Consider the following 111,539-nt stretch of genomic DNA (forward strand, 5'->3'; position numbering starts at 1 on the left):
GGCTATTAAATGAACGTTGGATCAATCAAAGGTGGGACCTAATATGCCATAGTAGAGGTCACATTGTATTACAATGAGTTCTCACCCTACTGAAGCATTCGTGAAAGAGATTGAAAATATGGAAAATACTTGATACATTCCGGGCTGCATTTGCATTAAATTTATAGAGGGGTTTACAAGTAGTTTACGTGAAAAACATGTGCTTAACTGCCTGTAACTACTTGTGTCTGAAATTCAAATTACATAACTAAAATAACTTCCTAATCTACTACTATAATGATCCAACCAGGTGCCGAATGTGATCGGTTTCGTGTTAGGATCAGCACAGCTGATAGTTTATACAATTTATAGAGACAAGAAGACGGATATTGAGAAAGAGGAGGAAGGTTCGGCACACCTAATTGAAATGAAGGGGTATGAAGACCAAGAGAAGGCGCCGAACCGAAGCCTGAACAAAGGAAGAAGCCTCCCCAAGACCACTGTTTCCCGTCAACATAGCTTACAGAAGATTGTGAAAGCTCATTCACTGACTCCATACGAGTGTCACTCTAATTGGACCGATGAAGATGAGGATGTTAGCCATGCTGCGTAAAATAAGATGGGTGCCATCTGCCATGGGTCCTACTTTAAATTTAAATATGTAGTGTAAAAATAATTTTATAATTATCAAAGTCTCTCCCCACATCAATGAACTCTCTCTTTTCTCTCTGTTTTTAGAGGGCCGTTACTCATAAATCTAGCGTCTGTTTGGTTGCACAAAAATTTAAGAAAAGCGAAGTAAAATGGACAATTTTCTTTTCCTAGGGTTGGTTGGTTGTCGTTTACTATTCACATGACAGTCCTTGTTGATTGTAAATTTTCCAATTCATTCATTGAATTTCCTCCCAAATCAGGAAGAATATGAAAGTAAAGAAATGGGAATCCACTTTCCTTTTCTTCATTATACCGGTGCTAATTGGAAAAGGTCTTGGTTAGGTCCAAATTGATCCAACTGCAATTTGACTCAGGCCGTTTCTAGATTATGTCTGTGATACCTTCTTATGGAGGCTTCCTACTTTGTAGATGATGATTATGAAAATCACTTTTGAATAAGTTTTTTGCTCGTTTTTTTTAACAGTCCATCTGCAATCGCCATTTGAATCATTCATTAAGTGCATTTTCTGGTCATGTCAATCTATGGTTTGGTTTATGATAATCTCATGCTGCAGGGTTTTAAATATCACCGTATATTGGCCAATGTATCAGTATCAGAGGGAGTCCGATATTGCCAATATATGGGGACCTTTAAACCTTGTGTTCTTGGGGCTAGATAAGGCTCCTCATGTTCTTCTCATAAGGCTTTTTGCAAACCATTTAAATTATGGGATTTGCTATGGACTTTTGCGGAAAGGCATGTAGCAGCTAGCTGTTGCATGAGAGAGCAGCCACCTAGATGAATTAAATGAATAAGACAAAATCTGCTAAAAAAGTGAGCCGTTGTGGCTGCTCTCATGCACCAGTCAACCGCGAAATGCCTTTCTCAGAAAGTAAAATCCCTTAAATTATTAAGGGTCGCAAATTAAGTGTTCCTTGTTAGAGTATAAAACTTGGTCTCATTAAAATTTGTGTTTAAAAACTCAGGCCCGGTCGAAAACTTAGCCAGGGTTAGACAGAGTCAACTTGGGGAGCACTGTTCATTTTAGATCTTTATAATCGATTTTTAAGCAAAATTTTGACTCCAATAATCAATTTTGGACTTCAAATCAATAATCAAAATATGAAAAGAACATGACCTTAGTAGGTAAAAATTAGGACTTAGACAAGATCTAGGGCATGGTAAAACTGAGTCGATTAGGATGAGTACTTTAAAAAAAAAAAAAATTGTGAGTAAGCTGGGGTTAGGCAAACCCCTACCAGATATGTAAGAAAATGAAGAGAATTGAAGGGCAGGAAGAGCTACAACGGCCAACAAGCTCCACGAGCAAAGAAATACAACAATCAGAACATCAAAACAAAAGCAGAATAGAACCAAACATCACTTAAGAAGTCATTCTCGAATCAGCCAAAACAATGTCGAGAAGAGCGGGGGAGGGGGCGCAAGGGCTCTGGATGGTAAGCAACACCTTTGAAGGGACAACTTGATTTGGACAGGAAGTCAGCTGCACTTTATCTCTCAGAATGTGAGTGATCCTCCATGAGGAAAATCTGGTTAGGGATTTCCTTCTATTGGTGAGAGTGGACCAAGAACGCCAGGGGCATTTATATGTACCATTTATCACTTCCACAACTATTTTGGAGTCGGATTCAATCCAAAGATTTCCTGAAGTGAAGTTTGTTGCAATAGATATTCTTCTTCAAATCGCTTGCATTTCTAGAACATTGATGGAGTCTTGCTTCAGATCAGTGGAGAATATGGCCAGTGTATTGCTATTCCAATCACGAATAAGACCTCCAATAGCAGCCACTGAACTGGTAAGGGAAGCGTCTGTGTTGAGCTTTAGTTTATTGTTGTTAGTGATTTTGGATTTTCAAAATCATGTATTAGTGTTTTGGAAAATGTTTTACAAAAAGCGTTTGGGAAAAAGAAAATGTTTTCTTCGAAATATTTGCTTTTACAAAAGGATGTAGAAGTGTAGTTGAAAAGATAGTCCCGTACCGGATGAGAGAAAAGAAAGAGAAGGGCTTATAAAGCATTACACTTTTCTATTATTTGTTTGATTGCACATTGGGTTGAACCCATGGTTGGACCTGCGGGATGGTGCAACGCACCGTTCGCACACGCGCGCGCGCGGCGTGGGCAATGGGCAATGGGCTATAGGGCGCATAGTGGCGCTTTTTAGGCGCACTTTGCACATAACTCCAACGGTCAAACGGTGTGATCAAATGGGTTGTGTCCCTTCCCCCAACGGTCATGTGCCAAGAGGTGCGATCCACACCATAGATGGTTGATCTAACGATGACTGGGTTGGAGAGATGTTTTACTCAAACCAACAATCACATCTAGGATCGATCAGGACCGTTCAATGTCAATGGGTGCGATCTAACGGTCAGATTTCAAACATTCTGGAAAGGTGCCCTGTAGAGGTGTTTTTCACACTGAAAAGACACCAGGTGGTCTACAAAATGTGCAGAATTCGGTCATTTCATATAGAAAAACGAATTGGCAATTCTGACAGACTTTACACTCTCTTCTACACTCCTACAAAAATCCCCAAGTATTTCTACATACTGTTTTTCTTTTGTTTACTATTCTAGATACTGTTTTTCTGCAGAAACAGAATCTAGAGATTTCTCTAAGGCTTGAAATTTCGGAAGGGCATTTCGGGTTTGATTCCGCTAGTGCTACGCCTCATCAAACATTAGTAGGGCTTCCCTACTAGGCTTCATTGTATCTTGGAGGCAATTCGCGGATCCCCTTTGCACACTACTAGTAGGGGCGAATCTTGTCTTAAGGAAAGTGATATCACGCCTTGAAGCAACAAGTTTCTATTTTCTATCATCAACAGTACCCTCAACATATTTTTTACAACAATTGTGACCAGGGGGACCACTTACAGGTTTTTGCTGGTTTGCTGACTTGGAGGATTGAGAGATTGAGGTGCTTTGCAATTGATAATGCTCTGGGGTTGGGAGAGTCTGGGAGGTTTAGATGAATCAACTTATCTCTGATGATGGAGAGGATAGAGTGCAGAATGGTTTGCTTATGAGATGGAGCCTCACCATGGATTCTTCTGTTTCTTTCCTGCAGACGTGGTATACAGTGGCACAGAAAGCAATTCTTACAGCAATGGATGTTTGGGTTGTCCCCTTGAATTGCTCTCTAATCCAAAGTTCTTCAAGGAGCAAAGATTTTTTTGTTTTTCTACGGCATTCAAACCTCCAAAGAATTGAGCGCCATACCGAGGCAGAGTAGGGGCAAGAAAAGAATAAGTGATTTGTATCCTCTGTTCCATGTACACAGAGAGCACAATTAGTCTGTCTTGAGGAGCCAAGACAGATTAATTTTTAGATTAAATCCGGGGAATTTTTAGACAATGATAAAAAAAAGAAAGTCAAAACCATTGTCTATTAAGTGTCCTACTCGTTGGATTACAAACTGCAACTAGTCTTTGTTTATATGTTTCTCTAACACATGGGGCATGGTGGCAAAATCTTAATGTTTTTACCTGTTCTTACCTAATTTGGTTTATTGTGGGGTCTTGAGACCAGATTGCTCTTGGGAACGTTGCGTTTCCGAGATTATATTATGTGTTTGATCTTTATCTCTAGGGATGAATTGTGATGTGTATTTTATGTTATGATCAATGAAGGTTACGAAGTGTTTTGGCTGTTCGACCACATCATATGCCCATCCATGCTTCCTCATCTTCCTCATCACCCTAAACGAATGTTTCTTCATATTTATCATCACCCAAAAGCAAAGGTGACTAACTGGAAAACTAAGAAAAATGTCTATTCTTTTTGGTCATTTCACTCTCTAATGGCTACTTCCATCCCCTTCTTATCATACAACCGAGATCCATTCACGGTCAAGGGCCTTCGTGGCACACACTCACCTCTCTTCTCCATCAGTTCAGACGGTTTTTACCAATCAAAAAAAAAAAAAAAAAAAGTTCAGACGGTTTAGTGATCAATGCTCAAATCAAAAACCATAAAGTCAAGAAAGATCTAACCTTAATTTCATTATTTATTGCAACATATTTATATTTTTACATCATTAGTCATGATCGAGTAAGTTACTGTATTAAGCATTAATGAGAATTCTTCATTTATCATCCATTTTCTTCCACTCATTGCTTTCTATATTCTTTATTAATTTTAATCATTATTAGTCTTTAAATCATGTTTGATTATTGATAATTTTATTAATTTTCTTATACTCATTGCTGTCTCTCTCATTTTTCTTCTTGCTCTATGTCTTTGTCGCCCTTGTGGCCCCCATGTAATTTTTTTTTTTTCTATCTAATATATCTGGTTGAGGTCCTACCTAACCTCTGCTTACCCATCAAAAAAAATAAAATCCTGTTTGATTATTGATTGATTGACCTTTTTTTTTTCCTTCAATTGATGGAATTTTATTAAAGAAAATAAAGAAGCCCACGAGCGAAGGTCATGAAGACGATGAGAACACAAAGAGGATTAAAAAAAAACCACAGGACCTCCAGTAGTCAATGAGGTAACAAAGCGAAGATCTCATGGGCAATTCACTCTATCCCTGGCAAGACTGTCCACATCCCTATTAGCCGACCTCGGAAAGTATTGGAAACGAACTTGGAGACCCTCCACACAGTCCAAGATCTTGTCTATTTGTTCTATAAGAATATCCAAGGGTGAGAATGCCTCACATCGAACCATCTAACAATATTGCAGGAGTCACTATTCATAATAAGATTATCTAAGTCTGTGGTCTTTAATCTAATGCCCTAAAGAATAGCTTTCAGTTATGTCTCATTAGAATCTTTGATTCCAATAACACCAGAAAAAAAAAACCAAAGTATCCCATGTGGTTAAGTTGGTCTCATCTCTGATAAGACATCCAATGCCGGTCTGGCATGGGTTGCCCAAGCTAGAATCAATGATGCTTAGCTTCAGTCAGCCAGGCTCAGAAGGGGGGTTCGGCGCACCGTTTAGAGAGAGCACGGAAATTTCTGAAATTTTCGGCGAGCCAATTTCTCAGTGTGAAAATTTCTAGATTAGGGAGAGATTTGCTCTAATACGAATACCATGAAATTTCCTCTAAGGATGCTGTTTCGTTTTTTCCCTTCGTCTAGGAATTTGACAAGTAGAATGAATGCCAGATGGGGAGGTTGTTCACATCAGCGTGAACAATGAAACCCCATCTAGCTATTCAATAATAGATACTTACAGCTGAATGCATCTTGAAGAAGGGGGAGAATCCTTGCCCAAGAAATTACTAAAGACAAGATCACCGAAAGTAGAATTGACACTTTTTTCTTTCTAATATAAGTAATAACGTATCTTTTTCTTCCTTTCTATGCAGACAACAATATCACAGGAGATGATTTCTTTGACTAATTATAGCTTTGACGCCTACCTTTCACCATATCATTTGAATGCAAGTTTTAAAATCTGAGCAATGATAAAACAATTGAGCATGTGAAAGGCGATTGTTGCAATTATAATGGGACTAAAACCTAGCCAACATTAATGTGGTTTAAAAAAGGGGTTTATATAGGGACTCCCAAACCTTTCTATATTGTCATGAATCATGATATCCTTTAAAACTATATAAAACAAGAAATTGTAACTAAAGCATCTTGGTTCCCCCCTCCCCCTACTTGAATTGTTGTATTTGCCTCCATGACTGTCTCGGTTGTGATGTTTAATCAATAAAACCTAACCATTTCAAAAAATAAAAATACAAGGCAAAATTGAGGTTAGTTACTGAATAAAGATAATGTCTGTGGGCTTAGTTAGGCTCCTTATCTTTCAAAACGTAAAATGTTGTGTAAAATTTGTTTTTCTTCCAATTTAGGTTAATCAAAAGAAATAGTTTTATAAATTTTAGCGGTGGAAATATTATTTCTGTAAGATCCCATATCGGAAAAGGAGAGAAAGTTCCTGGGCTATATATGTGAGTTCTTCTTCTCCCTTTGTAGGCGCGTTTTTAGAATCTCTCCCCTAGGATTGGGTCCGGACATAGTTAGTGCTGTTGAAAAACAAAATCGGAGAGGGTGGGAAACCTAGAACCGGACAATATTTACACAGTGGGGTCGGGGCATGACAATTTCCCTAACTTCGATGGTCATCCCCAGCTGTTAGATAAGACGGCGGTGATTGGAGTCTAGTCGGTTGGCCAGTACAACATTGGAGGAGGTTCTTTCTAATAAAAGAGGTATATCGGGTGCCGAAAACTCAAATTTTAAATTAAATTTCCTGTTAGACGCTCCAGTGACACTGTATAACAGCCAAAGGGACTCCGATCAGCATTAGTGTCGTGCGCCCTTCTGCAGAGAGAGAGAGAGAGAGAGAGAGAGAGAGAGAAGAAAAACTTAAGCGTTCTATTAAACATTTGAGGAAAGCTAAAATGAAGGGAGCCCTTGCAAAAATGAGATGAAAGGCCTCCCCCATTGGCGGCTAGTCACTCTAGTGCATTTAACATTCATTGACTTTTACATTTTAGAGTGATGTGAGACCAATGGGCATCTCATTTTTGCAAGGGTTTCCCTTCAGTCAATCATTCTTCCTAAAATTAACACATGAATTAGGAATATTTTAGTCATTTTTGTTAAAAATGATATTCGACTAAACGGGTTTTCTGTGGTGTTTATAAGCTGTTTTAGACAAAACCTCATTAGCAGCTTCCCAGTACATCTCTTCTTGTGATAATTTCTCGAGAAACTTGTGTGTATGCATAACAAGAGAAATTATATGATGAAATGTTATTCCAATCTTTTCCAGATATTCCATTCACTGTTTCGTGTCTTTAATTTCCTTACAATGGCTGCACATCTACCAACTTTTGTTTGTCTTTTTCTTTATTTTCAGGAAATTAAAGACAAACAAAAGGATGGAAATTTCAGAGATTTTATACGGTGTGGCCGTATAGTCTAGTATTCTTCAAAAAGTACTGCACGACCCACTTCATAGGATGATCCAAACTGTTCATTTGTTGGGCCACAACTTAAATAAGTTATGCCCCAAAAATCACTTCGGAAGGATGATCCTAACCCTCCGATCTATAGAGGGACGGCACATTATGAATCTATAGATAGTTGGGTTAGTTGCATCCTATATAAATGATTTTTCAGGCACTACCTATTTACGTTGTAGCCCAACAAATGAATGGTTTGGATCATCCTATGAAGTGGGCCGTGCAGTACTTTTTGAAAAATACTGGAATACACCGCCACACACCATATAATTCTCGGAAATATCATTACCTTGTAAGTTATTGTATTTTTTTTTTCATAAAAAACTAAGCCCAAAAATAGGGTAAAATTTTGTCTTTCGCCTCAGCCCTTTCAACTATGAAACACAAGTCGTTTTCATATCGTTTTCCATAGATAACAAAACCTTTCTGTCACTGCAGATATGAAAAGGAGGTCGATCATTTCGAACAGCAAATCAGATAAAATAAGAGCATAGAAATTTTTAATTTTATGGGGTTTTTGCAAAAGAAGTCTTCCACTCTGCTTTATTTGCAAAAAGAGTCTTCTACTTTGAGAATTTTCAAATAGAGTCAACATGTTTGAGCAAATTTTGCAAATCAGGTCACGCCATCAATTTTTGGCCAAAATATCCATGTTCGATTTTTTGTTGACTCGTTGAAAAGACCAAAATCTCCTTATACTTTAAAAGACTAAGATTAAAAAGACCAAAATATATCTGACAGTCAAAGATCAATTTTGAATAAAGGGTGTGGGAATATCATTTTTACATATACTAGGTGTCTTATGCATGGGTGTCAAAGAGTGGGCTCACCCCATCAAAACAAAACATGACGTGTAAAGTTGTGCTCTACCGTGGAACCTATCACATCAAAGCATAAGGCAGAATGGTGGGCCTCACTTAATGCATTGATTAAGTGATATATCCGCCCCTTTTGATCATCAGGAACACCCCCTGTCAGCATCTGCGGCAACAGGGGCAGCCCTGTCTTTAGTCATTGATACACTGAATGGGTGGTTGTTCCTCGTGATCAAAAGGGGTGGATATATCACTTCCCTTTTTTATATGGCTAACATAAGAACATGGAATGGAAGGTTAGTGATAAAAGCTTTTCCCTTTAATTATAAAATTCCACTTGCTTGTCAAGTGGGCGAACATGTGATATGAGCAATGATATATTTGCCCCCTTTTTTTTCCCCTGTCCACCAATTTGTGGTGTAAAAACATAGTTATAACTTATAACTTATAAAGACACTAGAGGGGAAGGGTGGGGAAGAAAAGGGGTAGAATGTATCACTTCCCAACATTCATAAGAGATTCTGTCTTCTACTCCTCTGTGAATGATTGAGCTTGAAAAAAAAAATTGTTTCCACATGGTGGCTGACATCTGCTCCAGGAATAGGATACTCTTCCGATTACCTTGGAAATGAAATAGAAAAATAATGGTTTAATTAAAATTTAATAAAATAATTCTTTCAAACCCCGGGCGTAATCTATTTTGAATCTAAAACTTATTATTGCACTGAAAATTGTATTTGATTTTTAGTCCAAGGATTAGTTTTGGACTCAAAATCGATTCTCAAGATCCAAAACAAACAGGGCATTGGGGTTTTGTGATCCTTTGGGATTTTTCTAGTAACTTCAGTTTTCTATCCCTTTCCCTTCATAATACAATACTTGTGGTTGTGGAACCTCTATATAAAATATTATACTGTAAAGTTAATGAGTATAAAATATTATAGCCGAGGGGGTATGTGTGTAACTGGGGATAATCAAGGCGCCACGATTGGTTTTTTTTTTACCTAATTTATAAATTGTCGTTGTTGGACCTGTTAACTTATAAACTTCAGTTCACATGGTATCAGAGCAAATGCCTGGGTTCAAACCTCCTTGATAACAAAATTCACATGCAACGGCCAAACCCAAAGTGGAACCACATGTGCCACGCGTTTGCCAAGTGGGCCACACGTGCGGAAGAGTGTTAAAGTATAAAATATAAATAACGCATTTCTCTAACAGCTTAAGCTTTTAGGGGTGAGTTCCACCCGGTTTGATTCCCTTCAAATGGTATCAGAGCTGGGGCGTGGTAACTCCCGAGAAGATCTCGGTAACCTCGGTGTGCCTCCGAGGACGGTGGAATTCCCTCGGAGAAGATCTCGTAGTTCCCACATTGCCAATCCGTGAAGCAAATAGTCCCACATCCGATAAGTGAAGTGGATGGGGATGGGTTATAAGCGAATGGGCACCCTCCCTCTAACAACTAGCTTTTAGGGGTGAGTTTTACTCAGTTTGATTCCCTTCAAACTTCCTTGATAGCAAAAATCCACATGCAATGGCCAAACCTAAAGTGGGGCCACATGTGCCACGTGTTTGCCAAGTGGGCTACACGTGCGGGGTAGTGTTAAAGTATAAAAGATAAATAACGCCTTTCTCTAATAGCTTAAGCTTTTGGAGTAAACTGGTAGTTTCACAAGATCAAATATCAAGGGCAACACATTGGCAACACACACATTATATAATTTCACTAGTGAAGTGATATATTTCCCCCTTTTTTTTTAACTTGGGAGAGCCACTCTAGTGTATTTTCGGATTCCCCTCTATTGTATTTATGACTACACTTTTGCACTAGAGGGGGCTGTCCCAAGTATAAAAAGAAAGGGTGAATATATCATTCCCTTTCACTATTATTGTGTTTTCTAAATTTTTATCTCCTTCCTGAGAAACTTTGCACTCTTAGTTTTTTATTGCCAAGCCCCTTGACTGTAAAAACCATAAATCCAGCACGCAGATCTGTATTGCCCAACCCTTTACCCGACCATTCGGGGATACTGAACCAAAAAATGCAGGAAATGATATATTTGCCCCCTTTTCTTCTTTGAGCCACCCTCTTGTAGTAAACGAGAACAGAACTTCGTATTTGGTAACTCTCTAGTAGTCATGTTTAACCTTGAATGCAATTGATAGATTCTACAGCAATAGTCCCTCAGACTCGGAAAGTAATAACGAAAATAGCTAATCCAATAGCAGATTCCGCAGCTGCCACTCTCTTGTAGTGTAAAAGAATAATCATAAATAAACTAGAAGGTGATTATACTGACGAATTTTGTCACTTTTACGGATGGTCAATATTGCTGGTAAAACCTAGATGATTCGATGGTGCGTAATTGGTATTTTGAAAGGCCAATGATGGGTTACAACGATAGCAAACCAACTAACCGAGGGCGACATCAACGAAAAATCATGTGGTTGAGAAAGAAGCAAATTTGGAGATTGTTGGGAAAGTGGCCTTGTTTCCCATAATTTTGCAAGGTTCGGTGAAAACCAAAATTACAAGGTTTAGGTTTTTGAAAAAACATAATTATAAATGATCTTCCTTTGCACGATCGAAATCATGGGAGTTTCTTTGTGTAATGGCCGCAAAGAGGTGTGGAGAGAGAGAGAGAGAGAGAGAGAGAGAGATTTCACTTGGGATACTCTGGGGGGGGGGGGTTCCTCTTGGGTTTCTATTGTGTATGGTCTTAGTTGAAAAGAAAGGGAAAGGGTTGCGGGTTTGTGGATTTCGGATCAATCCATTGTATACCTTGTAATTTTGCCTCCTCATAGTGCAAGATCTCACACGTGAATATAGGCATCTTTCTAACCACGTAAAATCTTAATATCCACCCTGTGTTTATTTTTACCTTTTCATTTATGGTGGACAATTGGATCGGATTTGCCAAACAGATTTTCTGAACAATCGGAAATGTTAAGCACCCGTGATGGCCCCAACTGCATCAAAGTCCGCTAAAATGTATTTAATACTTTGAATCTTAACAGGCCTATCTCCAACCATGGATATACCACTTGAGTCATCCTGTGATGGCCTACCAGATCAACGGTCTTGATCATCAAGCATAATGAGAAGTTGACATTTGAGTCATTAATTAACTATGTACAAGGGTGAAAGGCATGCTGCCCATTTTAATCGGTGAGAAAAAGTAGGTGACCTTCTTATAAAATGGTCTTAAATTGTGAATGCGGGATAGACCGACCCAATATCCTGTAAGAAATCACTGGAGAGTTAAAGATTAATAAAAGAATACAAAATTGACATTTGTCATAGAATTTTTTGGGTAGTGATATTTCCCCCCTCTGATGGATATTTCCCCCCCTTTTTACAGATATGGTTAGGGGTGGAGTAGCCACCGTTAGCTTCAAAAGGCTTAAAAGCTAACATTTTCTGTTAAGGTGGGGAGGATATCACTTCCCAATTTTTTTTTAATAACTTGCATTAAATACTCCATGGTCAGCTGTTCTTGGAATTAGAAACACCTTTGATGGAGAAACAAAGGGGCAGCAGTTGGGATGCACAAAAACTGATGAAATAGACAGTGGATGGGATGAAATAGAAATTACCCGTTAGAAATTACAAGTTGTCAAGTGAATTGTCTGCCCTATTAATAAAGGTTCATGTGGTATGCCGGCTATAGAGTTAAGGAAAAATAATGACTGCCTCATATTCAAAATACAAAAAGATCCATTGATTAAGTCTGTTCCCAATGGGCCCCACTAAATTTTCGGTTCCTATCTGCGTGTTAAAGTATAAAAGATAAATAATACCTTTCTCCAACCGCTTAAGCTTTTAGAGCTAGAAGTTGGGAAGTTAAAATGGTATCAGAGCTAAAGATCTAGAGTTGAAACCTCCTGGATAGCAAAAATCCACATGCGATAGTTGGTCCAAAGTGCGACCACATGTGCCACGTGCTTAAGCTTTTGGAGAACTTGATAGGTTAACAGTACATACGCAAGTAAAGGTGCAGTATAAACTTTTGTAAAGACTTCTTGATCTAGTTTTTGCTCCTTTTATTTAAGATCACGTTTCGTCAACGTTAAAGTTCTCCTCCCGTTTGAAATTATTATTCTATCTCTTGTTGTCGGTTAAATAGCATTTTATACACCAAAGAAGACCAAAATTGGATTAAAAAAACAAAACGATAGCAATCCTACTTTCCGCTTGTTGATGTTCCATAATTGCCAATGAACGGTTCAAATTCTCTCTCTCTCTCTCTCTCTCTCTCTCTGTTTAATAGACTGTCCTTTCATCTCCCATTCTCATTTTGAAGATGCAGGCACTGAATCTTAGTTTCTATGTGGGAGTCATCGGTGAGAAATTTTACTTAATTTCTCCATGTATAAAATACTGGATTAGAGTTTTATTTGTTGCCAAAGAGAAGCTCATGGCTATTTCATTCTTCTTCCAGGAAACGTGATCTCTGTGCTAATGTTTGCTTCTCCCATGTATGTATAGTAACTTCTCCTTCCAATATGAGAGACCTATTGTATTTTGAATGAATTGTAACCATGTTTGTGCTTAAAACTAATGGTATATATGTGTGTGTTTATGTGTGAAATGCAAGTGTGATCTTAGCACAAAACCATGATCTATGAAATGTTAAATACTAAGGTATTGAATCTGATTTCAGACCCACATTTTGGCGAGTAGTGAAAAGCGGATCGACCGAGGATTTTGAAGGTCTCCCTTATGTTTGCACGTTTTTGAGCGCATCTTTGTGGGTTTACTATGGAATATCAAAGCCTGGAGAGTTACTTGTGGCGACTGTTAATGGTTTGGGCATTGTTTTGGAGTTCAGCTATATTACCTTATTTCTCATATATTCGCCGCCTATTAAAAGGGTAAGTATAGCCGTTCAAAAAAAAAAAAGGTTTAAGTATTTCACCACCACCACCAAGGCCAGAATCATCACCATCATCTTTCTGTTTTTTTTTTCCAGATTAATGCGGCCATACTAGCGGCGATTTTGGATGTGGGTGTTTTAGGAGGATTGATTTTGGTTACGCATTTTGCTATGCATGGAGAGTTACGCATCGATGTGATTGGATTCATATGTGCAGGGCTGAGTTTTTTCATGTATGGTTCACCTCTTGCAGCCATGGTAAGAAGCTCTCCTTATACCCTTCACAATGTAACAACTAATCTAACTTTAAGGATGGTTACTAAAGATGTCAACAGAGATTTTGGGCCTCTTTGGATGCCACCAAAATGTGACTTTATTTGCAAAAAAGAAAAAAAAAAGAAGGTATTTTAAGTTGATCTTATCTGCAAATGGGACAACTAAGGCAATCATTCAAAGAAAAAAAAATGGGACTCCATTGATCACCAATCTACATTAGAGTGAGAAGACCCATCAGTCAAAACCCACCCATATATCATTAATCCCTTGTTATCTATGCATTGGTTCAATACTTATTCTTGGTGTGAACTGTTGTTCTCATTTATTGGAAGTATTTAATGTTGTTCTATTTCTTACTGGATTACTTATTTCCCTATGGAAATTCAATGTATGTTGAGTTCTCATTTCAGTTCATTTATCTTTTGAAATTTATCTGTGTTGCATGGATTATTTTGGCTAATTATTTTAGAGGAATTAGATAAAAGGCGTCGCAAACCCGGCAAACCATCTACATCATCACAAACCCGGCAAACCATCTACATCATCATATAGTATAAGACATTGCATTATTTTGTAAACTAGACTCGTATAAGTGGCCCATTTGATGTCATGTTATGTAAGTGTTTGGATGTGAATACGCAAAAAGAAATAGATGAATTCAAATTTAGTTTTAAGTTGTTATTATCTAAAGACAATTCTAGTTTGATGTAATTAAGAACCTCATTTATTTCTACTAGCTTAATATATTTTCAGTTTACCAAAAAAAGATGAATTCAGATGAGTACATAGAAAAGGACCCTATTTTTTCTTCGAAAAAAAAAAACCTACAAAAAGAAAAGAAAAGAAAACTTAAAGCAGGGGGGTTCAAGTTTTATTTATCAGGACCTTCAGTCTATGATAATATCCTTCTAAATAAGCCTTAATCATATCCTTTCCCTCTAATGTTACATAATTAAATTTCGAGTCCCCGACAGGTAGGGGTGTAAACGGATCGAATTCGGAGCGGATATGGCTATATCCGAATTCGATTACAGTAGATTCGACGGATATTTGATATCTATTACCGAATTCGTATCCGTCGGATATTGTTCGAATTCGGATATTATCCGTATCCATTTATCCGCTAAATTCGAACATTTTATTGCAGCACTTTATCTTTTTTCTCCTACTTATTCAAATGAATTTTCTAGACCCTAAAACTAGACCTCTACATTCTCTTCACAAAATTAACTCTCAAACCCTAAAATATATGAGATCTTCTTCTTCCTTTTAAAACAAAGGCAGAGACAGAGAGAGGGAGGCGATGGGGATGGATGATAGTGTTGGTAGTGGTCTTTGGGTTTTTCCTTCTTTTTTTTTTGTATATGATGGAATGGGTTTGGGTTATTTTGATGGAATGGGTTTGGGCTATTTTTGTTTTTATTTTATTTTTTCTAAAAAGAATATTCACTTTTCTTATAGAAACAAAAGATAGTGTGTCATTACTAAAAATAAATATTAATGATATTATTAATAATAAATAAAAAGGATTTACTTCTCGGATTCGGATGTTAAACGGATCGGATATACCATTTACCAGATTCGCATCCGCTAAGAGCCGGATATCTCATAAACGGATTCGGATAATATCCGCTTGAAATGGATTCGGATAATATTCGCTTTAAACGGATTCGGATGCGGACGGTAATCGAATTTCCAAATATCCATTTACACTCCTACCGACAGGTGCTATATTTAGGCAATGCCATCTTAATGGTGAGCCCATTAGATAAAGGTTTTGGATCATGATGTGGAGTGGGTGGCTGGGGTTCGATTACATGGTGTGTAGTAATGTCATCCCAATCCTGAAAATTTCATACTTATCATACTGTACATCAATTTACTTGAAAGACATGCATGTTTGGCAGCCGTGATTTTTTTTTTTCATGAAATGTTAGCGTATCCAGCGGTGGGAGACAGGTAACTAGGGTGGGAGAGGGTGAGAATTGGCGGGAAATAAAGGGGGGGGGGGGGGGGGGGAGGGAATAGTCCAATCAAAATAGAGTTTTCATTTGAACTTTCTACTTTACACCTTGTAATTTAAAATGATGGCTAGTTTCGTTTTGTTTGTTAGTGCTTTTGATGGTATAATGTTCTAACGCTTTTTTAATGTAATGCAGAAGACTGTGATAACAAGAAAGAGTGTGGAGTACATGCCTTTCTTTCTCTCCTTTTTCTTATTCTTAAATGGAGGAGTTTGGGCATTTTATGCGGTGCTTCTTAGGGATCTCTTCGTTGGAGTAAGTTCTTTGAACATAATTTTTCGTGTAATTCTTAGAAATAATTATGAGTCGATCACTGTATAAAAATTCCCCAAGTCAATCATCTATTTGTCAAGATCAACTCCTTATCAATTAATTAGGGGTGCAACTTGGGTTGGGTCAGGTTCAGCTTTTGCTTAAAAATGAATTGGAATCACCCGTCCTGATTTTATTGTAAAAGCCCAAACTGCTAAAAATCGACCCGGAGTTGCACCCCTAGATTTTATGCTCGCACCCCTAGATTTTATGCTCGATTCTGAGTTTGTTCATAGCAAGTCAATTTAAAACTCATTTGACTCGCAAGAGTTAATGAACAATTAACCGCGTAATCCATGACTTGCCAAGTAAACTCTTTTTACCTTCCCATGTTTTTGTCCCACTCCAAGTTTTTTAACACTGCTCTAAGCTGTAGAACATACACCAAACTGAATTTAGGGGTGAAATACCCTTTGGGTTCTTATCCACCCACCAAACATCCTCTTTGGAAATCGATTTTCAACTAATTAGAAGGGTGGTTGGGATATTTCGTTTCCCTAAAAAGCTTATTTATTTGTATGTCTTTTTCACGAATCACGACAGCCATTCCAACTACCAAGTCCCCACACCAAGCTGTGATTGACAGCCATCAAAATTGAAGTGGTTGGGAGCTTACAATCGGTTGTCATAATCTATGACTTGAGTAGTAGAACAGAAACAAAGCATTCAAATGGCTACGCATAAAATCATTTTAATCATATCATGAGAATATCCTTACGCCCCATCTTTTTAGATTGTGACAATCAATTGTGAGCCCCAATGCTCAAAACTAAACGTAAATTTGAGTCCAATAGTTTGGGGCTTATAATTGGTTATCATAATAGGATGGAGATTTTATATGATGTGTGTGCTTGAAGTCCAGTATTCTTTCTGATCGAACAGTGTGGCCCACTTCCTATGATGATCAAAACCGTTCATTAGTCGGGTCATATTTTAAATAGGTTGTACCTCGCAAATCATTTCCACAAGATGATCTTAACACTCTCATCTATAAAGGTTTCTCAAATGTGCAGTCGAAGGGTTAGGATCATCATATTTTTACAAGGTACATCCTACTTATGTTATGGCCGAACTAATGAATGGTTTAGATGATCGTGTGAAGTTCCCTCTGTACTTTAAAAAAAAATACTGGACTTCACACAGCAAATAAAATCTGGGATGGAAATATCCTCTTCGGTAGTAAGTTTTTATACAGTGAAAGGGGCATGCACTGCTGATGCAGCCCAAGAAGGACTAGGTCCGATGTGAATAGATGATCTGAACCATTGTAGATAGTCTGTGCCCGCATAGATGATCCTTAATCCTTCAATTTGTAGATATTTGTGGCCCCTTATTTTTTGGACGTGGTTGAAATGAAAACTCATCAAATCGAAGGGTTTATATCATCCAACGACACTCAATTTTGGGGCACAGCCTATCTACGTTATGTCACAAGAATGAATGGTTCATAGCATCCGTGCATATGGACCATATATATCATCCATGCATACTTGTAGTAGTGTCCACTCCAAAAAGTAGTGGACATGAAAGTAGACAACATTCTCAATTTATAGTTTGCAAATATGGTCCATGAGAGAGTTGCTGCTTCATTCTGTGGCCCAAAGTCCATGCAAATATGGTCCATGAGAGAGTTGCTGCTTCATTCTGTGGCCTAAGGTCCATGCGAGAAAATATGGTCCATGAGAGAGTTGCTGCTTCATTCTGTGGCCTAAAGTCCATGCGAGAAAACAACATGAATACTGAATTGCCTCTAAATATTTTCATCCTTTCTTGTTATTCTACTAGTGTGATCCAAATTGTTCATTTGTTGTGCCACAAAGCAGATAGGTTGTACACCATATATCATTTCCATATGATGATCCTAACCCTAGCTACGATAGAGGAGCTCACATTATCATAAAAAGATATACAGAGCGGAGGGATAGGATCATTCTATTGAGATGATCTACGAGGTACAACCTATTTCTGTCGTGGCCAAAAATTGAACGGTCTGGATAATCCTATGAATTCGGCCCCACTTTACTTTTTGAAAAATGCTGGACTTCACGCGCGCACAGCCTATAAAAGCTCGTGCTTTTAAAACCCTTGACTCTAAGATTTTGTTTTGTCAATTGTCTACAGGTGCCAAATGGGGTTGGCTTCTTACTGGGAACTGCTCAATTGATCCTCTATGCGATCTACTATAAACCGGAGGGGGCGAAAACTATGGTAGGGATTGAAGAAGCTCGGCAACGCCTAATCCAACAAAATACATGAAAATGGTGAGGATGCAAATAATAAGTAAAGAATCCTCTCCTAAACACCTATATTGTGCAGTTCTCCGAAAGCATGGTGCCTCAAAGGGTGATTGCATTTAGAAGACAGATTGAATACTTATACCCAAGTGATTGCACTATTGTTTATGTTTGTGTAATGCGTGGTAATGTTAAATTTTAAAGTGTATTTTTGGGTAGCTTTTATTTTATTTTTATTTTGAGAAATGTAGTGAGGACAAATATGTATTTTGTGACCATGGGCATTTTGGTCTTTTCCCACTACCCACCTATTTCAAATTCAAACCCTACGTGAAACTCTAAACCCACCACTTCCCTAAGCATTAAAGACTTGACTTTCCCATACCCACTACCACTTACCTAAGCCATTTTCTCTTTACTTTTCATTGACTAAGCCTATTGTAATTAACTTCATTTTGGTAGTGATTCTCCACTATCTATCTAGACTTCCATTGAAGCTCTTGTGTGCAAGCTAGTGTTTGAAGCTCTCTTTTATTTTCTCTATAGTTTTGAAGCTTTCTTATTGAAGCTTTCTTCTCATCTTTTGTTCTTGTGTTGTATGTTAATTGAAGCACATCTCTTTTGGTCATTATTCTTCTTCTACTTTGGTTGTTAATCTTGGGCTAGTGTAAACTTTGGTGTCACTATTTGAGAAGAGGATTTTCCGGTGTTGTGAAATCCGTCTTTCTCCATGGTAAAGATAAGGTTATTCTTTGCACTTATCCCCATTTCAAAGAAGATTCATTTCATATGTATTTTTTTTTTCACAATTTGATGTTACGTACATTGTCTTCCTGTGGAAATTTTTGATTGCTGAGCTCTTTGAAGTTTTGTAATTGCTATAAAATCTCTTTGCGCTTCTCTACTAAAAAGGAACAAAATTTTTGTGCATTGTTACTTTCCAAGCTTCACAAGAAACAAGAACCTTACTTGGAGAGGATAAGGTACTCTCTTTTTTCACATCCAGGGATTTGTAGGGGTTTTGTGTGGTTTTTTTTTTTTTTGCTGCAAAATACTATGTTTGGTTGCATGTGGTGTTTCAAAGTATCAAAGACTACTTACCTTGTCTCCTTGTTTCCTTCCTGTCTGGTAACATGGCATTCCAGCGAACTACTAGAGAAATTCAAACATAAAACCATCAAAACGGTGGCTTTTTGCCGGTGATTGATGCTTTTTCTCATTTTCTCTCCTTTTTCTCTCTTCTCTTTGTCTATATTGGTAATAACACTTCCTTCCACTACTAGTTATGGGGTTGACAGCCAAATACTTCTTACCACTACTCTACGAGGAGATTACTTGGACAGTCTCCTCTTTATTAAGTAAGTTTTTTTTTTCCTTTAAATTCACAACTACTTGGGATCTATCTTGAGACCATGTGGGTTTTCTAATGATGTTTTTTAAGATCAACTGTCTTAATTCAACTATCATGCACACCTATGTCCACCTGTAGGTCCCAAAAACTGCCTCTTACCATTGATGTTGATTTCAAAGGGGAACTCAAATCGGGGCCACTGGCTTTGCAATGGGAACTATAGGGAAGCGGAAACCGAATAGTCTAAAACATTAATCCTGAGCCACGTAAAACTTAAAAGCATCATTACATTGGGTAAGTTACAGGATTGATGCACGTATTTTCCAAGAAGACATTGTTAGATAACTCCAGCCCCCTTTCCCAGCATATCTAGTTATCCACGACCTTTTTGTCCTTCTCCTGCTGAAACTGATTATCTTTATATGGTGAAACTCCAGCATGGGGATGTAGAAAAGAAATAATGGGCCCCATATTATTGCTTAATCTAAGCCATTCAAAAGTGAAGCCCCACATAGATAGTCATGCATCATGAATCTTCTCCGTAGGATAATCATACCCTCCAATCTGCAGAGGTTCCTATGCCATGACGTCCATTTTATACCATCAGGGTAATGTAGAAGTTTTATGAGGGCCCATCTTATGAATGGTTTATGGAAGTGATATATTCGCCCCATTTTCTTCCCTGGGCTACCCCACTCTAGTAGCACACCCCACTCTAGTAGCATTATGACTACTCTTTTTACACTTCAAGGGTATGGTGTAGGGATAGAGGTATCAACTGATCTACTTTGGATCATATTCACCATGTCTTAGTCATGATCCGTTCAAACCCCTTATTCTACAAGAATCGGAGTATTCTTAACATCCTACGTCAAATATTGTCTCCGTCACCCTTCATTCGAGTGTTCTAGTATGTCCTACTTACATTGGACACAGTTAAAATTATCAGAAGATGGCAAGTGGGAGAAACGACTACAAGGGGAAGCAGCAATGACAACGGCACAGTGGGTTACTGAACATGGTGTCATTGGTTAAAGAAGCTGGGGGGTGTTGGGACAAATTGGTATGGTGGATGAACATATTGTTTATAGCAATGAAAGATAGTAGGAGAGAAAGAGAAGTAGGCAAGGCAAGCTGAAGCTTTCTCGACATTAATTTGCCCACCTATGCAAGTGGCTTCCATGGAAATAAGTCCTGAGGATACAATACCTACACAAAGAACAAGGGTTGGAACCGAAGTTCAAAGCAACCAGTATGCCCTAGAAAAAATGAGCAAATAGAGAAGAGTAGAAGAGGAGAAAATCTTCTCTTTTAAAAATGAGATCCCAAGCCTTAAATGAAAAGACATGGATGCACCCTTTCAAATTAAAAACACCATTTCATTTAAAATAACACCTTTTCACAACCAGTGTCTTTTAAATGGAAATATCATTTCACAAAAAGAAGTGTCTTTTTGAAAAAACTCAATTTTCTAAAATAAAATATTTTAAAAATATCAAACGGGACGCCGGGGCTAAAAGGGAGAGCGGCAAAGGAACCATGGAAAAAAAGAAAAAGATACAAGAGGAGGACATAAAACCATGCCTCTAACCGAACGACAACGGCACAATGGGTTCAGAACATAGGGTCAATGGTTAGAGAAGCAAACGAGGGCAACTCAAGACTTGAGAGAAATGAATGACAAAATACATAAAGATAAGAATAGTTGGAAAAATGCATTGGCTTATTTTTACTAAAATACCCCCAAAATAATACTTAAAATTACAAAAATTAAAGAGTAATTTTTGTAAAAGAGTATATTAAAATAGTTTTTATTAGATGTCTGGTTCGATCCGAAATAATTTTTGATCCTAGTAATATAGGAATGTGAAATGCGTGTCACGGTTCATTGTTTTGTGTCTGGATCGTGTCTGTTTAGTTGGAATTCAGATCATCCATTGGATAGTCTGGGTCGATTGCGAAGAATAAAAGGAAGGTTGGCGGTTATAGCATGGACGAGATGTCATCCATCGTTTCGGTTTGTATCAGCTTATGATCTTTGGGAAGGTTGGCGAGAAGTGTGCTTTAGTAGTGAGAGGGCTACTATCATTGTCCATAGCTGGGAGCCACCTCCTAATGGGATGCTAAAATTGAATTTTGATAGTGCTTGTTTTGGGAATTCGGGTCCGGCCGGGGTGGGAGGCTTATGTCGGGAAGATAGTGGCAAAGTGCTTTGGGCCTTTTGTGGTCCAATTGGAGAGTGTGATGCTACTGAGGTGGAAGTTAAAGCGGCTTTTCAAGGACTAAAAAAGATTAGGAGGGATAGTTTGAAGAACTTAATTGTTGAAGGGGATTCTTTAAATGTGATCCGATGGTTGAAGGGTGGCGTAGTTCCTCCTTGGAGATTCTTGGCTCTTTTTTGATGAAATGGAGGAAATAATCGCGGACTCAAATATTGAATTGAACCATGTTTGAAGGTCCACAAATGAGAAGGCGGATTTGTTGGCTAGGAGAGGGGTGGGGAGCGATTTTTTGAGATGGTTTGATCATCTTCCTCCTTAAGGTGTTCTCTGAGTTGTGCTCTTTTTCTGTTTCTTTTTTCTTTTTGTATTCTTGGGTTTTCCCTTCTTGGGGCCCCCCTTTTATTCAATATTATTTGCCATTTAAAAAAAAGGAATATAGCATTTCCCTTTAGATTACCTAATAACGTGGACCCCACTAGTTTATTTTTAAGGAGTTTACCCTGTAGAAAATCTCTTATATTTTCAGGAATAAATAAAAAAGTGACAGTCAAAAGAGGGTAAAAATAAAATATAGTATTTTTAGGAAAGACAAACTTAAGGGTTGAAAATATAGTATATTTTCGGAGAGCAATGAGAAATTTAAGGGCGCCCTTGCAAACAACCAGCCACAAGGCTGCACTATATTACCGAAGAGCATTTAGTACTCCTTTAATTTTATATTTTTCAATGCTATCATAAATGCAAGCTAGTGAGATAGTCCAATTGGGAAACAACTCCTTTTTGAAAGGGTACTCTTTGAGTTTAACGCCCTTGCAAAAAATCCAGCTACAAGGCTCCCTCATTGGGCCATCTCCCGAAAGTGCATTTATTACCCGTTTAATTTTATATTTTTCTATGCCATTATGAATGCACTTTGGGGGAGAGACAGTCCAATCCGGTCGCCCTTGTAGCCAGGGGGGAGCCAGGAATTTACACTTAGGGGGTGGACTAATTTACACTATAGTGCATTGGTCATTGGGGGAGGGGGCACTAAATGAGCAAAGCATGCATGCAGGTAGATACATGAATATAAGAGGGATTTTGCAAGTCATTTGTTGGGGGGGGTGCATGGCCCCCTCATGCTATATGTGCCTCCGCCCCTGCTCGTAGCTCCGTTTTGAAAGGGCACCCTTCAATGTAGCACTCTTCCAAGAGCCCAGCTACAAGCCTCCCTCTTGATCACCTCACCAAAGTGCATTTATTATTCATTTAATGACCATTGGAAACAAGATTTTACACATACTTTGATGAAAAAAATCTCAAAATGTGTGTAACAGTATAATAAGTACGTGTAAAATCATGCTTCCAATGCTCATTTAATGATGCTTAACTAGTGCCTTTTTCTATGTCATTATGGAGAAATTATATGATGCCCGACCGTTAAAAAAACAAAGGTGGAGAGAGAAAACTCCCCGCTCTAGATTTCCAATCCAGTATAAAGTAAAAAATGGTGGCTTTTGCTGGATCAGAAATCAAGGGTGGAGGGGAATGAAAATGCTTAAAATGGGTAAAAATATCAGCTAGTCAACTCTCTTCGTTGACTCTATGTTTCTCTGGTTCATCCACGAAGAAACACGTGTACACTTCCTGTATTTTAATGACCGTTAGAATCTTATATCTACAGAAAATCCCAAAACCATACCCTCGTTATCAAGACTACTTTTGAGAGAGAGAGAGAGAGAATGGGGATGCTTTCATGGCGAAGATCCATTACTGTAACAGCCTTTGTATGTGTTTTACTCATTACCATGGCGATTTTGGCCGAACCCAGATCAGACAGGGACATGTTAACAGCCTACGAAGTTCTAGAGGAATATGATTTCCCCATAGGAATTCTTCCTAAAGGTGCCTTGGGCTATGACCTAGATCGAATTACCGGAAAATTCTCAGCCTATTTGAATGGTAGCTGTAGTTTCTCCCTCGAAGGTTCTTACCAACTTCGTTACAAATCAACCATCACAGGAACTATAGCCGAAGATCGGCTTAAAAACCTAAAGGGGGTTAGTGTGAAGGTTCTCTTCTTCTGGGTCAACATAGTCGAGGTTTCGCGGAGCGGTGATGAACTCGAATTCTCGGTTGGGATCGCCTCTGCGAGATTTTCCTTGGACAATTTTGTGGAGTGCCCTCAGTGCGGATGTGGGTTGGATTGTATTGGCCTTGGGGGTTTTAAAGAGGGCTACAAAGTAAGATTTGGAAGACCCTTTGTCTCATCTTCTTAGAAGTTCTAGAATTAGTACTTGAATTGGGTTTATCAACGTCATCTGGATTGTTAACATGATGGTTTTATTAAATATAAGTTTCTTTCCATATGTGATTAGGGTTTGTTATTGCTCATGATTAGGGTTTGTTATTGCTTATGGTTTGCCAGTTTGGTATGGAAATATTTTGGTTTGCTTTATGGGGTTTGTGGCTAATAACTGTTTAAATGGGTGTTATGTTATAACTGTTTAAATGGGTGTTATGTTTATTGGAGCCTAAGTTACCAAAAGAAAAGGGGATAGTGGAAGAGGAAGGTATTAGGCAAGATATTTGGTAGGGAATTATCAGATATTAGGAGCTACTTATATAAGATTTGTGAAGACTATTGTGTCAAATTTAGCCACAAGGCCAATATAATAGCAATATTTTGGGCTCATGTGTAACTCTGTTATGATCTGGGATTGAATTGTTTCTTCTTTGTTTCCTCAGTAACATTTATCTTTCAATTGCTGAAGAAAATGTAAATGAGTTCTCAAGGATGAGAAAGGGGGGAGGGGAATGGAGCTAACTGTGAATGGGGAGGTGAAATAAATTTGTGGGTTTCATTTTTCTCTTCTTGCCATTTCCCTGAATCTGGGGAGTTTTCTTAGACTCATATTGATTAGTTTAATTGCTTTGACTAGGTTTGTGGCTAGCTATTATATATTGTTGCATTCAAGGATATTGTTTGAAAATCATGTCAGAGAATGCCTCCGGCAACAACTGGTTGATTTAATAAGAGTTTGGTGCTGTATGCTATAATTATGATTTTTAGTAAAGGGTCTTGCTTTTCCAATTTCATTACCCCTTCGGGGGGTGTAGCAGAGTGAGGTTTGTGTTCATTATAGTGGAATGTGTAAGCCGCGGCTTCCGTATTTGCTGTCTTTATTGTGAGTTTTGTTCTAGTTTTTAAGGCATACAAGTCAACAAATGGCATCAGGGACTGCTCATTGTTAAGTAGGAAGAAATGGGAGTAAAATCAAGAGATTTTGGCAGTTTGTGTTCCTGGAAAGTGTTTTGGAGATAAGAAGGTTTAAATGGATGAAAATCTTGCTATATTTTCAGTAATGGATAACAGAATCAGCATCTAGCTTTCTGATCTTAACAGGTGAGAACTGCATGAACATGGAGATCTTGTATGGAACCAGGTACGCTTGCATAGCCAAAACGTGGTGGCTTTGTGATAGTTATGTCTTATTGGTATTTGTTGTATTGTGGGAGTATTATAATGATTAGTTTTAATTGAAGGAGGGTTGGTTGTGCGTGATGGAGTCGTTATTGATGTTTGTATGGAGGTGGATAGAGAATGTTGTGTGAAATGTGTGTGTTTAGGAGAAGTTAAAATATGTGATTTGTGCGTTTTCTTTACTTGTTGAAGTTTAGAATCATTTTTAGAAGTAGAGTAAGAGGTTTGTGAAGTAGGGATTTGAACTGGCCAGGATGTTTGTGCTTGTGACATAACTTGAATCTTATTAATTGCTGGTGCTTTAGGAAAATCTATGGAAAAGGGCATGATATTTTGCAAATCAGATGGTGAGAGTGTGGGTGAAACCAATGTATTTTGAAGAATTTCATTAAAGGAAGATCTATGTGATGAAGAAGATTGGAGCAGGTGGAGTAGAGGAATTCGTTGAGCTGCTACTTGTGTGTGTGAAGATTGACAGGTAAGGAGGGGTTGTGATTGTGAACGATGAAAGGGATTTGAATGTGTTATAAATGAATGAGGGTAGGTGGATTGGGTTGTAATATTGTAAATAGAATTGTGTTTAGGTGTTGTGGGATTTGAATGTGTTATAAATGAATGAGGGTAGGTGGATTGGGTTGTAATATTGTAAATAGAATTGTATTTAGGTGTTGTGGTGGTTAAGGGTTGACTTGAAATATGTGTAGTGGCAGGAGGGGTTTCATCAATGGCTAGTTTGTTTTTAGTGATTAAATCTTGTACAAAATACTTAAAGGCAAAGCAGCTTTTTATGAAGTGACCGTGTGTTTTATGAAAAGGACAATATTGATCTTCATGATAATTTTTATGTTTAGGTGTGTTAGGATTTATTTTTGGATGTTGGATCATATTTTGGGAAAGTAAAGTGTGAAAGAGATCAGTGTTAATATTGAGTGGCCTAAGAGGTGGTTTTTCTTTTGGTATTTGATTAGGTTTGTTTAAGGTTTGATGGCATATATTGTTAACTGCATGTGATTGAGGGTGTATTTTAGGTGAAGGATCTACATTTGATTTAAAAGGAAATTCTTCACTAGTTTCAAAAGCTTTTTGAATGGCAATACCATGTTGAAGGACGTTATCGAAGGAAGTGAGGCAGAGAATAGAGATCTGAAAGCGCATTTTAGGAGCAAGAGCACGAATAAAGGTGGAAACGAGAAATGACTCAAGATAGTGGCCCAGTAGTTGGTTTGCAAGTGTTCTCCACCTAGAATAAAATTTGGGAACGGATTCGTCGTGTCTTTGTTTCGTATTTAAGAGGTCATCAAGTGTTATTTCGGTATCGATGTTATATGCAAAGTGATCGATAGAAAGTTGAGCTAATTGGGGAAAAGATGTCATCGATAGAAAGTTGAGCTAATTGGGGAAAGATGTCAGTGATTGGCTAGGTAAGTTTATAAACCAGTGGAAAGCAATATTGGTTAAACTTTGGGGAAATAGCTGTAGTAGAAGGACATCTTTATGTTGAATAGTCATGCATTTGATTAAAAATGACTTTAAGTTGAATAGTCCCACCGGGCGTGCCAAATTGAAAATTTGTATGTTTGTATTTTTGTGTATAAGAGTGATAGATAGTGTATAAGAGTGATAGATAGAGGAAATAAATGAGATAATAAAATAGATGAATTTTAATTAAATGTTAGGCATGAATATATAATAAAATGAAATAAACAATCAAAGGATAATAATAAAATAAGTAAATAAAAGGGGATTTAGTGCTTCCCTAGTTTTGTGATTCGCCCTTCCGATTGTTGATGGCGGAGTCGTCACAAACAAAGGGAAAATTATGGTGGGCCGCAAGAGGCCCTTGTTGAAGACCGGGATGGATGTCGGATGATTGGTGTGTTGCCCCGGTGTAAAAGTAATTGAAAGATGAAAAGAATTGTAGAGAAAATATGAGACCTTTGCTTTTCTTTTTGTTATGAAAGAGAAAAACAAAGGAATTCAATGTGGTGAGACTTAGATTGGAGAGTGGTGTTTATGTTTTTTTTGTGGTTGTAGGAGAGAGAATGAGCTTTTTTGTCTTCGTATTTTTTTTTTTTTTTTTGAAGACTTTTTGTGAGAGATAGAAGGAGAAAGATTGCTCTACTAAAATAAGAGAGTCAATTTTAAAAGGTGAGAGAGAAAGGCTAGTGTGTGTTGGCTTCTCAAAAGGTAAGCAAAGAAATTCGATTTTTTTTTAGAGAGAACATTTCCTACACACTTGTTTAGGTAAGTTACCTACACACTACCTTAAAATACAGTGGGGGATCACATTGTTTGGGTGATCCAAACAATTCATTTGAATGGTCCTCACATAGATAAGGTGTCCACAAAAAATCAGATCTATAGGATCATCCAAATCCTACGATTTGTGGAGATAAAATGGACGTGTATAAACCTTCACAAATTAGTCCATTTTTTGCCTCCATAGTTTGAATGGTTAGGATGATCCTATGGATCTGATTTTTTGTAGACACCCTATCTATGTGAGGACCATTCAAATGAATTGTTTGGATCACCCAAACAATGTAGGCCCCCACTGTATTTTAAGGTAGTATGTAGGTAACTTACCTACACAAGTGTGCAGGAAATGTTCTCTTGTTTTTATTAGAAGAGTCTCTTGTGTTAAAAAAGGAAAGTGAGATAAGTGGTATTATTTGTATTCTTTATTTGAATTTAAAATATTTTACTAAAATTTAGGTGTTAAGTGGTTCATTGGGCTCTACAACAGCACTCCTTACAACATTTATGCTTTTACTGAACATGGAAGCCGAAGTTCTTGCTCTCCACAAAGGATTGTCTATCTTTATTAACCAGATGGATGGCAGGTTGAAAGTAGAAAGCGACTCTTCAAATACAGTTCTGTGGACTTAGGGGAAAAAATCAAGGGTTCAGCTTTTCTTGGCAGAACCATAAGGGCCCAAGTCATTCGATCAAGGTGTTTTCAAGGCTATACGTCCCCGTTTCTGTCGAGACAAAAGTGGGACCCAATAACTCTCTCTTTTGATTAGCATAAGAGTGGCTTTCATTCTAGCATTTTTCATTAGAATTTAAGTAAAGATCGGTATCCATTGCCAAACGTACAAGCAATCAGGAGTTCAAAACTGAGAAGGCCAGGAAAGAAAGACACCATCCACCCTCTTTTTTGTTAGGAACACCCACCCCTCACTTAAATCATATTCGTAAAAGTAATAATCTCTCTCCCAAAGTGAAAGAATATATAGTAACAATAAATTCCTATTGACGGTGGGATTTGTGGGTCAGGTGCGTCTGACGCAAGTCGGCAACATCAACCTCAACGGCACCGTTTCCGGGCCGGTAGAAGCCCGTTTCAGGGTCCGGAACCCATGAAGCCTCTCCTCCTTCCTGTATTATAGATTTATCCTCCCCATTTTTTATAACTCCACCCCTTCTCGCTACACCTCCTCTCACCATGCTCGATACTCCCCCTTGTGATGCTGTTGAAACCCCGCGCCTACAAAAAAAACAAAAAACAGAAATGTTAAATTGGTGGAAGCATCTAAATTTATGGGGGAATTCAACATCAATATCGTCCTGTTAGAAAAAATCTGTGATGGACGAGTGGAAAAAACAAAAATAGGTGGGTGGCAATATCAGCTCCGCATAGTAAAAAAATGAAACAGAGAAAACAGAGAGAATCACAAGGAACTGATCTTACCTAGTAACATAAAGTGAGATTGAATCGGCAATAGCAGAGAGAAGATTAGAGTTGGATAAATAGCGAGCCATTTGAATGATCGAACGGTTGATTTGGGTTTTGATTTCTACTTATGATTGATGAGGGATTCGGGCGATGATTTTATAGAGGAGAGTTGGGAGATGAGGAGAAACGAAGGGGACGGGAACGCGTTAAAGTAGGCGTGTAAGGTTCCGAGACCTCTGAAAGAGCGACACGTGTTCGATAGAACATGAAGCCGTCTTTCTTTTGCCTAAAGTTCCAGATGAATCGTCCAAATCCTCGTTCAACGCGTTTTGTTCGGCGAGGGGTCTCCTGCTGTCTGGAAACTCTATGGAATGTTCCATTCCAGCTGTTTCTTCTAAAAACAAGCAGGAAAAAAACAAACAGATAGTTGCTTGGTAGCTGCACCGTTTAGTCTGTTCGTTTTAGATTTTAACAACTGATTGACAGCCCTACATCTATTATCGGACCCTAAATCATAGGACCTAAATTTTGAGTCCAATAATCATTTTTGGTCTAAACATCAATCCTCAGAAAATCCAAAACAAAAAGGTAGTATTACACTTTTACTTGGGGGTGTCTGCCTGAGGCCAAGTAGCAAACCCTAACCCACCGAGGTAGCATTACCTCAACTATTGGGAGTTCCACGCAAAAGCAAAGACCCCACATCGGAAAACTTAATGGATCTAGATGGGCTTATAAGGACTTGGATACCCTCCTCTTAACGGCTAGCTTTTATGAGTATGAGTTCTACTTGGGTCCCACCATTAACCCTAATCCGACCTAATCAACGCCTCTGTTGAGGAGAGTGAACCCTAACCTAACTCACCTCTAAATCTCTCAACCTCAACCCAAATTGCGGTAAAAATGTGTGGTAGGTTTAGATATGAATAAAATTAGGAGGAGCGGTTGTGTCAGGTACTCAAGGCCTTAAACCTAACCGATCCTGAAATTAAATTGGGTTGGTTTACTCGTGGACAGTCTCTATAAATCGGCGAGGATTAGAGAGTCGTCCTTCTGTCTTCCAAAAGTAAGGAGTCATCTCATCTCCACGCGTCGAGGAAATGGATGCGAAGAGTCCCCGAAAGTCTCTCCAAACCAATAATAAAACAGATAGAAAGAGATAGGAATCATGCACGCACGAAACCTTTACTCTTTCTTCATCCACTTATCAAGGTTTTCGCTAACGTGCACACATGGTATGCCTCTCTCGCTCACGCACTGGCAAGCAAGAAGCCATCACGAAACCTTCCAAAGCCATAGATTCAGATGTTCGTTCCAGCTATTACTCTCACTATATTCCAAGACTGGAATGACGTGTGTCAATTGGTAAAAGGGAATTTTTTGGATTAGAATGGGCATGTACGTGAGATATTGTATAGAACATCATGGGCTATCAACATGGTCGGGTGACTTGGGTCCCACCCGGTAAAGGCATTCCATGCATGAGATAAAGGACTTTAAAATTCAACGGTTTAGATTCTTTTGACAGAACATCACATCAGATTTGATGGATTAGAAGCCTGGAATTATCCAATCAAGGTGATCACAACCTCATTTGAGCGGTTTTATAGTTGTCATTGGGATCTTGATCATGCAAATTAGGCAAAGGTGGAACCAAGGTTTTAAATTACGGTTTCGGTACTTATTTCGGACCCCACCGATATCCGAAATTTGGTATTTCTTCTCGAAATGTCAGACCGAATTTCAGAAATTTTGGCCGAAATTTTGTAACTTTTTTTTTTAATTTGATATTTTATCTAAATTTCAGACCAAAATTATCAATTCCGAAATTTTGGAATTTCGGCAAATTTCAGATTTCGGTGGGGGCAAATTTCGGTTTCGGTCCCCACCGAAATCTGAAATTTCGGAAGTCGGCCGAAATTTAAAACCATGGGTGGAACCAGATCATCGAAGTTCCTCTCGATTTAAAACCATGGGTGAAATTTTTTTAGTTGTAATTGAATGAAAGGAGAAGAAGAAAAGAATTCTACATCAACGGAAACTTTGTAGGAGGCTCACATGGTTCTTCTCGATTTGAACCACTAGGAGATCCGGTTGCCTCAAATCAACCATTCCATCACCTCTTTCTGTCTTTTTTCTTTCTTAATTCTATTACAACCTATTCTATTTTAAAAGCTTCAAGAGAAACGTGTGGGCAAGGGTTTGACTAATCTGATCAAGGAAGTGCCAGTGATAAAGGTCTAGATTTTTGTTTGCTAGAGGGGTGCTTTTGGAAATAAAAACTACAGGGGTTTAGTAGCACACTTGCACTGACATACTGCATGGAAGTTTAGGAGTAACGGCCTAGTCTGTTCCAACTTTTGGCTTTTTGACGCAGGCACGGATAGGGAAGGGTTTTGCAAAGGATTTTGGCGTGGCTTATTTTAGGGGTGGCTTATTTTAGGTAGTTTAGAGGCTACTATGGACTAATTTAGGTGGGTGTCTAGAGCTTTTAGAGAGCAGGTAAAGGGCTCCTTTCATGCAGGATAAAAACTTGCATAAAATAGATTAGATAAATCAGAGATGAAGATAAGTTTTGACTATGAAAATCTTGGACCTTCTTCTTCTTCTCAAAACATAAACACATAAAGCCCAAGCACCATGTGCAAGGGGATAAAAAAACAAATTTTATTCCATAACTCAAAGCCCAGTTTCGTTTGCATCATAGGTGGTATTTAAAGAAATTTCATTGGCCAAATCCTAGCTAATCTAGGATACCAAAGTTACTAAATCAATTAGAAAAGAAAACGTCCATCTCTCTTAATTTCCTAAAATTTCTAAAGACTTCCTAAAATTACTCTACCTAAAACTTATCCAATCCAAACATCCTAAAACTCTCAAATTCCCTAGTTAGTGTATGCCATTTTGCCTCCTCTTTCGGGGTAAATAGATGCCAACACGGACACAACTTACAAGGAAAGGTTCTTATAAGTTTTTCACAGGGGGGTAAAACATTCGTTTAGCCCTACTTACCCTCACTAGAACGGACCCTAGATGAAATTCGTCCAACTCTAAACTCCTAATCAAGTAAAATTTCTAATAAAAATAAATTCTTGGGTTGTTGCTCTTGACCCTGTCTCGAACTTGTGGCGATCTGGGGTGATCGGCCTACGGGTACTATGATCGGACAATATCTCGGGCTTGATTGACGATCCATGTCATCTGATGTTTGTTTTGATGGCTTTGGCGATTGATCTAATGGTCTGAATTGTTCGATCATATTTTTGAAGCTTTTGAACGGTTGGATACACCTACATCACTTTTACTCTGAAAACTTGAGTTAGTGTGAATGTCCCACACGAGAATCCTTTTCAAACCAATAGAAGTTCAAAAAAGTTCTAATGGGGCAACTCCTTCGCCCTCTCCCTCTAACCCTAGTGCCGTCATTCCATCGAACAGCTCTGTTTTGCAGCTTTCCCTCTGTTGAGTAGCTCTATGATGTTGCCGAAATCTGGTTTTCCCGATCAACAGTTGGTAGAGCTCTAATTTGTGAGTATCATGCGCTCATAGTAAACACGTTAGGGGTCCCGGAGTTGTGACTCTAGGAGACCACTCTGAGGCTCAGGTCAAAATTCGGCAAAACAGGAGAACAAATCAATAGGTGAATGGAGAAATGTAACTCTTGACAGAGATTATAAGATGCGTACCTTGAGCGTGGCGGGGTCATTTTATAGGAAATGAGCTCACAACAGTTTAGGAGACTTGCCTTGATAGGAGTCTTTCCTTATTGGGTGATTTCCATGGAGATAAATACTGAGTTTCCTCGTAGGAACTCGTTTCTATTTTGAATCATCGACTTTAGAGGAGAGTTGATACCAAGTTTCCTCGTAGGAACTAGTTTCTATTTTGAATCACCAACTTTAGAGGAGAGTTGATACCAAGTTTCCTCGTAGGAACTAGTTTCTATTTTGAATCACCGACTTTAGAGGAGAGTTGCCGCTCTTCACAAGGACTTTTCCTTGGACGCACTTTCCTTCTTGGAGCTGTTGCTATTCTAGAGATGGAGAATCCTTCCAATTAGGGGGTAGTGCCACGTGTCGGACATCTAAGGGAGGTACCGATTTTACCCTTGACACTCTAAGGGAGGTACCGATTTTACCCCAATTAGGGCGTAGTGCCTCCCTCAATTTCTGCCTAGCAACCTCTCTTTCTTGTTATTCATTTTCATTCAATGGTTAAACCCTATAGATCTTTAGCCATCAAAACAAAAGAAAAACACAATAAGCATGTAGAAATCTAGAGCATCAAACTGCGACGAAGCAAAAGATGATCCATATACTTGGCATCATTAGAACATTACACATTGTCAAACGGTCAAACCATTATTATAACTGTTTTTTAGGGTTTTTGCTAGTGCCCATCTCAATAGGCATTTTGCATATGGTCTTTCGCATGTCAGGGCAGCCTCAGAGGCTCACTTTTCAACAGGTTTTGTCATCATTCACGAGGTGGCTGCTCTGACATGCCACAGACCACATGCGAAATGGCTTTTGCGATGATGGACGCTAGCAAATCCCCTTTTCTAGACAACAAGAATCTATATTAGTGGGTTTGACTTTGTTCTTCAACTCCGAGGTCGGAGGTTCAATACCCAACTTACCTACCAAGAAAAAAATCTATATCACCCTGCTTGCGCCTATATGTATATCAGATATAGCCAAATACATATCATTTTGGTGTTGCCAGATTTGCTGACCGATACCGATATTTTGAACCATTATACGGGTCATCAAAGTGGTGGACCCCCAACTTCTACTTTTCTAACAACCATTTCTTCCTTAAAAAATACTACAATACACCTTTGTAATTGCCTTAGAGGATTCCTCTGGGACCCTCTACCCTAGATTGTAATTCTTTGTCTGTTTAATATATTCTGGTCGGGGTCTGCCTAACTCCAATTTACGGAGAAAAAAAAAAGAAGAAAAAGGTTGAACCATGATAGGGTAGGGGAGTCACACGACAATGAATTTCGAGCATGTGTCCTTCTGGCTTTAATCAACAACCTAGTAATAACCAGGCGTTCCCTTATCATTTTCTGGTCTTATGAAGGCTTTTTACAATCCATGGGCGTTGGGCTTAAGCTGAAATGGATGGGCCCAATGTGTAGGGCCCTTTCACAATAGATCCGTTCAGTGGTTGGTTGGTTCCAGAGGTAAGGCGGGACCCACATGGACCCGGGGTGGATAATTGATATCTCCACCCTTGAAATCACAAAACGCGCTACAACGCGGGTAGTGCCTTGAACCCGGTCTTCTAAAAATTCTGATAAAAACCTGTGAGAGCGCCATTTGGATAATACAAAGAAAAGCAATGCATCGACGCGGTTTGAAGGTTTCTTTTCTAAAATTCGATCATTTCACTAACCATCATCACAGAGCCCGCACTTCTTCCTCGCCCCTGTTTTTTCCCAGAAAAATAATCCGCTAAACAACCAACGACAAACGGATGGGTAAAATCAGAGAAAAACGCATCCGTCCTCGTCTCGAAAAGAAAAAAGCCCAACGCAATCCCCTTTTATAAATACAAGTCTTCTCCCAAATCTATTTCCTTTCTCTTCTTTGACTCTGACCTAAAATTCCTCCCTTCCCACCTCTCTCTCTCTCTCTCTATATCTGTATTGCCTCATTTTCTCTCAATTTTCAATAGAAAGAAGAGAACAAAGAGAATAAAAAGACGATCCAGTTCTTTTTTGTTTTCAATTTGAGGTTAGGGTTCAAATTAGGGTTAGGGTTTGTTTGAGGGTGATGATGACGATGGAGGCGATTGATGGTGGGGTTTTGGATGATATCATACGGCGGCTTCTAGATGGGAAAGGAGGGAAGCAGGTTCAGTTATCGGAATTGGAGATCCGGCAGCTCTGCATCAACGCCAGACATATATTTCTCTCTCAGCCTAATTTGCTCCAGCTTCACGCTCCCATCAAGATCTGCGGTTAGTTTTCTTCTTCTTTTTTATTTTGTTCCATCCTACATTAATATTGCGTACATAATACATTCATGATTGCATTAGGGTTTCGTAATCCGAGAGAAAATGATAAAGAAAATATAGAAATTGAAACGATCAAAGAGAATATTTAGATCGGCAAGAAGCTAGAAAGAATAGGGACGGGGGGAGAGAATGGTAATAAAGTAGTTTTTGACTTTTTGTTTGTTATAATTCGTGGTTTCTTCCTTCTTTGTCTCTTTTTTTTAAATATAATTTTCTATTTACTCAACAAAAAATGAATTTTCTTTGTATAGTATTTATCAACTATGAATGCTTCTAATTTTCATTTATATAAGGTTCTATACTTAAATATAGTGGATTTATGTGTATTTTTTATATTGTTGTTGAATGCTAGTTAAAATGGTTGAATAATTGTGTCCATAAGTTCTTTTTATTTTACGCACAAAATATCATATGGTGTAATATGCATGTCATATTCCAATAGACCTGAGATTCGGAGGTGAGAGCGGTTGTCCAGGGTATACGGATCACAGAGGGTAATATCGTGAAGGGAGATTCCTTTAATGAAATCGGGTGGCTGAAGGGGAGTCATTTCCATCCACGAAGATTTGCGCATTGGTTCGATAAGATTCACAAGCAAGTAGCGGGATTGTCTATCGCTCACAAGCACGTAAGAAGACTGGCAAATGGCGATGCTGGTAGAATAGGCAGGGGCAGGCAGGTGTTGATAGGGAGGGTTTAGAGTTGTTTGATTTCCTCCCCCTAGAGGGACCATGATTTTATGTATTACTTTTTAGTGTTTTTATTCTTTCTTATATTGACCATCTCGGTCGCTGGGGTTTTTCCCCATATTTTCCATTAATAATATTCGTCACCATTCAAAAAAATGCATGTCATATTCTTTTTCAAAGAAAATGCATGTCATATTTTCAAAACTATATGATTTGAAACTAATTATACACCCATGTACCAAGTTCTTTAGGCAAGTGGTGTAAATGTTTACCATTAGAAAAAGTGGTATAAAACTATAAATGTGTAGTGAACCGGATTCTCCAGCTTACTTGATAAACATGGATGTAAATTTTAGATACATAGGTTTTTGGTTACTGTTAATCTTATATTCTTTTATAACCTTGAGTTACTGGTTTTTCCATCTTACCTATAAAAATAGGTTTTTCGGTGTCTTTTGTGTCCATCTTACCTATATTCTCTTGTTTGGCTTGGAAGTTTTTTATTAAGAGGCATTTAGATAAGTTGATTGTTTTATTTGGGTAGGTAAAAGCAGATTCCTTAAGATTGGAAGTGGAAGTTGGTCTTTTGTGGTTGAAATATCTTTGATTGATGAGTTCTCCTTGCTTTTTGATTAGGAAATGTTTCCCTTGGATTTCATGTTCCCTGCGTCGCTAAGGAAATAATCCATGAAACATGCAATCTACAACACCTTAAAAACCCATTCTTGATTTGAAAAGTGAAGATGTATATCTCAAATTACAAGAACACTGCATTACAAGGGGATCCTGGAATCACCATAGTTGACGAGTTGAACTCCCATATAATCACTAAGGGTTTGGGGAATAAAAATTATGGCAAAGTTTACATTATCAGAAATGTGACTGGCTCTCAAAATCTTAATCAAGAATTAAAGCCTTGCTTGAAACCGGCCGTGTTAGGCCAAGTAATATTTGTGGAACATGTGGTGATGACCAACCAGTAGAGGAAGCGTGGTGCCTATGGAGGATCTACTTTTTATTGATTTGTGGGGAATTGACATCAAAGAAATGCTAAAGTTTTTCTTGAACTTAAGCAGATGCATTGATGGTTCCTAGAAGCATCACCATCGCAGAGAGGACGTGTATGATAGTGTGGGATGTTAGATTTTGTGGACAATTCCTTGACAGTAAGATTGAGTAAGATTGACCTGTTGGAAGAGTTTCGGGTCAGATTGGAATCGATTTACATTAGATACAAAGGCTGTGACTCGTGAGTGGCGAATTTGGAAAGAAAGTCCCGATGGCTAATTTTCATATTAGACTGCTTGCCTTGACAAGATTCTCACAATCTACCACCTATGTCATCGGAACCTCATCATTATTAATCATTGTTGTATGTGCAGCTCAACGATGGAGTTGGTGGACCCATAGTTGCCTGTAACTCCTTGGGCGGGTGGGAAACCCGTTTCCCCTAAAATGCATTTCTCGTGGGTGGGAAACTCGTTTCCCCTAAAACATGGGAAATGCATTTCGGAAATGTTTCCAAAATATGATGCAAAATTGGAGAAATGTTTCCGATACGCATGGGAGACCTATAAGAAACTCATGTAAATCATGTGTAAACGCATGATAAACGTATGTGAAACGTGTAGGAAACATGTGTGGAACTTACGAAAATCATTTTGGAAAAAACACATCAAAAATTATGGAATAGATATTAAAATAGAAAACAATAGCATATATTGTAATAAAAATAAGAATAAGAAAAATCAAATAGAAATTTGAAATTAACAAAATTTGAATCTACAAAACCACATATTCCGTGTTTTTTCTTTTGTTTCATTTGTGTTTTTTCTATCATTTCTGAAACAATTTTATGCGTATCCTAACACGTTTCTCATGTGATTTTCTATTGTTTTCTCGTTTCCCCTGTATTTTTTTCATGCGTTTCCCATTTCCGCTTCACGTTTCGTTTCCTGAATTCATTTCCCACCCTGGTAACTTGGACCACTTCTACCTTCATTGTAGTTTTGTGACAAAAGATTTGGAGCTTCATTCTTTCTCTGTTCAAGGATAGCTAAGTCTAGTCCACAACGATGAGTTAGTCGATCGTATTCTCTATCTTCCCTAGATCTTCCATTAGTAAAGCTTTTTGGAGGATCGAAATGGTTGCGAGTTCTTTAGCGTATCTGGTTAGAGAGAAACAAAAGAATCTTCACTGGGTCTTTTGGGGTTGGTGGAGTGCAGGAAGACTCGAGGTGGTCGGGAGTAGAACAAAAGATCAAAGAGAAAAAAGAAAAATAACAACAGGAAGACTCGAGGAGTCTCCAACGACGGCATGCAAGCACCAGAATGGGTGAGACGATCCGTTTCTCCATTAGCCGATATCCTAACGTATTGGAAGCGAATAGGGTGGCCCTCTACTCTGTCCCGATTCTCATCAATCAACTCTGCAAACCTCCAAGCGTGAGTTTGGCTTCCATCCATCCAACTGATGATGTTAACATAGTCTCCTTCCACAATAAAGTTGTCCAAATATTTGGTGTTTGTGATCTGAATGCCTTGCAATAAAGCCCACTTTTCCGCCTCATTTGAATCCTTGATGCCTATGGGCAAGTTTTATATTGATTGGAGATCATTTGATAGAGTTTGAAGCCCTTCTTCCCACAGCAATCAGGGCCTGTTTTGGTTTCAATTTAGATATGGTGCATATCAGAGGTTTTCAGGTTACAAGGCTGAGGGGGAAGTGGTCGTTTTTTATGGACAACATCCTGGTATGAGCCTTGTTCTTATTGCAATCGTTTTTTGAGGCTGGTATCCATTTTTCGGCTTTCCAAAGGGGGTTTGTGATGTAGGAGCATCCCCTAGGAGTGTTAACATCAGCTTTTCATTTCCTTTTAGTTTAGGATTTTTGTTTCTTGTTCCATTAGTGGTGAATGGCATTAGTGTCATATTTTTCTCTTCTGTTCTTAACTCCTTATGAGTACTTTACTAATAGCCTAGGGATAGTTTAGGCAATAGCTTTCTTGTAATTGGCTATAAAAGCCAAATTCTCTCTCATTTTTATTTTAGACTGTAGACTTTATATTTTGGAATTTAGTACTATTTTCGGAAGCTCTCCATTTGGTAGAAGCTTTCTTGCGAAAATCATCCAAGAAAGAGGGACTTCCAAGCTTGGAGTTCAAGGTTTTGTCTCTTAGTCGTCTTCTTCAAGCCTGGTGTGCAAGATTTATTTCTGCTGAGAAAAGAAGGCTGTGCATCTCGTTGCCAGCTGATCATTGACTTGGAATTTGCATCAAGAGATGAGGTATTTCTTGTAATGATTCTGTTCGTGTAAAGTCAGTGCTGGAATCAATGGAATTTTGGGAGAATTGCAGGAGGAAATCGCCACTCCTCACTTCGATGAGTGTGTTTTTTTCTTGCCTTTGTTGAATCCTTCATATTTCTGAAAATTTTGGGGGAAAATGGGTATAATCGGCTTGTGCTGGAGCTTACCTTGAAATGCATGGACATGAGAAGAGATGCACACGATTTATGTAAGAGCAGAAGTTGTTGCTTTGTTTCTCAAATGCACATGTTAAAGGAGTGGAATTGGCCACGATTTTAAGTGGATTTGTACATCTTTAAGAATCATGCTCCAAATCTGAGTTTTCCTTGCTAGGAATATTCAGAACCGAGTGATAATTGTGATTCAATGGATATGACACTTTAAACCTTACAATTGCTTGTTGTATGGCTTAATAGAGAATGAAATTGGTAGTCACCTCTTAGCTGCATTTTTTCTCATAAAAATTAGTCAAATTTGGAATGTATGACATCACTACATGAGGCCGTATTTGAATAGAGTCATATACGGTTTAAAGCTGTTGTTGACTCAATGTGGAACGCTTACTCATATTAATGGTACTGTTCATTGCCCTAAGTAGACTAAGTAGTATTTGGAAGTCGAATATGGAAATAGAAGGAATCGGTTGACCATTTATGTGGCAGAAAACTCTGTAAATATATTACAGGAGAAGGGATGGTTTTTCAAAAGCACTTCAGTGCTGAATGTTTTGAGCACTGTGAAATTTGGCTTGTGCACCACATGTGTTTGACCATTGGTTGAAGAATGCCTATATAGATCAATTCATCTTACCAAGATTTAAACAACCACTCATGCTCAAGTCCAATGCCATTGCTAGAGTTGGGATGTGATGCCTATGCTGCCATTAAACTGACATCATTCATACCTACAAAGCTCGTGACATTTCAAGTGCTTCCAAGTTGATGAACATTCATTCCCTTTGGAATGCAAAGGTTTGGAAACCAATTTTTTGACCCTTTGATAACTTGAAAACTCATGCTTGATGACAGTTCAATGAGGCTTCTTTTAAGTTGAACTTTAAACTTTCATCCACAAGCAAAGGGCTCAAGGAGCTTGGGAACTAGTGAGCATTCATGGTTTAAGCTCAAATTGCTGACTTGATTTGGTCTGTTTAAGCTCTCTAAAGGCCTTAAGCAGCTTTTCCTTTTCGAGAAACTCTAGGACATCTGAACTGTTGGATCCAAAAGAAGAGGGTTTAATCCATACTACTGACCTAAATCCATTCAATTCTTCTTGGTGGTGTTGTGTGTTGATCTTTTGGAAAAAAATTTCTCAATTCTGCTAGGGGATAGTTGTGCGTTGAGTTGATCTCCATTCATTCTAAAGTGACAGCAAGGACTACAATACTGACATGTGTTTGTTGAAATGCGGATGATGTATTTGCAATGCAAGTTGCCATGTTGCCTCGGTTTTACTCATCTTCCATGGGCATTTGTCCAATTGAATACCAACTGACTGTGGATTTGCTAAAGTGGACTCAAGGAGCTCTAAAGGCCTTGTTTTGTTGCTTTTGGGTTGTGAAGTTGCTCCCCAACAGTCCTATCTTTCACTCCCACTCTTGTGGCTTAGTTTCTTGCTTATAATTTCATACCATTGTTTCCTTTTGCCTATGATTTGCTTGTAAGCTACAACATTGCGAGCCCCGCCAACAACCCATGCCTTGATCTGCATCAGTTCGCCACTTGTATTTTCCTTTCTTTCTTCTCAGATCTACACCTAGCCATTATATACTATCTCTTGCTACGCTTTTCTGATCTAATGTGACTGTGTGTTGTGTCCTTTGGAGTGGTTAAAGGTTTGTGGGGGCTGATTACATCATGATGGAGGTAAGTCAGACCACTGAGAACTCCGATTGTGGGTTGGATGGTTCAGTAGTAAATCCAAATGAGAAACCCTACTTTCTAGACCACGACTAAGAAACTTAATGGAAGTAGTTCCTTACAATGGTCACAATTGGCTAAATGGTCTCTGAATGTTGTACTTAAATGGTAGCATTAAGGAACCTAAGCATGATGACCCTGCTTATGGACTGTGAGAGGTTGAGAATTCCACCATTGTATCATGAGTCCTTCGTTTGATGATTCCTGATTAGTAGGAGCTACATGCTTATGGAGACAACACACAAAATATGGGATGGACTGGCTGTGACTTATCCCTTGAAGGGTGATATTTGCTTAGATTTGTGAGCTGAGACGCCAGATTCCTGGGACAAAGCAAGGGGATCAGCCTGTGACCTTTTGGGTCTTTGGAAAGATTTGATGATGATTTCCAGGTTGATTGTTTTTCAGATGCATCCAAGTTTCAGAAGAGAATCAACGGAAGCGCATCTTTGATTTCATAGCTTGACTGAATTCAGAGTTCGATTAGATTTGAATTCAGATTCTAGGACATCAGCCTTCTCCTTCCTTCATTGGAGGTGTATGCATGTTTTTAGAGTGAGACAAACATACAGAGTATCATGTGACCATCAGTTCCTCGGGAGGCCTACCTTGGCTTCTAATTATCTAAGAGATGGAAAAGGGGAAATTGGGATATTGATTTAGGCAAGCAGCTTTTATGATGATAAAAATAAACTCATTTCTGATTACCGTGGGAAGCATCTCTACAGTAAGTAGAAGTCTTGGAAATCGATAGACATTTAGCCACAGGGGTGATTATAGGCAAAGGAGGTTGAGCAAATGACACTGCTTCGCCCCGGGCTAATCACGCCTCTGCTTCAGACTCTACACCTTCACTCACTTCTGAGCCTATTGGTTTTTCTCGGGAAGACATTGAGGTCATTCAATGGATAGTAGCTCTGCTAGATACTCTATTTACTGGTTCATCTAAGAGTATCATGCCCATGAAGACATTGAGGTCATTCAATGGATTGCAGCTCCGCTAGATACTCCATTTACTGGTTCATCTAAGAGTATCATGCCCATGAATCATTGATTGTATGACTTCAGATCATATAAATGGGTTGTCTTCTTTATTTTCCTCATATAACACATATTCAAGAAAGTATAAAGTTAGGATAGTGCTGGGATTGAGCCTCTAGCTCAATGGTTAGGGCTTTCTTCTTCAACCTAGAGGTCGGAGGGTTCAATCCCAGCTTACCTACCAAAAATGTAGTTAGGATAGTGCGACTTTTTTCCCTACTCATTGTCTTTGAAGACTTAGACACGAGGAGGAGATTGGCAGCCGTAGGGAAAGCAATGGTCTTTATTTTTTGGACTCCTAGCCCGATGATCATGATCCCGCTGGAGAAGCACATGTATTTGGGAGCAGTAAAGCATCTACAAAGCAAATATGGTTATAGCATCAGTGACTCAGACATCCTTCTTTCCTTTACAACATTTTTTCCACCTTGTTTTCCAATTTTGATGTATCTGAACTTCAAAGTGATATATGGCACCATCGTGTATCTTTTCATCCTAGTTTACATAAAATTATACTGATGTATGGGGACCCTCTCGTTGTAGTTCAGTGTCGAGTATGAGATAGTTTGCTACTTTTATTGATGATTGTTCTCATATGACTTGGGTCTGTCTTCTATAGGAGGAAGGAGATGTTTGCTCTTGTTTCAAAAATTTTCACCGAATGATCGAGGCAAATTTTAAGATCCTTCCCGGTAGTCTCTCTTTTCATCTATATAAGCATAAGACAATGGGGGTGTGCGATTCGTCAGGTGCAATCAGCAATGCTCCTACTCCGTACCCATTTTGATTAGCCATGCTTTCAAAGTCAAATTTTCATGCCCTCGTCGATACCCCACTACAGAAAGGGGCAGCAGAGAGAAAGAACAAAAATCTTTTAGAGGTTGCTTTCTTTTTCATATGCATATCCCTAAAAATTTTCGGGGTGATGCGGTACTATTTCTACCTACCTCATCAATCGGATGCTCTCTGAAATCTTAAAGGCACATATTGAAGTTCACATGCCTTCCTCATCTACTGACTTATAATTTCCCTTATTTGTTTGAAGTTGTCAAAGTTACACTTGAATTAATAAGAGCAAACTCCATGTTGGAAGTCCCATCCATATTATTTTCTTTCTTTCTGCTTAGAAGACTGCAGCAAAGACATTTGCAAGAACTGATTTAACTGCTGTTTTCTTGTCTTTTCTCCTTGTTTCATGCAAGATTATCAACTCAATACTATCCTCTGTTCATCCCCTTGATCAGACCCATGCCATTCAAATAAAAATAGCAAGCTGCTGTTCTTACAGCTATTGGCCGCTGATTTCTTAATGGAATCTGTTGATTTTCTCTTCATCAGAACAGCAACTATTTACTGTTGATTTTTCATTGAAAGTTGTTGACTATTCTTCCCCAAAACAGAACCTGCTTATTGTGGGTTCGTTCTTCAACATCAACTCAAAACAGAATCTTCTTGTTCCAGAGCTCTGTTATCTGCTGTCTTTCCATCGTCAAAACAGAATTGAAGAGCTAGCTTTTGAACAAACCTTTTATTGACTGTTCCTGTGTACCATAGTTCAGAAGAACCATGAAGAACAGCCCTCCTGATTGCTGCTGTTTTTTTATCGTTGAAAACAGTTGTTTGCTGTTTTTGTCATAGCTCAGAAGCTACATCGACAGTCCTCTGCAATCGTTGTTGCTTTCTTCTTTTACTCTCATCAGAGAACAGCGTAGGTGACCAGACCTTCAATTGTTGCTGCTCTCACCACAGTTCAGTGTTGTTTTGAACTGTCAGTATACTTTCATCTCATCTCTGCGAATACTGTCGGCTTCTTGCTATTACAGAAAACCCTTCTTCGAGTACTTGCTATTATTGTCCCCCACTATCAGGACTAATTATTGTCTTTTCAACACAGCCCAGAACAGTCCACCACTGAAGGAGAGCAGTTTGCTATCTTTGTATTAAAACAAGAACCCTTTTGCTGTTCTCTATCTCAGAAAGCACACCTTGCTGTTTTTCTGTCACTGCAAGACTAGTTTCTGGTGCCCCCAGGCCTAGAACTGCCAGCCACCTGTTCTTCTTTCACTACCTATTTCTTAAATTTAAGACAAAGGCGAAACCTCAAATCACCCACCCCCTTTCTATGATTTACAACCCATTGGCTTTTCTAAAAGCTACTGTATTTTATTATTAAGGACTCACCAAGTAGGCTGAGCTGAGCTGAGTTGACTCAGATTTGCTTGGGCCGATTGTTGACCTACATTGCATTTTAAAACTGCTCTCTCTCTCTCTCTCTCTCTCTGTGCCTTAAAAATCCCAAAGCCCATCAAGAAGGGCAATAAATCTCTCACTTGACACACTCTTCAACTTTATCTGAAAATATCATTGCACTTGTTTTTTCCCTTGGACCAGAAGGCCCATGCAGCTATATAGGTGTTTGTATTTTTCTTTCTGTTACCTCACTTAAGTTGTTGATTGTTAGTTCACACCCCGTATCTCACTTAAATACCAATGCTCCCCATCAAATTTTGGATATATTTCACCCAGTTTAAAACAGTTTCTCTGTTTGACTTTGACAAAGAATGGGGACTGGGGAGGTGTAGATGAGAAGCTTCTTCAAAATGAAACAAACAGTTTCTTTTTCTTTTTTTTTCCTTTCTTGGTTAAAGGTTCAAATCTCCTCTTCAAATCTCCTCTTCATTTCTACTACTGTAGAGAGAGAGAGAGAGAGAGAGAGAGAGAGAGAGAGAGAGAGAGAGAGAGAGAGAGAGAGAGAGAGCTGATGATGGTGGTGGTGGTGGGCGATGGAGGAGGAAGAAGATACTGGATCAGAGGGGACATCAGTATACCTCTTTTTTTTAGTTTTAATGTTAAAAACAGAAAATGGTTAGAGAAGAAACCGAGATAGACAGTTTCCTGGCGGGTAGTTTCACCTTTCACCACGTATGACAGCGATCATTGAAAACAAAGCGTTGGAATGGAGACAATATATTTACCAAATTCCAAATTCAGCTAATGCTTAAAAGATTGAAAATTATTCTTGAAACTTACATGAGTTTCTTTTCGTTAGGAATTTGTTTTTCTTTCAAATAATTTGCAATTAATTCAAATATCTCGTGATTAAATCCTTAAAAAACATATTGGGAATTGAACCCACAATCTTTACAATTCTGTGATTATACTTATCCACTATGCCATGCATTTCATTTGCTTTGTATTTTACAATATATACAGGGAAATGATATCGGCACAGCCGTGTTTTAATAATTGCACGAACTCAGCTTGTCTTTTCTTCTTAATTCGGTTGTGAGAGCTTTTTGGGAACTGTTACAACCTTTGACAGCTCTTTAAATAACACAAGACTAGAAGGGTTACTGCAAGTATCGAAACATGGTTGTGCTCATATCATTTCCCTATATGTGTGTGTGGAGAGAGAGAGAGAGAGAGAGAGAGAGAGAGAGAGAGAGAGAGAGAGAGAGAGAGAGGCATGCCTAATAAGGGTGGCAATACCAGTTCCAAACACGTGTCCGTGTATATAATTGTTTAGAATTAGGACGCTTTCTCGCCTTTTAAAGGTCTTGGTAAAGGAACATTGCTACCTTAAATCTCCCACCATTATATAAAATCTTTTCTTTTATTAATATAGTTGGTTGAGATATGCATTGTGCATTCGTCTATATTAGTGGTCGGTTTATCTTTCAATACCTTTGGTCTTTCTAATATTGCTGATGTCTTACAGGTGACATACATGGGCAATACCTCGACCTTTTAAGGATGTTCGAATATGGTGGCTTCCCTCCATCGGCAAACTATCTGTTTCTTGGGGACTATGTTGATAGGGGCAAACAAAGCTTAGAAACAATCTGTTTGCTTCTTGCCTACAAAATAAAATATCCTGACAAACTCTTTCTTTTAAGGGGTAATCACGAAGATGCGAAAATCAATCGAATTTATGGGTTCTATGACGAGTGCAAGCGGAGGTTTAATGTTCGCCTTTGGAAGATATTCATTGATTGCTTTAATTGCTTGCCTGTTGCCGCACTGATTGATGACAAGATTCTTTGCATGCATGGAGGTCTATCCCCAGAGTTGCATAACTTGAGTCAAATAAGTGACATGGAGAGGCCCACTGAGATCCCCGACAGTGGTCTTCTTTGTGATTTGCTTTGGTCCGATCCTGACCCCGATGTTAAAGGGTGGGGCCAGAGTGATAGAGGGGTGTCATGTACCTTTGGGGCCGATAAGCTCGCTGAATTTTTGGAGAACAATGACCTTGACCTCATATGTCGTGGTCATCAGGTTAGTAAATATCTTATTATGTTTTAACTTTTGGGTTGTCTTATAATTCCGGGTTAAACATTTTCAAAGTTCAGGTGGTCGAGGATGGATATGAGTTCTTTGCAAAACGGAGATTAGTCACAATATTTTCTGCTCCAAACTATGGTGGGGAGTTTGATAACGCTGGTGCTCTATTGAGCGTCAACGAGCAGCTGATGTGTTCATTTGAGATCTTGAGACCGGCAGAAAAGAAACTAATGGCTGGCTCCTCTAATATTCCAGCGACAACACCTAGAAAGGTAAATCTTATTCTCGTCAATTCTTATCTGATTTTATTACTGACACTCATGTAACAATGCATATAGTCAAGTATTGAAAAGATTATGCTAACTTAACTCTTTGTTCTCTTTCGTAATTGTTCATCAGAAGAACCTAAGCAGTTTCCGAAAGGTGGAAAAATCTGACACGTGAGCAGCTCCATTTTAGATTTGGTTCTGTTTAGAGTGGGTATTGATTGGATTGTTGCTTCCCAAGTTCCATCCCAGCTGACAGTTATTAGAACTTCACAAATCAAGGCTTGTCAATCATTGAAAGTATTCAAGAGTATATACAATCTGTATATTAACAATGCACAGAGTATTCTGTACAGCAATCGCGATCTCTGCTTTGTTCTTTATATGAAAGAGTAAGATTAAATTGTCACTGAAGCGTTTGACTAGTTTCTTTTGTTTTTTAATTAGTGTTAAATTAGAAAGCTTGTGTTTGAGGTGGTTCTTGCCATGCCTAGACCTTTCCTGGTTTCTTTCAATCATGCTTTTGGGTCGCATTCTAGAATCAAAGAGGCAATTGTTACGCCATGATTCCTGTAAATTGAGAAGGGAGCTGGAACTGAAGCCATGGACGACTGCAGGTAAAGATGAATCGAACCCAAGAAACTGTCGTTTGGCATTTTTTTGTGGCGTCATCGGGAAATTAGCAGTGGTCTTTTGAAGCATTGACGCTTCATGCATTTGATGGAATGATCAGAAAACGAACTTGTTATAAGAGGAACTTTTCAATGAAAGTGTGTTGGTGAATTTATTGGTCTACGTACCGGTTCATCTCGGTAGCAGATCCGACATGTTATATGTGTTAATCTAGGCTGGCCTGAGTTTTTCCTCATCATATCATCGGTATAAAGATGAACTCATTTCAATTTACTGGCCTACTTTTTCCCTGAAAAATAATTGTACTGTTATTTTGGCTACCAAGATATAAATCCTCAGAAAAGTTGTTCCCTACTTATTGGAATTGTTGTCTAGGTGATGGGAGGAGGATAGAAACGCTACCCGATGATAAAATTTTAAGGGAAGTGATATATTTGCCCCCTTTTCTTCCCCTGGCCACTCCCTCTTTATGATTACTTTTTTTTTGCACTAGAAGACGTGTCCTTAGGGAGATAAGAGGGCGAATATCACCTTTAGTTGTCATTTATATTTTTGTCTTTATATTCCGTCAATTTGTGTGTTCTTTAACTTTCTCCTGGGCTGTTGTGCACATTTTCTATGTGGAGAATGAAAAACCAAAAGATGGCTCAGATCGGAGACCCGGATTCCGACGCCATCAGTACCAAAACCACTCATTTGTTGGGCCCAGACATAGATATAGAAAAGGGGTGTCTAGAAAATCACCCTCCGATCGGTGGAGGTTTCTACACTTTGGCATCCATTTTAAACTTCCAAAATCGGAGGGGTAGGATCATCATCATCTATGTCAGGGGCCAGCAAATGAATGGTTTAGATCACCCAAATAATGTGGTCCCCCTATCTAAAAATTCCTGGTGGTCGGTCGGTCATCTTAACCAAATTGTGGTTCGCCTACAACCAGGCACCGACCATTTCCTATTTCTTGTTTCAAATAAATGATCATCACAATATTGTGCGAGATTCAGGTACGACACTAGGATGTGAGAACATTGATCTAGATCCTTACCGTCCGTTTGCTCCACATAATTTTCTCCCTTCACAGCAGGGCCCACGTTCCTGTGTTTCAGATTGAATTATTCGCATCGAATCGCACCATAAACCTCGATACATTACGTCCTCTTGTAGACTAGTAGGGCTTTTTGCTTTTAGAGTTTTCACGTCCAGGAGGGCATTTGCAGATATGAGCACCGGAGAGGTTTCTCCTAACATGACCATTTACATCAACAACCTCAACGAGAAAATCAAACTCGAAGGTTCTCTCTCTCTCTCTCTCTCTGATTTTCATATCTTTCTGTCTTCTGAGTTTGAAATTGTTGCCCTAGTATGAAAACGCAAAGAGCGTTACAAGGTTCTTCCATAAAAAAATTCACTAAATATTGGTTTTTCCCTTTTTCTCTATACATTGTTTCCTTGTTGATTGTCCCGCTCAACAAAATCTCATGGAAAATGAGTGGGTAGGGACAGAATCCCTAACTGTCTGATGTAGGGTTTGAGAAGATGTTAGAAATCCAAATCCTATTACTTCGATCGCTCTAGAAATCCTAGGTGTTAGTTAGGGTTTTAGCTATTGCTAATTTGTAATGGGAACATCTCCGCGTTCGAGACTTGTATCCAGTTTTGTAGATTTTTTTCGTAGGTAAGCAGGGATTAAACTTCGGACCTCATAGTTGAAGAACGGCGCCTTAACGAATTGAGCTAGAGAGCTAGAGGCTCAACTCCCTAACCCACTTTTGTAGATGTGATGTGAAATTATATACGAATTCTTGTATCTTTCTACTTACGGATAATATACATTTTTCACCTATCTATCGGCATTAGAGTTCGTAAATGTGTCAATCAGTTCATGGTGAGGTATAGTTTACTCGGTCAGTTACCGATACAAAGGTGTTGAATTGTCAAGCTTCATGGCCCTAGCAAGAACTAAAATCAAGTAATATTCCTTGGTGTTTTCAAAATAGGAGTATCTTATTTAACATTGTTGTTGTTACTATGTGTTAGGAATTAACAATGCAGCAGAATAATGATGCAAAAGATAAACGAAAAATCACACAAACAGAACACACAGATTTACTTGGTTCACCCAACCAGTTTGGTATGGGCTACGTCCACGGCAGAGCGATAAGCCAGCGATTCCACTATTCTGAAGAAGAGATTACAAAGCCCTCACAACTCTCTAGGGCGTCTTCTGATATCACACCCTTTTATATGGCGTTTTCAGACGCGTTACAATAAAGGAGAAAACCCTAATTCATGAAAGTACAGAACTACCTCCAGTATGAAAAGTGTACAGTACTTTCCAAATTAGACTGAGATCAGGCTTCACCAATAACACTTATGGAAAAGTTGTCTCTTTCTTTTAATACCGGGAGGCACAGTCCTCGAGTGCTACGCAAAATGAGTGAATATCGATACACCCTAATGTGTACGCATTTCTTTTGGTAAGGCATATGCCTGACAACCTTCCTATCAAGGCATGTGCCTCACTCCAAATTGAGGGCATGTGATGATCAGTACTAGATATTAGATTATGGTGGATTGTTGTTTATGCTCACTTTATTTGGGACCAAAACTGAGAACTTTTAACTTATTGTTGTTTTAGGCATCCCCTGTTCTTGCCGAATCCTTATAGCTATCACTGGGATTTGAGTCTGCAACTTTGTAGTTGTTGCTCTCGTGAATGTGACAATTTGGATATGATGCTTTCAAGCAACAAGCATCATATTTGGTTGTGATCTCACAAATTTTTGTTTATTTTCTCAAACTTCTCTATGGAAGCTACCACATTTTCTCCCATTTACTCTTGATTCATTCGAACTATAAAATGTGATGTGATGAAACTATATGTATATCACTATCTATATGATTAATAACATTGCAATCTTCCATGATTTCTAAGATTAACAATAACATAAGATGGGATGAAACTATGTGTATCACTATGTATAGGATTAATAACATTGCAATCTTCCATGATTTGTAAGATGTAAGATTCTTGGCTTGAAATTGGCAATATTTGTTTGAGGAATAAAGCCCTTCTCGGTAAGTGGCTTTGGAGGTTGGAAGTAGTATCTTGGGAAATATGGCGAAGGTTGGGGTGAGTTCTCATGCAGCAACAGGTGGGGTGTGGTGGGGACATTGGATGGTGGACAGTGAAGTCTTCGACGGAGGTGGGGACAGTGGACGGTGGACAGCGAAGTCTTCGATGGAGGTAAAGACTTGGGAGCTTGGAGGTCAATTTGTAGTGTCAAAGAGGTATTTGAATTGATCATTAGTTATATGATGGGGAAAGGGGCAGGGAATAGGTTTTGGGAGTATTTGTGGGTTCGTCAATTCCCGTTAGCAACAGTTAACTGAGCCTTCATAGGCTAGTGTCCGAGTAAGCGGTTCCTATTGTTGAGTGTCATGAGAGAGTGAAGGAGAGGGTTGTGTGGTTTTGTTCTTTCTGCCAGAACTTTAAGATAGGAGATCAAATCCTTGATTGAGCTTCTTGGTCAGTTGGAAAACGCTTTGTTTATTCCTTCCTTTTTGATAGGCGTGTCTCAGCTTCAAACCCAAATGGCTTGTTTTTGGTGAGTTCGTTCTCTTGTTGTCTCTTGCTCGACGCTTGTCCTTGATTCTGTTGGATGTGTTTGTGGAGATCCTTTATCCATTCAAAGGTGCAAAATTTTTGTTGGACAGTGGTGCATCAAAAGATTAGCATCATTGATATTCTAAAGAGGAGTTGTTATATGGTGAATAGGCACATGTTGTGTAAGGAGGTTGAAGAATCTTTGAACCTTATTTTTCTCCATTGTAGGGGGCAAGGGAGGCATGGAGGTCGATAGAAGTGGTTTGGCATTAGTTGGTGTTCCTGTTTCCATTCCAAACTTGGAGGAGTGTGATATTGGCTCCTTTTTTTTTTTTTTTTTTTTTTGGAATGGCATTGGGATATTAGCTCTTAGGGGTGGAAGGTCGCATCATGTGTTTTTTCACCCCTTATGTGGTGGTGTAGGTCTTATAGAATGAAAGGAACCATGGCATGTTAAAAGACAAAGAGAAGCTGATTGCTCAACAACTTGTTACTTTTGAAATTTTATATTTTTGTACCAAACAACTATTTTTTGAATTTTTACCTTTTTACTGTTTTATAGCTATTTGAATGACATTTTATGTCTTTTTACCCCCAATCAAATGGGGGCTATAAGAACACATCAAATATCCTTTTTTTTTGTTTGAATGGATCAAATACCCTATTTTTATCACTTCAAAACTTTCGTCTTTCTGAAATCCTACCAAAAGCTTCAAGAGAAGGTTTTCTCAATTCAAACTTTGATATGCCATTCAATTGAGTATGATGGCATATCTTGTGGAAGCACCTAGCCTAGAAGATGGCTTATGAGAAATGAGATGAAATGTGACAGATTTGAACAAATAGAACTTCATTTTTATTTGTTATTTTTAATTATTTATATTTAGCATTTTGTATGATGAATGGTTCTTAGTTTCGTAGATGATTTGCAGTAAATTTGATGTTTTAAATAGTAAAATGTGTCTTTTTGTTAAAATTGGTTGATCCGATGGCTTCTTATGTTTATCTAATAGTTTCTCAACTTTTTTTTTTTCAATTTTTAACTATTAAAAATTCTTTGGTTGGTGCATCTTTTCTGAAAAGAACACGGAAATGGACAGAAAACCGGTACATACCATGCCACTGAAAGTATATCACAACCTTAACCTAAGGAAATGCTATGCATGGGCTGTCGTCCATGTTGAATTATTAGAAAGAAAAAAGGTCCTCTTTCTTTGGTCAATGAAACCAAAAGGACTGCTTTAAAACAAAAGTGGTGTAATCTGCTCTGGCTAGAGGTAATTTGTGGAGGCAGATTTCTCAGATGACTATGTTTGTAGATAGTGATAGGGATTTGGCATTTTCCCATTGAAAGCTAGAGTTCATGGGAGAAGAAGCATTCTAAAATTTGTGGCTGAATACAAACAACTAAAAGCCTGAGAAGGCTACTTACCTTTTAAAAAAAGTAACTATTGGAAACGTCATTAAGTTCGACACCTCTAAGAGGGGCAACGTATCAACTTGGACTTTGGAGACCTCATGTCTATTTAATGGTCTTTGAACTCTCTTTAACTGTTCACGGGATGTTGTTAATGCCAATTTGAAAGTTTATTTTGAATCTGAAATTATTGCTAGAACATATTTCTCTACTCAAAACTATTGTAACATTGCAATTTAAAGATATTATTTACTGAGATGCCATGTTTCTTTTCTTGTTTTACTTAAGTGCTGCAATTCTATTCACATGCTTTTTTTTTCTGCTCTTGATTTTGGAAACTGAGCTAAGTTCTAGCAATAATTTAAGGTTTGTCTCTCTCTATTATTCATTTAAGAATTTTTGTTTTGTTCACTAACTGAATAACTTGAATCGTCCAGAGCTAAAAAAATCTCTTTTTGCCGTATTCTCTCAATTTGGGAAGATACTAGAGGTTCTTGCATTTAAGACTTTGAAACATCGAGGGCAAGCATGGGTTGTTTTTGAGGATGTTTCATCAGCAACTAATGCACTAAGGCAAATGCAAGGGTTTCCATTCTATGACAAGCCAATGGTAAGTGCAGTTGATTCTTTGAATATGCATATAACTTGAAGATCTCTACCTTCTTCCCTTGAATTTTGCTCGTGTTTTATTTTCACTTCATTGCTTATTAGAGATTTTGTTGGTGGAAATTATGGTTTTTTTGTTTTGTAAGTCCTCATATCATATGATCTTTCAAAAGGAAAGTCTTCATATCATGTGCTACCATGAGCACATTTTTTTGAATGGTTGTATGAGCACATTTTCTACGATCAGAATCTAGAACTGTACATATGTCTATATGAATGTTTTAGCCTTTTTTTTAATCATGGTTTTAAATTTCCGCCGAAACTGATACAAAACGATCAAAATGTTTTTTTTCCCCAATATCCATCGAAATACATACCGAAATTGAAACAAGTATTGAAACCAAAGAAATGCACGACAATGCAGGTCACTAGGTGTTCTATGTTGTTAAAGCGCCATTAGTGTTTTTTTACTGATGTGATGGTTTTTTAGTATGCATTTCTGCTTATTCTAGCACTTGGCGAAGTTTCATAATATATGTCCATCATTTGCATATATGTTTCCATACGTTTCTGTGATTTTACAAGATTTCTACCAAAACTTCCATTTGAAAACGACATGTTTCCATTTCCATCACAACCGAAACACTCACCGAAACTTTGCTTTTGATTTAGTGAGCTTACCTGATCCGATTCTTTACTTGCCTTGCCTTTGTTCCCAAAGCTAGTAATCATCAGCTCCTTGCAGTTGGGTTTTGCTAGTTTACTATGGTGAGCTCACTTTTTGGAGCTTTGTCAAACTTGCTGAATTGCAAATCTCTACTAATGAAGGCTAACTGTGCTACTCACACATTACATTTGAAAACATTGGCCAAACCTGATGTGGGAGTTACAAGTATGAAATTAAATGTTTAAGTTGGGTGACGCAGATAAAAGATGTTTTCCTTCTAATAGCAGGAGACCGATATAATATGGTACCATGGGTGATAATTTACCTTAAATAACAGTGCCAGGTGCAATATTACAGCTTTTTGTTCTTGAATTATGACCGTGGACAAAGTATTCATTACAAGTGTGAATGACACATATCCTGATGCTTTTAGATTTTGTGAGTGTATGCTTACTAACCATATGCTAGTATCACTATCCACTCATGATCGACCTCTAGTGTCAATATCTACTCATGTCAATCCTGTAGATATTTTTGTGTTGGTGCAGGTGGAACAATTTCTATTGTTTGCTGTAGGTGAAACAATTTCCACCACCTGATTCTTAGCCATATTGGTGACACCTGAATCCCCCTTGACTAGACCAATTACTGAACGAGCGAAGTGAGCGTCAAGGGAGAATGGTCACTCAACTAGAGTCTAGAGGACATGAGCTAGTTTTTGTATTATAGTGGTCTCCATACTATCCCCTACGAACTCAAAATCCATAACCCCAATTGTCGTGGGAATACCATTTACAAGTTGGGTCGGCACTCCATTGATAACAATCTTCCGCCGTGTCAAAATGATTAGAAGCAATTGTGACTAAGTCGGGAAAGTCCACGTCAAAAGCATTTGAACCACACCAATGATCTAGCCAGAATCTGATTCTACTACCCTCCCCAATTCTGAAACCGTGTCTCTTTGAAATTAAGGGAAAATCTTATAAATATCTCTCCAGACCGCTAGACCCTTCCATTTTATCTATCCAAAGATGCCCATTCCCCAAAATTTGGCCCATCCTTCTCAACAATCACTTCTATCCAATGCTTGGGGGTCCTCTAGATGGTTTTTTCAACATGATGCATTAAGGATCTTCTTGACACGTGGCCGCTGTTTGTACCATATTTGGCAGATCGGTTGGCTTTGTCCATGGAGGGCGGTTCCTTGACTTGTGCACTCGGGCTTGAGTCTCAGACTGTTGGTGGACCCCATTTTTTATTGCTTAGTCCTTCTACCTAAGTTACCGGTTCAGAGCAGAGTATCATTGTTACATCAGTATCAAGATCTGGATGCCTTGCTTGTTGCACTGCTATTGTAGGGATTGATTGCAACTTGACTGCTTGCGTTCCTTATAAAGTTAGTTTCAAGGAGTAAAATTGGACACTCTTCCTTTTTTCTTAGTCTCTTTCCTTTAAATGATATATTGCATGATGCATGTCACTAAGGTTACGGTGGAGACAAGTCCAAAACTGAAAAAAGTTTAAAAAATCTTGATTTATATTGTGTTTTCCCTCAGATTACTGTTTTTCATCAAATATAACCAAACGAAAACAGCAGACCATCATTCACAAACGAAAAGAAAATTACAGCAGACTATTTGTGGTTCTCCATAATATTTGGCCTGCCAAATTTTTAGGGTGGTGTAATATCCATGGGTACATTATTTTTCCTTGTGTCTAGGTTGGACCCATCTCATATTGGCTCCTCAATGTCACCTTTTTCAGGCTAGTGTTGTATCAATAGACAATGCCAGCATAGTCTGGCAGGTGGATGTGTTTTCTATGCTGTAAGTTGATGATGGACAGTTTTTGAAGCATTATAGCTATGCTTAACCTTGCTTTTTTTCGTAACGAATCTTGTAGGATATTAGTTGGATTAATTATAGTGAACTATTCCTTTTATTTAATGTTTTGAATCTTTTCGAAGCAAAAGGACTTGATGGACAAATGTAGCAGAAGACAGAAGCTTTTTATTGAAGCATTATCTCCGCACAATCTTGCTTTCCATTTTAATTTCTCAGGACATAGTTATTTTACATTGCATATTCTTCCTTTTGTTCAGAGGTTTCCCTTGTCAAGCCAGATTGATGGAGGAAAAGTAAAGAAGATAATGTGTTGCCTCATTATTATTATATTGCTGCAGTTCAATTGATCTTTTCTGGAGCTTCTTGGCTGTTCAGTTTCTTTGCATGTCTGCTATTGTATGCTGTCATACTATTAAGATAGTTATTTTGTTGCACCTTGGATATGCAATGGCTAACTTGTACTACATACAGAGGATACAATATGCAAAGACCAAATCGGATGTAATATCAAAGGCTGATGGTTCTTTCGTTCCACGAGAAAGACGAAAGAGGCATGAGGAAAGAGGTCAGAGATGGTTCTCTTGCTGGTTAATAAATAATAATCCTAATTCACCTCTTTTCTTTTTTAAATTTAAAATCTCCGCTTCTAGATGCTTAAATGGTTACATCATCAGACATGGAACTGGCTATCCTTTTGTGCAGATGTTTTCTCTTTAATGTTTCTTGTCCATTCAGATTTACCTATTGTGATCAATTGTGTTATTAATAAATACAAGGAGGATTGGAGAAGGGGATCCCATCTCTGCCTTTCTTACTCTCATGGGTTGCATGAATTTTGAGTCTTCTACTTAGCAGCTGGGTCACAGCTAGAGGTCTCATTGAAGGGTGAAAGTAAGTGGGACCATGCCTACAAATTTGCACCTGCAATTTGCAGTATAATGATTTTTGGCAACAAGAATGTGTAAGAAGTTTATAACCTTAAAGTAGCGTTAGAATAGCTTGAAGTGATAGCCAGATTAAAAATGAATTGGGGAAAAGGTGGTTGTAGTTGTGAACATGGAATGAGATGAGCCAAATGAGCTAGCCCACAATCTTTGTATTGTAAAACTGAGAAACTCCTGCTCACATATCTTTGACTGCTTCTTGAAGTTGAAATCCCATCAAAATCCTTTCAGGAACCAACTGTTGAAAGGATGGAAAGGAAGTTATCATTGCACAACAAGTGCCAACTTCCTTAGGTGGAGTGATTGCAAATTTGAAAGCCTACCTTGCAAATCTACTGGCTCATTGTGTGTCATAGATTTAGAGTTCATGGATCTGTAGCAGGTCAAATGTGCTTTTTTAGACTGTAGAAAAATTTCCCTGGGAAAGGTAGGGAGGAAGGATAAAAACTAAAGTATCTCATCAAGGTAGAAGTATATAAGCCTAAAAAGAATAGTGGGGAACATGACTGATGCAAGTAAGGTTGCGTTCGGCAACCATCAAGATAATGGCTTCCGCTTCTTTTTTAGGGGTAGAGGATGAAAAAAAATCAGAATCCCTAAAATCTTGTTCGGCTCAACTGACCCATCAAAGGCCCGCTTCTAAATTTTCTCATGTTTGTGCTATTTTCATCCTAAAAAGATGGGATTCTGTGGAGCGACTCAGAGTCGCCTCCCAGATCTCATCAATCCGTTTCTCGCATCTTTATTCGGCCAAGAATAAGAAGCCTTGCCGAACACACCTTAAATTTACTAGCGATCCTTTAAAAGTAGAGAACTTGCTAGAGAATCACACAAAGAAATTATAGATCTTTACAAACTAGAGAAAGATTGTCTGACAATATATTTTATCAACTCATGACCAACGTAACGTTTACCATTCAAGAAAAAAGAAAAAAGTAACGTGAAACCCAAAAGCCCAAAAGGGAAAACCCTTCATTATTCATAAACCTAGCTTTAGGTTTTGAAAGGTGAGTGACCTCTTTGTTGGGTGGCAATATGGCCATTTGGTGAAAGAGCAAAATTTCTATGGGGAGTGACTCCATATACCATGGTGGTGCATGTGGAATGAAAAGGGTAGTAGGATAGTAGGATCTTTGTTGGTACTATTAGTCCCTCATGAATGCTATATTATTCATCATCAAATTGGCAATCAGTATAAAAGAACTTTGGAAAATCAGCACCAATGGAGATTTCCGACATTGGAGCTTGACATCAAAGGACTACAAACAGTTGGGGAGAATTGTGGCGAGGTGGCCCCTTCTCTATTGATGAATTCAAAATTAACTTTGGCAAATGATCTTGAGGAAATGCAGGCCCATCCGAAATTTGGGTTGTATTTAGGTATGATTAAGAAGATATTCTTAAGGTGTTTTTTTGAACGGTTTCTTAAGGTATTTTCTAGTCCTATAAACACAAAAAGACTCAAATAAGGCAGAGGGAAGAGCCCTCTTAACTGGGGGTTCAAATTTTCGAGAGGTTATATCAAACAAGCTATAGCCTATAGGTAGAGCCATTGAGGGTGATTCTATCAATTTCATTGCATGGGCTAAGAGATCAAATCAGGTCATTGGAGCTTAGCCAATGTCATGTGGGAAATATTTTAAGTAGGCACATGAATCCATCTTATAGACATGCCTAGAACTGCCATTGATGTGGCAGTGGCTCACTTTAGCAAGGGAAAGGTTTGAGTAGAGCTGATTAGAAATGCCTATATTGTAATTTTCTTCCTATCCATCTTGTCAGCTTCTTCGTAGGAAACCTCTTCCATTCTTTGTAATTTGTTTGTTTTTCCTCATTACACACTAATAAAATGACAGTAACGCTTGCCCTTATGTCAAAGATTATCTCGGCACTGTGGCACACTTTAGCAAGGGAAGGGGTTGAGTAGAGCTGATTGGAAATGCCTATATTGTAGTTTTCTTCCTATCCACCTTATCAGCTTCTTCATAGGAAACCTCTTCCATTCTTTGTAATTTCTTTTTTTCCTCACATTACACACTTATAAGGTGACAATAACCCTTGCCCTTCTTGCCCATTTTTTGTAATTTCTATTTTTCCTTTCACTTTACACACCTATATGATGACAGTAACACTTATTTAGGGTTTTGGACCAGGTAATATGACACTAACCCTTGCCCTTCTGTCGAAGATGATCTTGACCTTTGGTCTTAAAAATTTCAAAGTTTTTCAAAAAGTAAAGAGGTTAAAAGAGTACCCATAGCTTCCTTCAAGGGAGTTTTATAGACCCTTGCCCTTCTGTCAAAGATGATCTTGACCTTTTTTTTTTAATGGTAGAGAATTATATTAAGAAGCAGAGGAAGAATACATGCATAGCCCCAAGACCGAGCAGGTCACAATAGAAGGGGGAAGAGGAGAAAACATAGAATATACACAATGTACATGGCACCCTCATGTAGGAAGGAAATCAAAGAACTCTAGGCCTTCCCTAGTATCACCTTCCCTTGCTGGCCTATCTGTAGGCAAGGGGTGGTTTTATAGTTGATAATTGGCCGTATAACCATATCAATAAAGAATAAATAAAGGTAAGTAAAAGCATGGCATTACCTCATGGCAATCATGCCGATTCATTCTATCTCCTTCTAGCATGCTGGATCATGGTTTAAACTTTCTAAAATGTCAGATTTCTGGTAATCAGACACGTCAAAATTTGACTTTTGTAATGCCGTATTGCTGGAGGCAAATTGTATCGGTTGATAGTTTTGTTCTTCTTGGATGTATAGTGTATGTTTCTGATGATACATACATTTTATTGTTTGCAATGTCCAACTGAAAAAACAAAATGTACTGGATTGGAACATTTTTGCCAAAATTGTTTCCAGAAGAAGTGATGAATGCCAGTCATCACCTCATAATAAAACAATATTTATCATGTATTAGGCAGAAAAATAAAAAACGACTAAGCACCATATCACCCAACTAATCTGAACATTTCTATAATATAACTTAGCTATTGTCTAGACCTTACATCTTTACACAAAAGCACTTTCAATGCAGCTCCTGCATGGCTGCATCTGCCATTCTGTTTTTATGAATGAGAACAGCTGATAATCATGTTTTCTTTCTCTATCTTTGGCTGAAATTTCTACATTGCTGCTCTCAACTTTTTATTTTATCCTTCTATTGTCATATTTATTCTTGCATAATGCATGGGATGAAATGAAAATTTAAATGCATAATAATCAGGACGTAAGATTGGCATTATCAATCTTGATGTGATTTTGCTAGAGAGTTTCATTTAAGATTTGGTTGCCTTATTGATTTTGCTTGCAAAGATTTTTTCTGAATATACATGTCCTCCTCTCTATGCAGCTGAGAGAAAGCGAAGGGAACATCTCCATGATGCTAATCAAGCTGGAGTGGGTCTGAGTTCTGCCTATGCTGCTGCCTACGGTGGAACGCCTCCTGTAAGCACATTTTTCATTGTCTATAGTGACTCTTTATGTTTCTTTGGGAAATTTGAATTGATAGTCAATTATGATCCTTTCTTAAGTTAGACTTAATGTCTTTAATGCTTTCATATGTTCTAACAAGTTACTTTATTTTTTGAAATCCTACCAGGTCCTTTGCTAAATTTTTGCATTATCTATTTATTTCTTTTTAGTTTTTTGGACAGCTGAAATTTGATTAGTAAGTAACAAACATTGCAACCAAAAAATGCCCAAACATCATACAAAAAAACTTAATCAAGGGCGGGACAAAAACTCGATTATAATGAAGTCATTACATTCAAAATGGATATACTAGGACAAGATACACAATAGTTGGCTAACTGGTCACAGCTCGATCGTTTTCTTCATGATGAATGTGAGAGATCCCCTACTCATTCTTAGAAAAAATATTCTTTATTTGCCTAAAATTAATTTTATATCTCCAAGGAGGAATAGATTCCTTTTTTTTAACAAGTGAGATTTTATATAAAAAGGAATAAACACAAACGACAACATAGGCTACATTAATACAACAAAGAAACCAAAATGAAAACTACATGCTAGTCATCTTGTGCCAAAACAACAATGTTGAGCGTGATACGCAAAAATTTTCCAATCGATAAGAGAGAGTCCTTCCTTTTCCTCCTCTGTGGAATGGGTGCAAGAACACTCAATAATCCTCAATAAGTAAACAATCTCTCTAAATAAGTGTCTAGATCTCTGTGGAGTGTGGGCCTCCCTATAAAACCATCTCTAATCGTATTGAGGGACCCCCCTCAACCCACAACTTTGCAGCTCCACCACCAATCTGATTCTATTCCAAACCGCATGAATCTCCTCTTTCGCTGCATCACAATATCCACATGGTCCGCAAAGGAGACAGAAAATTGAGAACTAGGGTTAGAGAAATCCCTCTCTCCTCACAAAGAAAATAGCTCCACTCCTACTCAGGAGTTTGATTCTCCCATCAAAGTTCACCTTTATCCAACTTTCGAATGGGCTTAGCGGCGGGGGAGAGCTCCACACTAACATGAATCCGGTTATAAATACTATCATGAACATCAACACTGGCAAACCAATTAGATTTTGAGGCCCGCTCAAAAAAATCAATGATGATCCAATTCCTACCTTTTGATATAATCCATATTCATGGCAGAAGATGGATCTTCCAAAGACAACCAAGTCTTTTTATTATCTATTGGCTTGCGCTACCATTCCCTCGGAGATTTACCCGAAGTTAACACAACGAAATTTGGGCACACATTGGACATGCCAAAAAAGAAACTCCATCTCTGCATCGCTCGGCGGCATTGAAGAAATAAGTGCAAGGGGCTTTCCAGAGGGAAGCCAAAATGTACACAAGAGTGCAAGATTCACTTTTACGTCTCTTTATTAGTTGATCCTCCCATAAGAAATTTACCATGAACGACACCACAGGAAAGTTGTGGCCTTGGCCGATACGTAAGATTTCCACACAATGGGAGATTTAGGACCAGAGGAGTTCTGTTGCCCATAGCATAGAAAGATTCCTCATAAGCCATTGAATTGTATTAAGAAAATCACCTCTATCCATTGCTTAAAGATATCTTGGTTGGAGGCGAGAGGTAAGGTTTGGATGTATCTTCAAGGGAAAAATAGGATTCAAATGCCAGAAATACCATTACGCAATTCAAATAGAGAGATATTGATCGAAGGAATAATCAAAGTCAGAGGAAGCAGAAATGCACCATGGATGAGAGAACACTGAAGGTTTACAAAGGGAATTTAGTTGAAGGGTGGAAGAAAATGTTTTGGATTTTTGCTTTTAGAATAGTAAGGATTATGGGAGTTTCCAAGAGAAAGATAAACTGTTTTGTGAGTTACTTGAATGGCTCAAGAAGGTCAAGGACATGTCTAATTCCTTGTATGGATGGGAGGGGTGTTTTCTGTTTCTTATGTTGATGGGTGAAGTTTGAGAGGCTTAGCAAAGGTTTTTCCTTGAGATCTCAAGAAGGTGAAGATGATTTAGCCAACAATGAGTTTTGAGGTGGCATATTCCAATCTATTTGTGTCAATAACAAATACCCCATTACACGGCAAAGTGGATATTCTGCTAAGGATCCTCCCTCTTCACCAAGTGAGCCTTTTGAACACCCTATGAATAGATTCATCAGTGAATTAAGAAGCATCCATTTAATTCTAATGCTTTTGAAGATTCTTGCCCAACTGTGTAACTGGACTTTCAATGGATAAATACACGATCCGCGCTTTATTCAACCATGCGCAATGTGCATTTAGTTGCAATTCGGACTCCTTTCTTTTTTGCAATTGGCGCAGCCTAAATACCAAGATCAAACAAAACCAAGAAAGAACAAGTAACAAGAAGAACTCATACGAAATCTCACGTATGCCGTGAAGATAAAATTTTATTCAATCTCAAAAACTCTCCAATTCCATTCCTCCATCTCTTTTATTACATTTCAAAAAGATTTCCAAAAGCTAAAAAGAAGCTAAAATTATGTTGGCATATCTACCTAAAACACTAAACTTTCCCTAGGCTAAAAACTAACTATAAATAAGAAAAGCAACTATAGCTTATCAAATCTAGAAAACAAACTAAATAAGAAAATGATAACTCAGCTTCAGGAAACAAAATATTAAGAGAATAGGAAATAGCATTTTCCCAAATCTGCAAGATTGCAGGATCTTGCAAGTTTCCAATAACACACATTTCCAATAACTCCACCATGTAAACTTGCAAGTTTCTTCCAAAAATAGTTCCTTATTCACGGAAACTTTCGTATTTTCCACTTATGAAACTTCCATTTGTGAATCTTCCTATAATGACCATCCTCAAAATTTGCTTCTAATTTTTGGATTGCATTAGTCACCCCTTGTTGAGAAGAATTCGCCCTCGAATTCGATACACCGTCCTTCGACGAATCACCTGTGCTTCCCCATTTCAACCATACAAGCTTGTAGGGCTTTGAATGATTTGTTATGTCGATTTGCAACTTGGATGCGAGAGACTCTGATAGGATGCTCTCACAGCTCCCACTATCAACAAGAAACGAGCAAATTTTGCTGGACACCGTACATGTAGAATGAAAAATTTTGTTTCTAAAATAGTCGACAAAATTTTCTTGAAGTGAAATCATTTCTCTTCGAATGACCGAGGCTTCCCCAACAACTCCTTGAAGTTCTACTATTTCATCCTCGTCCTCGTCCTCGTACTCATCATAGATAGGCTCACATTGGTCTTCATCGTTTGCTTCGACAAGTAGTGGCTTTCTCTCTTGCGAATTCTGTAGTCGTTGACAAATAAATTGAAAGTAGATAAAATGAAAAAAGGCTTCTGTCATTTTCTTCATCTTCTCCCACGTGTTGATTTTGGACTTTCCACGATGGGATCGTGTCAATTCTAATTGTGTCCACCATGCCGAGGCTCGTCCACTAAGCTTCAAAGCCACAAGTTGGACTTGCTTGTGGTTTGGAACCCCTTTGAACTCGAATATTCTTTCCACCTTGCGTAACCAATCCAAGAACTCTTCCGCGGACAATCCACCATGGAACTCAGGCATCTCTATTTTCAGTCCGGATTCCCAACTGCGGTTGTCTCTTTCACGCGGATTCACTAGAGCCTCCATTTGCACCTTGTCATGGAAAGGGTTCAGGCGGGTTTCATATTCCTCTTCGGTTTCATCCACTTGGTTAGACATTTCCAAGTGAAGAATCCGGGCCGTCAAGTCTTCGACTTGTCTTCGAAGCATGGCTAGTTCGTCTCATGTCTCAATCCCCGCCATTGGAACGGTATGAGCACCTCTTCTTTTCGGTGGCATGATCAATACGCCGCCAACCGTAGGAGCGAAGTGGCTTTGACACCAATCTGGCGCAGCCTAAATACCAAGATCAAACAAAACCAAGAAAGAACAAGTAACAAGAAGAACTCGTACGAAATCTCACGTATGCCGTGAAGATAAAATTTTATTCAATCTCAAAAACTCTCCAATTCCACTCCTCCATCTCTTTTATTACATTTCAAAAAGATTTCCAAAAGCTAACAAGAAACTAAAATTATATTGGCATATCTACCTAAAACACTAAACTTTTCCTAGGCTAAAAACTAACTATAAATAAGAAAAGCAACCATAGCTTATCAAATCTAGAAATCAAACTAAATAAGAAATGATAACTCAGCTTTAGGAAACAAAATATTAAGAGAATAGGAAATAGCATTTTCCCAAATCTTCAAGATTGCAGGATCTTGCAAGTTTCCAATAACACACATTTCCAATAACTCCACCATGTTGCAAGTTTCTTCCAAAAATAGTTCCTTATTCACAGAAACTTTCGTATTTTCCACTTATGAAACTTCCATTTGTGAATCTTCCTAAAATAACCATCCTCAAAATTTGTTGCTAATTTTTGGATTGCATCAGCAATTCACGCATGTTGAGCCCAACTTAGTCATCATCCAACAAACTGCTGCTCGTGGTGGAATGGTGTGCCACAAACACAAGATGGAGATGCTTGCAGTCAATATAACAATATGTGATGCAAACAAATATTTTACCAAAAAACGACCTTGAGGGTCATGGACCCAAATTATTTTATCATGTTGTTGAGAGGATGTATAGATGCTTTGCTACCTTACTAGAGCAAGATAACAATTAAACTCTTCTTGTTTGTGGTTCTCCCAGAAACCATGTTTCAAACTACCCTCCTTTCTCTTTAATGTAATGCTCCAAATAGATATCTTTTTATGGTTCCCTAGCCTATATAGACTGGGAAGTGCATGGGAAAGATGTACACCCTCCATCCAAAAATCCTCCCAAAACTTAATACAATTTGTCCCATCTACTCTAAACCTAGCACTTGACAAAAAAATCAAAACACAAGATACACCAATTGCCCACCAAGCACCTTAGCTACTACATCTATATAGGACGTTGCGAAACCCACCCGCCCCATATGTATCCCCAATAATTTTCGCCAAAGGACCTCCATAGCCATTTCCCTAGCAGGCCCTTGTTTCAGTTTGCCTTTGACAAGTATCCATTTTTCTTTTGTTTTGCACGCTTTCTTCCACTTCATAATGTGTCTACTCATTTTGTTTCTTCCCTTTCCTGTCTGAAGTCCTTTGAAGTTTTTCTAACCTTTTTGCCATCGATGTGGGTAATTTTGATTAGTGACATAAAAATGCATAGTTAGAGTAGATAGGGTCACTTTGATTAGTGTAATCCGACCCCATAAAACGTTTTCTTTGCTCCTTTCTGCAATCCGACCGCATACAATTTGAGTGCTGATTTTGTCAAACAGAAGCGTTGAGTAAGTGATTGGAACTCTCAGAATTGCACCCCAAATCTTGCAGGAGTCAATACTCAAGTCACATCCATGTTTAACCTCATCATCAGGCCTTTACACAAATTCATCCTTGGATTGGAGATTTGTTTCAAACAATCTTATAATAGTGCAAAGATCTTGTACCTCCTCTCTATTATTACAAAATACCAAAACATTATTCGCAAACAGAAGGTCTAAGATATGGGCGGTGATGACAAAATGAAGTGACTGAATGTTTCATACCACTGAGGTCTTGTTTTTTTTTTTTTTTTTTGGTCCTGTTGTTTCAATATATCTACTGTTCAAAAAAAAAAAATGGTGAGATTGGGGTATGCTTCCTCCACTTGCCTTTAGGGGAAAGACTTAATGATTCAAAAAAAAAAAAAACGTAAATAGGAACGAAGATAGAGGGCCCTCTTTCATAATTCTCTTCAAAATCGGGCTACTATTAGTAAGAATGCTATAGAAATTCATGAGAATCCATTTATACACGTGTTACCGTGCCACATACTCAATAAAATTTAAGTTCTACATTGTGGTACGCTTTCTTCATGTCCATTTAATTTTTCCTTGTCTGCCTTCATAGTACACAGAATCAATACATTCATTGGCAATTGACACTCCATCCAGAGCTTGTTTTTCATCAACACAAGCACCTTGCGATTGTGAAGTGACTCCCATAAAACTTACTTGATTTTGTAGGATAGGGTTTTTGCTAAAAAAATTTATAGCCTTTCAATCAAACTAATTGGTTGAATGTCTTTAATGTTCCCCGCCATTCGCTTCTTTGGGAAGAGAGTTATGAACATATTGTTAGCTTCCTAATTTATTACCACCCTCATGAAATCCATCAAGAACTCCTTTGTTGGTCTCTTTCAGATAGTTCAGTCTTTATAGAATGACATTGAGAACCAATTCGGTTTACATGCCAAAAATAGATTCATGGGTCTCTTACTCTAATCTGCTTTCTAACCACTTGCCTTTTCTAGCTATGGCTTTAAAATCTAGCATATCTAGGTTCTGCTTTCACTCCCTCCTTGAAATAAAGAAAATTTAAATAGTTTAATAGTGGCACTTTCCACTTCGTTTTCTTCAATCATTAATTTTCCCCTGTCGGGACATTAATTCTATTTTGCGGTCTTCTAGCATTGGCCATATAATGAAAGAAGACTATTTTTGTCAAAAAAAAGTAGTACTTTTTGAAACTTCCAATTATTCTTAGAGAAGAAAGAGGAGGAACTAACGTGGCTACATGGAGGCGAACAAGCACTAGAAGTTAAAGAGTATGCACTACTCAGCATCCTTCCTCTGTACAACAGTGGGGCCTACTACAACTTACAGCTAAAAAATAACTCTATTTTTTCGTCATTGTCTTTAAGCCATATTGCTGGTGACATTTTCCTATTAACTTATCTCCTCCCATTGAACGGATATCTTTGAAAAAAAATTTTAGGTTGACCCACACCACCCGCTTTCTTCCGAAGCACTCCTTGGTTTAATTTTATCAATGGTCTCTAGCCTTCCTAATGTTTCTTTCTTTCTTTGGGTGAAATCCACCAAATGTTTTCCTACTCCAAACCAATGCTAAATATGGAAATATCTTTCTTTTGATTCGAATAACTAAGGAGAATTCTACATAGTTAAAGTCAGGAAATATCACCTAGATATAGAATTGGTGGAAGATTGTGATAGAAGACCACTCATATATACATATATTATCATTCAAAGAAAAAAAGAAAGAAGATGAGACCACTCATATATTAGAAGTAAATGCATGCCCATACATTGGTGATTAGTCATCTCAGTCTGGTGCAGATTGATAGTCATAGTTTATTTGATTTACTCACTATTTTGGTTGATAACAAGCTTGGGAAAATTTTGAATTTTCCTTCTATTGATATTTTATAATGTTTCTTTAGATACCTATTGCATCTGCATTGTGTGAAGAACCTCCAACCTTTCTCCCTTACCAGTTTCATTTGTTTTTTTTCAACTCTACAGCTATCCCAATTACCTTACCTGGGAGGTGCAAAATCTATGCTGCCAGAGGCACCGGCCCCGCCAAATAACATACTGTTTGTTCAAAATCTTCCCCATGAGACGACTCCTATGATGCTGCAGATGCTCTTCTGCCAGTATCCTGGTTTTAAGGAAGTGAGGATGGTTGAAACAAAGCCAGGGATTGCTTTTGTCGAATATAGCGATGAAATGCAAGCAACTGTTGCCATGCAGGGCCTTCAAAGTTTCAAGATTACTCCACAGAACCCAATGCTTGTTACTTATGCAAAGAAATAGTCTTCCAAGGCATTTCCAGTCCCTTTGAGATATGGGGTGCATGCCATTACAACTTTAATGGAAGGAGAATTGCTTGCCCTGCCCTACCGACATGGTAGATTTTTCTGTTGTCTTTTTGAATGGTATGGTACGTCTTTCTTTCTTTCTTTTTCTTATTTTTTCCTTTTCTAGTTATCTGGTAGCAATGCAAATGATAGATCTTTCATCTTCTAATTTTGTTTTCTTCTCCTCAACTGCTAGCAGTGCAAATGCTTGACTGAAAATGTTCATGTATCACTTCTAGATGAGTGAACTTTTTCTAGTTTTTATTGTACCTACTTATGCCACTCTGAAAACTCACCATAGATTAATTTTGTGCCATGTATCATGTATGGTAACTATTTTGTGTTCAATCTGAAATGCTTCTGGTGTCATTTTGGCTGTCTATTCATATTTATTTATAGATTCTGTAACTTCTCTACCTGATTGTTCAGTAACTCGTTTTTTTTAAAAAGGTAACGAAATTTAATGAAAGCCAAATATCAATATACAGGAGGGGCGAAGCATCCCAACAGGTTGATACAATAAAAACCCAAGCTAAAGCCTCTGCTAACCCGAGTTGACACAAAACTTAACCGTTTGTTCATTAGCTAGCTAACCTTCCCATATGGTTAAACTCTGGCTTAATCTGCAGTCAAAGGTTTTTGCTGTCAAATGGTAAATGGATGTGAAGTAGTGAGCCAGTATGTGTGCATGGTGGGTGAGTGCTACTGTGGATGCGTCGTTGTACAAGTGACACCACTACGGCCAATAAAAATAAATATATAAACCAAAATAATGAGCCTCTTTATCGTTATTTTCCCTTTTATACCGGTTGATATAAATATTGTCAATATAAAAAGTGAGAAAATTTATATGATGAATGGGCGTACAAACTCTTATTTGTGGGACGATTACTTGGTCCAACAGCAGCATCTTAAAAAGTGTGATACGGGTTGGATCAAATATCAAGATATCAAGGGTGGGATGTAAACTTTTATTTGTGTGATGATTATTTGATCCAACAGCAGAATCTTAAAAAAGTGTGTTACGGTTGGATCAAATATCAAGATATCAAGGGTGGGATGATGAGTATGAGTTTGTACGCCCATTCATCATATAATTTCTCATAAAATTTCTGGTAAGCCCGATAATGGCGGCACTTCTTCGGTGGTCCCGTGGCCACATTTTGGTGCTCAGGCTTACCTTTCACCCAAAAACACCATCAAATTAAGCAGAGATATTTTAAGGCCAAATGATACTTTTATCTTTCAATCTTCCAACAATGGGTTATTATCCTCGTTTTCTTTTCTCCAGACGTATACGGACCCTTCCCTTCCCTTCCCTAAACAAGAAATAAACACACCAAAATTTGTACCAAAAAAAAAAAAAAAAAAACATTTCGATAGAGACGGCAAGACGAAAATCTTTGAGCTATCTTCTCCGAGCTCTCTTCTTTCTCCCCTTGACCGGAGCTCCCGGCAGCTTCTTTTTCCCATTTGGCGGCTGTCCGACCCCTTTTTTCACCCTCGACATTTGATCGGACAGCAGCTCCTCAAAAAGCTCAAAAAGTGAGCTGCTGTTGGGTTGGATCAAATATCAAGAGCGGTACCCCTACCGTATTGTTGTAAGGCCTTACACCATATAAAAATCTCCTGTCTACAATCTATACTGACCATAACCTTTTCCATGAAGAATTTTCAATGAAATATTTTCTAGCCCCATCATTTTACAACGCATGTTTTGATAAGGTGAGGTCCATTATTTCACACCCATGCATAACAAAGTGGGACCCACCATTTTACCCCATGCACAGCAAAGGTGGGACCCACCATTTTTCATCTCATGTTTCGATATGGTAGGGCCCACCATCTTCATCCAAACCAAAGAAGGAAAAAGACTAGGGAGACGATATTTTCACTCCCCCCTGCATTACGTGCACGCTCTCCTTATAATGTGATTTGACGTGAAAAGTGGGCAACTTTTTTACGTCAGATCACGTTATAAGACGGGCACATGCTTCCTTTTTTTTTCAAAAAAAAAAAAACAGATAAATGAAAAAAAAAATAGGGGTTGTTAGCAAAGCTCCTAATGTTGTTGTTTGTCATTATAAAGGACATAAAGATCAAGGTAGAAAAACAAGGTTTCATCAAAGATATATAACTTTCTGAGTTCATGATCATACCTCCCCCGAACGATCTTGGAATACCAGAAGACCGAGAGTCAAATCCCTGATTATCTCCTAAAATGATCTATAGTTCATTGTGGATGGTACCGAAAATGATGGACGAAAATATTTGATCCCTAATTGTAATTGTTTAGGAGGAACTCAATATGTAGAGAGAACATAAAAAACCTCAATTTGCATTTAACGAGAAGTTGTGAAACAATGGCAATGGAGGACATTCAATTGAGAAAAATACACCAACTGGGTGGTTAGAATCGTCCTTCTCTTTAATTTTAAAGCAAAATCAAGGTTAGAAACTGTTTTTGTTATACCTGAAAATTGATAAATCAAGGTAATTTTTACATGCTAATACTAAAACCATGATCCATAGCAAAAGAGAGATTACACCCTCTCTAACTCTGTAATATGTTTATCAAACTGGTCTTTGAGTTCTTTCCTCCACCCTTGCATCAGACTTTCATGCTTCTTAATCAACTCGGATTTGGTCTTCAACTCTTCTTCCATCACTGCAATCTCCTGTAAACACAATTCAAAGCCCACCAATTATGATAAAGGTAGTGCAGAGCCTTCTCCAGTCACGGGAGAAGAATATTGTAGATTTTAACTTCTTGTCATCCATAAAAAAAAAGATAAATGTTACTATTTGCTTTTTAGGGGTAGAATTTAAAATGTAGGTTACCTTTCGAAGCATTTCTTCCTTGGTGGGTTGATCTTCATGTTGTAGACCAATAAAATACAGTTGAAGCTTTTTTGCGGCTTCCATAAAATCCCTTGCATGTTTTTCAACATCAACTGAAGGCAGCAAATAGTAATCATCATTATTGACATGCACCGACACAAAAATATAATATAGGTAATTGGAAAGCTCTGCTTTGAGTCTTGCTCCCACAATATATTTAGATTCATTAGACCCGACGGTAAGAGAACTTGTGAACCCCTGAATGTGTTCTTGCATGTTAGCAGGTTTGTATAACTCATCATATTAGATTCAATCATCATGTCATAGCTTCAAACTGAAGATGTATAAGTCACATGGTCATCTGAAGCAAGAAACTTTTCCAGCCATATAAACAAAAATTTTAATTTCCAATGATGTGAATCATGGTTCAGAAAACGTAATATGGTTCACAGCCCTGAGTGGTGCGTGAAACCCCTTGGCTGACACCAAGGTTCCCACTACCTTGCATGAGTCCCAAAATGCATCAGTTAACTGGATCACAGACTCCCAAGTCCACATACCAGGTAGGTAACAGGTCCTCGTATGGTCATTTCTATGAAGTAGTTTGTTATTTGCTAGGATGAAAAGGCTCAATTTATGAAGGTCCAAGGCCAAAATCCCCAGTGCTTAAGCTGAACCTAAATATTCCACCACTGGGAAAGCCCCAAAGATTTAGCATTGCAATACAGTTCCCTTTTAAATTTACTTAGATAACAAAGACGACAATTACATGCATTTAAGAAGTTCAGCATAAAATGGATGAAAAGAACAGGTCTTTCCATTTTCCAAATCCAGTTCTCAACCAGAAACACTTTTTTACAAGAAGAATGTAAGAATGCTTAAGACAGAGAAGTTGTCTCTGTCAATGCTCAAATCAATAATTATCTGGAAACTCCTGGATAGCCATACCCTTTTCTAAGAAAATGTACCTGTGCCTTCTCTCCAACTGAGAAACACATTCCTTGAAAACGATAATAAAGAACTGTGTTTCCAAATCCATTTCCTATTTTTCAAAAACCTATTCCCTGTTTTTCAAAAAAGTTGTTTGCGTATTTTGATAAAACATTTCTTACTTCTTCTTGCAGTTGTTCTTTCTTCTTCACCTTCTTCATTATACAATCCTTTGAATTGTTTACCACCAAAAACTAATGACGGTAATATACTTTTATTAATATAATTGTGTAGGCAGATTGCAAATAAGAATGCAATAGATTCAGAAACCACCAATACAGAAAGAACAAAGATGCCAATATATGGTGAAAATGGGGATGGTGCTGCCTTATTCTACAACCAGTAATGTATAAGATCACGTTAAAGAATGTTGGCAAAATTATGACACCTAGTCATAGGATTAACATTTGTGATTAATAGGAAATGAAACACTTGAGGAACTTCATCAAACCCACAATGCACGGAAGTTGCAAAGAAAGCTAGGCTATAAATACTAGATATGAATGACAAGAATTAGATAAAATACTAAACACTTGAACTAGTGATAGTTGCTTGGAATGTAGAAGTTGGTACTTGGTGATGCATTTGCATATGTAGGCAACAACTCAAGCTACTATAGTTGTGGGAGAGTCTGACTATCCTACATGGAATTATCATGAATTTCTAAGACTCAAAAAAATATGTGAGAATAATAAAGTTTATAATGTTAGTTTGACATTAACAATTAGAGATAGGATCTGGAGCTCAGGGAGTTCAATCCACCGAAAAAAAGCATCCATTTCAGCCTTCTAAACAACAGAAACTCCTCCAGAGGAGTAAAAATCCGGTGATTTAAATCGGTTCTGGAGCTCAAATGGGAAAACCAATTGTCGGTGAAGATTCAAGATTAACTCCCAAAACCATTCATGACAGAGATGTCGTTTAGCCTCAGGGTCCACTTTTATATTCAAGTCAGCTTAGGATGGATGGTTGTATGTAAGAGCTATAACTCAGGTGGATGACTCCAACCAAGAGGCCTTATGTCATGCTTACTGATCCAGATTTACAAGAGCCCAAGGTAGTCCAAGCAGCCTTTAACACTTTGGCAAAAAGAGAAACGGTTGTGAGTAATGCTTGTGAGTGGAAATTAAAGCAAAAACATCTCCATAGCTCTCAGTTCCATGCAACTGACAGTTATGCACGTTGTGAGCAGTCACTTTAGTGTCCAAACCATCAGGTAAACTTGCTCTGTGCTAATATTTTAGATCCTGACGGCCAGAGATTCTGTGATGGGGTGAATAAGTAGAAGAATATTAGAAATAGTAGTGAAGGCAGCTCAAGAAAGTATCAATGGTCCCATGATCTAGCATGAAACAAGTCCCTATGGTTTTAGACTTGAACAATGCAAATTCCATAGAGGATCATTCAACTCCCGTTTGATACTCAATGAGTTCTACTGGTACGGAAAAACTCATCTTGGCATTTCCACAAGCAATGCAACACCATTTGATGGAGCCCCAATTCTCAGGATCAGTTGGATAGATAGAACTTTCTCATTACAAGATTAACTACAAGCAACGCTCCAGCAGTGAATTCCAGTGAGCTGAGAGCCAATCCCAATCAGGACTGCAGAAATTAGAATCTTTGCAATCACCTCGGTCTGATACCAAAAATGACGGAGTGTGTGGTCGACGGAAGAATTCACACTGTATTGGACCTATCACTAGTCTTTAGGCTTCCACTTTGAGGGCTGCTGACATAGCATAAGTGAGTATCTGTGGGGCAGGCTCGACCTGTTGTCGGCCTTCTCATAACCAATGGGACTTTAGAGCTGGTTTGGGGAAATCCCGCCATTGAATCACCCATATCCAACCAACTCATTAACATAGTGGTTGATGGCAGCAAGGTACCCACTCCAACATTCTCACAAACAATTTCTAGGCTAGTGGCTGGAACTCATTTCTCATACGCAGTTGAGAAGAAATTCTTTATTACAAGCCTAGTCATGGCAGGGTTACTGGATTTCCATTGTCAGAAGCTTGGGTGGGTTATTGGGCTAGGGTGTGGGAAACAAAATTCCAAGGGATTGAGTGATAATGACATAACGTCCAACAACAGTTCGCTATGAATTTTAGCACAAGCAGATTTCAGGTTTAAGAACTTAATGAATCTTGGGTTTAATTCTCAGGGTTTGGACCAGTGTTTAAAAACGCGGATGTGACGCGGAAAGCGGCCAAGAAAAATCCTTGTCGACTTGGCGCGGACACGGCCAAGAACGCGGTTGACACGGTTGACGCGGTCATAACTCAGGAGAGTCAAAGGAGTTTATTGACTCTGTAGGGAAAAACGTGGAATCCGGATTGTGGTTAAAAGGAGTCGACTCGGGCGAGTTCCTTGTTGAGTCGAGGAGTTTTAAACATTGGTTTGGACCCACTTTGACCCTTAAGGCATCAGAGAATAACATGGCCCCTAGGCTCCGGAAATTACTAATCAACTTCATACCAGATTTTATAATTTCAGTGGCATTAATAACAACTTCAAGCTCACCATATACCCCGGGCTATTGGTGATCAAAGGCTGCTATAACATATCCACAAAAGGGTCTTAACTGGAAATGCAATTGACGAACAAGATAGAATTCAACAAACATCATTCAGATCTACCTCCCTAATGCAGCCAACTCCATGGATAGAAAACTCCTCTTCTTAGAGGAAGGAGCCGAAACGAATTCTAAAAATTCCAATTCTTCAAAAATCCAAAAGTCCCCAAATGTTTTGCCCTATCTATACTATCCCTGGCTAGCACAAGGGGCAAAAAAAAACCCTTTACACATCAATGAAAAGAGAAATCACTACTATCATAAGTGTCACATGGTGAGGAAAAATAATAGGGCAGTGACACAGGTGTTGTTCAATAGGGAAGTGGAATGTTGCGTGCATTTTAGCTTTATTTATCAGTTGCTATTTATTTGTAGAGGCTTCCCCTAGACGTGGGAAATCTTTTTCCTGGCTTTTCTGTGTTCATCTCTAACATAAATTGAATCAAAATTACACAAGTGTTATATACATATAGAAGAATTGAGTAAAGGAGGGTTGGTTACTTTGATGAGAAGGATGGGCGGAGCGATCGATGGCTTGAAGCTCTCTAGCAGGCAAGCATGGGAGCAAGGCCGCCTCCAACGCTATTACGCAACCAATCATCTCTTCCTTGGCCGCCGATTGCTGTTGATCCACGCTATTCCCTTGTTCAATCTTTTGTCTTTCCGCCATCCTACTCGCCTTGAGAGGTAGATGTAAAACCCTTAACTTACTACTATATATTTAGGGTTTTGAATGGAGTGGCATCCACAACTCACCCTAATTTTCTGAAATCAGAGGAGGGGTTACGGTTTGAATGATAAAGTCGCACCTTGATCCAAACACGGTTTAAATTTTCCGAAATCGGTTGTGACTCGCTCGACCTCTTCGACCCATACACTCTCTCTCTCTCTCTCTCTCTCTCTCTGAATAAGACACTGGAGGGAGAGCAGAAAATCAAGAGGTGTGAACGAAACCATAAAAAGAGAAGGATAAAATGAAAATATTCGCACCCACTCTAGGATGATTCGCACCCCTGGGAACGTGAATTCTGGCCGACTTTAACGCTTTTTAATGTGTACTAGGAACTTAACCTTGATATAGGCTGAAATTTCGGGATCATATTAAATAATTATTAATATTATTTATTATTATCCTAGCCCTCCAATTGATATAGGCTGATCCTAGCGCTCCAATTGATAGAGGTTTCCATAATTGTTGTTCCTCTTGAGGTGCACGAAGTCCGTCAATATTTTGCAAGTGTCCTGCATGAGTAATATAAAGTAGTTGTTTCGTCATTGTCATATGTCTTTACCTCCTCTTGGTATTTTTTTTTGTAATTGTCATAGACAGGTACCCTGTGTCGGTACTTTTCGTATGTAGATTACGATTTTACCTTAAAGAAAGTAGTTAATATCATAACTTATTATTAAAGAGAATAGGCATAATACAGCTGGGATATAGATGGGATTGTTGGCAAAGGGTGAAAGAACTTAACCCACGATTCCGCCTTTATATATAGTAGTTAGATTGTAAAAGCGGTGCGAATTTATCATCTCCCAAAAAACACCCAAAACATATTATTATTATTATTTTATTTTATTTTTTTGATGGGTAACCCAAAACATATTATCTTTCATGATTTTCTTTTCCCTAGATCCAAACATGATTTTCTTTTCCCAATAATTCTTGCCATCCAAACCGGGCCTTTAGTATTATGTGTGTGGTGCACGTCTTTCTGTACTCAAGGATTGTAGTTTAAGACATAGTCACCTTTATTATACGTGATATTTTGTTGATTGCCCAACTTTAAGTTCTACTAATAATTTTTCTATTAAAATAAGTGGGGGATTACTAAAATTAAAACAAAAAAGGAGTCTTTTGCTTTTTTGAATAGATTCCCTTTACTTTCAAAATTCCCACTCAAAATTTGAAGTTTTCAAATTTATTCGTTTTTTGTACTTTTCTTACTAAAAGTTTGAAGCCTTTGGAGTGTGTTCTCTTTTCACTTGAGAAGTTTAGTCCAAGATGGGAAAGTGAGAAAAATTCTCACATCTATATAAGAGGGAGTGTTGAGACAAAGGCTTGGGCCTTTCAAGGGCATTCAATTTGTTTGCCTTGGAGCTTTTACAAAGAACACACAAGAACAAAATATAAATTAAAAAACACACGCGCGCGCGTCGAGCCGTGCCGTGCCGTGTCTGGGCGTGGGCACGTGCGTGTGGGTTGGTTGGTTTGGGTTTGAGTTTTTTCCTAAATGAAATTACCCAAAAGCCGTGTCTTTTCCAAAGTGATCGTTAAAACCCTTCTTAAAATGTTTTAACAAACGACTATTTTTTAAAATAACGTTTTAAGAGTTGTATACATGCACGTTTTTGCTTATAAAAACAGAAGCATACCAACATTTTTAAAATGCAACTTTTTTGCCTCCCCTTTCTCTGTTGTTAAAAGAACAGTGTATTACGTTTTCTTCTGTCCTTATCTACTTCTGCTTCTTGCTGGGCAATTGGAATGTTGATCGTCTGGTTCAGATCTATCGGATAGTGCACTTCAGATAGGTATCGACGGTGCGTCGGGCTGTTGTATCCTGGGGGTGATTGCGTTCGGATATGTTGCACCGGAGGCTTTTCCGCAGAAGCGCAAAATCACCTTAAAGAGAGCGACCTAGTCTATGCCTCATCTCGCCGCATCGAAAAGGTTTCATCTAATCATTTTATTTTCTGTTTTGCCAAAAAATTCAGAAATAAGTTACGCCATAATTTAATATTTAGAGAAAAAATTCACAACACAAACTATGAATATCCAATGAGGGAAGTGTAAAATAAAGAAGAGATCTCTGTAAAGAATAGTGTATCAAAATAAAGGGAGGGATTATTCTCTCCTACTACAGCACTACCTCCTGGTTGAATTATTCTGCATGTTCCAAGAAATACAATCATAACAGATTAAATTCGGCGTTTGTGACTTTCAATTCTATGAGCAGTATCTTTGGACATAGTTGTAACACTGTTACCAGGTTGAATTCTTTCTATGATTGACAAGAAGTTAAGCTGAATGGTCATTTAGGTTGAAAAACCTACCCTTTTTTCTTCTAATAGGTCGAAAAAAACCTACCTTGTTAACAATACACTGTGTACTGGAATTTGGCGTGAAGCATATGTAAACGACTGTACACTGAAAGTTGGTGTAAAGCCTATACTTTACATGATTTACACTCCCATTTAGACCTGGCAAATGCGACCCGTGCCCGCGGGTCGACCCAACCCACCCGCAAATTTGCGGGCACGGGTCGGGGTTTTAGTGACCCGCCAAAACCGATCCACAGGTGACCTAACCCGCCGTCTGGGTCAACCTGCGGGCACCCATGATTTTTTGGATTTTTTTTTAACGTTTTTTATTTTAAAATAGAAAATGAGATAAAGGGCTAAGAGCATCTCACTTTTTGAGCTAGAATAATACACTTGTGTTTGGAAATCAGCCCTTCTAACAGCATCTCACTTTTTGAGGACTCCCAACTTCCAGCAGCTCATGAGCATTACTAATTTACTATGCATGAATACACTCCCTATTTTTCAAAATGGATGATTGGAAGGTACATCCCACACCATAGAATGATCCAAACCGTGCATTTGATGGGCCATAATGTAAATAGGTTGTGCCCAAAGAATCATTAGCATAGGATGGTTCTAACCCTCCGATCTAAAGAGGGACTGACAATATGGAAACTTCTATAGATCGAACGGTTGAGATCGTCCTATGGCAATGATTTTTGGGGCACGATCTATTTACGTTGTGGCCCATCAAATGGACGGTTTGGATCATCCTATGGTGTAGGCTGTACCGTCCATTTTGAAAATTAGGTGGTGAATTCATACATAAAAGGGGGTGAATTTATCACCGCCCAATAAAAACTGTATTTTGGAAAAACATGCGGATAACCCGCGGGTCGACCCGACCCACCCGCGCTGGTACGGGTCACCTAGTTCCTGACCTGTAGGAATGCGGGTCAATTTGGCCCGCAACCCGCGTGACCCGACGTTTGCCAGGTCTACTCCCATTGACCTAAATGGTCAGATCAACGGGGTTCCTCTTACAGAGGTTCCCAGAAACATGCACTGAATGTTGGTATATGCTCCATATTTACATAATTGCCCATTTACATGCACAGCATGGCATGTAGGGGTGTAAATGGATATTCGAAAATTCAATTACCGTCCGCATCCGAATCTGTTTAAAGTGAATATTATCCGGATCCGTTTCAAGCGGATATTATCCGAATCCGTTTATGAGATATCCGGCTCTTAGCGGATGCGAATCTGGTAAATGGTATATCCGATCCGTTTAACATCCGAATCCGAGAAGTAAATCTTTTTATTTATTATTAATAATATCATTAATATTTATTTTTAGTAATGACACACTATCTTTTGTTTCTAAAAGAAAAGTGAATTTTCTTCTTAGAAAAAAACAACAACAAAAAGTGTTTTGGGTAGGAAATGAAGTAATCTCTCATTTTAAGGGCATTCTTGGAGTTTGACATGGCTTCTGTATGAAGCAACAAATGTGGGCTGTAGGATGAAAGAGACAAATGGATGATGGTGATTGAAAGAAGATGTCATAGTTTCTAGAGAATTCTATAGCAAAAAGGCCATATTCATTAATGGTAAATGGACGGCTCATATCAATTTTTCAACTTAGGGTTATATAAAAACCCAAAATGCAATTAAAAGAGGGAACTTCTAAGGTTTGCAAGGAGAAGCCAGAGAGAGGAGAAAGGAGGAGGCTGAGACACCATCTTCGGCATTCCTTGGTGCCTCCAACCCCACCAAAATCCACCGCCGCCCCTCTCCACCTTCTCACAGCCACCTCCATCACCGCCATCTCTAACCCAATCGCCATCTCCATCCCCATTTCTCTTCATCTTCTACAATCAGCACTCATACTTCCCCTGTTTAAAATAGCCCAAACCCATTCCATCATGTACATAAAAAGAAAAAGAAAAAACCCAAAAACCACTACCAACACCATCATCCATCCCCACCGCCTCTCTCTCTCTGCCTTTGTTTTAAAAGGAAGAAGAGGATCTCATATATTTTATGGTTTGAGAGTTAATTTTGTGAAGAAAAGGTAGATGTTTGGATTTAGGTTTTGGAAAATTTATTCGAGGAGTAAGACGGAGAAGAAAGATAAAGTGCTGCAATAAAATGTTAAAATTTACCGGATAAACAGATACGGATAATATCCGAATTCGAAAAATATCCGACGGATACGAATTCGGTAATAGATATTAAATATCCGTCAAATTCGAATCCGAATCCGAATTCGGATAGTGTATACTGTAATCGAATTCGGATATAGCCATATCCGATTCGAATTCAATCCGTTTACACCCCTAATGGCATGCAATAATAATACATGGGATTTTGTAGGCAATTTTGCGGAAGGCCATTTCGCAGCTCACTTTTGCAGCAGAGAACAATCACCTCAGATGAATTAAATGAATAAGACAAAAATCTGCTAAATAGTGAACCTTCACATGAATTAAATGAACAAGACAAAATCTGTTAAAAATTGAGCTTCTCTGGCTACTCTCTGCTGCGAAATGGCTTTCTGCAATATTGCCTAGCAAATCCCTAATAATATTATCAGGCAGCACCCATTCGTTTACATACTGGGAGTGTTCTAATTAATTCCTAAGTGGGTACCAAAAGGGCGTGTTCGGCGAGGCTTCTCATTATCACGAAGGTTGAAAGGGATTAATGAGAAAAGAGAGGGTTTTGTGGGGACCACCGAACGTGATTTTCAGTAATCTCATTGTCAGCACCTAAGAAAACGGAGAAAGCCCATAGAATAATGGTTTCACAAGTCACAACACAACCTTTGAGTACCAAAAGTAGACACGTTTCTCAGTTTTTGAATCAAGGTTTTTCTGCAATTTTCCTCTTAAGTTCTGACATAAATAGAAACGGAAGGAGGCTCTGGATGAAGAAGAATAATGACATAGAGAATGACCTATCCGAAAGCGCTATGAATAGTCATCAGAGGAGGCTGGTTGGGTCAACATGTTCTTTTTTAAGTGCATCTAGTAGCCCAATCGTATGGCATTCGCCTATATATCTTGACCCCCACTAAAAGGACTTTCACGTTTTCTCTATTTCTATCTGTCTATCTGCATTATTGAAATGGGCCCACCCACAAAAAGCTTGTAGGAACATGTTCCATGTGTATCTATACATCTCCATGTCTACAAAAGTGAAAGGAGATGGAATGCTTCCAATTCAAGCCCCCATAACAATGGGAGAGAAGATTACAAAGGCTATGAGAAGTGACCAAGGCTTCTCACACTCTTCTTCTTCACCTGTTTGTCTTACAGTATGGCGCAAGTCATTACTCTTCAACGGCAATGGCTACACTGTTTACGACGATTCAAATGGGAGGATGGTGTTTCGGGTCGAAAATTACGCGTGCAATTGGAGAGAGGAGACATATCTCATGGATTCTGCTGGAAATGTCCTGATTACCATCCAACGGTGCAGGAAGGTAACACACTATTCCCTGTTAATCATGCTAGTAGGTGAATTTGTTAATTTATGTAGTTTCTTAGATGCAAAAAGATGTGAAAGTTATTCATTGGTTTAATAAGAATGTCATTGATGTCCTTGAGGGACACCAAAAATAATCTCAAACCATACAGATGCGTTTGGTAAAATCCATTCAGTCAACCTTTGCTTAAAATGTTTAATTTTGAGTTCAATAATCAGTTTTGAACTTGCAACCGGTTCTCAAAATTCAAAACAAACATGGCCATCGTTGATACGAGATCTCATGGGTATCGTATGTCCGTTGATAACGCATCGAAGGCGTACGGCTAACACTCTGGCCGATCGTTTAGCAAAGGAAGGAGTGGGATTATCAATTTCAAATGTTGTATTTAATGCTCCGGGAGCGAATCTTTTGTAATTCACTGTATTACACAGGGACATCTTGTCCCTTCTTCGTGTAATTTCCTTCCAGGAATTAAATAAACTGTTATCTTTAAAAAAAAAAAAAAAAAACAAACATAGCCATAGGGAATGTTATCAGGGATGTTTGGCTACACTGGGAAAAAAATTTGTCTTGATTTTTTTTCAATTGAATGTCATTCCTAGGAAAATTAACACAACTATAGCATAAGTTTTTTATTTTTAAAATTTTTTTGACAATTTTTTTTCTTCCAAAAAATGGGTTTTGAAACCTCAGTAAATTTGATTTTAAATTTTTTATGGAAAATAATTTTTCAAGAAGCCAAAGATGCCCGTAGTAAACACCGACTTTCGATGGATGTATACGCTAGTCATCGCCTTCTTGTTGTGACTACACATTATGTGTGAAGGGCATTTAACAGACAATCCACTGGCCACTCATCACCTCGATTTGTTCATATATGTTGTAAAGCATATTCAATGAAGATTATACACCATAAGATCCCAAATAAGACATGTACAGCATATGACTCTTCCTCTCAATTACCGTATCTTTGCAGAAATTGAGCATCTTGGAGAGTTGGGAAGCATATAGGGGTGATAGGGATGTTTCGGGTCCTTTTGGCCAGCAGAAACCCTTGTTTAGGGCTACGAAGGCCTTGGGTGCCCCTAGTTGCAAGATATTTGTGACAGTTACAGACAAAGATGAACCTCTCAATTATCAGATGAATTGGTCTCGCCAGAAGGGTTGGTCGAAAATTTTCCAAACAACTTCCGCTACACTCCCAATAGCTGAGGTAACATATATATTACAAATCATATACACCAAGCTTCAATGTATTTCCCATAAGTATAATGGAAATCCTACTATAGAAGAGATTTGCTAGGGACCATCCCAGGAGGCATTTCGTGCCTGGGCTGTTGCATGTGAGACAAAATCTGAGCCCATGTGGCTGCTCTCACATGCAACAACCCAGGCGCAGAATGCATCCTGTGAACTCCCTTATAGAAATTATAACTTCACTATCTTGTTTTGTAACACCACTAATGTCCTCAAAATCATTTTCCTTAAAGTTATGCACCATGTGCACTTTAAAATGGCTATACCTTACCTTGGGGTTTTGTTGGTAGGTTAACAGGAAGTGTGGGGTCATGCCACAAACACTACTAGGTAAAGATGTTGTTACTCTGCGTGTGCAACCGGGCGTGGATCAAGCTATGGTCATGGCTATGCTTATGATCAATGATGCAATGAGATGAGCCAATGATACGAAGAAAAGAAGAAGAGGACGAAGATCAAGATTGGGCAGTAGTTTGATTCAAAAGTTCTATACAAAGCATTTATTCACTATTTTTTTATTTGTGAGTTTTATACAACTAATTGTCTAATGGCATATACCCCGAGGCTGAGGCTCTTAAGGAACCCAATCCCGCCCGACCTCAATCGTAGAGGTCAATGTACATTTGGGAAACTACTAGTAAAATTGCGGATAACTGATATGTCTAGCTGTTTTAAACCCTCTCAAATCAATGATAATGTCAAGAGAATCCAACAAGCGAAATCTCTTTGATATTGATGTAGATTACTGAACATCTCTAAATGATGGACTATGGTTATCAGTTTTGTTAAATGCACGGACTTCTGTAGAACTAAATAAGATGAATTCGCCTGATGTATGAGCTCTACATATGAATGCCATATCGTTAAGAAGTCACATATTAGGGTTAGAGGTCGTCGCCAAAAAAAAAAATTTGGGTTAGGTGGCAATGTAAGTGTGAATTAAAGGGAGAGAGAAGAGTGCTAGGTGGTACCTGGAGAGCTAGTGGAGCGGGAGGAAGAGGGTGAGAGAAATGCTAGGTGGCAACAAGAGAGAGAGAGAGAGAGTGAGAGAGAGTCTCAGCCATGAAGTCTCATTCTCGCTTGCAACATAGATTTGAGTTATCAGTCATAATATCGGTATATACTTATAGGAACTTGTTGGGGTTCCACGCAAAAGCAAATAGTCCCACATCGGATAAGTGAAGTGGATGGGGATGGGTTATAAGGGAATGGGCACCCTCCCTCTAAGAACTAGCTTTTAGGGGTGAGTTCTACCCGGTTAGTTCCCTACAGAACTAATCTCTGGACTCTTGACAGTTGGTTTTTTGTGCCGCGGCCTAGTAAGGGAAGAATTCTATTGAAGCTTGTGTTGCTGGCCACTTTTTGGGTCCTTTGGAAAGCGAGAAGCGCTCGCACATTTAAGAATATAGTAAAAGGAGCATTCCCTTCTTATTCGAAGATTGTATCTCTGGTCATCTTATGGGCTAGAGCCCTCCCCAACTTCAACATGTATTCATCTACAAATGTTGGACGATGCTCGAAGGAGATATGTCTCAGTAGGGAGTGTGAGGAGATTGTCGCTCCTAGATGGAAACCCCCTGACCCTTAAAGTTAAATTTTGACGGGTCTCTAGTTTGGGGAATCCGGGGTCGACAGATATTGGAGGGGTTTTTAGATATAAATGATCTATCAAGTGGGCATTTTCAAGACCGATAGGTATCAAGGACTCAAATGAGGCTGAAGTCAAATCGATCCTCTGGGATATTAGATTGATGGAGGTTAGGGATATGGCTCGTCTCGTAGTGGAGGGAGATTCTTTTAATGTTGTCAGATGGCTAGATGGGAGGTCTCCTCATCCCTGGAGATTCTCGCAGTTCATGGATGAGCTCTTTGACCATGTGGAGGGTCACTCAGTTCATTACCACCATACTAGGAGATCGTCCAACGAAGAGGTAGACCGGCTAGCTAGAGCCGGAGTTTCGAGTGGGCTTTAGATTTTTAATTTCCTACCACCTTGAGTACGATTGTCCATGTTATTTTTTCTCTATTCTTTATACTATTTGGTCCCATGATCATCTTGTTTGTGGCCCTTTCTTTCTAATATAATCTTACCATTTCAAAAAAAAAAAACCCTGATCAGTTTTAGATGTATACATGGGGAAAGTTGTGTGTGATGAAAAATGCAAACATTGTTTGGGGGTGTTTGGGGAGGTTCAGAGGGGGTTCTTCTTCTACTATTGAAGATAACGAAATTATCTACTCCATCGGACTAGTTTTGGGTTCGTGTCTCGGACAACTGTTTGGGACAAAGGCTTAGTTGAGTTGAGTTGAGTTGAGTTGAGTTGATAAATCTATATGCCATCCTTTTTTCAATTCACTTTAATCACAAATTGTTTTGATGAGGATATACATAATGATATGTATATGTTAATATTGATATTGATATTTCAAGGATCACACCATAAACATGTTGTCATGCAATTCAGCATTTTTTGTGGTAGGCCCATCATTCATTGATGACTCAACTGCAAAGTCTTTATTATGCAAAAGAAACTGGTCACAGTGGAGAAAATGGTGTGTACACATAAATAAGGCCAAGGAATAATTCATTCCCATAACTTAAGCTCTGTTTATTTCAACCTAAAATGGGCATAAAGCAAATTTACACCCATTTTAAGTGGAAAATGGGCATAAAATATGCCTATTTTACATTGAAATAAATAGCACCTTAAGAAAAATGATTTGAAGACACTATAGGAAGATGTGGGTGTCATGATGCGGCCTCTGCCTGCTCACCTGTGTGTGTGGGTCAGACCCTATGTATATCTATAAGTCAATTATAAACACTGCAATAATTTTCAAAGAATGATTTGAGGAGTATGGAGACTCTAGGGCTAAACTAACGGGAGAGAAGCCTCAAAAGATGAATTACTGACGAACCACAATGACCCTCAAGGCAAATCATGCCAAAAGTTTCGAAAGAAGAATTGCCTAAGACACTTCCAAAGATCCCAACATGCTCCCATTAAATGAGCCAACTATGTAACTCAAGAGTATTGAGCAGTTTAATCTCTTAGGTTTAGTGTTCTGCTTTTGTATTTTTTGATCTCCCTCTCTCATGTGTTCTGAGTTAGGGATGATGTCTTGTACCCATGAATGTACCATCTTTCTCTTTATCTAATAAACCTGTAGCGGTCCCACCAAACCCAGCTTACCTAAAATAAAACTCTACGGACATAAGGCCAGCCCTCTACCTGCTTACCCTGCATGTGTGGTTGACCGCACACTCATGTAGAGCCACAGTCACTGGTAGCCCCGTCCGCCTACCGTGTCCTGCTAGCTCTTCTCTTTCCATAACTTTGATAACGAGAAGCAATATAAAGAGAGAAGATGTACACGTTTAGAATCATGTTCAAATAAAAATATGGTTTGCCCTTTCCATGCAATTTCTTCAATCAAGTACAGCCAACGAAGCATACTTAAACGTCATCATCTCCTACTGATCAAATTCTATCTGTAATGCATATTTGATACGTAAACCACCTTCTCATTTCTCAACTTCTTTCTTCTTTATTTATTCAATACATTCTCCTTCTCCTCTTATCTATTTCCATTTCAGAGCCATCTTTTTAGTAACTTCCAATGCATTCAAACTTAGGAAACGTCTAAGTGGGTACTTACTTGGTCGTGAATCACACCCGCAGTGAAGCTTCCTTTGGAAAGGAATATCTGCCTTTTACATCAGATTAAGCACTTTCCACCATGTGTGTCTTTCAGCGATTGGCTTGGTGAGTCCCATCTTTTCAACGTAAGAAAAAAAAAATTATAATTGGCATGTCCACTATACAAAACAGAATTTGGCCATGACAATTATGTTTCTAAGCATCCTGAGACAGGACTCATGATGGAAACATGCGATGAACACACAGAAAGAATATCATGAAAAGATGCCCACCAAATCATGCAAAAGTCAAGCCCCATAAGGCTTTTTGATAAGCCTTAAAAAGAACTTTACCTTACAATGCCTACCTAATAGAGTTCCAATTGGATACGGCATAAAAGATATTTTCATGGGATTTCTTTTAGAGAAATTATATAATGCCCGACCGTGAGATTATAAAGGGCGGGTAGAGACAAAACCTGCTGCCTTGGTTTTTGAACCAAGGAAAAGTCAACAAAAGGGCTTTCTCTTGGATTAAAATCCAAAGGAGGGATGGTTTTCTCTGTCTGCCCTTTATAATCTCACGGTCGGCCACCATATACGTTCTCTTTCTTTTATTGCACAGCCACAAGATATGACACACTTAAAAGAACTTGTGAGATATTTTAATTCCAAATATGAACTACACGTGCAATATACTGTCTTCGGAAAGGAAAATGATATATACTGTCTTCGGAAAGGAAAATTATATATTCGACCCCTTTTCTTCCCGGGCACCCCTTCTAACGTGTAAAGAGCACCTTGCTCTGACGACTCTTGTCATTGATCAATCAAGCCTCGTTTAGGTTTCCGCAGACAAAAAAATAAATCCTTGGGTTTTCAGTTGTTTATCTTACGCATTCAATGTACATTCGGCATGGAATCGAGAACATCTGGGTTGCCTCATGATGTTCTAATAAGAAAATATGGGCGGTCTCCTTCTCGTCTCCCCATCCAGGATTTTGAGGAAATCCAAGATTCTAAAATCTGCGTATCCAAACGGCCCTTTAGTATTTTAATATAATTTTTTTACTTTTTTCAAAAGATTCTTTTTATTTATAATTTTGCCACCGGTTTTTAAAAAAAGTGTGTTTGCACCCTTCCCTCTTAAAACTATCAGTCCCACATTTGAAAGTGAGGGAGAAGTTCATGCGTATATAAAGTATCCCATTCCTCTTGCTTTGTCAATGAGAAGAGAAAAAGGGGACCTTACGCGCATGAGCATGTGGGCCCAAGGGATTTGGCCATAACACACACATGCACCGGCTTGTCTCGGCCCAATTCACGTATGTGCGGCCAAATCTTTTTGCGATTAATTGATTTCTATTTTATAAAAATCCAACGGTTAGATCTCATGACCGTTCATTTTTTTCCTTTTATCTAACTGTTGGAATCATGTAACCGATCGCATTTCGCATAGGCGAATTTCAAAATGTTTACAAATGGCTTTTGATTTCAATGAGCATTTTGCAACGGTCTCTTTTCAGATTTAAGGCGTTACTTGAGCAATCACTTTTCGGCTATAAATCAAAGGAATTTCTCTCGTCTTTATACACACAATAGAAACACTGGTCACAGCAATGATTACTTGGGACACCCAGCAGCAGTGTACGTGGCAATAAGCCCCATTGAATGCTTCTAACAAGAAGTAGCCCCTCTGTAGTCTTTCTGCTAGGTGTCCCAACTCCCAAGTAATCAAAAGGGGCGGATATATTACTTCCCAGGTGGAAAATACTTTATCGAATTTAAACCACGACTTATGCCTTACCATGCTGTTATCTACTATTGGGTTAGAAGGACCCATTTTCTTCAATTCACGAACTAGCTACTAGCTGTATGAGTCTGTAATCAAGACAACTACAATGAGTCTTCTTATGGCCTTAGCCAACAGACTTAGATGAAAGAGTCTTCTGCTGGCCTTAGCCAATATATTTAGATGAAAGGTTATCCAGATGAATGTGAAGATTTACATGGAGAGATGCCCATGTATGTAGGTTTAAGAGAGCTAGCATAGTTTAACGGGCTAATTCTTGCTCTTCGGCTAGAGGACATAAGAGAAGTGTGTGGGACACTCCGTTGTTCTTCAAACGTACTCAGTTAGGCATGATTTTCAACTACCATCTAATCATAGCATCATGGTTTATAGTCATATTACACGACAAAACCTCGCAAGTCAAGTTGGGCTTGTGAAGGGGCAGTTGCATGTGCTCGTGCGAAATGTTGGCGGGCATCATGGTAGCGTCAATGGTGGGCATCATGCAAGTCGATCACAAGATTAGGTATTGGTCAAACATAACTACGGTAATTAATTTGAAAATAGTTAAATATAAAACTATAATTTGGAAACAACAAATTAAAAGAGAGAGAGAGAGAGAGTGATAAGTTTTGGAATTCTTGGATGCTTTATAATAATCTCAAGGTGTGCTTATATAGAGCACATACAGAATAAACATAGAATAAAATCAAAATAACTATGGAAGGAAACAATCCTAATCAAATCTACTTTCCTAGTCTATAGAATGAAATCAAATCAAATCTACTTTCCTAATCTGTAAGGTTACCTCTTCTAATCTACTTGCCTAATCCACCACCACAATGATCCGACAGTGATATCTCAACCTAATCCAGCGGTGAGATCTCATATATTCTAACATGCCCCCTCAAATGTATATGGATTGGAAATCAATATACGTTTGATTACAATATATAACCTCAAAATAAATACAAAGCCAATTTTGATGTACACTTCTACGATTGATGTCCGCCTGATGTACGTTGTTGATATTGCTGAATATGATTGCCGCTTGTTGTTGAAGAATGTGTCGCATGAAAGGATGAGCCGCGAAGAGCCTCAATGAACTGGATTGGACTTAACCGGAATGAGCGAGTCTTTAGGCCAGTTTTAAATACCAAACCTTCTAAAAATTGGTCACTATGGACCAACGCCGGAAAGGGCAAGAAGTGGGTTACAATAGACCAATGCCGGAATGGGCAAGAAATGGGTCATCATGAACCAATGCTGAAATGTGCAAGAATGCCGGAATGGGCAAGAAGGGGCCTCAATTGGGGAAGACATCATGGGTCAACTATCGATCCTCATGGAATTTGTAACACTCTTTGAAGCAAGCACTTCAAAAGTAATGAAGGCACGCACCTAAGTAAGGTACCTCAATTGAGATTTAATAAAAGAAATGATTTGGAGAATAAGAGGAAATTCTAGAGAAGGAGAGGAAATAAATAGAGGCGAACCACAATTTGTGACTGAGGACAATGACGGCAAATATCAACAACCTTGAGATAATTAAGTGCACCAGTAAGATCACAATGTGCATGTTTTTTTTTTTTTTTTTGGAGAGTCCAAATATAAAATTTGGGCAAAAGCAAAATGAAGTGTGAATATTAATTCTGGTATGAATAGATGGTTAAAGAAGAATGGGGTGCCTAGAGGAAAATGATGAATACTAGAAGCAGCTAGACATTTGGGAAAGAAAAAAAATGAATGTAAAAGGGGGTTCACTTATCAAATCCTTTGGTCTGGCTATATTGCAACGGTCAAAAGAAAGAGTAGTGTAGATATGAAGATAAAGGATGCTCATATCCAGCCCTCTCTCTCTCTCTCTCTCTCTCTCTCTCTAATCATCATTGCTTGCACCACCACTTTTAACACACGGTGAGTACATTAGCATCACAAACAAAAACAGAAATGCAGGGCTTGGCTTCAAAAATTAGGATTTTTAAAAAAATAATAATAAATCCGGTTGGCAGCTAGAAATGGGTAGAGAAGGGTCAGAACTTCAAAACGTTTTGAAGCACGACAAGAGCCCAATAGGGATTAGGGCTTTCAATGAAGAGAAAAAAAAAACGAGAAGATGGGAGACTCGAGAATGACGAAAGTGTAAAGGGGTTTTGTGGCAGTGGATGGATGGTGGCGCGGCGGACGGCTAGATCGGCCGTCCGCCGGAGAACGGCATTACACAAGTTTTGGGCAGCTCTAGGTCGATCGGATCGACTGCTTTGATACCATGATAAGTTTTGGAATTCTTGGATGCTTTATAATAATCTCAAGGTGTGCTTATATCGAGCACATACAGAATAAACATAGAATAAAATCAAAATAACTATGGAAGGAAACAATCCTAATCAAATCTACTTTCCTAGTCTATAGAATGAAATCAAATCAAATCTACTTTCCTAATCTGTAAGGTTACCTCTTCTAATCTACTTGCCTAATCCACCACCACAATGATCCGACAGTGATATCTCAACCTAATCCAGCGGTGAGATCTCATATATTCTAACAGAGAGAGAGGGGGGGGCTTTACTAATGAGGAAGTGATACATTTGAAATTTTATGGTAACTAATCAAAGAGGAAAGTGTTCATGCGCAGCTGCGCATGAACACTTTCCTCCTAATTAAAATGATTTTTTAGAAGAATTATAACTAAATTAACAATCATGAGGTGATCAATTAAAAAAAAAAAAAAAAAAACAAACTTAAGTTCAACACAATAATTAGGTTAGCTAATCTACTTAAATTCTCATAGTGAAAGTAGATGTGCCCATAAAGAAGTAGAGATGTGATGTAGGATGTTTTATTGTGTTTGATCTCTTTAGTTAGTTTTCTGGATCTCTTTAATTAGTTAGAATAAGATAGAGATTAGAGATAGAGTTTATCCTAATCTAAAGGATTAGAGATTGAGTTGACTAGGATTATAGTTTCTATAAATATGGACTTTGTGTATGTAAAAAATCAGATCTTTACAAAGGAATAAACTCGTTTAAGTTTTCTCTTCCTTGTGGATTCAATGTTTTATCTTATTTCCTTGTGGATTCAAGGATATTGTATGAAAGAAGACGCTGTTATTCTTCTATCGGGTTGAAGACGATGATCTTTGCCTCTTTTCGCATGCTTCCGCAATGTCAAATTGGTATCAGAGCGAGGTTTTTCCTCACCAACTGGCTTCAACCATATTCCTGTTCGACCAACTGAGAGGTATGGATTTCTGGAGGGTGAATTTTCCGCACAATCAGTTAGAGCGTCCGGCTAGTTTTTTCTCTTCCCTTTAAACTCAATCCTTTCTCCTTCTCCCAGCCCTAACTCTCATTTTTTTTCACACAACCTCAAGCCCTAAACTTACAATTTCTTTTTAGGCAAATCTCCACCCGAATTTTCAGCTGCACCATTCTTATTTTTATTCGAGAAGCGTATGCATAACTCCAAAAGTTTAGGTGCTTTCTCACCTCTTCTTTCATGGTAAAACCAAACCTTCCATATTTCACCTGTAACCCGGATTTTTCAACCGTATATACTTTCTTTATGGGTTTTATGAAAATAGTTGGCAAAGTCCTAAGTTCAGCCATTTTCTTATCTTTTAGCCCTATTCCCTACAAATCAACAACCACGTCTTTCCCTTTATCAACCCAGTCTCCACATTGAAAAGCCGCATGATCTATTCCTATAACTTAGCCCATTCCTTCTTTGATCAGTTAGGATTACAAACTCAAATATTCTACCCAAAACAACGGGCCTTCACCCAATCCCTACACTTAGCCCACCATAAATCACTGCCCTGTTTCCAAATTTTAGGTAATCTAAAAAAAAACCCGATCATATAGCCTTTCCTTTATTTCAGCCAACACCCTTTTTTTTTCCTAGTTTTTTAGCCACCATATCTTAAAGAAAAAACATCCCTTTGTCTTTTTTTCCTTTGCCAGAACACATTGATAGAGACACCCCCTTAATTCAATTTCCCATGTTTCTTCCCCTTTCCAAGTTTTCCTAGTGTTTTTTTTCCATTTTCCTCAAACCTCTTACGGATCTACAATTCGTCCCACCTTTCTTTGGACAAGGGGTTTGCAAGACCGAATGTTTGGAATGGATAGATGCAATTGAAGAGTGTTGAGATAAATACGACATGAACGAAAAAGAGACGATTAAGTGTGTCAGATCGACCATAGCTTTTCATGCTAAATCGTTCTTGATGAAGATAGGACGAGATATATAGACTGGGACAACCGCCTTTCAGCGGTTGGTATGAAATACGAGATCATTTTATCAAAGAGTTCGCACCGATAACTTATCAACAGTCTTTGAAGATCCAGGATAGAATCAGGCAAGAGAGAGCCCAAAAGGCCAAGTACCATGCTAGAAAGAAAACTGCATGTCTCATCATCCAAAAGAGGCGAATGTACCTGGCCAGAGAGAATATAAAAGTTACTTTGGTTCCGTCATTTTTATTCAGAGTTTGCTTTGTCGGAAGATTGCCCGAGATAGTTACATATGCGTCAAGTGTGCCACTATCGTCATCCAACGCGCCTGGAGAGCCCGAATCATTCAACGTAGCTCCTGTACACCTCCAGATTCGCCTAAAGAAGAATTTTCCCAAAAAGAAAGTGGCGAGATGACATATGGCGATCATGAGCTAGATCTTCAGTGAGATGATCGAGATCTGTTTGCCTTCGAGTTCTTATACATGCCGACAAAAAAGGAAGATCCTCAACAACTATATGAAGCTTTCAAGTCCATGAACAATAAGAAGCTTTTGCCACGACTCCGTATTACTTTTAAAAATTATTATCAAGACGAATGTTTATACGATGCTGTGGACATGGATACTGGTCATACAATGTGCATTAAGTTATGGGTATACGACATCAACTCGCTTTATGGGAGAGTACCAAGATCTAAACTTGAGGACGAGTTTCTTTTAAGTGGGAGAGATGTGATGTAGGACGTTTTATTGTGTTTGATCTATTTAGTTAGTTTTTTTAGATCTCATTAATTAGTTAGAATAAGATAGAGATTAGAGATAGAGTTTATCCTAATCTAAAGGATTAGAGATTGAGTTGAGTAGGATTCTAGTTTCTATAAATATGGACTTTGTGTATGTAAAAGGTCAGATCTTTACAATGGAATAAACTCGTTTATTGTGTTTGATCTCTTTAGTTAGTTTTTTGGATCTCTGTAATTAGTTAGAATAAGATAGAGATTAGAGATAGAGTTTATCCTAATCTAAACGATTAGAGATTGAGTTGACTAGGATTATAGTTTCTATAAATATGGACTTTGTGTATGTAAAAAATCAGATCTTTACAATGGAATAAACTTGTTTAAGTTTTCTCTTCCTTGTGGATTCAAGGTTTTATCTTATTTCCTTCTGGATTCAAGGATATTTTATGAAAGAAGACGGTGTTCATCTTCTATCGGGTTGAAGACGATGATCTTCGCCTCTTTTCGCATGCTTCCGCTACGTCAAGATGAAACAATGAAGGACGGGCAATTTATAATAAAGGTCTTAGTGATCTTATATATGAAATTGTAGTTCAATAACATTATTTGCCGACTTGAAAGCATTAAGATTAGGATGGAAGCAAAAGATAAAGTAGCGGGATTGTCATGTGCATTTCCAGATTTATATGCTAATTAATTTGACTATCGTGAATTGTACTAAAGAATGTTCTCTTGATTTGCATTTGAATTTAGTATGATGCTCCCTTTGACAAGGTGGGTGGAAGTAGAATCATAAGATTTCTTAGCACGAACACGAGAGTTTGATGAGTGTCATGCCTCGTTAAGAAACCTTCGCATAATAGGGTAGTAAGCTTTCTCAGCATGGACATGCAAATTTGATGAGCGTGATGCTTCTTAAGAAATCATAATTATGATTGTCGCTTTGCTACTGTTCCCTTGGGAGATGGTGCGAAGGGGTCAATTTTTGTGAAGGAATTTAGGGGTTCAGCCTTATCTCAATTGGTTAAGACTTGCTTTTCAACCTCGAGGTTGGAGGTTTAATCCAAGCTTAGCAACCAAGAAAAGAAGTAGATATAAATCTTTAATCAAAATACGAGAGTGAGGCAAAAGGAATGGTTGTTTAAGAAGTAATAATTTCAACATATTAGAAGCACCATTGGAAAAATAAGCGTGATGCTGCTCAAATCGGTATTTGAATGCAAATGGTCCAGATGCATGGGTCCTGCCTCTTGTAGGGTTTTTAAAGGTGGCCTGGGTGGACTCAACCTATGACCTGCGTCCACAAACAAAAGGTTAAGGACCACCCGGAACTCCGGGGGAACCCTTCGACACTCAAGTTAGACCGAGGTACCATGAGAATGGAGAGCTAAACGAAACTCAGGTGAGAAGATCGCTCATAATCCTGGATGAATATTCACACTTGAGGGTGTTTCTTACCCATGGGTGGGAATGCCAAAGGTCTGGTTCTAGTACCCTCTATTTTGAGTGGGGGCTTCCCCTCTTGTAGGCAGGAGTTCCGGTATCTTGGGTGCGAGGTGGCGATGACGTGAACTGCATATATCACTGGAGATGTCAGCGTGATAGTGCCTGCGCATATGATCCTGGAAGATGATTCGACGGGATAGGAGACCCGGTAGTGATGGGTTGGCAGCTGGTGAAAGCAAGTCTTGTTACGGCATAGATGGGATTTGGAGCAGAGGATCCTGGCTGTGCTAGGTCATGATGGTGATGGGATGCGTAAGATGCTCCATGCTACTCGGAAGAGGAGGCCGCGGTGACGACACTCAGAGTCGGGCTCATCCACGGGTACAACCGAGTGGTTTTACGACAATGGTGGTACCACGTGTAATCATCACAACAGGGTTTGCCTTTTTATCCCCAACAAAGCGGATGGATTTGAGGATGATTTCTCTTGCCCAACCGGCTAGTTGCACATGAACGTGAGAATTTCATGAGTGTGATGCCTCATTAAGAAGTTGTAATTAACCACAACTGTGTGTTTGCTACCTTTATTTTTGGGACATAGTGCGAAGGGGTTGATTTTGTGGAGGAATGCATGGGTTTAGCCTTAGCTGAATAAGACTATGCTCTTCAACCCAGAGGTCGGAGGTTCAATCACAGCTTACAAAAAGAAGAAGAAAGGAAGTCAATATAAGTCTTTAACCAAAATACGAGAATGAGGTAAAAGGATCGCCTGTTTAAGATGTACTAATTTCAATATATTACAAGCACCATTGGAAAATAAATTTGAGACCCCAAGACACCCGGTTCTTCATATTGGAGCTCAAATGGTGCAGAAAAATCAATTTTTCTAAAGCTACCGAAGTTGCTTCCAGAGATTCTGATTCTATCATTTCCATCCCTTTCTTCAGCTAAACTCTGTTTGATGGATCAAGGGCTAGGATCATCCGATCAAAGTAGAACCAATGTTAATGGGCCGTACTTGTGGCCTCCAATCACATCGACTGGCCTATCACGTCAGCACACTTGGGACCAAACAATGACCCTAAAAAAAATAGGGATGCAACTTGGATCGGGCTGGATTGGGTTGAGACCAACCTGAATCCAACCCCAAGAACCATTTACTCAATACAAACCTGACCTGACCTGAGTTCCTTCCCAACCCAACCCAACCCAACCCGAGTTTTTAAGCTTACTAAAAACTTAAAAAAAACGATAAAAAAATGTCAGGCTTCACTTGGGTTGGCTTGCCAAGCCCCAACCCGAATCCGGCTCGAACTCAACCTGGGTTAGGAAAACCCAACCCGAAAGACACCCAACCCGAGCCGACCCTGTGTTTTTTGGGTTGAACTCGACCCCAGTTGCACCCCAAAAGAGCCAAACACTACCCTTGTTTTGGCATATTTTCCCAATTTGCCCTTGCTATCTCTCTGTAAAACAGAAAACCTGCCCAAATTTTTCTCAAGAGGTGAAGTGACGCTCAAGCAACACTGCTAATCCCCTCTTTCTTCCTATTTACCTCTCCCGCTCGCTCGATCTGCTGACCATTTTGCTCTCTCAATTATGTCGGTAAGTTTCAATCATTCGCTCTATCTTTCTTCTATTTCTCCTCTCCGCTATCTCTAGGGCAAAAAACTAATTCCTCTGTTTCTTCCTCTGGTTTTCGTCATTTTCTTCCACAGATCTTTGAATATAATGGAAGCGCCCTTGTTGCAATGGTGGGCAAGAACTGTTACGCAATCGCCAGCGATCGACGTCTCGGCGTTCAACTCCAAACAATCGCCACTGATTTCAAGAAGATTTATAAAATCCACGACAAACTCTACCTAGGCCTTTCCGGCTTAGCCACGGACGCCCAAACATTGTAAGAATCTTTTCCCCTTATGTTTTCTTTGATTCGCGTGTTTTTCTTCTTATTTTCTTCGTCTCTTTAGGTATCAGCGTCTTGTTTTTCGACATAAACTGTATACACTGCGAGAAGAAAGAGATATGAAGCCTGAAACATTCGCCAGTCTTGTTTCGGCTATTCTTTATGAGAAAAGGTTCGGATTCTGAGCTTTACTGGCTTGTATTTCTTTATGTCGCTTAATAGGCATTGATGTGATAAATGTAGGGCTTTATGTTGGATTGGGATATTAAGATGTTATGATTAGGTTACAGGCTTTCAATGGAGGAAGACCTGATGCTGTGCCCCCCAAAATATTCTCAATAGGATGATCCTAACCCTCAGAACTGTGGAGGTTTCTATATCGTGTAGTCCATTTTAAACCTCAAAAAATTTGAAGGTTGGGATCATCCTATGGCAAAAACTTTTGGGCATGGTTCTAAATTCACTGAAATAAAATCTACATGATTTCCTTTTATGTCATTATTTTCCCAAAATTTTGACTGAAATTCCTAAGATTCAACCGAATTCCCGAAATTCAACCAAAATGGTCCAAACGACAAAAAAAAAGGGAAAGAATGTTATTTGCATTTCATTTCATTTCATTAATGTAGAGAATGATATTTGGTAGTCAACATCATTGAACTGCACAACAAAGTAACCGCTTCTTATGCATGGGATGTCATATCAGCATGAGACCATTAATGCCTCGTAACTCTATGTGGTATTGACATAGAGTTGGGGTCCTTAGAGGGGGGACTGAACATTGTACTTTCTTATACTTCATTACATTGTACTTCTTTATTGACTTCACCGTTATATACATGCGCGGCAACGCATGTCACTAGGTGCGATGTGCTTAAGCTATTATGGATGGTTTTGTTTCTTATGTGATGGTTTCTAAGTATGTGTTTGTTATTATTGTAGAAGTCAAACTTTTTAACAAACTTTGCTTCTTTTTAACAAACTCTGCTAGAAGTCAAACTTATCCTTAATTAGCTCATTCTTTATTTTATGATGTGTTCGGCTCTATAAGGATATTTTGATTTTTGTTCTTCTATGCCCAATAATTTGATGCATTACTATGAACTTCTGCATTAAGTGTTTTCATGCGTCACTTATAATGGGTATGACACTTTATTGGTTGCAATTGTAGTTAATCTACTAATTGGGTATCTACTTTTGTGGTGAATTTTGTTTCCAGTAACAAATGTGGCATAAGTAAAAGAATGTGATGTGTTGTTCTTATTTTGCAGATTTGGCCCGTACTTTTGCCAACCTGTAATTGCTGGATTAGGAAATGATGACAAGCCATTCATTTGTACCATGGATTCTATTGGTGCAAAGTATGTCATTCTCTTTCTCTTAATGTTTGTATGGACATTTATTTAATTATCTTCGGCTACGTGCTATGGATTGTTATCAGCTTACTAATCGGTCCATGTGAAAATTTGATAAAAAAAAGTTTGTCCTTTAAGTATTGTATATATCTTATTGAACTTGTGGGTCCATTTTAAATTTTCCCACACCTGTGCAATTCATGCAACTGTAAGTTTTGTTGTTGTCAGTTTGTGTTAAAAAATTCATCTCCGTGTAACCTTTTATGAAGGTACCATATATGGTGGGCAAAATACATGCATACATTTTTATGGAAGAATGCCCCTTGTCTATTTTTTAAAAAAATTTGCGATAAGAATAGTCCTTTATATCTATTCGTGTGTGTCTATATATGTGTGTGTGTGTGTGAAGTTATGACATTTTCATCTAAATTAGCTTGATTCTTTAAAATGGTTGGGCTCATTTCCCTCGATATTCGTCTGTATTTCCCTTAAATATTATGGCTTATCCGAATAGGGTTGGGATCCTATGAATGTTTTGACCCTATTACTAGCATGGAGCTGAGGATAGTTTTGAATCCCGATGGGTTACTAATTTACTACGGTTAGGGTGATTTTGTCCAACATGTTAGTGTATTGATATATGATACCTAGAGAAGCTGCATGGTATTTAGAAGTTCTCTTACGAGTGAGATGAAAAGTGCATTTGGTTGATGGGAAAGATATGCATAATCCTAAAGATGAAGGTTTGTTTGAGATTAGAAATCATTTGAGCTTTGACTTTGGTTTGTTAGGTAAATGGTGGTGAAAACATATAGATGCATACCCCAAACTTTGGTTTGAATTTTTTGAGGTTAAATAAGAAAAAGATAAGCTAAATAGCTAACTTCACACCTTGGTGTTTGGACAATGGCGAGTTTTGCAGTGGAATTTTGACAATATTAAACAAATGATAGATTCAAGAGCAAGAATGGTGGAAGATTTTATTTTGGTAGGATGTGGTCTGTTGATGTGCCTTTTGCTTTAACATGTAGAATGCATTGTGCCAAAGCTTGGTCAACATCTGCATTGAAATGTTCAGAGATTAGGTTATGTGGGTTTTGAAGTGCTTGACTTTGTGTTTCCAAAATGAGTTTTCTCCTTTCCAACAGGATTCTTTTTTTTTGTTTGTTTGTTTTGAATGGTACCTTTCAAACATGATTCAATTACAAGATGCAAAGCGGTTGATGCATCTCTGGATTAAAGTCCAAGAGGATTAAATCCTTTTAGTTCAATTATGGTTGTAGGCAAAGGGGCCCTGTATGACAATAAAGGTTTTAGATTTTGGTTGAGGTATGCGTTTCGATCACCACAAAATGTAATCATGTTGATTTCAATTGGAAATTTTGGTGGAAATCCTGCAAAAAGTCACGGAAGCATATGTAAACATATGCAAATGTTGAAAATTTAAGATGAATCTTCTAGAAATCTTTAAATTAGCAGAAAATGGTTTAAATACACACTTAAACAATGCAACCATCCACAATGGTTTAGCATCGAACACTTGGTGATATGCTCTATTGTGCATGTCTGAAACTGTGAGGTTCATTCTAAACTAAAAATGTATACAAGTGCATAAATGTAGGAAACTCCTCCATTTGTTAATTTTATAAAGAAAGTACAATATAATATACTGCAATGTAATGACAAAGTACAACATAAAATGTAAAAGGGTGGGTTGAACAACCATCCATAATGGTTTAGTGTCGACACTTGGTGATATGCGCTATAGTGGGTTGTGCAAGCCACTAGCATGTAAGATGATGGAAAGAGTCAAGAAGAAGGCTGTCCCAATTGGTGCAAGACGGGGATAGTTCCTCTAGGTTGGTGACTTGGTGGGGATGGGGGTGTAAGATGGAAAGAGTCAAGAAGCTGATATAGTGGATCCTATTGACCCTTTTGTGCTCTGTGTATAAATAATAAGGTGGCTCAAAGATTTGAAGAATAAGGTTGAAAAAGCACCACCCAGATATCTTATCCCGATACAGGTTTGGGTATCTGATAGAATAAGGGACCAGGTATGGGGATCCCCTAACACACAAAGACTTAGGCGAAGTGTCTAAAATCTAATACAATAAGGCACCTTCGATTTGTGGAGGTTTAATATGGACGGGTTTAAAATCTGTCCATTTTAAACCTTCACAATCGAAGGGTTTGGATGATCCTATGGAGATGATTTTTTGGGCACACCCTATCTATGTCAAGGACCATCAAATGAATGGTTTGGATCACCTAAAAAATGTGGCCCCCATTATCTGGTCAATCGACCAGAAAATGTGGGGCCTTTTCAAAAATATAGTTTTTTCATAAATTTCAAATAATTTAATAACAAAATAAATAAACTCAATAGTTTCTAAAAGGATAACTTACATATAAAACATTAATGACCAACGATTCTTGTTTCATAATTATTTTTTGAAATTTTACCCGAGGTGTAGGAGTGAAAATAGAGGTTTGGGAGAGACAATCTAACTTTCGATCGGAATTTCAACGTTTCATCTGAAATCGTGTAATTTATACACTATCAGCATAATGTTACGTTCTGGTTGACATGACTGAAACAGAACTACATCAATCGAAATTTTGTAATTTTTCGAATCCAATGCGTTATAGTTTTGGCTGCCACTAGTTGAAACCAACATATTTCGCCAAAATTTTGTACCATGGATAATTTTGAGTTTTGACCTCAACCTTGTGGCATCACTCTTAAGCAAATTGGCTTTGAGTTGAATGGCTCAAAATATTGGCCTAGATATGTATGTTTCGATGTCTTGGGATTTTGGCTTGCCAAAATGCTTATAGGTATTTGTCAGCATGCATGAAAATTCCTCAAATTGCCTGTGGATAAATTTTCGCATTGGTAATTAATCGGCTGCACTGACTGTATCAGAGCATATTATTGGATTCTAAAGGTGGAATTCACATTATTCAGAAAAAAGTACTAAAGGAGGCATGCTCCTTAGGCTGGACTGAGATTGGCCCTCGAGTGCAGAGGTATAATGGTTCTTCTTGACTGCCAGACCCAATCACCCAACCCTCAAAACCATGTGCGATAGCATTTATAAATCAAATATGGTGGCGCAGTGGGTCCTGTGCCAGGCCCTGGCTAAACCTTGAAATCTAATGCTTTAACTTCAAGCAGGGATGGAAGGGAATGAAGATATAGAAACATTTCATGGTTGTAGAACTTATGTTCTGTCACATCTTGCTATTCTGGTTTAGTCATAGACTGTTTACTATTGTTATAATGTGTGGCTTGTCTACACAACTGAGTGACAGCCCTTATTAGTGCTAATCTGTGTTAGTTTCTCGGATTTTTTTTCTCAATCTGTTGGCCTTGTAACAGCTGTTGTCCTGCTATTTTTTGTCTTGCTAGATCCCTTCGTGTTTGCCTGCTAGCCTTGTGTAGATATTCTTGTTGCCCATTTATTCATATGCACAACCAATTTATTATGTTTGATTCATTCTGCTTTAATTGCTGTAGTTGTTTTTTGCAACAAAACATGATTTCGAAAACTTTATGTTGAACCACATGAGTTTTTCTGTTTACCTACTTATCTGGTGCTTATTTTGATATGCAGAGAGCTGGCTAAAGACTTTGTTGTGGCTGGTACTGCCTCAGAGTCTCTTTATGGTGCTTGTGAGTCGATGTACAAGCCTGACATGGTAAGTTACATATTCATCTTGGCTTCTTTTACATCTGAGGATTAAAAATAGGGGTATATTTGTCATTATATCAAAGTTAGATGGGCATTTCTTCCATTAAGAAATGGTAGTGGGTAAGTGGCAAAATAGGGAACAGCTCCCTGACATGCATGTCTTCTTAGCAGCTCTCAAAAAGAAAAAGTTGCAACAAGTTGTAAATAAGTAAACATGAAAATTAAAAAAAATACTACAGATCACATTCTAAAGATCACATAATCATAAACAAGAATGTAATTATGAGAAAACCCTGAAACCATACCAGACAACAAGAAAATGAAAGTAAAAACTGTCAAAATGAACAAAATAGCCTCAACGCAGCCTAACCGATGCACATAATACGTAATATAGGCATTCAAAAAAAAAAAAAAACTATGCACACAATACATGGACTACTCCTAGAAAATCTTAAATGAATACTTACAAGATAGCGAGGAAAAATAAATGGAAAAAAACTTTTGTTGGGTCATAGAAATACATACTAGGAATAAACACAAAACGAGTTAAAATGCAAAACATTGGAAAAAAAGAAAGAGAAATTGACCTAAGATAGCCCTTGACTACCATACTCTATATAGTCAGACATCTGGTAAGAAAACCTTACATACATGTGGCTTACACGGTTACTTATAATCTAAAAATAAGGGGGAAAAACTGAATATAACCCAGAAAATAATCCAAAGAGTAGCATGATATTAGAATGCTAAATGGAAAAGAACGAATAGAAAAATCCAAAATGCCACATGCATACATCATTGGTACACATCATAAGAAAATCCTGATTTCATGCATAAATTCCTGAAAGAAGCTTAAAAAAATTAGTAACAAGAGCAGAAAGCAACCCAAATCAACATGTACATATGATACATATAGGACACGTGCATATATCAATCACATGTGAATGAAGATAAAGGTTTAGGAGGGCCAGAAAATAGAAGAGCATGCATAAAAACAAGAATGGCACAATTTGTCCGGCCTGCTAGTGTATCTCAAAAGTTGTGCAAACTGATTATTCCACAATTTGTCCATGGGTCGGGATATTTGAAAATGGAAAAAGCACCCTATTTCCCCTGTTTGAAACACCAAAGTGAGGAAAATGAAATGTTTTCGTTGTTTTTTTATGAAAAATAATTCACACGTGATATGCTGAATAACTGAAAATGATTGAATCATCTGAATCCTTGCAAGTTTAGTGGAAACCACCATTTTTCTCTGCCTTTATTCATTAGCTGTACCAAAGAAACGTCTCATCCAAAATGTTTGTTATTCAGGAACCAGAGGAATTATTTGAGACCGTCTCTCAAGCACTACTATCATCGATAGACCGTGATTGCTTGAGTGGTTGGGGTGGACATGTCTTTATTGTGTAAGTCCATATTTTTTTCTTTTTCCCAATTTAAACTTACATTTCTTGATGCACTAGTGAGTCAACTATATTCCATTAATTAGGTTAAATATCGATAGGATTCCAGAAATAGCGCCCCGAATCAGGCATAAAAGTGCAACATACCCATTAGTTTATGTTTTTAAAAGGACTATTATTTGTTGATTTGGCTTTGTGACATTCATGGGTAAACAATTCCTGTTGGCTTTTTGATGCAGTACACCGAGCGAAGTGAAGGAGATGACGTTGAAGGGTCGGATGGACTAGGTACAACTTACTGATCTTTCTAATTCCTTGCTTTGTCATGCTTTTAGCCTAAAAGCTTTTTATCCCCCTTCCCCTCGTGAATCAGTGTGCCCTGCCCATGTGATATCAGACTGGAGTTTTGGGATAAAGATTTTTCTTCTCCCTATTTGCAATTGGTAGAGAAAGTACAAAACCACACTTTAAATGTCATTAATGTCGATGTTTATCATGTTAATGCTCTCTCTCTCTCTCTCTCTCTCTCTCTCTCTCTCTCTCTCTCTCTCTCTCACACACACACACACACACACAGTTGACCACCTCTTAGTGGGGTTGACATCCTTCTCCACCATCACACCCTATGGTTAAGTGGTGGGTCTAGTGGGTTGGCCAAGGGAATAAAACAGGGAAACATAAGAGGTATAGAGGGTTCAAGTGGTGGGCTACTGTGGTGGCCAATATGATATAGACTTCTTTAAGTGGATTTGGCTTGAGTTTAGGGTAGTGGCTATGGATGAAGGGTGGGATCGGATTCGAAAATTTTTTAGGGTCAATACAAGCTTTTCATCCTCGTTGGGAAACTGTAGTTTTATGGTTATAACTATTTTGTTAGTTATTTCAACAGCGCATTCGATTGATAATAAGAATATATATCTTCAAGCAGACTTATTATTTCTAGCATAGATAATCTTGCTTTTGGTGATGGTGAGACAGCATTCCTTGAAGCTGAAAAATGGCCTCCCCGTTTGATTACCCCAGCAACTTGTTAATGCCATATACAACAGGGGAGTGGCTTTCGAGATTGTATTGGATAGGACAATCTGAGTTACAATCATGTCACTGGTCTTGCTATTTTGCCTCATCACTCATTTCACCCATGCCTCCCAAACAGCTTTCTCAACCATTGCATGCTATGTAGGGATAAATGATGGTGTTTTATTACTTGATTGCATAATGTAAGACAAGTCCTCATTGACTAGTATCACACATCCCTAACGTAGGAATAAGTCTACATTCATTCTGATCTCTTTTGGATCCGGAGAGGCTTATCAGAAGTTCACAACCATGTGAATAGCCTCATTAAGCTCAACACGGTTGGTCATATTGTGCAGAGAGGGCTGCTATACATGCACGGAAAAACAGAGGGGCTCAGATCGGCTAAAAATGCTGTGTTGTCATTTTCTCTTTGGTCTTTATTCTCTATTTTGAAAGTGTTGTCCTTGTGCAAATAATACACTAGCATATCAACGATCATTAATTAATCATATAAAAAATGACTCAGGACATTAACGTTTAATAACTTCACGTAGGCCTGCTTGTTTTAGATTTTGAGAACCGATTGTGAGTTGAAAAGTGATTATTGGACTCAAATTTATGTTAATTTTGAGTCCAATAGTCAGTTTTGGACCCATAATCGGTTCTCAAAATCCAAAACAAGCAGGGCTTTAGTGTAATGTAATTTTAACTAAAATATTCTACTATCTCACACAAGAAATTTAGAATGATAGTGAAGCAAATAGATAGAATAATACATAATATGAAAACATATCATGCCATCATTTTGCGAGTCACATTATACAAGGGCACATGCATTTGGTGTCAATGTGCTTCGAATTACATTAATGATATAAGATTTAATAAGCACTCAGTCAAAGAGGGTGTGCTATTAAAGCAGAGTGAGTAAGAGGTGGAAGAAATAAAGAAACAATGATAACACTATCAGGAGTAAAATAAGAAGGGCTCTTCCTAAACACGTTTATCGAGCCCCACTCATGCTTTCTTACCTGATCGGATTAGTTGCTCCAAATGAGAACCGACCAAGTTCTAGATTCGTGAAACATGATTGAAGGTTCAGCAAAAATGGGGTGTGGTAGAACCAAAATGTTTATATCACATAATGTCTGTGATGCAAAGAGAAAGCACATACAATTGTAACGACCCAAAACCAGATCAGGTCGCTACTAGCAAAAGAAACAACTAAAAATCAAAAGTAATTTTTTTCTAAGCTGTAGTCACAATATAAGCTATAATCACAATAGATTATAAAAAATCTTTGATTATTCTACAGAAGAGACAATAGATAAGATAGTGACCTTGATTTCCTTTAGGCTCTGATTCTTTCAATGTAAAATGAATGTAAAACAAAATTCACACTTATTTTTAAGTTTAAAAAAATGCCCGTAAAATTTATTATTTTACGCCCTGTTCACGTTGAAAGAAACAGAGCCTTAAATAAGAACTGATTAATAGTATTAATAATACTTCAAAATTGACCTCACTAGCTACTAAGGAGTCCTTCAATTATCAAATGTATTGTTGAAAATGATATCTACATCTCCTCAAAGCATTATCAATGGACCCACCATCTTGTCTCAAATTATTCAATTTGCCTAATTAAAAAAGACCCATTTATCTTCCCTTCCTTTTGGGGGGGCTTTAGTTTCATGTCCCTTCTTTAGCAAACAACCTCATCTCTAATGGAACCAAATCTGCAAGTAAAAAAATACCTAGATCCCCTCATTGCTTTAATTATTGATGTCTCCTCCTTCTACAGTGAGGGCGAAGCATTTGTCCCCTCATCTCCTCCAAAGGAGAAGAAGGGTTTGGAGAAATTTTCAATGAAATTTTGGGTCCCACTTCAACCTACCCATTAAAGAGAGAACATACTTATTTCATGCCAAAGAGTCACTATCCTGACCATATTGAATGAATGGCTCAAAAAAAAAAAAACAATTGAAGAAAACAAGGCAGTGGGGCCCACATTGACAACTTGATCAATTATCACTTCATCTTACATACAAGTGCCCCATGTACGGTAGAGATGCACTGCAGTCGTGTATCTGATTCTGAAATAGATTCAAATGATCGGAAACTTAAGAGCATTTCTGTATAGAAATCAGAAGGGTGTATAGATTGTTGAGCTTGTTATTTACTTTGCACTGTGTCCCATTGTAATTTGATGATCAATACAGACCATCTAATTTTTAACCAAAGATTTCACGAAAATGAGTTTCCGGGCATTTGGCTAACTCACTTTTCATGGATTTTTTCTTCTTCTAAAATCAACATTTTGCTAACCCACAGTTGACAAGGCCTCGTGTTCATCTCTTTCTTTCTCCCCTCAAATCATTTTACACTTGAAAAGGTATTTGCATGATTTAATCCATTCATTTATCGGTCCCCACTGTAGATATGTTGTGCCCCAATATTCTTCTCGACAAGACAATCCTAACCCTCCAATTTACTTGGTTTAAAATTGAAAAACGCAGTAACTTCAACATTTACAGGCAGGTCGGAGCAAGGAAATCCATTAATATTTTTTCATGCCAATTCTGGGCCCACTATGGTGGGTCCCACGATAAGGAATCGGAGATCAAGTGACTCATCAAATTATAACATCAAATAATGTGAGTTTTTGTTGTTGTTGTTGTTGTTGTTGAACAAGAAATGACAACAACAAAAATATACGTCATTGGATGTTAGTGTAGCACTATTGCCATGATTTTTTAGCACAAGGGAAATTTACAAATATATCCAAAGCAAGACCTATCTCATGGACTGTTCAAAGACTATCAAATACATGGTTCAGATTAATTGAGAAAGTATGAGCCCTCGTTATACTGCGTTGATGAAATAAAACTAACAAGATGGAGGGAGAAGATAAAATTTTAAGAGAAGAAAATTATTCTCTTGATGCCAAACACCTTAATAATGAAGCTTAAGTTGTTACAGTAGTCAAGAGACTTCAAATTTTACTAAAATAGCTTACAAAAGAAGATATTATGCCCAAAATGTAAGCTACATATCAAACCCGAGATTAACATTACATAAGCTGTGACTAACACATTAACAGATGTCAGATGTAAAGTAAACACCTTTTACAATTCCAAAACCAAAAACTAAGTCCCCTGAAAACTGTTAAAAGAGTAAATTTCTAATATAGCAAAGTTTCGTGCATGCATCAAGTTCCAAGAAAGTCACCTACCAAAAAAAAAGTTCCAAGAAAGTCCAAGTAGTCAAGCTTAAATTTCCACCACACGATGAGATTACTGAAGACCCAGCTTTTAATGAAACAGTTGGATATGCGGATTTTAGAATCTTGGATTTCCTCAAAATTGTAGATGAGAGACTGAGAGAAGAGAGACCTGTATGGCAGCATGCAGCATCATCAACCCTCTTTTACACTGTTTTCAAACGAAAACCTGGATTCTAAAATCTGTGTACCAAATGGCCCCTAAATGTCGTTACAATCTCCAAATTCTCTGAAAAGCCAACTAGAAAAGTGATCGATAGCATGAAGTGCCATTATCAAAACAAACATGGATATTATTCCCCCACTTTAGAAGTGATCTTATCTTATACAACATCCACCAACTTCCCATGCATGAGACAATACTTTTTCCTCAAAGAAAACACAAACATTTTACAACACTTATCAGCCCACCATGATAACCACTATCCCACCATCCTCCATGACACCAAAACAGAAAACAAAAAAGTAAGGAAACCCTAAAAAAAAAAACGCCAACTTCGCTTACATTGCTTATGTACGTACACAACACACATACATACATATAGACATTGTTCACACACAAACACCTCTTGGGCTTAGTTTGGGTGTCAATCTATTTGGATTTGCACCCAAATCCAATTAGATTGAACAGCCAAACAAGCCCCCAACATAACTAAGTGTTTCCTACATATTTCCACCACCCAAAACTCACATCTCACACATCATCATATGGAGAAGAAGGGCTCCTTGATCCCTCCCCACCACCTCTTTCATAAGCATCCGAAGCAGATTTTCTACGGAAACGATGCGGATCTCTCCTCCCCCCTGAAATTCCACCATTACAATCTCAGTGAAAACAATTTCCATGCAAGAAAAATGATATTTACAGCCCTCTTTCTTTCCCGGAAAAATTAACATGTTGCCGCTAAAATGAACAAATAAAGTTTCGGGATAAACATGAATACAATTGAAATCAATTATTCAAGGGTGAATTTCCACACCCCCTTGTTTTGGTTACTTCCACCCTAGTTTGACCTCTTTCATTGGTTCCTATAACTGATTTGGAATTTTAACAGCCAACGAAGAGTTTATAATATGAGGGGTGGAATTTACCGGTTTAAAAAACAAAAACAAATGAAAATAGATCTGAACCAACGATCCAGATCTGTGCCTGATACGTCAGATTTTCAGATCAACGGTTCAGATCTGTCAATCAAAGTTCTCGGCCCCGCTGGATCTTCTTCCATGCATGGTGGAGGTGACAAAATACCAAAATATCCTTAGAGATCTTTCTTGAAAAAGGAATTGTTATCAGCACTCCAGTATTTTGATGATCACACTCCTCACTTTATTAAAAATGTACGGTATGGCCCGCACCATAGGATGATCCAAACCGTCTATTAGATGGGCCACAGCCTAGATAGGTTGTGCCCCAAAAATCAATTCCATAGGTTGATCCTAACCCTCCTATGAAAATGATTAGGATCAACCTATGGAAATGATTTTTGGGGAATGGACGGTTTGGATCATCCTATAGTGGGGGCCATACCGTAAACTGAGAAGTGCGATCATCAAAATTCCGTAGTGCTGATAACATTTCCCAAAAAAAAATAGCATTTCTCAGTTATTATCCGTCAAAACCGTAGGCTTACCGAAGAACGGAGATACCGGAGGAGTAGATCCGGCCGGAGAAGAAATCGGAGATCCGTTCCCCGGCGACATATATCCGGCGGGTTTCACTATCATTATACTACGTGTCACTTTCATCCCCTCATCAGAGAAATCCTCACCGTTCGATCTCCCGTTCCCGCCATCCGTTTCTGCCAAAAGCACACAGCAAATATAGATCAGAGAACAAAAAAAAGGGCAAAGACATGGTACGCCATATGCGGTATCGGCGTATGTTAGCAAACGCCGGAATATCTAACCTTTGCCGGAATTAGATCGGGGAGAGAACGATGAGTACTTTCGGAGCTTACTCAGGCCGTTTTCCGGCCGAGGTCCGGCCACCGTGTCGTCCCAAAGCTTATCTAGAAGGCCCATGGATTTTGGAGAACTACGGTAAAAGCGTAGAAAAATCGGGAGAAAGTACGTTTTGGGAATCGAGCTTTAAAAGAAACACTGCGTTAAAAGTCGAGCAAGTCTTGGAAGGTTGGAGGGATCTGGACCGTTGGTATTTTTATGTAGATAGTGACGTGGTGGATAGTTAGGTGAACACGTCAACGGATAAGGTTACAGATGGCACGTGGCAGTTTTCCGTAGGGAAAGGATCGCGTCACGTGAAGAGGCCGTTTTCTAAGGGAAGATTCCGGAAATGCACTCTATTATTATCCCGTCCTGTTACGGAAATACCCCTCTCATATGGGTAATTCACGCTATTACCAGTGCGACCAAATCCAAAGATGATGACAAAATTAGGACGGCTTTAGTCTTTTTCCATCCCGAGCTGTCTGCCAATGGGTCCTACCAGGGAGGATGGGCTAAAAAAAAAAGGGTGTGTGATCACATGATCTTAAACGTTGGATCAGTGACTTACTAAAACGCTCTGATGGACGGTCCGATTCGAATTGGATCGTGACCTAATCTTAGGAAGTAAGACGGAAAAGGATCCTACCGAGAAGGGATTTGAATGGATTTTATTATTTTACGATTAATTGATAATTCTGTTTTACCCCTTTTAATCTCTTTACAAAAACAAAGGCTGCATGGGATATATTAATTTAAGGTGGTTAGCCAGCACACTTCGCCTTTGTCGTGGAATGTAAAATACGAACAGATCAGATTAGATTTTTTTTTTTTTTTTTTTTTGAATGATCAGATCAGATTAGATATTGGGCTTAGTAAATTATCTTAAAGCTCCCAATTTTTTAAATTGATTTATTTTTCTTTCTTTTTTTAGAGGCTGGTGAGGATAATGGAGATGTTATACCAGATTTGATGGGTCAGCATTGAGCAATACAGGGGAATCAACAGCTGGAATTTTTTGAGATAAAACTATAAAATCAGGTGTTTTAATCAATCCCTTTAGATCATCCGATCAAGATGGGGGCGGTGCTGATCCGGTAATCTGGAGTTTTCCCAAGAAATCAATGGACCTGATCACTTAAAGGTCCCTGAGATTATTAGAGTTTATATTTGGAAAAGAAGTATACAAGTAAATGATTTTTAGGGAAATTACGCAATAATCTAAAAAGGCAAGGTGGGATTAGCTTTGAATGTTAGCAGGTGAGATGAAGTAAAGAGGGTGATCAGCTTATTCATTCTTTTGGGCATGTTTGGCTACCGTGAATTTCTTTTCCTTGTATATTAGCTTTACCCAATGGTGAAGGAGGGTGGGAGAGGGACTGAGTGAAGAGAAGTGAGAAGAGGGCAAGAAAAAAGTTCACCAAAAATGGGATTGATTTTTTCCTCGTTTTTCAAGTCACTTCTCAGTTCTCACCCTCTCAAGTCTCCTTTTCTCACCCGTCCTACACCTCTCACACCTATCATGAAAAAAAAAATAAAATCATTGGTTGCCAGACATGGCCTTTTATAAGAAGCAAAACACACTGATTTCAGCGTAAGAGATACTCCTACTTACGGGCTTTTCTATTATTACGACCATTTTGGCGTACAGAAATCACTCGACGGTTTAAAATTTTCCATTTCTAAACGATGGAATGGCTGCTAGACTTCGACCACAGACGACCTTTTACTACTGAGTCTAACAAAATCAGTCTTTCATTAAAAATAAAATAGAAATGGTAAGAGAGAGCTTTAATCTTAAAATAGAAGAATCACAAATTGGCCACCAAAGTATACGTGGGGCCCATCGAATTGGGGATCAAATTAAAGCGTTAATCTTCCAATATTCCTACGTTAGATAATCCTAATCCTCTGATTTCTGGTGATCTTCTATACCACCCTTTGCCTTCCATATGCCACAATTCGAAGGCTTAGGATTGTCTGATGGAGAAGAGATTTGCACAGTGGGATGGTTTTGATCGCTCAACCATCCGGCATGGCTGGGCATGTGAGCCTGCAGGAAGAGTTTTGCCTGCCATTATTTTTCTTTCAGGAAATGAATGAGACAGGAGATCAATTAGAGCACCTAATTCCTCTTATTTGTGACGATAAATTATTACATGAAAATAGATCTGCATGTTCTTTTCCTACCTACTACAGACCACTTATGTTACTCTATTATTTTATTTTGACAAACATAAGAAAAAACATCAATTGTGGCCAGATTCTATTATTACTAAACAGGATCTATTGCGGTGCAATGAATACCTTAAGACCATGGTTTTAAATTTCGGCCGAAATTTCAGACTTCGGTGGAGACCAAAATTCTCGAAATTTCAGAATTTCGAGAATTTTGGTCCAAATTTTCGAGAATATATATATATATATATATAGAGAATAGAGTTCCTAAGGTGTCACCTCATATAGCTTATATGAGGTGGCGCTTAAAAACATAAGGGGCCCACTTTGTTTGGATGATCCAAAGCATTCATTTGATACGCCCTCACATAGATAGGGTGTGCCCAAAAAATCAACTTCATAGGATCAACCTAACCCTTCCATTTGTGGAGGTTGAAATGGATGGGTATAAACCTCCATAAATCTGCCCATTTTTAACCTTCATAAATGAAAGGGTTAGGATGATCCTATGGACCTGATTTTTTGTAGGCACCATATCCATCTAAGGGCCTTTCAAATGAGTGGTTTGGATCACCCCAAAAATGTGGGCTCTTTATGTTTTGTGAGCGCCACCTCATTTAAGCTATATGAGGTGACACCTTAGGAACTCTATTCTCATATATATATATATATATATATATATATATATATATATATATATATATATAGAGAGAGAGAGAGAGAGAGAGAGAGAGCATTTCCTACACACTTGTGTAGGTAAGTTACCTACACACTAGCTTAAAATACAGTGGGGGCCCACATTGTTTGGGTGATCCAAACCATTCATTTGAATGCTCCTCACATAGATAGGGTGTCCACAAAAAATCAGATCCATAGGATCATCCTAACCATTCAAACTATGGAGGCAAAAAATGGACTAATTTGTGAAGTTTTATACACGTCCATTTTACCTCCACAAATCGTAGGGTTGGGATGATCCTATGGATCTGATTTTTTGTGGACACCCTATCTATGTGAGGACCATTCAAATGAATTGTTTGGATCACCCCAACAATGTGAGTCCCCACTGTATTTTAAGCTAGTGTGTAGGTAACTTACCTACACAAGTTTGTAGGAAATGTTCTATCATATATATATATATATATATATATATATATATATATATATATATATATATATATATATATATAACAAAATTTCGGCTGAAATTTAAAAATGAATTAAATAATCTTTATTTAATTTTTACCAAATTTTGGCCCAAAATTTCAGATTTCGGTGGGGTCCGAAATCGGTACCAAAACCGAAATTTAAAACCTTGCTTAAGACATGTTTGGAAACCGTGAAAAATTAGGCAATGGAATATTTATAGGCCACATTGTTAGACATGAGGGAGAGGGAGAGACATGAGAGGACAACAGTGACCATGAAGAAATCATAAAAAACAAGAAAAACTGAGCTACATAAATT

General features: G+C 38.3%; 10 protein-coding genes across 14 annotated transcripts in view; 7 read left to right on the forward strand and 3 right to left on the reverse strand.

The window, feature by feature from the left end:
- LOC143852836 (bidirectional sugar transporter SWEET16-like) overlaps positions 1 to 708 on the forward strand; it is a 3,222-nt gene extending 2,514 nt beyond the window's left edge. The window contains exon 6 of the mRNA XM_077362457.1: positions 290 to 708. Within this exon, the coding sequence (XP_077218572.1) occupies positions 290 to 592 (303 nt within the window). The 3' untranslated portion in view covers positions 593 to 708. The remainder of the gene's footprint in view (positions 1 to 289) is intronic.
- Positions 709 to 12,477: 11,769 nt separating this feature from the next.
- Positions 12,478 to 18,628, forward strand: LOC143853389 (bidirectional sugar transporter SWEET17-like). 2 transcript variants are annotated; one of them, XM_077363145.1, is made up of 6 exons: positions 12,478 to 12,753; positions 12,852 to 12,888; positions 13,074 to 13,284; positions 13,383 to 13,544; positions 15,725 to 15,841; positions 18,020 to 18,628. In XM_077363145.1, exons 1-6 carry the CDS (start codon positions 12,714 to 12,716, stop codon positions 18,152 to 18,154), a joined length of 702 nt encoding a protein of 233 aa, XP_077219260.1. In that variant the 5' UTR covers positions 12,478 to 12,713; the 3' UTR covers positions 18,155 to 18,628. The 2 variants fall into 2 exon arrangements, with proteins under 2 accessions (XP_077219260.1, XP_077219258.1); XM_077363143.1 differs by having other exon boundaries at positions 12,481 to 12,753; positions 15,722 to 15,841.
- A 4,738-nt stretch (positions 18,629 to 23,366) lies between these two features.
- LOC143852638 (uncharacterized protein At5g01610-like) lies at positions 23,367 to 24,053 on the forward strand. Its single transcript, XM_077362135.1, has one exon. The coding sequence runs from the start codon at positions 23,427 to 23,429 to the stop codon at positions 23,961 to 23,963; it is 537 nt and encodes a 178-aa protein (XP_077218250.1). The 5' UTR covers positions 23,367 to 23,426; the 3' UTR covers positions 23,964 to 24,053.
- Positions 24,054 to 28,184: 4,131 nt separating this feature from the next.
- LOC143852639 (late embryogenesis abundant protein Lea5-like) lies at positions 28,185 to 29,022 on the reverse strand. The gene is made up of 2 exons (XM_077362136.1): positions 28,863 to 29,022; positions 28,185 to 28,658 (listed from the first exon to the last, which is right to left on the reverse strand). Exons 1-2 carry the CDS (start codon positions 28,931 to 28,933, stop codon positions 28,421 to 28,423), a joined length of 309 nt encoding a protein of 102 aa, XP_077218251.1. The 5' UTR covers positions 28,934 to 29,022; the 3' UTR covers positions 28,185 to 28,420.
- A 5,122-nt stretch (positions 29,023 to 34,144) lies between these two features.
- TOPP8 (Calcineurin-like metallo-phosphoesterase superfamily protein) lies at positions 34,145 to 46,789 on the forward strand. Of its 2 annotated transcripts, none has more exons than XM_077362133.1 (4): positions 34,145 to 34,817; positions 45,549 to 46,108; positions 46,183 to 46,386; positions 46,517 to 46,789. In XM_077362133.1, exons 1-4 carry the CDS (start codon positions 34,631 to 34,633, stop codon positions 46,556 to 46,558), a joined length of 993 nt encoding a protein of 330 aa, XP_077218248.1. In that variant the 5' UTR covers positions 34,145 to 34,630; the 3' UTR covers positions 46,559 to 46,789. The 2 variants fall into 2 exon arrangements, with proteins under 2 accessions (XP_077218248.1, XP_077218247.1); XM_077362132.1 differs by having other exon boundaries at positions 34,147 to 34,817; positions 46,514 to 46,789.
- Positions 46,790 to 48,023: 1,234 nt separating this feature from the next.
- Positions 48,024 to 67,616, forward strand: U1A (spliceosomal protein U1A). Of its 3 annotated transcripts, none has more exons than XR_013236818.1 (6): positions 48,024 to 48,305; positions 52,475 to 52,647; positions 55,626 to 55,719; positions 59,468 to 59,562; positions 66,910 to 67,330; positions 67,447 to 67,616. XR_013236818.1 is itself a non-coding variant. In XM_077362134.1 (5 exons), the coding sequence occupies exons 1-5, from the start codon at positions 48,233 to 48,235 to the stop codon at positions 67,201 to 67,203; spliced, it is 729 nt and encodes a 242-aa protein (XP_077218249.1). In that variant the 5' UTR covers positions 48,024 to 48,232; the 3' UTR covers positions 67,204 to 67,616. The 3 variants fall into 3 exon arrangements, 1 of the variants encoding a protein (XP_077218249.1); XR_013236819.1 differs by having other exon boundaries at positions 66,910 to 67,325; XM_077362134.1 differs by having other exon boundaries at positions 66,910 to 67,616.
- A 1,942-nt stretch (positions 67,617 to 69,558) lies between these two features.
- Positions 69,559 to 74,640, reverse strand: LOC143852806 (mediator of RNA polymerase II transcription subunit-like protein). The gene is made up of 3 exons (XM_077362410.1): positions 74,158 to 74,640; positions 70,089 to 70,201; positions 69,559 to 69,925 (listed from the first exon to the last, which is right to left on the reverse strand). Exons 1-3 carry the CDS (start codon positions 74,324 to 74,326, stop codon positions 69,791 to 69,793), a joined length of 417 nt encoding a protein of 138 aa, XP_077218525.1. The 5' UTR covers positions 74,327 to 74,640; the 3' UTR covers positions 69,559 to 69,790.
- A 5,257-nt stretch (positions 74,641 to 79,897) lies between these two features.
- Positions 79,898 to 82,159, forward strand: LOC143853496 (protein LURP-one-related 8-like). Its single transcript, XM_077363282.1, has 3 exons — positions 79,898 to 80,173; positions 81,156 to 81,392; positions 81,727 to 82,159. Exons 1-3 carry the CDS (start codon positions 79,901 to 79,903, stop codon positions 81,853 to 81,855), a joined length of 639 nt encoding a protein of 212 aa, XP_077219397.1. The 5' UTR covers positions 79,898 to 79,900; the 3' UTR covers positions 81,856 to 82,159.
- A 12,579-nt stretch (positions 82,160 to 94,738) lies between these two features.
- LOC143852796 (proteasome subunit beta type-3-A) lies at positions 94,739 to 102,155 on the forward strand. Its single transcript, XM_077362399.1, has 7 exons — positions 94,739 to 94,896; positions 95,010 to 95,191; positions 95,262 to 95,369; positions 96,469 to 96,558; positions 100,170 to 100,254; positions 101,562 to 101,656; positions 101,893 to 102,155. Exons 1-7 carry the CDS (start codon positions 94,891 to 94,893, stop codon positions 101,939 to 101,941), a joined length of 615 nt encoding a protein of 204 aa, XP_077218514.1. The 5' UTR covers positions 94,739 to 94,890; the 3' UTR covers positions 101,942 to 102,155.
- A 4,067-nt stretch (positions 102,156 to 106,222) lies between these two features.
- Positions 106,223 to 108,022, reverse strand: LOC143852823 (dormancy-associated protein homolog 3-like). The gene is made up of 3 exons (XM_077362435.1): positions 107,858 to 108,022; positions 107,582 to 107,749; positions 106,223 to 106,754 (listed from the first exon to the last, which is right to left on the reverse strand). Exons 1-3 carry the CDS (start codon positions 107,970 to 107,972, stop codon positions 106,645 to 106,647), a joined length of 393 nt encoding a protein of 130 aa, XP_077218550.1. The 5' UTR covers positions 107,973 to 108,022; the 3' UTR covers positions 106,223 to 106,644.
- Positions 108,023 to 111,539: the final 3,517 nt, after the last annotated feature.

The sequence above is a fragment of the Tasmannia lanceolata genome, unplaced genomic scaffold (genome assembly GCF_043159265.1).
Source record: "Tasmannia lanceolata isolate RefF3 unplaced genomic scaffold, GAP_Taslan_0.1 ptg000019l, whole genome shotgun sequence".
NCBI lineage: Eukaryota > Viridiplantae > Streptophyta > Magnoliopsida > Canellales > Winteraceae > Tasmannia > Tasmannia lanceolata.

Bases quoted from the DNA above. Each gene is read 5' to 3' on its own strand.
- LOC143852638 (XM_077362135.1), top strand. From the start codon at position 23,427: ATGGGGATGCTTTCATGGCGAAGATCCATTACTGTAACAGCCTTTGTA.
- LOC143852806 (XM_077362410.1), bottom strand. From the start codon at position 74,326: ATGGCGGAAAGACAAAAGATTGAACAAGGGAATAGCGTGGATCAACAG. The intron at 70,202-74,157 runs GTAACCAACCCT...TGCTGCCTTCAG, and splicing joins CGCCCATCCTTCTCATCAAA to TTGATGTTGAAAAACATGCA. The intron at 69,926-70,088 runs GTAACCTACATT...TTGTGTTTACAG, and splicing joins AGGAAGAAATGCTTCGAAAG to GAGATTGCAGTGATGGAAGA.
- LOC143852796 (XM_077362399.1), top strand. The intron at 96,559-100,169 runs GTATGTCATTCT...TTTGATATGCAG, and splicing joins ATGGATTCTATTGGTGCAAA to AGAGCTGGCTAAAGACTTTG. The intron at 100,255-101,561 runs GTAAGTTACATA...TTTGTTATTCAG, and splicing joins CGATGTACAAGCCTGACATG to GAACCAGAGGAATTATTTGA.
- U1A (XM_077362134.1), top strand. From the start codon at position 48,233: ATGAGCACCGGAGAGGTTTCTCCTAACATGACCATTTACATCAACAAC. The intron at 48,306-52,474 runs GTTCTCTCTCTC...TGAATCGTCCAG, and splicing joins CGAGAAAATCAAACTCGAAG to AGCTAAAAAAATCTCTTTTT. The intron at 52,648-55,625 runs GTAAGTGCAGTT...TACTACATACAG, and splicing joins CATTCTATGACAAGCCAATG to AGGATACAATATGCAAAGAC.
- LOC143853389 (XM_077363143.1), top strand. From the start codon at position 12,714: ATGCAGGCACTGAATCTTAGTTTCTATGTGGGAGTCATCG. The intron at 12,754-12,851 runs GTGAGAAATTTT...TTCTTCTTCCAG, and splicing joins TTTCTATGTGGGAGTCATCG to GAAACGTGATCTCTGTGCTA. The intron at 15,842-18,019 runs GTAAGTTCTTTG...AATTGTCTACAG, and splicing joins TTAGGGATCTCTTCGTTGGA to GTGCCAAATGGGGTTGGCTT.
- LOC143852639 (XM_077362136.1), bottom strand. From the start codon at position 28,933: ATGGCTCGCTATTTATCCAACTCTAATCTTCTCTCTGCTATTGCCGAT. The intron at 28,659-28,862 runs GTAAGATCAGTT...TTTTTTTTGTAG, and splicing joins ATCTCACTTTATGTTACTAG to GCGCGGGGTTTCAACAGCAT.
- TOPP8 (XM_077362132.1), top strand. From the start codon at position 34,631: ATGATGACGATGGAGGCGATTGATGGTGGGGTTTTGGATGATATCATA. The intron at 46,109-46,182 runs GTTAGTAAATAT...TTCAAAGTTCAG, and splicing joins TCATATGTCGTGGTCATCAG to GTGGTCGAGGATGGATATGA. The intron at 46,387-46,513 runs GTAAATCTTATT...ATTGTTCATCAG, and splicing joins CAGCGACAACACCTAGAAAG to AAGAACCTAAGCAGTTTCCG.
- LOC143853496 (XM_077363282.1), top strand. From the start codon at position 79,901: ATGCTTCCAATTCAAGCCCCCATAACAATGGGAGAGAAGATTACAAAG. The intron at 80,174-81,155 runs GTAACACACTAT...GTATCTTTGCAG, and splicing joins CCATCCAACGGTGCAGGAAG to AAATTGAGCATCTTGGAGAG. The intron at 81,393-81,726 runs GTAACATATATA...TTTTGTTGGTAG, and splicing joins CTACACTCCCAATAGCTGAG to GTTAACAGGAAGTGTGGGGT.
- LOC143852823 (XM_077362435.1), bottom strand. From the start codon at position 107,972: ATGGGCCTTCTAGATAAGCTTTGGGACGACACGGTGGCCGGACCTCGG. The intron at 107,750-107,857 runs GTTAGATATTCC...TGCTTTTGGCAG, and splicing joins CCGATCTAATTCCGGCAAAG to AAACGGATGGCGGGAACGGG. The intron at 106,755-107,581 runs GTAAGCCTACGG...GTGGAATTTCAG, and splicing joins TCCGGTATCTCCGTTCTTCG to GGGGGAGGAGAGATCCGCAT.